Here is a 115,551-nt window from a genome sequence, read left to right on the forward strand (position 1 = left end):
TTCACCTCCTACCAACCTACACCTTTGGTAAGCCCAGTTCTGTAGACCAGTTCTCAGGTTCCCTTGACTTTGGCTATTTGTTACTCCCATGCTATGTTTTTTTATATCCCACATATCAGAGAGATTGTTCTGTATCTGTCTCTTGTCTCTCTCCTTCTGGCTGACTTCACTCACATGCTACCCTCCAGTTCCACCCATGAAGTGGCAAATTAGATGACTTCACTTTTTCTTATAACCAAGTAGTAGTATTCCACAATTGAATCTTCTTGTTGGTACAGAAGGGAACACTGGACCAAAGTATTTCTCAGGGTCATTGTACGGCTTTAAGGATGGAATTTGTTGATTTAAGCTTACAGTGTGATCAAACTCAGGGCCTAGGCATGTATTTTACCATTTGAGCTATCTTCCTGGCCCAGAAACTATCCATTTATAAATGATAAAAATTACACTGTAAGAGGAATCAGAAATCATTTGACTTAATATGACCTATGTAGGTTAAACATATCCACTTCCAAAGAGCTTCGCAATAGTTTCTTAACTTTTCTGATTCTATCAAATCATTAAATTTCCAGCTATGCTTGGAGTCTTTCACTTTATATTGTGGTACCAAAGGCTTACCAGTGTTGCTCATGTTGAGCAGTTAGTGTTGTTTAAAAAGCCATCAGATATAAGAAAAATTCCAAAGGGAACAATGACATAAAATGATGGAAATGCCTAAGATATGAAAAATAAAAGACAATTGTTACAAGACGCGATAGTCCTGAGTATTTGCTTTTATGTGACAGATGTTTTTAACCAAAGCTCAACATTGGCAGTTATAGTACACTTATGATTTTAATTTGTGTTCTGCCCCCTTTTTCATACTGTTGTCTACTTAACAACATCTGTGAAGTCTCTGTAACCTGAATTTGACAGGGAAAAGTGAACAGACGGCTTTTGGAGTATTTCCATTAAGTCCATGTAACAGATTGTTAACAAAAATCTTAAATAGCTATTTTAATCATCAACAGAAATCTTACACAAATTAAATTAGACCTAAAGGGTCTGATTAACTTTAAAATGTCTTACAGTCATGTAACATAAATGTAATGTCCCCCCTCCCTTTGGAATAGAAATAGGATTGTTCAATGTAATCAGATGCACTGTTTAATAAAAAAAATAGTTAGCATGCATGTTAAACTCAGTGACATGGAGACGGTTTTATTTTCTTTCTCAGGAAATGACGGTTACATGCATAGAAATTCAGTTAGGATACAGTCTTTATATGAGAAGTAGATTCATTTAAAGAGCAGGAAATACGGTCACCCCTCTTCCCCCAATAAGCCCTAAAATGTCATATTACTAAAGAAAGGAGGCACATATCAACTAGCATTAATGTTAAAGTGATGCCATCAGCAGAGGTAAATCTGAACTGTAATTTCAATTGTTCAAACTCACTGATGAAGAAAGAGACTGAATTTGTGATTTAAAGTATAATTATATCTGGAGTCAATAAAGACATACTTAAAATCTCTTCCATTCTCTAGCTTAGCCAGATTCCCAGGACAAAGTCAAATGTATTGCTTAAATTTTCACTTATCCCATGTCCCACAGGGCCATCATCTGTAAGTGTCTTATAGTCTCTAATCTGCATACATATTTGATAACTGCTCTTAGACAACTAACTTCCAGCTGCAGAGAAGATGTGATTTTCTGCCTGAATCCATAGCAGTATAGGAGAAACACAGTTCATATTAATTAAAGACTGGAAATTAAATAACCAAAACTACATTTTAAGTGTCTTTTTGAAAAATATATATCTTTCAACTCACAAAATTCTCACAGAAACCCAGACTTGCCTGCTCTCGTGCCTTCAGTGTGAAGTTTTTCATTCAATGGGACATACTCTCCTTCAACTCTCCATTAACAGTCGGAATAGTAATGGAAGTTGTTTTTCACCAGAAAAAAATTCTCATTAGTACCTTATGGAACCAAAAGACTTTCCATAAACCTATCCATCTTTCACAAATCTCACGGTACATTGCCAAAGTTTGAAACTGCCAACAGCAGCCCTTTCCTCACTGAACTAGGTTAAGAGTCACCTCATCTGAGAAAATAGAAAAAGAATTAAAAAGAACATTTGTATTTTAGGCTTCCATGTAAAAAGAAAGCAGAAAACCTCATTTTCAGAGGCGGTCTCACCATGAGGACAAAGAGAAACAGTTTTAGAATGAAAGAAATGCTTACCTGCCTTTGGAATCTGGTTCTTCAGATAGTACTCTTTGTGTGTGTGTGTGTGTGTGTGTGTGTGTGTGTGTGTGTGTGTCTGGTTTTTTTTTTAATTTTTTAATTTCTGTTAGTGAAGCACCAGGAGGTATAGTTGTAGATTTACAAATTTTTGTGCTTGTGTTACTTTTCTTTTTTCTTTTTTTTTAAATTGAATCACAGTGAGACAGACCATCACAAAACTATACATACGATATTTCAGCACCCATTCCTCCACCTGTGTACACTTCCCACCACCAATGTCCCCAGTTTCCCTCCCACCATCCTCTACAACTCCTTCTCTTCCCCATCTGCTTTTGTGCATTATGATTGCAATACAGGTACTAAGAAGTCATTGTGTTTGTTCAGGGCATTCAGTATTTTTAGTGGTAAGGCACAGCTGGAGTAGCTTTTCTTTTTCCAACGGGTGGAACTTTAGGGTATGGATGTTACTGCCGAGACTTCTGAAAGTACAAGAAGGTCGGGGGGAGGTAGCCCATTCCGATCCCTGAGAAATTCTGGAGATTTCAGTCACAAAACTCATACACCCAAATTTTCAGCAAGTTACTATCTTGGTGAGGGCTATCCCAAGATGGTGGAGTCTCGCCGGGGCAATAGCAGCAATTTTGGATTCTGGGACCAAGTATCTACAGGGGCTCTGTTTGGGTGGGCACCAGACTGACCCAACCCCCTCCTATCTACCCTGCTCTGTTCAGCCTTGTGCAAGTCCAAGATTAACTGCAGCTTTTGATTTATTTCGAGATTTATTTAAGGGTCTCTGAAGCAAGGCCAAAAAATGAACTTGTGTGCCTGAGCCAGAGGTTTTTGTGGGTATGGCTCTCACATACCTAACTTTTAATGATTTAATTTCTCGGGAAACTTAGCTCTGATATGTTGGAGTCTTGCCAGAGGCACAATGGTGAATTGAGAGTATCAGGAAGTCTGAAGGCACCATCACGCTGTTGATATACTCTTCTCCCAGGTCCAGGTTGACCTGCTGGCAGTGCTGTGCCCCTTGGGCCCCAGTGGTGGTGGCAGCAATGACCCTGGCAGGGACCAGGAATGGCGCCAGAGCTGCTACCATTTCTGGACTGGGCACTCTGAGCAGGCCTTGGCCACCAGTTCAGCTGAGACAGAGGACATGCACACATCCTGGGTCTCCAGACAGTTGGCACTCAGGGAAGTTTTCCTTCATAATACGCAGTGGGCAGCATAGACTGGTCTGGGGAAGAAATGTCAGTGAGGCTACCATGCTGGTGGTGAATCCCTGGGGCCCCATGAAGGGAGCCTGGGTGCTCTCTCAACTCCCAGACCTGCACTCCACAATCATACGGGGTTGGACCCAAAGAGCCCTATTCAGACACGGTAAAATTCGGCTGCTGCCCTTAGCTCCTACATCTGCAGTAGCTCCATCCACTGCCAGCTAGGCCACTGTCATCCTCATAAGTCCCACACTTGGCTGGTGCTTTATGGTGGGTGACCGGCCGGTTTCATTTAATGGTACGTCCCTAAGACAGAATATCCAGGGGTCACCACATTCACTCACACAGAAATGTTATGACACCATCAGCTGTTCAGAGTGCTGAGAGCTGCTGACCCTCCATCAGCTCTGGCCCTGCCTCTGCACCACCACTGTCTTGACCAGAATGCCCCCACCTTTATTATCTTACTAAAGATAATATGCTGGGAAGGGCTTAGTATCTTCATAAACAAGTCATAACAATTATTAATCATGAATGATTTTCCTTCGTTGTTATGCTACAGCAATTGTTTTATTGTTTACACCTTAAAAGATTTACTTATTGAAACATTAAAAGATTTCACTGAGCACTAGTTAGATGTCAGGTTCTGTAGAATGATAAATAAAACTAGAAGATAGAAAGGTCCTTTCCCTCATTGAACTCATAACATTATGCAAACTTGTAATCACAGGTATGAGCTTTCACTGCTACTGTCATATCTTCTTATGCCCTTCTTATTCTTCACATGTGACTCCTTTTCCTTTAAGTTATTGTTGAAAATATATTCTCTGAGAGTCCTCTCACTATTATTCTGTGGTCAAAGACAGCATCCTGATTTAAGATGTTTATCAAAAAATTATTAATTTTACTTAATTTTAGAATGCTATCATTTGGGACTATTAATCTTGCACAGCAGAGCCTGGAAAGCTACCCATAGCATATTCGATATGCCAAAAACAGTAACAATAATGGGCCTCAGTCCCCTGACCCTGAATGCGACAGGGAGGAATGGAGACATAACTGGCACCTGCTTGAGCAAATCAATGAGCAATGGGATGACAGCGATACAGTGATCATTTGGTGCCAAGGATAGAACATGAATTAAGGGAACTTGGGGCCAAAATGATAGCATAGTGGGTAAGTCTGCTTTGCACACAGCCTACCAGGATTCAATTTATTATTCAAAAATGAATAACTCTATCATTCTAATAAGCCCATTAGCTCCATAAGGAGTTTTCCTACTTTGTTCTAATCTCAGCCCTTAGCACAATGCTTGACTCATTTTCAGAACTGAATTAATATTTGCTGAATTTGTGAAAGTATAGTAAACAAACAAAAAAAATTATGAGGTCTTTAGCTAAGAGAAAAAGGAATTTGGGTAGAAGTGAAAAGACTTTCCTGGCAGAGGGAACAATCTCTTCAGATACTGGATGTAATTCACTGGTGGAAGAGAAGACTCAAGAGATTAGCGTGGTATTGGTGAGCAGCAGCCAATTCATCTTGCCTCTGAATGTCAAATTGAGAACTGACAATTCAATCTGAAAGCTTGTTGGAGCATAGAAGTTTGGTCAGGGAAGTTGCTTGCTCAACTTTTCTTTCTAAAACTACTTGTCCAATAAATATGGTGGGTGTTGGCCCCATGTGGCTACTTATATTTGATTTCAGATTAAACAACTTAAAAATTTTAGTTTCTTACAAAACTGGTTTAAAAACCATAAATTCAGTTTTGAAATAAGAGTTATAGGGCATTCTTTAAATGACAGCACAAACTTCCCAGCACATGGCATTGAGTATAGAACTCACTCATGGTGCTTATGGTTGCCCTCAACTTGATTAAGAGAGGTTAAATTCACATAACAGTCAATAACTAAAATTTGACTTTTATTGATTTATTTTATGATAATTCCTTTTGCCATTCCCTAAGGTTTTTTAGGATAAGATATGAAATAAATTTGTTATATCCTGCCAAAGGGGCAGGCTTGGGGGTGGAATGGACTTTAGTGGAGGAATGGTTATACTGGTGGTAGGTTTGATGTTGGAGCATTGCATGCTTTAAACAACTCTATTATAAACAACTTTGTAAATCACAAAATCAATTTTTTGTAAAAATAAATTTAAAAAAATTGGTTTCTTAATTGTACAATTCACATTTAGGTGCTCAAAAGTCATATGGAACTCTTGACTACCTTAACAGAAAATACAGATACAGAACATTTGCCTCATTTTAGGAAGCTCTGAAGATAGCACCGAAGAAAAGAACTTTTTCCAGTGAATGAATAGTAAATAAGTGTATGAGAGTCCATGACTCTAGTGCAATATAAAACTTGAACTTATCCCATGGCAAATATAAGCATTCTCGCAGTAAATAAAATATTTAAAATTATAAGCTAGTTAAAAGTTAACTTCATGTTTTGAAAGGTCAATTTAAGAGTTCAATAAAGTACCAGTGGTTATATCCTCATAAAATCAAGCTGTCTCATTTTTAAAAACTCTTGAACATTTTGAGATACAGTCCTAAAATTTCAAAACTGGTTTCTGAAAAACAAGTATACAAAGATTATTCTGGAGATAAAACTCTATTAGCAAACTAATTAGGATCATATCTATGGTTCTATGGGAACTTTAAACATTTATTTATTTGATTTAAAATCTTTATAGCTAACTACAATAAATATTGGCTGCCTGTCAGAAAAGATGTGCCCAAATTTCACATGTTTTACATTTCTTAATAGGGACCCAGCCCACACAGTATTTTTATATGATGACAGCTGTCATGAAAGCAGAATATCTTGTATATACATTGGATTTTGATTAATGAGCTAATGGTTGGTCCTTATTTAAAGTCATCAAAGCCAAGGGAGTGTTTAGCCAAAGCATGATCTGAGTTGACAATGATGTTGATTATGTTATCCATGTGTTAAGACTGTAGCCAAAATGATCGCATTACCATACCAATGTTTTTACAATTGCAGTTCACACAACCCATTTCTAGGTTCTGAAATCAGTTTAGTCAATATTTTCAGCACTCAAATAAAGAAAAAAATCCCAAAGACTAGAATTTGAGTACACTGAACATAATACACTTATTAATCAATAAACTTTTGTTCCAATTGTATATATGATATTCATATGATTGCTGGGTTGTAATGTAAAGAGTATTATTTTAAAATGTTATTTTATTTTGTTTTTGGCACCATGATTTCTAATCTGTTAATGATAGGGTTTCATGCATACACATTCCAGCACCACACGCTCTACCAGTATCAACTTCCCTCCACCATTGTCCCACCAGTTCCTGTCCACTTCCGCCCTCACCTCCCTTATTGTGATAAGTTTCCTACTGAAGAGCAGTTCTGAGTTTCTACTGCCTTGGGCATTTGTTATTTCCTTATTATGTTTGTAAAGAGTAATTTTTACTGTTGATCACGGTGAAAAAATTTTGAACAGCACCAGGGCTTTTTTTGGGCCTTTAGTCGCAAGTCTTCTTGGTGGCTCTTTTGCCTTTGGCTGTATATGAAGCAACATCCTTTCCTTATGCATCAGGATCAATTAGCACCTCTTGGTCTGCCCTCCCAGGCAGATTCCATTTCAGTGGAATACAATGTCCTCACTGCTCTAATGCTGTCTCCTCTTCCCTCTTCCCTCTTCACTCCATTAGACCTGCACATCCACAGAGAAAATGGAGAGAGAGAAACAGAGAGACAGAGAGTCTGAGGGTAGGGTACAAGTATAACTCTACTGGGAGATTGTTACTGCTATTTCAAATAATTATTATGTAAAATCATGTCCTTTTATACATTTATAAAAAAATAAACAACCAAAACTCTAGGGACCAGACATATAGTACACAAGTTAAGATGCTTGCCTTGCACATGAAGTTTGATTAGCACTTCATAAAGTTCCCTAAGGAGTGATTCCTGGCTGTGCTTAGGAAACTTTAAAAAGTAAAGTAAGCCCTACATACCCTTGCCAGGTGTGAGCCCAAAACAAAATAAACAAAACAAAACCCAATTATAATTATTTATCAAAAGAGTCATTCTGTTTTACATTTTTTCCTTTTAGGACTCATTCTTCATCTTACTCTACAGGGCATTAGAGCAATAACTTCCACTAACTTCTAATTGAATCCTTTCCAGAGTAGTTTAGCACGTTTGAAAGGAGCCTCTGGTTACAATTTATATATTTAAAAACAGCAAATCTAGGCAAAAGCATCAAAACATTTGTCTGTGCTGAATTTATCTAACATGGAAAATGAATAGTGAAGGAGGTCAGAAAATAAATCATGGGGTCAATTGGTTTACAATACAAAACTTGTGGGGGTGGGGGAATAATAAGATCCACACCACAAGGCCAGTATTACATACTTAACACACTTCATTTACTTCTCACATGAAATTTTCCTACTTTCTAGTAGCTCTAGTGAAATCAACAAAGTCTTTGTATAGTTCTCTGAAAAGGGTATTTTGTTCTTCTCATTCTTATAAGAAACATATAAAGACAGGTTTTCATTCTTAAGAATTTAGAAAATTTTTAAATAAATTTTCTCTGAGAAATAGTAGCATGCTTGAGAAAGAGTACAAGGGTTCAAGGGTAACACTTGTACGTGTCTATTTCCTTCCCTGGCACCACATGATCACCAGGATGGCCCAGGTAACCTCTACACTACAGGGCCAGAGCAACACTCAGGTCCTTGCACCTGCCAGAAAGGCTGAGAATTACTCAGAGAGACCATAGGGTCTCCTGAGAACTGCTGGAGAACCCCACCCCTCCACCAAAGGAAAACGGTAGAGAAGCCACTTTTGAGAAATACGGGTTTGCCCTGGGAATGTCATTTATAATTTGGCACACAGAAAATACATTTCATGTTAGAAATAGCAAAGAGACAAGATTTCAAATTCAGACATCATGTTAATAGCAAAAACAAAACAAAAAAAGCAATGCAATCAAATCTCTCAAAATCACAAAGAAGCTCAAAGATGTAATTTTTTTCTTAATCTGTTATTTAAAAAAATACTTGATTAGAAAATGAAAGAAGTATTATTTTCCCTTTTTTATTCTCAAGTTGATACTACTTGTATATATAGTCTGAGCATTGCAGTAAAAAACTCAAATTAAAGCTCCTTTCTATCTCAGTATTAAATGCAGAGTCAGAAATATTATGCCGTAGCTTGTTCATTGTTTTAACTAATTTTTAAATCTTAAGTGACATTCAAAATCATTGAAAATGTGTATGAACAGTATCCATCTACAAGGAAGATGAGAAAGACTATTTCAATCTAGTTTTGTCACTTTGTAGAAAAGATAATTTAGTCAATTATTTTCCAAACTATAAAAAAAATTGTGGTTATAAGTTTAGGGCTATTTTTTCACATATAAAACCAATAAATCGCTGTTCGTCCCCAATGCCATGGCTGGTTTTCTCCCTCTCCCAGTACAATGGCTACAGCCTAAGACAGAATCAATGAGCTTGAAGATGAGCTGCAGGAAGCCTACAGGCAACAACAAACAATGACAAGAGACCTCAAAATAGCTCTAGGGCAAATCAGAGTCCTAGGAGATGATTTCAAGAGGACCAACATTAGAATTATTGGAGTACCAGAAAGTCAGGGAAGCAATCCCAATAAAGAGTCATAGTTAAAGAAATAATTGCTGAAAAGTTCCCAGGGCTGAGAATGTAGGCATCCATATTCAAGGAGCCTGAAGGGTGCCAGCTAAAAGAGACCCTAACAAAAACACTTCAAGACATATCATTGTTAGAATGATGGATGCTACGGATATAGACACAATTCTGCAAGCAGCAAGGTCAAAGAAGGAAATCACTTACAAAGAAGCACCCCTTAGATTCACAGCAGACTTATCAGAAGAAACCCTCCAAGCCCGAAGGCAATGGTGGGATATAATGAAAAAACTCAATGAAATGAACGCTTCACCAAGAATACTTTATCCAGCTAAACTCTTACTCAAACTCAAAGGAACAGTACACTATTTGGTGGATAAACAACAGCTCAGGAACTTCATAGACTCAAAACCAAACCTAAAAGTAGGGCTAACAGGGCTACTGTAAGACAAGAAAAACCCCTACAAACACAACAAATCCTTACAGAAAGATGACACAAAACCCCATGACAATAATCTCTCTCAATGTCAATGGTCTAAATTCACCAATTAAGAGACACAGAGTGGCAAAATGGATTCAGAGACTGAATCCAACATTCTGCTGCCTACAAGAAACACATCTGAATAGTCAGAACAAACCCAGACTCAAAGTCGAAGAATGGAAAACAATCCTGCAAGCAAACAATCCCCTCAAAAAAACTGGGGTGGGCTTACTAGTATCGGACGACATAGATTTAAGGTTGAAAAAGATTAGAAGGGATAGTGAAAGCCATTTTTTATTAATCAAGAGATATGTATAGCAGGAAGAAATCACACCCCTAAATGTATACACATCCAATGAGGGATCAGCCAAATACATACAACAACTTCTATCAGACCTTAAGAAGGACATTGCAAGCAACACACTAGTAGTTGGAGACTTCAAAACTGCCTTATTACCTATGGATAGATCAAGAAGATTAAAACTCAGCAAGGAAATAATGACTCTGAAGGAAGAAATAGAAGAGAGAGGGCTATAAGATCTAAAACATACTCTTTTAGAGTACACATGGAACATTTTCTAGAATAGACCATGTGCTGGGCCACAAAGCATACCTTAACAGAATCAGAAAGATAGACATTTATCAACTATCTTTTCAGACCACCATGCACTGAAGATAGAAATTAATCATGTACAGATACAGAAAACCAAATCAAAGACCTGGAAATTAAACAACTCAATGTTGAACAATGAGTGGGTCAGGAAAGCAATCCAGAAAAAAATCAAAACATACCTGGAAACAAATGAGAATGAAGACACAAGCTACCAGAACCTGTGGGACACAGCTAAATCTGTGCTAAGGGGAAAATTTATAACTCTGCAAGCATTTCTCAGGAAGAAAGAAAGGGCCACCAAAAACAACTTGACTTCACAGTTCAAGATCTTAGAAAAGGACAAAGAAAAGGAGCCCAAACCAGGCAGAAGGAAAGAGATCATAAAACTTAGAGCAGAGACCAGTGGCATGGAAGCCCAAAAACTGTCCTCCCATTGTTCATCAATTTGCTCGAGCCCAGTAACGTCTCCATTACGAGACTTCTTGTTACTGTGTTTGGCATAGTGAATACTCTAGGTAGCTTGCCAGGCTCTCTGAGAGGGGCAAAGGAATCGAACCAGGCTCGGCTTGGCTGGCTGCGCATAAGGCAAATGCCCTACCACTGCGCTATCACTCCAGCCCAGAAAAACAATCCAAAAGATTAATGAAACCAAGAGCTGGTTCTTTGAGAAAATAAACAAAATTGATAAACCACTAGCAAAACTCACAGAGAAAGAGAGAAAGAGAGAGAACCCTAATAAACCGAATCAGAAATGAAAAGGGGGGCATCACAATGGAAAACAAAGAAATTCAAAAGATCATCAGAGACTACTTTGAAAGCCAGTATGCCATGAAATAGGAGAACCTAGAAGAAATGGATAATTCCCGGATTCCTATAATCTCCCAAAGTTGAACCAAGAAAATCTGAAATACCTGAATATACCTATTAATATCAAGGAAATTGAAACTGTAATCAAAAGTCTTCCCTAAAACAAAAGCCCAGGTCCAGAAGGATTCACTAGTGAATTTTTCCAAAATTTAAAGAGGACCTATTGCCAGTTCTTCTCAAGCTTTTCCAGGAAATTGAAGAAACAGAAACTCTCCCAAACAGTTTCTATGAGGCTCATATCTCCCTAATACCAAAAGGAAACAAAAACACTACAAGAAAACTACAGGCCAGATCCAGCTCCTAGAAAGCCGGTTTTCAAACCCTGATCTGTGCGGGACGGGCACAGAGGCCCAGATCTGGGCAACAAAGCTGAACGGCTCCAATTCGAAACAGGTACAGCCCGCCCCCAAGGGCCTGGGACCCTCTCTGGGCATGCACAGCTAGATCCAGCTCCTAGAAAGCCGTTTTTCTCCCCTGATCTGCGCGGGACGGGCACGGAGGCCCAGCTCTGGGCAACAAAGCTGAACGGCTCCAATTCCAAACAGGAGACGTTCCCAACTCCTCGCCCAGTGCCAGGGACTCTTTCCGGAGCCGCGGCCGCGTTAGCGGGAAAAAATATTTTCCCACTACGTATGCCATAGGAACCATAAGCTACCTTCTTAGATGTAAACTTCTCTAGTTTAGCTCAGCCACTAGAAACACAGTAGCCAATAACTCATAAGCCTATCTTAACTCACACTGCATATCAAGCAGAATAGTAACAGTGAACATGAAGAACGAAACCACACCTATCACAATGGTAAAGCAATGCAAAAGCCCACCAAACTTTCATATTGAAGAGTCTAGCCCAGATGACACCAACAGTACTGTAGTTTTAGACAACCTCTCTGACAAGGAATTCAGAAGGGAGCTACTTAGGATGCTTAGGGAATTAAAAGAAACAATGGAAAGCAATGCCAATAGAAGACAAGAGGATCTGAAGGCAGAAATGAGGAAAATGCAATCAGAAATGTCAGACCTGAAAAATCTCGTAGGCGAATTGAAAAGCTCAGTGGAAGGACTCAGCAGCAGAGTAAGAGCGGCTGAGAACAGAATCAGTGAGCTCGAAGATGAAGTTCAGAGACTCTCCAGAAAAGAGCAGAAAATGGAAAAGAGACTCACAATTCAGGAACAGATGGCAAGAGAAGATCGTGATGAAGCCAAAAGGGGTAACATAAGAATTATTGGAGTCCCAGAGGTACAGGAAGAAAACCTTGATGAAGAAGATACTGTCAAAGACATCATTGCTACAACGTTTCCAGAGCTGAAGAAAACTTGTGACCACATTCAGGAGGCCCGAAGGGTACCAGCTAGAAGAAATACGAATAAAAATACCCCAAGACACATTCTGATCAAAATGACCAAAACCTTAGACAGAGACAAAATTCTGAAAGCAGCAAGATCGAAGAAAGAAATCTCTTACAAAGGAGCATCCTTAAAATTCACAGCTGATTTTTCTGATGAAACCCTCAGGGCCCGAAAACAGTGGTGGGACATAGTGAAAAAACTCAATGAAATAAATGCCTCCCCAAAAATACTTTTCCCAGCAAGACTCTCATTCATAATAGAAGGAACAACACACAGTTTCACAGACAAACAACAGCTCAGGAACTTCATAGACTCAAAACCATGGTTACAAGAACAACTAAATGGGCTACTTTAAGGCAAGAAAGGCCCCTCAAATACACCAAATTTTAACAGAACAATGGGACAAAATCCCATAACAATAATCTCTCTCAATGTCAATGGGCTAAATGCACCAATTAAAAGACACAGAGTGGCAGGATGGATTAGAAAATTGAATCCAACATTCTGCTGCCTGCAAGAAACGCATCTCAATAGTCAAAGCAAACACAGACTCAGAGTCAAAGGCTGGAAAACAATCCTACAGGCAAACAGCTCCCATAAAAAAGCTGGGGTAGCCATCCTTATATCAGACCACATCGATTTCAGAGTGAGGAAGGTCATAAGAGACAGTGAAGGCCATTTCTTATTGATCAAAGGATCTGTACAACAGGAAGAACTTACAATAATAAATGTATATGCACCTAATGAGAGACCAGCAAAGTACTTAAAACAACTACTCATAGATTTGGAAAAAGACATCAATAGCAACACAATACTAGTGGGAGACTTCAACACTGCTTTGTCACCTCTTGATAGATCAACCAGACTCAAGCTTAGCAAGGACATACTTCATGTGAGGGAAACAATGGAAGAAAGGGACTTAGTAGATATATACAGGACACTTCATCCACAAAAAGCTGAATACACATTCTTCTCAAGCGTACATGGAACATTCTCCAAGATAGACCACATGCTGAGCCACAAAACATGCCTCCATAAAATTAAGAAGATAGAGATTGTATCAACAATCTTCTCAGACCATAATGTGCTGAAATTAGAAGTAAATCACACACAAAAACAGAAAACTAAATCAAACACCTGGAAATTAAACAGTGCACTATTGAACAACGAGTGGATTAGACAGGAAATCAAAGAGGAGATCAAAAGATTCCTAGAAACGAATGAAAATGAGAACACGAGTTACCAAAACTTATGGGACACATCAAAGGCTGTGTTAAGAGGAAAGTTTATAGCTCTACAAGCATTCCTCAGGAAGGAGGAGCGAGCACACATAAGTAACCTAACCTCACAGATTAAGAGCTTGGAGAAGGACCAAAAAAAGGAGCACAACCCGAACAGGAGAAAGGAAATAATAAAACTCAGAGCAGAGATTAACGAGATGGAAACCCAAAAAACAATCCGAAAGATCAATGAAACCAAGAGCTGGTTCTTTGAGAAAATTAACAAGATGGATAAGCCTCTAGCAAAACTCACAAAAAAAAGGAGAGAGAAAACCCTAATAAACCGAATCAGAAATGAAAAGGGGGTCATTACAACAGAAACTACAGAAATTCAGAGGATCCTCAGGGAGTACTTTGAGAAGCTTTATGCCACGGAACATCAAAACCTCGAGGAAATGGATAAATTCATAGACTCCTACAGACTCCCAACGCTGAACCAAGAAGACCTGGAATATCTGAACAGACCTATCACCATCAAGGAAATTGAAATGGTAATAAAAAGTCTTCCCAAGCACAAAAGTCCTGGCCCAGATGGATTCACTAGTGAATTCTTCCAAATCTTTAAAGAGGACTTACTTCCAATGCTCTTTAAGCTTTTCCACGAAATTGAAATATCAAAAACACTTCCAAACAGTTTCTACGAAGCAAATATCACACTGATACCAAAAGCAGACAGAGATACCACAAAGAAAGAGAATTACAGACCGATATCCCTGATGAACACAGATGCAAAGATCCTCAACAGACTACTAGCAAATAGAATCCAACTACTCATCAAAAAGATCATACACCATGACCAAGTAGGATTCATCCCAGGGATGCAAGGATGGTTCAACATTCGGAAATCAATCAACATAATCCATCATATCAACAAAAGAAAAGATAAAAAGCATATGATTATATCAATAGATGCAGAGAAAGCATTTGACAAGATCCAGCACCCCTTTATGATGAAAACCCTAGCCAAAATGGGTATAGAGGGGACCTTCCTCAACATAATTAAAGCCATCTACCACAAGCCTACAGCAAGCATCATCCTCAATGGGGAAAAACTGAGAGCCTTCCCTCTAAGATCAGGGACGAGACAGGGATGCCCACTCTCTCCACTGCTGTTCAATATAGTACTGGAAGTACTTGCAATAGCGATTAGGCAAGAAAAAGATATTAAGGGCATTCAGGTAGGAAAGGAAGAAATCAAGCTCTCACGATTCGCAGATGATATGATACTCTACTTAGAGAACCCAATAACCTCCACCAAAAAACTCCTAGAAACAATAGACTCGTATAGTAAAGTTGCAGGTTATAAAATCAATACCCAAAAGTCCATGGCTTTCCTATACGCAAACAGTGAGAGAGAAGAAAGCAACATGAAAAAAACAATCCCATTCACAATTATGCCCCAGAAAATCAAGTACCTAGGAATCAGCTTAACTAAGGAAGTAAAGGACCTGTACAAAGAAAACTACAAAACGCTACTTCAGGAAATAAAAGAGGACATGAGGAAATGGAAAGATATGCCCTGCTCATGGGTCGGGAGACTTAACATTGTCAAAATGGCAATACTACCGAAAGCATTGTATAAATTCAATGCAATCCCTATAAGGATACCCATGACATTCTTCAAAGAAATGGAGCAAACACTCCTGAAATTTATATGGAACAATAAGCCCCCACGAATAGCTAAAGCAATTCTTGGGAAAACGAAAATGGGAGGAATCAACCTCCCTAACTTCAAACTGTACTACAAAGCAGTAATAATTAAAACAGCATGGTACTGGAACAAAGGCAGAACTGCAGACCAATGCAACAGGGTTGAATACACTGACATCTCCCCTCAATCATATGATCATCTAATCTTTGATAAAGGTGCAAGTAATGTGAAGTGGAGTAAGGAAAGCCTCTTTAATAAATTGTGTTGGCATCACTGGACGGCTACATGCAAAAAAATAGGCTCAGAACTCTGCCTAACACCATGTACAAAAGTAAGATCAAAATGGATTAAAGACCTCAACATCAGACCAGAAACCATAAGGTACATTGAAGATAAAGTTGGCAAAACCCTCCATGACATTGAAGCTAATGGTATCTTCAAAGATGCCACGCCACTGGCCGAGCAAGTGAAAACAGAGATAGATAAATGGGACTATCTTAAACTAAGAAGCTTCTGCACCTTCAAAGAAACAGTGACCAAAATACAAAGACAGTCTACAGAATGGGAAAGGATATTCACCGAATACACATCTGACAAGGGGTTGATATCCAGGATATACAAAATACTGGTTAAACTCCACAAGAAGAAAACATCCAACCCCATCCAAAAATGGGGCAATGAAATGAACAGAAACTTTCTCAAAGAAGAAATCCGAATAGCAAAAAAGCACATGAGAAAATGCTCTACATCATTAATCATCAGGGAGATGCAGATCAAAACCACAATGAGATACCATCTCACACCTCAGAGACTGGCCCACATTCAAAAGAACAAAAGCAACTGATGCTGGCGTGGATGTGGCGAGAAAGGGACACTCCTTCACTGTTGGTGGGAATGTCCACTGGTTCAGCCCTTCTGGAAAACAGTATGGACGATTCTCAAAAAATTAGAAATTGAGCTCCCATTTGACCCAGCAATACCACTCCTGGGAATATATCCCAGAGAGGCAAAAATGTATAGTCGAAGTGACATCTGCACTTGTTTGTTCATTGCAGCACTCTTTACAATAGCCAGAAACTGGAAGAAACCTGAATGCCCAAGAACAGATGACTGGTTAAAGAAACTTTGGTACATCTACACAATGGAGTACTATGTAGCTGTTAGAAAAGATGAAGTCATGAAATTTACATACAAGTGGTACAACATGGAAAGTATCATGCTAAGCGAAATGAGTCAGAAAGAGAGGGATAGACATAGAAAGATTGCATTCATCTGGGGGATATAAAGTAACAAAATATGAGATTAATACCCAAGAAGAGCTGAGATCAGCACCAGGAGGATTACTCCATAGCTTAGTGGCCAGCCGGGCATTCTAGAGGAAAGGGCAGCTCAGATAGAGAAGGGAATACCAAATAAAGGGTGTTTGGAGGATCCTCCCAGGAGGGGAGATGCATGTCGAAAGTGGACTATGGACTGAACATGTTTGCCACTCAATGCCTCTTTTGCAGACCACAACACCCAAAAGGAGAGAGAGAGAACACAGGGGATTGCCCTGCCACAGAGGCAGGGGGGGATGGGGGGATGGGGGTGGGGGCATATTATCCATGGTGGTGGAAAATGGGCACTGGTGGATGGATGGGTATCTGATCATTGTATAATAAAACCCAAGCACAAAAAATTGTAAATCTACAACTGTACCTCATGGTGTTTCACTAATAAAAAAAAAATTTAAAAAAAAATGGATAAAAAAAAATAAAAAATAAAATAAAACATGTTCCCCATGGGGCCGGAGTGATAGCACAGTGGGTAGGGCTTTTGCCTTGCATGTGGCTGACCCAGGTTTGATTTCCAGCATTCCATATCGTCCCCTGAGCACTGCCAGGAGTAATTCTTGAGTCCAGAGCCAGGAGTAACCCCTGAGCATTGCTGGGTGTGACCCAAAAAGCAAAAACAAACAAACAAACAAACAAAACATGTTCCCTAGCCCTTGGAGCCATCTCTCCAGCCTGAAACCTATTCTTAAAAAACTGAGAAAAAATTATGACCAGACATTTCTTCAAAGAAGACGAACACCTGAAAAAATGTTCAAGTTTGCTTTTTTACAGGGGAAATGCAAATCGAAACCACAAGGAGATAATACTTCATACTGATGAGATTGGCTTGGGTCACAAAAGATTGAAAAGAACAAATCTTGAGAATGTTGAGAGGCCTTTCCCTCTTTAACGACAAGCCTAGTAGTTTGCTCATGGGAATATAAATTATACAATCTCTATAGAAAATGATATGGAGATTTCCTTAATAAAAAAAAAAAAACCAAACCATCTGGGCCCAGAGAGAGTACAGTACATATTACTCTTGCCTTGTATGTGGCCATCCTGGGTTTCATCTATGGCACCACATCATGGTCCCCAAATCCCACCAAGAGTGATCCCTGAGCAGAGAGTCAGGAGTAAATCCTGACCACCAGTGGGTATGGCCCTCTAAAACAAAAAAAAAACCCTATATGATCCAATAGTATCATGCCTAGGCATTTATCCAAATGATTTGAGGACACTAATTTGAAAGGATATTTGTACCCCTGTGTTTATAGTTGCACTATTTACAGTAGCCAAAACATAGAATCAACCTATGCATTCACTACAAATAAAAAACTGTGCTGTGTTTACGGATGCAACAAAGTTCCATCAAAATTCCAATGTAAGTTTCAAAGACTTAGAACAAATATTTCTGAAATTTGTATAAAACTATAAAAATTCCAGAATAGCCAAAGTTACCCTCAGATTTTTATAAAACCATGTGAAAATGGACTAAGGACAGACTCCGAAACTTAAGGAATTGAATTGAGTGCTCAGAGATAAACCATCAGGTCTTTGGGCAGTTAATTTAAAACAAAAAGACTAAGTGTTTGAAATGAAACAGAAGACATTCTTAGAGAAATAGTGCTACAAAAAACTGAATAGCCACAAGTAAAACAATAAAATTACATACCTATCTCACATGGTAGACAAAAGTTAGTTTAAAATTGACTAAAGGCCTTGATATCAAAACTGTTTACACAAAATACATTCAGGAAAAGGTTCTACAACCTAAGATTTTGACTTCAGAGGAGTCTTTCATGATATGGCCCTATTGGTCAAGAAAACAAAAGCAGATATAAACAAATGAGAGTATGTCAAACAAACAAACAAAAATGCTTCTGCAACATGAAAGAAATGAGGCCTAAAATAAAAAGAGGTCCTACTGATCAAGAAACAACATCCGCACATCAAAGGATTAAAATCAAGGATATTAAAAGCTCAACAAAAAAACAAAACCCATCACAAATAAAATAGGGAGTTATGAACATACAGTTCCTCAAGGCTAACATACAGATGGCCAATAGGCATATGAAAAAATGTTCATCATAACTGATTATACATGACAAATCAAAATATCAATGACATATCACCTCAAACCAACAAAAATGGCCTGTTAAAAAGTCTGGGAACAAAAAGTGCTGGTGGGGAGGTGTAAAAAGAGACTCTTGTGGCTAGAGCAATAGTACAGTGGAGTGGCTGGAACACTTGCCTTACGTGCAGCTCGTCCAGGTTTGAGCCCTGGAACCCCATATGGTCTCAAGCCCGCTAGGAATGACCCCTGAGCACAGAGCTAGGAGTAAGTCTTGAGCACTGCCAAGTGTGGTCCCCAAATAAAAACTACAAAAGATTCATTGATTGATTGTAGGACTGTTGCTTGGTTAACTATCTTTGGAAAATGGTTCAGAGACTTCTTTATAAATTAAGACTAGAGTGCCCATCTGATCCTGTGATTTTATTCCTGTATATCTACATTAATTCAAAAGAACATATGCTCACTGCAGCATTATTCACTATAGCCAAGATCTGGAAACAACCCAATTCTCCAACAACAGAAGAGTGCATAAAGAAATTGTGATATATATACATAGAAGAGTACTACTCAGGTATGAGAAAAGATGAAATTTTGCAATTCACTGCCTTCTGTATGGAATTGGAAGTAGTTAAACTAAGTGAAATTGTCAGAAAGAAAAAGACAAATATCAGATGACCTTGCTGATATGTGAAGTAAAAAAAAAACAAAGCAAGGGATTAGCTAGTTCTCAATGGGAGTAATAAAAGGAGGGAAAATATATAACCAGGGGTACCCCCTGAGTAGTTTTCAGGCAGTGATGGAGGATACTAGAGAAGTGTGAGGAATGAGATGAGTGAAGAGTAGGGACTCTGTCAAGGGTCTGATAAGACTCAGGGCAGTTTCTTCTGGTCAGATATGGAGGAGCTGGGGAGGAGGGAGGCAGTGGGAAGGGGTCAGGGGCAAGTGAGAAGGAATCTGAAGGACTTTATGCCTTAAGCTTACTGCCCTAGACTTCATGCTGAGGACTGCAGAGATAAAAGTCTTTTCTCTCTTTCAAGAAGGTAAACATTTTTTTCAGTAGTAGGATAAAGGAAAACAATTAGAAATATTTGTTGCAGATTATTATTATTATTATTATTATTATTATATTCTTATTGCAGTTAATTTGTCCTTACCTCTAAAGATCAGAGATAACCAAATTCTACTTTCTAGAACATAGTGGCTGCTATCTGCCCTGGCTCCGTTGATTTTTCTTGTCTTCTCATTCTTTATCCGTCCCTTATTCGCCACCATTTTAAAGACATTCATGTTCTATGTGTTCAATACATGACCTTAAATAAACATATCCTTGTAATATGTACATGTTGTATGGTGTGTTTTTAATTCACCTACATGGTATACTGCTATAAATCTCTTCCTGTGTCTTTTCTTACTTGATAAAAAAGCAGCCACTTCGATTAATATGTCTTGCTTCAAGCTGCTACATAGTCCACATACTATGTACATTGTAACATTACTTATAATGATAACCTAAGTATATGAGTGGTTAAGTAGATAATGGTTGAGTATATTACTGGTACTTTAGTGCTAGAAATAAATCTTCATTAACAACTCTATTCTGGATATCATGGGAAACAAGTATGTGATAATGTTAAGGGAGAAAATCAGAGAAAGTTGTCTTTACACTGTAAGAACAGTCACGTAAAAATACATATTCCTGCAGCCAAGGGCTGGAACAGATCAGAGAAAAATGGAAACAGCTTGGTATGTCAGAGCAAGCATACATTTTCCTTGTAGCTCTTAGTATGATTGTGGTATGCCTGGGGATTTGGTCTGAAGACACAGCTTCTCAGAGACTATAATCTCTGTGGAGCAACAGAGCAATGCCAATCTGCTGTCTGCCTCAGCCTCGGGGTGCCCGGCAGGCAGAAAGGCCTCTTTTCCTGCAGGTTTGTCCTGCAGTCAACTTCGGCTGCATTTGATTCTCTCCCATGGGAAGTGGGAGTGAAAGAAATTTTTTATAAGGCTGAGACAGATTGAGTGCGGTTGAATGATCTTCAAGATGAAACAAACAAGAAGGATCCCATCAATTATGCATACTACTCTTCCTATTGTGCAAGACACACACACCACAGAAACTTGTATGTGCTTGGAAAAATTTCGGAATAGCCCCCCCCCCCCAAAAAAAAAACTGAAAAATTCAACCGGTTAATAGTAATTGCGCCTAGAGAGGGAAGTAGAATTCAGGATCAGGGTTAGGAGGAAGAAATGCTTTTTAACATACAAGAACTATTCATTCTTCTTTTTAAAAAACACGGTTCTTTGATAACTTAGCAAATTTAGCCCACGTGACTCTTTTCATAACTCATTAAACTCAATCTGCACAAATGATGGTCCAAATATATATATATATATAGTTTGTTTCGGCCCTAATTTTTTTTAACATTGCTTTGAAGGGATGAGTATTTGATCATTATATAATTGAAACCCAAGCACAAAAAGTTGTAAGTCTACAACTGCACCTCATGGTGTTTCATTAATAAAAATTAATAAAAAAAATAAATTTTCGTAACTTTTATTACCGGGCCTTCCATTTTGTGTCTCCAACTGTGCACCTCTTTTTAGTGACAAAGCCTTAGCCCAAGAAATCACAAAACACGATATTCTTTTCTTCCTCTCCAGTCTCCTTTCCTTTTCTTGAGATCAACGCTAGCTAATCTCCCTCCAGCCCCAGCAGGGAACCCTAGCGGGTCCCCTACTCCATGCAGCTCTTGGGTCGCCTCGGACAATCATTTGAATGCAAAATGCCACCGACGCTCAAGATGCCAGGGTGGCTTGAGAGTGACGGGAAGATGGGGTCAGGAGCCGGTGGAAGGAGACCTTCCCAAGCAGTCTCAGCTCTTGGGGGGCGACTCCTGCACGTCTTGGCGCGCGGCTGGCGTTGCGGGCACCGGTCTGGCCCCGCCCCTCCGTCGTTTTCCCGGGCCCCGGGGCGCGCTCGCAGGTGGCCCCGGCGGGGGGTGGGGCCGCCGCCCCGCGTGCCGCGTCACCAGCACCTACCACTGGCCGTGGCGTGCGGGGGTGGGGGGGCGGTTGGCCGCGACCCTTCCCGCTGCCGGACGACGTGGCGCCACCCGCGGACGGCCCGGGCTTGGCGCTAAATTTAAAACCTCGCCGCCGGGCGAGGTGGGCCGGCTCCGGAAACGAGAGAAAACGAAAGCGCAGCCCCGCGCGCGCGCCCCGGAGTCGACGCTCCTCGCGCCATTTCCGCTGGGCCGCGCGGGGGCCCGCGGCCTGCACGCGGCCGGGCCGGGCGGGGGCATGGAGGGCGGCACGGAGGGTGGCGCGGAACGCGGGGCCGGGGCGAACGCCGGCCAGCGCGTCATCCTGCTTCCAGGTAAGCGCGCTCCGTCCCGGGCCTGCGCGCACCCGCACCCGGGGCCCGCGCTCGGGCTGGACCCGCCCCGCACGCACGCGGAGCGCGCGTATACACGGCTGCGCGGGGCTCCCGGGCTCGGGCTAGACCCGCCCCGCACGCACGCACGCAGACCGCTCTTGTGCACGGCTGCACGGGGCTCTCGGGCTCGGGCTGGAGCCGCCCCGCACGCATGCAGACCGCGCGTGTTCGCGGCTGCCCGGGGCTCCCGGGCTCGGGGTGGACCCGCCCCGCACGCACGCAGACCGCGCGTGTGCACAACTGCACGGGGCTCCCGGACTCGGACTGGATCCGCCCCCGACGCACGCACGCAGACCGCGCGTGTCCGCGGCTGCCCGGGGCTCCCGGGCTCGGACGGGACCTCGCCGCGCGGGGGCGGGGCGGGGCGCGCGGAGCGGGGTGTCACGCACGCCCGTGGGGCAGGTTTCTCCGCGGCCCCGCTTCGGTGTTCCCGTGGATGACCACACCCGAGATGTGGGAGATTCCCCGTGTCACTGGGATGTGGGACGATGGCCCTGCTGGGTGCCCCATGCAGGTGGAGAGGAGTTCGGAAGTTCGGAAGCTGAACCACGCAGTCACTTTCCAGGAAGGAGCGTGTTCTGGCCTGACCGCTGAATGAAAAAGCAAAGAAAAAACCCGCCGCTCGGCTGACCTTGAGAGTTCCCATGAAATGCAGCCTTTCTTGCAGCAGATAATACTGGCAGTTTACTTCGCCAGTAAATTTATTTATTTTAAAAACTGGGTCCACGCCCCTCTTTCTGCCCAGTGTTCTCTGGCCTGTTCGGTGCCCTCGGGCTACCAGCGTTACAGCTGCTGGGGGGGAAGGGGGGGCAAACTGGGTGTCCCCACAGACTCAGCACCTCACTTGTGCTCGGCCTGTGCTCCTCTCTCTTAAACCATCTCTCTGGCCTAATCTAGATTGACGCTTTTTCGTGTTTTGTTGTTACTTTTTGGGTCACATCCTGTGATACTTAGGGCTTACGCCTGGCTTTGTTAAAGGATTTCTCCTGGCGGTGAACTGGTGACCATATGGGGTACCAGATATTGAACCCCGGTGGTCAATGCAAGGCAAGTGCCTTCCCCACTGTACCATCTCTCTGGCTTGTTAGGGTGCATATTGGGCATTATTGCATGAAAGTTTGTCATGAATATTTTATGTTCTGTTTATCACCCCCACTCGCTCTATACAGAGGCATATATGCATTTGAGCATTCAGCTCAGAGAGATTTTCTTGTGTCCACTTCTATAACCATTGCCTAGGTGAGGATGTAGAACTTTTCCAGCAAGGTCCTCATGCTGCTGTTCTGCAGACCCCCTCACCTTTACCCTGACTTTCATCATCAGAGATTCTTTTTGCCTCTTTGGATAAGTGTATGTTCCTTTATTGCTAGCCCCTCCCCCATTTCATTATTAAGTGCCTCTGATTTACAAGTACAGTGTGTTGCAGTGATTCTGTTTCTTGGTTTTTCATTGCTGTGTATATTGTATTGTATGAATGTTCACAATACATATCTCTTCTAATGTACATGGGTATTTAGAGTACCTCTAGTTTGACTATAGTGAATTGTATCTTCAAGAAAATTCTGTAATTTCACTGGAGTGTATACTGAAAAGTGGAATTGCTGACTTCCAGTGCTTTATGGTCAACTCTAATAGAGACAGCTAAACAAGTTTCTGAAGTGGTTGTACCAATTTACACTCCCATCAGTAATGTGTGAGGGCTCCTGTTGCATCGCTCTTTGCTAGAAATGTTGTTTGTTTGTTTGTTTGGGCTACACCTAACTGCTCAGAGGGCTACTGAAAGCCTTTTGGGGTGCGGGAGATTGAACCTGGGTCAGTTGCATTCAAGGCAAGGGCCCTACCCATGGTACTATCTCTCCAGCCCCTGCTAGATATGTTTATATAGTGAAATGGTTAATTCAAGGTTCCTGTAGAATCCAGCAAAGGGTTACCTGTATATATGGTTTCACTGGGGAAAAAAAATCTTTATTTGTCACATTCAGTCAATGAGATTTTTAGGTTAGGAACTCCTGATCATTTTTTCAGAATCAAGTACAGAATTGTTTTTCAGATACACGAAATGGTTGGAGATTGTTGGAATTTTTTATTTTGTTCTGTTTAATCAGCATTGACTTTTGAAGGGTGCTTGTATCCTCGTAGTGCTAAAATGAACACTTTCAACAAACAGAAACCTGAAATAAGAATTGATTGCACAGTTGAAACATGCAGGCCTAAAAGAGGGATTTCATCATCTTAGTTCTTCTTCAAAGCTGAAATGCTCTGTGACCCTTAGTACAGTGGAGGTTGAACAGATGGACAGGGAGAACCACATAGTCAGGAACTGGGAAGTAGACAGTAATCTGGGTGTTATCTGTTCCAGGTTCGATTCCTGGCACCACATTCCCCCTTCTTCCCCCCACCCCCACCTCTACCAGCATCCCCCCAGCATCATCAGGTGCTTCCCTGAAGACCCTTGAGTACTGCTGTGTTACTCTGGAGGTTCCCAGCATATAGGGTCCAAGCTATATCATATCTTCCAGCCTTTGTTCTGAATTGACACTCTAGTCAGTATCATTGCAGTTGGGGTCCCCAGAGAGATGGAAGCCTCCCTCCTCCAAAGAACTATAGTCAGGGACCAGAGAGATAGTACAGAAGATAGAGCTCTTGCCTTGCACACAGCCACCCAAGTTCTATCCCTGGCATCCCATATGATCTCCCCAGCATCACCAAGAATGATTCCCAAGTACAGGGCCTGGAGTAAATCCTAAACATTGCCGGATGTGGCCATCCAAAATGGAAAAGGGGGGGAGGGGGAAAGAAAGGAAGGAAGGACCATAGTTAGGTTGGCTCACTCACCTTGAGCTTCCTACTCTCCCTCTTGCCTGCTTGCCTTTAGTGTCACCTGCAGGTTTGAGGGTCCAAACACTAGTGGACCCTAGTGGAACAATAGGCCACCCAATTTTCAAACCTTATCTGTCACTGTCACTGTCCTCCCGTTCATCGATTTGCGCGAGCAGGCCCAGTAACATCTTCATTGTGACAATTGTTACTGTGTTTGGCATATCAAACACGTCAATGGGTAGCTTGCCAGGCTTTGCTATGCGGGCGAGATCCTCTCGGTAGCTTGCTGGGCTCTCCGAGAGGGGCGGAGGAATCGAACTCGGGTCGGCCAAGTTGGCCACTTGCAAGGCTAACGCCTTACCCACTGTGCTATCGCTCAAGCCCAAACCTTATCTGTATAACTGTTTATCATGTGGTACCTCTTGGAGAATCTATTTAGAATATTATATTAGGTCTCTTGGTCTCATGTTCATTTCTGGGGAAATGTCATGGATAAACACAGACTAGAAGTTGGAAAGGCAGGCTGACCTGGGGCAGGGCATGATTTTCATGATTTTAGAGATAGAGCCGCCTCCCATTTCTGTAGTGGGATGGTTTAAATATATCTGGAATATGGAGTACCATCCCATTTTCAGTTTTAATTATTATAAGACCATCAACATTTCTGCTTCTTAGAATGTGGTAGAAGTTTCCATCTGTCTCTGCTGCCTTAAATGTTAATGTTCAAGATACACACATACACCCACACACAAATTTAGTGCTAACCCTGGCTACGTTCAGGGATAACTCCTGAAGTTGCTTGGGAAAACACATGTAGCGCCAGGGATTTGAACCCGTGTTGGCCGCATGCAAGGCAAGCACCTTATCTCCTGTATTTTATCCTTAGGTTATATTTTAGTTAGGTTATATCCTTAGGTTATATTTTAATTATTTTTCTCTAGCCCATGTTTTGCAGTTTTCAGTTGTACTGAGTTGGAGTAAGTCTTAAACTGATGGGCAGTTGGAAACAAACCCATACATTATAGTGGGGAAGATTTATTGCTTTTGTTGGGTGAGTCCTATTACTTAGATATCTCCAAGGAAATGTTGAAACATTGGGAAACTCTAATGTTGTGTGAGGCAAAACAAAAAAAAAGGAAAGACAGAATTGATCTTAGGATCATTATAAAAATCACTTAGGTCTACTTACACTGCAAACATCCCTCAGTCAGCTCCTGGATTAAAAAACTCTTAGATCAAATTGGACTGCAGTTGGCATCTTCAGTTGTAAACATGTTTTGCAATAGTTATTCTCCTTTATTTCATGAAAGAACATGTTTAAAAGTTTTTCAGAAAAGCTATATTTTAAATTTAATTTTACACTAGTAGCATAATGGATATTAGGGCTGCGAGTAGAGGCAGCATTACTGGTGGTGGTTTAGGAGCCAGGGCCTACCTGCCTATTTCAGACATTCCAGACACAGGAAAGAACTTTTTATGTGACACTCTTTTTATCATAAGAAATAACATCAGGTTTTTCTCTCCAAGTGGGATGCCAAAATAGGTGTGAAAGCAATATATGAATACAATCTTTCAGAATTATATTTTAAAGCAGGTTTCTCATCTGTGGGACTTGGCTTCCTGTTGGACCCCTGGGATCGTCTCAGGGGGCAATAGGCGAAAAGTACTTCAGTGGGGGCTGCAGCAGGAAACTAGGAGGCCAGCCATTGGGACCGGAGGAACTCAGGAAGGAAACAAAGTCAGAAAAAAAAAGGTTGAGAAACAATGTTCTAAAGAATTTAATGCGTGAAACAAATTTGAGGAAAATTTAATTTTGTATTTAGTTATTGAGAAGATTTATAGTATTTTTGATTAGAGTTTTGTAGTGTTTTGTAAGTCCGCAAGAACCATGCCTTCTTGGGATGGGGGTAGGGGGGTGTTAAATTTAAGGTGGCAATGGAAGAATTACTAGAAACCTAAAAAATAACTTTTCTCCCACCCTGAGAAGCAAAACAACAAAGGAAATCAACAACAACAACAATTCTTTTCTTCCTTCTTTTTTATGTGGCATGGCGGGTGCTCATGGTTTATTACTAGTTCCGTGCTCAGGGAGCACTCCTCATGGTGCGCAGGGGACTGTATGTGGTGCTGGGGATGGAACCAGCCTCTGCTATGAACAAGGCAAGTATCGTAACTGCTGCCCTATCTCTTCATCCCACCCTTTCCTTTCTTTACCTAAACGCACATGGTTAAGCACAGAAGGAAGATTTAAGCTGATACTTTGTTCTTTGTCAAAACCATTAGTTTGTATGTATGTTTGTGTTTATAGACACATACACTGTGAACTAAAAACTTCCTTACTTTCGAAGAGATAATTCACGTGGGAGGAACCCGCACTTTACTTGGTCTGGCGAGGAAACCTGGCCAATTCTAGTGCTGATTTTAGACAACTGCTGAATAACTAAGCTGGGCTCCTTGGAAGGTAGGTCAGTTACTGCATCGTCTCCTGCAGGCTGTCAGCCGTGTGGGGAGTCTACGTTTCTGGCATGGAGCTTCTTCAACATTTTCCACGCAGATCTTAGGTCTGGCTTTGTACTTATGAGACGTTTATTGGTAGAAACCAGATCTTTCTCAGATGACCCTGGATCTGCTCGTCTTCCTATTTGAACACTTTCTGAAGTGGATGCACCTAATTGGTTGCCAGCTGGTATGATCAGGCTATTTCCAGACCCTGATCTTGTCCTGCTAGTAATTGTTCCCCAAAACCTGGATGCTTATACAGTGCAACTCATGACTCGCCATATTTATCCTTCAGGGTTAAAAAAAAAAGTATTCATATATATATATATATGTATGTATGTGTGTATATGTATATGTATGTATGTGTATATATACATATATATATATATGTGTGTGTGTTTAAGTAGTAACAGGGACTGCGTGACATTCCTCCCATCTTTGGTATGGTATTTGGTATGGTATTCCTCCCATCTTTAATATGGTATTAAGAAACCAGCAATTGATGAGCATTTTCTGGAGCCTGTCTGTTATCAGACACCTCACATTAGGTTTAAGCTGCTTGTTAGCTATTAGTTCTTAGACAGATAGCTTCCTCTATTTCCTCATCTTTACTGGGGCGGGTGGGGAGAAGGAATAATATTAATCTCCTGGGGTTACTGTCTGATGGTTCATAAGATCTATCTTGCACACTAGGCTCTTAGCCCTGGGCCTGGGACTGAATGGGTATTGAGCAAACTTTTGCTGCAAGAATAAATGTCCTACATTCCACTTCTTCCTGTAGTCTTTGTTTTTGCTTGCACTGCCCTTCCTTCGCTTCCTCTTCTTCTCAAACACTGCTTCTTCAAGGATGCATTCGACTTCCTTTCTATAATGCTAAGCCATTTGTTCCAGTCCAACTTCTCTTTCTCTGAATGTCCATGGTGTTGTGTCAGCCTGAACCCAGGCGCATTTATTTTGTGCCTTGGCAAATGCCTACTTAGCATTTAAACTCTGTCTCAAGTGCCACCTCCTCCAGGAAAGCTTTCCCAGGAGTGAGCAGGTTTTGTCATGCTTATTCAGTTTGCTTTCATTTTTTATAGAAATGCACATTGAGTTTCCATATGCCAAGAATGCAGGTGTCTTCTGAGTAGCTCCTGGTAGTTGGCTGTTCAGACGTGAACACCTTGGCCTTAGGTTCAATGCCAGACGTTGCCCCCAGCCTCTGATTTTTTTTGGCCCTTAATGTTTGTTCTTTACATTTTTTTAGAAGTCACTTTCTTTTCTAGGTCTGAGGGTTTGCTAAAGTGGAATGAGCTGCCGTTACAGGGTCAGACTTGCATGTTTTGCTGTCTGTTTTCCAGACTGGCTGGGGTCTCTAGCCAGAGCATTTGCTGAGGCTCCCAGCGGGGCTCCAAGGCTCTTCTCATCTCAGTTTGGACCTGTTAACAATTCATCTTGGACATTTAATTCTCTCCACCTCTTTCTTCCAGCTTTTAAAAACTAACTTTTCTAGAAGAGTATGCATGCCAATATAGAAATATTAATAATGCAGACAAATATAAAGGAGAAAAGAATTTGTTCATCATCTTGCTTTGCAGAAGAGGCAAATTTTTTTATCTTGTTTGGATCACAAAATGAACTCCAGGGTTCTTAATTTTTTCCTCATTTACCCCCATCCCAGTCCCTCATGTTTCTGCCTGTATTTCAGTATTTACCCTCACTTCATTTTTTTCTTCCTCTGATACTCACTGGGATGCTCAAGGTTATTTGGGTTATATCAGAGTACTCTGTGACTCTACTCGAGTACTTCTATATAGAGTCAGAAGAGAATGACTAGATTGATTTAACGATGAGCAAGGGGCTGTGAATTTTCTCTTAATTCTGCTCTCGAGAGAAATTCACAGGGACACAGAAAAGCTGACAGAGAGAAATTGTAGCTCACGGTATTCCAAATAAGAACTTTTCTTCCAAGGCTAGACAGGACACATCTGGGATGGAGTATTTTTAAGAGTGGACTGAAGCAGAAAATAGAAAGAGATGTAAGAGAAGGGCAGTAAAATCCACGCAACTAGTGAATACAGTTGCAAACTAGGATGTTTTTGAAAACTATTTGACTTCGGATTTTCCTTGTTGTGGTAGTGCTGGGGCTTGCTTCCTTTGTTGCCAGGTGGGGAGGTTACACTTTTGCCACATGGAGAGGTTTCACTTTTGATTTTAGGGATCACTCAGTGTTAAGGGGCTGTGTCTGGGGGAAGAATTCAGGGCCTCTCATACTCAAGGCCTGCTCGGAGCCACAAGCCAGGGCTCCTAACCATGAAGATGACCCTGATCTTTGGCGAATATCCCTTTAAATTGGGCATCATTCTGAATGGACCATGTGTAAAAACGACTGTTCCTTTGACATGGGGTCAGTGCACTCTGTGTTACAGAGCTGTCCGTACACCTTCAGGACTGCCATGTGGTTTTACAGATTCCAAAGTGTTGGCTGTATGATGGTGTGAGGGTGGGGTGCCAGAGAGCATGAGGATCTAGAACTTGGGTGCAGCACCAGGAGGATCAGAAGTTCTTTTTTTTTTTTTAAATTTTTATTAGTGAAACGCCATGAGGTACAGTTGTAGACTTACAAATTTTTGTGCGTGGGTTTCAGTTATACAATGATCAAGTACCCATCCCTCCACCAGTGCCCATTTTCCACCACCACGGGTCCCAGTATCCCTCCCACCCCCATCCCCCCCAATCCCACCCTGCCTCTGTGGCAGGGCATTCCCTTTTGTTCTCTCTCTCCTTTTGGGTGTTGTGGTTTGCAAAAGAGGCATTGATTGGCAATCGTGTTTAATCTATAGTCTACTTTCAGCATGCTTCTCCCATCCTGGGAGAATCCTCCCAACACCCTTTATTTGGTGCACCCTTCTCTATCTGAGCTCCCTTTTCCCCTAGCATGTGTGGCTGGCCTCTAAGCCATGGAGCAAAATTCCTGGTACTAATCTCGGCCATTCTTGGGTGTTAGTCTTCCATTTTGTTACTTTATGTTCCCCAGATGAATGCAGTCTTTCTGTGTCTATCCCTCTCTTTCTGACTCATTTCACTCAACATGATACTTTAGGACCAGAAGTTCTTCTCTGAACATTCACTTCCTCCCCTCACTCCAGTTGCCTTTACCTCATGGGGAAGAGGCTGCCTGTTCTCATCACTGGACTGGTACTGTTTTCAAGAGTGACCATGTGATCCCCTCCTGCAGTGTGCAAGGGTTCCAGGGCGTGGGGTACAAGAGAGGGTAGACACAGCAGAGCCAGAGGGTCACGTGTTGGCACTGCCATTTCTTCCCAGCATGAGGGAGCTCTCGCTGAAGCCTAAGCCATACGTGACGTGGCTTGTGCTGGCATACTGGTGTTTCCGTCCTGATGGCCTCAGACTGGATGGTACCTGGACATGGGGTTTATTTGAATAGTTGCCTTCAGGCTATAGTTTGGACTCTTCTCCATTTGCCTGAGGATTTTGTACTTTTTGTAGGTAGCCAGTCTTCTATATTCTACCAGGTTTTAGCTCCTGGATTTCATCTCCTGGATTTTCTCTTCTAGAGAGTGTAACTTTGCAAGTGCTCTTATATTGACACATGATGTTTATCATCACTATTTTTATGACTCAGAGAAGTCAATCTGTTTAATACTAAATGGAATAAAGTGTCAAAGACTGCAATTTTCCTGAGTCCTCCAGAGCCCGTGCTGTATGTCGAAGAGCTGTAGCATGCTCTCCGTGAGCTGCTGATTGAATGGTTCTGTCTGCCAGTGTGTGTTTGGGGGTGGGGGTGGGATGGAGGCCTGGGAAGAGCTGTGGTTCCCCTGAGTATAGACAATGTGATGACTAGGGACCAGACTCATCTTCTCTTCTGCACTTGAACCACCTGGTTGTTTTTGCGCATCCCAATTAAGCCTCATCTTTCCAGATGTTCCTAGTTTCCTGCTTCTTACATACTTCAAGAACTTTGCTCCATCTCTATTTGTTTCTGGCCTTTGTGGGTCTGAGTTGGGTGCAGATCTGATGTGTTCATCGATGTCTTCTTCAGAAACATGACTGTTGGTGGGGCCAACCATGCCAGAATGGAGATTTTATCCATTTATTTTCTAGTTAGGCCTGTTTTTAATGTTTCTTTAAGGCTTCATGATAGAATGATATTCTTAGAGAAACCCATTACTGGGAAACTGTTTTTCTAATGCAGACCTGCCTAACTTCCTTGGTTAAAACTAACTCCGTAGTGTTTGAGGAAGCTAGGAGTTCACCACCAGGGAAATGGCCCAGGTCTCTTTGATTATAGCACTCACATCTTGGGAAGGGGAGGCAGAGAATTACTGAAGTTAGCATTCCTGGAAGCAGCGAATCACTTGGAAATGATGCGGACTTTCTTGCATTCTCTGTTCTTGTGTCCTAGCAATGTTTCCAAGGAGCTACCTCTGCCTATGATGCAGAAGGCAGCCAGGGACCTCCACATATTTCCAATGGCTGAAGTATAAAGAAAGTGAACCTCTTTGGGTTACAACTTTGCTTGAGCATGAAAGTGCTAATTTCTCCCCTCCAGCCCCACCCCATTGGATATTCAGAAGCCCAGAGAGCCATGCTGTTGTTATCTAAAATGAATGTGGGGGCTGCTTTGATACTTCTTTTCTCCATCTGACACTGTGTATATGTTTCTCAGAGCGTATCTGCTGTGTGCTAAGTCATACCGGGTTGTGAACAGATGACCACTGCTTCCAGTCATGGGAAAACTTGACTGGCAAAGAGCAAAGAACCTGTTCCCTCTCCCTCTCCCTCCCCCTCCTGCTTCCTCTCCCTTCTCCTCCCGCTTTCACCCACCCCCCCCACACTTCTTATATCTTCAAGCTTTAAATGATGCAAAACTTGTCTTAACCAAGACAGGATTAAGAAAAAAAGCTGTCAAGCTTAACAACTGACTAGTAAATAACTTCATATCACCTGTCATACACCCTGACTATAGTTTCAGGTGAAAAATCTTATTCTGCATTGGCTGGTATACTGACTGCTTGATGATGAATTTTGCAAGAGTACAAAGTGGTTAAATCTGTACATTGAGATTTCACTGTGTGCCCAAATTTTTAAGCACTCCAAAGTCAAAGCAACTTGGAGTCTGCTTTGTAGCTTTGTGTAGGTAGGATATTGTCATCTCTACAGAAGATCTGTTTTCTTGCTATCAATCAAACTTGACTTTTACTGTTTTAATCACTGTATGCTTCTTGGATCCCACATTAAATGTCTCTCATTCTTTTATATGTTTCTCGGTCCTGCCCTTTCTCCTTTCCACTTTCCTCTGCTCCTCCTTCCTCTTTACTTGACGTCCTGCCCTGGCAGTGTGGGATGCTGGGTGGATTGCAGTGTGAGCAACTGATAAATAAATGGCTCTTGTATCCTTGAAGCGGAGGGGGAGGGGACAGATGGGTTTGAGACGTTTGCCATACTAAGATAATGATTGTTCTTCAGAGCTGCAGTTATTTTTTTGAGTTAAGAAAGTGGAACTTGAAATTAAGTTCCTCTAATAATGTAACTGTTTAAGATCATTTCCTATGTCTAAATCTTGAATCCACATGTAGTTGAATAACTCTTTGACCTTGGTCAGGTTTCTTTGGGTAAATTTCTCATCTAAAAAAATACTGGAATTAAAATAGAATTAAAACTACCTCAGAGAGATGGTATGAAGATTATACTATGTAACCTTTATAAGGGGCATTTCTAGTATATTGTAAATGTCTGGTAGGTACATTTTAGCTATCACTAAATTTTATTGAACCTAATTTTCTTTTGGTCACTGTATGTTTTCTTTGAAGTTCAAATGTCAGGGATGTACAGTCTGAGTTTTGTTTGTTTTGTAGGGGAGACATTCAGATAAAGATGGTAAACAGATGGAAGATTTGCTGCTAGAGTTAATGTAGACAAGTGGGACAAAGCACTGGATTTTTATAGAGAACACAGAGACCATAAGAAAACTACTTTGAGTTGCTTAGATATAAGAAATTATAGTTGTAGAGCTTGAGATCATTGAGATGCTTTTGATATATTGACTCTAAAATGGCCAGAAAAACTTAGGACTGCTTCTGATTTGTCCAAAGTTTTCCTGTTTTCATAAAAACTGTCTTTTAATGAACATGATTTTTGTTATTTTTTTAAACATAAAAAATGGTTGAAAGGAGAAAAATATAAAAATTCTCTTAAAAGGTTGAATCAAAATCTTGTTTTCAATCATAGTTTTAGAGGGAACTGTTTCATATGACTAGGTTTTCTAGACAAATTGTTTGCTTTACTTTCCATTTCTTATTGAGCTCTTTCTAAATTTGAATAACATTTGTTTAGCTTTTATTGAGTGTATACTATGCTCCAGAAGCTCTGTTGTCTGCTTACTTAAGTATATTTTAACTTCTTAACTTGTACCTTAATTTTTTCACATAAAATGCTTAATGAATTGATTTTCAGAAAAGGATCTATTAACCCTGATTTAATCTCTTGTATAGCTAATTGTTAGGACTGTAGGTAAATCTGTGCTTGGAATATTCGACTTCGTATTTTAATCTTATTATTCCCTTCATATTCTTTGGTCTTCCATATAATTGGAAAGGAAATGTTATTAACTAAGTGTTTATTGCATACATGTTCCAGATATCTTTACATAAATTATATTTTAGCCTAATTAAACCTAATAACATAATAACTAATAAGTCTATTTAAAAACAGTAGCACAGGGAGGTAGAATATCTCTCCCAGGATCACCCCTTTGAGTGAGGGGAGGATTTGGGGTTAGAGTATGGAGTCTGTCTGACTCCTGATCTTTGTGCTTTCTGTATTAGCATTATTAAAAAAATATAAATAAATTTAAAATAGTTAAAAATGGACTCAGAGATAACTTTTACCTATACTTGCATTTTCTTTTTTTTTTTCCGGATACTTATTTATTCTAAAAGCAGGTTTTAAAAAAGAAAACAAAACAACTTCGCTATTTAACTGTACTAAATGTAAGTAAAAGTTAGAAAAATGATGGAGCATCCCAAGCCGGTGGAAACTAGTCCATGGGATGACGCAAAGCATTTCAAATTTACATGAAAACTTGAAACTCTTTAACTTTGATAGAGCTTTTAATTTATAATCACTATTGGTTTTATGGCCCTAAGGCAGGTAAGACTGAGGACTTTATCAGAAGTATTCATAGCAGTGTATTTTTTTCCCCTCTTAGTGTAAACCTTCAAAACCTGATGGTGGTAAATCCACCCCTCCATAAAAGTAGTGAAAACATTGACAGAGATGGCCAAAATCAACTCTTTCAGAGCTCTTGAAGTTGGCCAAAGGCTTCCAACAAGCTAAGGAGTGTTTATCCAGGAAAAACTGCTGAGTCTCATGAAGTGGGTTTGTGGCCTTGGACTTGAACTGCTCCCATCTCCTCCTCCTCAGGTCTGCAGTAACCTTGAAAACCAGCAGCCCCGCAAGTGTGGTACTTGTAAAAGTCAGCCGCTGTGCAACCACCAAATGGGGCAGGCCTTGTTTGGAGCTCCTCAGAGGGCCCCAGAGCATTGTCCCTATGTGACCCCTCTCAGGTCCCTAGAAAAACTCCCTTTCTAGGGCATTATTGTCATTTGATCTGATTTGGCGCTTAGAATTTTTGTGGGAAAAGCCCTTTCCCCAGGGTTGTTCCTCAAAAAGAGTGAGTTGCAATTGTTTAATATTACAGCTGCAGAGGAGGCAATGCCAGTCAGGCAAGTAAGAACCTAGCCAAAATAGGGAAAAGGAGCAGAAGAAATGGCACAGCAGGTTGGGTGAGGTGCTTTGCCTTGCTCACACCTTAACTGTATTTGGCACCTTACCCAGGCTTGATCCCTGGCATCTCATATAGCTTCTAAGTATATATGGTTCTGTAGTACAGAGCCAGGAGTAAACTATGAGCACAGCCAGATGTGGCCCAAAACATCTTACCCCCACCAGGTGTGGCCCAACCCCCCCCCTCACCCCTCACACTCCCACCACCATCAGCGCCAATCACGAATCACGACCATCCTGTTATTCGTCGATTGCCTCGAGCAGGCCCCAGTAACGTCTCCTTTATCCTATCCCTGAGATTTTTAAGAAAGTGCTATATTCAAGGCTCTTTAGGAGAATGAGACCCATCATTGTTACTGGTATTTGGCATATTGGGTACGCCACGGGGAGTTTGCCAGACTCTGCCATGTATCAGCTCCAACAACAAAATAAAGAAGCAGAAAGAAAATGAAAAAGATAAATAAAGATAAGTTGTCCATAGGAGTTTTGAAAAGTTTTGATACATTCCCAGGGAATTAGAAGGTTATGCACCTACTAAGGGCTGAGTGCCTGCTTGGAGAAGAAAGCTTGAGAGGACCCTGGTGGCTCACTAGTGCCCTACTTTATTAATTAATTATTTATTTTTATGAAGGAATACTGCTATTTATTCAGCCACTGATAAGGCTGATTGAATTGGGCATGAACACCTTACTTTTTTTTTTTCATTTTTTATAATTTTATTCATTGAATCACTGAGAGCAGTTACAAAGCTCTTTTGGGTTTAAGTCTCAGTCATACAATGAAACACCCATATCTTCACCAGTGCCTATTCACCGCCAAAAACCCCAGTATACCCCCATCCCACACCCTCCCCCTACCTGTGGGGCAGATGATTTCCACATTACTCTCTCTCTACTTTGATTACATTCAATATTTTGACATCAGACCTACCATTAGTATTTGGGGTTTTACCCCAACACTCAAATCTGCTGAAAAGGCAACCGTAGACAATTTGTTTTCTATTGCTGGTTATGAATAACATATGATGTCATGTGATTGCAGTAGTGGCCATGTGATTTTGAAATTCTGAAATTTTAACAATTAAATCTGGAGGGATTTCTGCCAAAACCTGCTGTGTTCCGAGATTTGTTCCTGAGTCTCTTGGATCATGGCCGTTAAGCAGCTTGAACAGGAGCTAGAGAGGCCATTCGTGGGTTGTGACTTGGGGTCTCATTGGGGTGAGGCCCCTGGTGTCTCATCACTGTGGGCCCAAACCTGACTGTCCAGTGGCCTCTAGAGGATGGTGGCCACCAGGCCGCCAGGGGGAACAGGCCAAGGCACAAAACCTATTCCCACCTGGGGTGGCCCAGCACCAGTAACCTACTGCAGGGACCGGACTCATTTCTGCCAAAAGCTGCTGAGTTCCGAGATTTGTTTCTGAGTCTTTGGGATCATGGCCATTAAGCTGCTTGATCAGGAGCCAGAAAGGCCGTTTGTGGGCGGCGACTCAGGGTCTCGTTGGGACGGGGAAGAAAGTGCCCTACTTTTAGCATACAAGCAAGCAATAAATCAAAACTGAGCCAGACCTTTTAATGGCTGTGTCTAAGCATATCCCAACACAGATACAGAATTACCCAGCTAAGACAGAACTTTTAGTTTGTTTTGGGGGCCATACCCAGCTGTGCTCAGAGTTTACTGCTGGCTGTGTTCAGGGGTCGCTCCTGTGGTGCTGGGGTTGGAACCCCACGTAGACTGCATGTCGGACAGGCGCCATATTCCCTATTTACTAGCTTAAAACATTTTAGGATATCTCAGACTAATTGTTAACTAAACGCTAACAGTCAAGACATCTGTGGTTGCATACTATAGGAATAGACTTTTCACAGTTATCATCTAAATGACATTTAACCAACAGTAACAACTACAAAGACAACAAAAAGTATTAATAACAAACTTGGAGAAACGAGGAAAGGGAGTCTGATTTCCACAATTGCCACATTTGTATTATGCTATATATAATATCCAGGTTATCCTTTCCTGATGTAGTATCCTACACCACAGAGATACTACACCAGGAAAGGCTTTTTCCTTGCATGTAGCCAACATGGTTTGATCCTCTGTGGTTCAGTCTTCAACACCACGTATGGTCCCTTGAACCCTGTTGTGAGTGATCCCAGAGTACAGATACACTGCAAGCCCTGACCTTAGCCATGTGTGGCCCCCAAACAAACAAATTCAAACAAATAAAATATCCCATTTTCAGGGTGAAGCTGTAAGATTTATGAAACAATAGGAAAGTCTGACTCTTAAACACTCAGAGAAAGGCAGCCAATGATGATGGTGCCCAGATGCTGGGACTTATTTTATAATGATTTAATTGGCTATTCTAAATATACTTATTGTACAAGCAAATGAAGTTGAAAGAATTATGGTATCTCAATGAAATCTCAAAATATAGTTAATCAATAAAAGGTAAAGGTAAAGGCCCTCCCATTGATCGTCGATTTGCTCGAGCGGGCCCAGTAATGTCTCCATTGGAGACTTTGTTGTTACTGTGTTTGGCATATCGAATACTCTCGGTAGCTTGCCGGGCTTTCCGAGAGGGGCGGAGGAATTGAACTCGGGTCGGCCATGTTGGCCGCTTGTAAGGCGAACGCCCTACCGCTGTGCTATCGCTCCAGCCCATCAATAAAAAGAAATTATAAAATTTTGAAATTGAAAGTTAAATGAAAATTGAAGTAAAAAATTCACTAGCTGACTCAATAAAGTTGAACTGACAGAGGAATGAAATAGCAAACATGAAGACAGATAATCGGGTTATCCAGCCTGAGGAACTGAAAGAAAAGGAATGAAGAAAACTGCACATACTCTGAGAGACCTATAGGATACCATCAAGTATATCAACATATGTATAAGGGGAGTCCCAGAGAGGAAGAAGACAGAAAAGGGGACAAAACGGATATTTGAAAAATGATTGACTGACTTCTTCTCATCTCTGATGAAAAACATAATCAGAACATTAGAGACTCAGCCAAGACCAAGGAGAATAAAGTAAAAGAATTTCATGACTGTACATATCATGTAGTAAATCTCACAGAAGACATAGAATCTTGAAAAGAGTAAGAGAGAAAAAGACTCCTCAGAAGAGACCTATAAGAAGATTATCAATTGACTCATTAGAAACCAGAGTGCCAGAAGTGGGATATCTTGCAATAAGAACTATGTGTCTGTCAAAGATCTCTCCTTCATAACCAAGGGAGAAGCTAAGACATACCCACATAACAGAAAACTGAAAATTTATTACTGAAAATTTTAAAGTTGGTATTAATCTGAACTATACTATTTTAAGTGAAGATATTAATTGTAACTCCCAGCACAGCCACTAGAAAATAACCTCCTACAAAGTAGAAAAAGAAATATTAAGGGAATTAAAATGGAGAACTAGAAAATGTTTACTCTTTTCTTTTTGAGTGGGGAGAGAGTCACACCTGACGGTACTCAGTTGTTACTTCTGACTCTACTCAAGGATCACTCCTGGAGGAATTTAGTGGGCTGAAGATCGATAACGTGTAAGGCAAGTGCCCTACCTGCTGTGCTATTGCTCTGGCATAAAAATATCTACTCAATACAGAAGAAGGCAGTAATAGGGAAATAGAACTAAAAAATTCTAACATGTAAAAAAAATAGTTAAATGAAAGACATAAATTCTATCTCATCATAACTACATGATATCTAAACACATTAAGTATTTTCATTAATAGGCAGAAACTGAGAGAATGAAGGCAGGAAGGAGAAACTGATCCAACCACATGCGATGTGCAAGATAGACACTTTAAATTCAGAGACATGAAAAGAATCAAAAAGATAGCACACAAAGAGTTACCAAAATGACTGACTGTATGGTCAGATAAAATAAGCTTCAAGGCCAAAAATATTAATAGGCACGCAGAATAATATGTTAACGATAACAGTGTTAGTTATTAGGAAGATATGACAGTGATATGTGCATCTAGTAAGATTCCAAAATACCTGAACCCTAAACTGTCAAACTTGAAGAGAGATTTAGACAACTGAACAGTAATACTAGTGGGAGATTTTAAATAATTACTTTCAATTGTGAGAACAACTAAGAAAATCATTAGGAAACATAACTTGAATAACAAGATAAATCAATTAGACGTAAGTAACAGCTATGGAACATTCCACTCAGCAACAATGCAATACACTTTCTTTTCAAGTTTACATAAAACATTCTCCAGAGCAGACCTGTTCTAGGCTATAAAACAAGCCTCAGTAGATTGGAAAGTAGTAAAAGTAAATAAAATGTGTTCTCCAATAATGAGAAGGCAATAAGAGAAGGATGTGGAAGAACATTGACAACACTCTCCTAAGTAGACAGGGGGTCAAAGAAGAAATTACAAAGGAAACTAGAAAACATTTTGAAATGAATGAAAATGTAAAAAGATATCAAAAACATATGATATAGTGATAGAACAGTATTTATAGTAAACACTGCTGTACATGCCTATTTTTTTTAAAAAGGAGAGAAAGCTCAAATTATAGCCAAGTCTTTCACTTAAGAAACTAGAAAAAGAGGAGCAAACTAAAGCATGTTGAAGGAAAGAAAAAAGAATATAGCATAAATAACAAGAGAATAGAAAATCTATTCTCAAGAGAATAAGCAGTGACACTTAACATGGCCCTTTTGAGAAGATCAACAAATTTGGAAAATCCTTAGCTGGACAGACCAAGAAAGAAAGAGAGAAAACTGAAATTACTAAAATGAAAGATGGCTCATCACTACTGTTCCAACAACAAAATAGATTATACATGAGATGAAATAGATAATTTCCTTGAAAGTCAGTAACTACCAAAGCAGACTCAAGGTAATCTAAATAGAACGATAAGTAAAAATACTAGTTTTGTAAAATGTAAAATAAAAGCCCATACCCATAACACTGGTGGTAGGTGTGGAATTGGGATGCTGTGTGCCTGAAGCTCAGTTATTGGCAGTCTCATAAACCATGGTATTTAGGTAAGAATGTTGGGGTCGGGGGAAACCCTACTCCCAAATAGCTGCATGGGTGAATTATCCATGCATTGAACAAATTAATACCAATCATTTATGTGTTTTCCAAAAAAGAAAAAAAGAATGTTTTCTAGCTTATTCTGAGAAATTGCTAGCATCTTTATACCAAAACTAGAAAAAGACTTCATAAAAAAAAAAACTATAGGCAGATATCCTTATAGATATCTGATTCTTATAGAGTCAGAAATCCACGAAAAGTAGTAAATGAAGCCCAGAAGTATATAAACAGATTAGACACCATGGCCAAATGGGATTTGCCCTAGATATGCAAGGTTCGACATATAACAATTAATGTCATGTGTGTAAATAAAATGAATACCAAGAGTCATATTATTATCTCAATAACCACAGGAAAAACAGAAAGTCAAATATTCTTTCATGATAAAACACATTCAACAAATCAGGAAGAGAACTTTCTCAGTTTATAAAGGGTCACTTTCAAAAACCCATGGCTAACATAATACACATTTCAGATGAAATCCTTTTACATGTTAAAATGGGATATGTATAAATCAAATATATTATTAAAGTGTATTTTATCTCTTTTGATGTGGCCGCTAAATTTTTGAATTACCTATGTGGTTAAAATTTGTATAATGCACTTTATTTCTGTTTGACAGTGTAGTTCTGAAACTAGGGCTCAAAACCCTGACAGATCTATTCCCTGAGCTGCAGGAGCAAGTTGATTGGTTAGGATGGAGCTTAAAAATTGATGGTCTGGGGTCAAGAAGTAGGCATGGCAGATGAAGGGATGTATTGCATATAATCTTTCTGTAGAAGAAGTGGCTTTTTTTTTAATTTACAATTTTCACTGTTGCAGAGCCTAAGAAAGTACTTAAACTGATAGTTGGTATAAAGGAAGGGAAAGGTATAAGAAAGATTGAAGCAGAAGGTGTTTATTACTAAATGCTTATTTATTCCGGCATCTGGTATTTGCTGCATCCTGCTATGAATTCATAGAGTTTAGCAAGTGAAAGACATTTTAATGAGGACAGAATCATCCAACACTAAAACAATTGTGTGAGATGCTCCAGGGGACTTGGGAAGCAGAGTGGAGTCTTGGCAGTGAGTTTTTGGTTGACAGACTTTTCTTTTTTCTTTTTTTTTTTAAGTTATGCAAGGAAAGATTTACATACTTTTTTGTTTTTGTTGTTTAGGGATTATTGATATATTTGAAGTCTGTATGGTATGTAAAATCCCTTAATTTTTAAATATTGGTGCATCACATGAATTTTCAAATGCACATCAAATAAAACCCATCTGTGGTCTAGGTGTGGCCTTGCTGAGGAGCTCAACTACAGATTTAGCTGATGTCACACATTGTCACACACTGCCCTCCCTTTGTTCATTGATTTGCTCGAGTGGGCCCAGTAACGTCTCCATTTTGAGACTTGTTGTTACTGTGTTTGGCATATTAAATACATCACGGGTAGCTTGCCAGGCTCTGCTGTGTGGGCCGGATACTCTTGGTAGCTTGCCGGGCTCTCTGAGAGCAGAGGAGGAATCGAACTCTGCTCGGCAGGGCTGGCTGTGCGCAAGGCAAATGCCCTATCGCTGTGCTATGGTGTGATTTCTTTGACTCTGTGGCTATCAGAGCAGAAACTTAACAACCAGGTTGGGGAGAAATCTCAAAGAGTTGACACTTATGTTTTGCTTGCAGGTTCAATCCCTGTTGAAAAGGAAAAAAAAATCTTACAATGTGTCTATAAGGTTTTAGAGTCCCCATTTTTCATCTAGAAGCTGTTACTATCTACCTGTGTGTTTGAGTTAGTGTCTTTACTGTAACATCCCCAAACTCCATATGGCTAGGGACTGGATGGGCTCATTTTTAATTAAAACTACTAATTGATAAATGAATGAAGAGAGCAGAAAGGTTAGTTTTGACAGGGACGCTATAGTTAATGAGAGGCAAAATAGTGTAAGTAGAGCATCTCATTTAGAATTCTATGTTAGAAGGATTCAGTCAAACGGCAAATTGTTTTGTCTGAATGATGAGAAAAAAGATGACTTTTCTCCTAAATGGGCTTCAGTGTTATCGGGGCTGTGGTGTCTCAGCATATTTTAGAAAACCCTGGCATTTTCAGCAGAATACATTAATGTCAGTATTTGTACTTAGTAATTCCAGTTTTTTTTTCTTTTGACATTTTAGGCTATGCAAATTCTCTGGACTTCCAGCTTTTCTAGGAAAAACAGAAACTCTGCTTTCCTCACAGAATTATTAAAATATATGTTTTTTAGACCTTGGGTCTTTGTTCATTTTAAAAATTTAAATTCTGGGGAAATGTGAAAACTGAAGGAGAACTGGCAAGAAATACTAGAACCAAAGTTTTCTATTGGAACAGAAGGAAACAAACAAACCAAAAAAGAGGTAATCCCTCAGTTTAACTTGAAGGATGTACTGTGGAACTGAAATAATCTAAAGGATCTATAGCTGCCATAGAGAGATTACCTTTTCTACGCCTTGAGACAGTTTTTTTTTTTAATGTGATGCTTGAAAAGTTATAGTCAGCAGGGAGGAAAAGCAGAGAAAACCACAACCTGTTTCAGATATTTTTTTGGGAAAAATTTTGAATAGTACTAAATTTCATTTTCATAAGCAGTATAAAGAAAACATGCTAGAAGATGCTTAAAATTGAGTCTGTGTGGTTCTGTTCTTCTTACGTTCTCAAATGACAAAATGATAGCTATGAAGAGCAAACGGGTGCTGGTAGGTGTTTCAGAATGGGGTAAAGCGTTCCATCAGTGTTCATTCTGCATGGTGAAGCTTTGTCTTGGAGCATAAACATGTAGTATTGTTCATTCCTCTTTCTCCTTCCATCAATATGGTACAAGCGTCTTTAAGCTTGGCAGGATTCTTTGATATTGACAGAACCATTTGTTTTGTTTTGTTTAATTTTTTTAAAAATAGTTTTTATTAAAAGAGATTTCCTTAGAGAAGTGTGAGAGGACATAAAAGGAGAAATACATTTTCAAGAGAGAACATAGGCTTCTCCAGAGAGGATAAAAAGCTTCATTTCACCTTAAAAAATAAACAAACTCGTATTCATGTTGCCAAGCACGATGCTGTCTCCCTTTTACTTTTAATCGACTTGTGTGTTCATGTTTACAGTACGTTCCTCTTCAGCAGTACATAATTTTATCTTGCTATTCTAGCCAGCTGACAATTTCTGCCTTTAATTGGGGCATACAGACCATTTATGTTGAATATGATTTTTGATGTGATTAGGTTGGAGTCTGTCATTTTGCTGTTTGTTTTTTGTTTATCTCTTCTGTTCTTCATACTTCTTTTACTCCCTTGCTGCCTTCTTTTGGATCCAGTGGTTTTTTTTTTATGATTCCATTTCACATCCTTTGTTGTTTTGTTAGTGATGGCATTTTTGTTTTGTTTTGTAAATTAAGTAACTTTCTTTTAACATATTGCATTTTAAAAATACGTGACTTATAATTAAACGGTCACCTCTAACTTCAAATTATAGCAGATAGCATACCATTTTACATCTAGTACTAGGCCACCTTCTCTCCCCTTCCAGGCTTTTGTTTGGAGTTTCATGTGTTTTATTTATACATGTTATAAACCTCAGAGTTATCTTTGCTTAATCAAGAATTTTTAAAGAGATCTGAATTATTATAAAAAGTTTTATTTTAAACCTCAGCAGTCACCATTACCAGTATTCTTCATTCCTTTGTTTAGAATCACATTTTCATCTAGTATCATATTCCTTCTGCAAAAAGGACTTCTTTTAGCATTCCTGGTAGTATGAGTCTGTGGGTGATTATTCCTTTTAGTTCTTGTATGTCTGAAAAACTGTATCGCCTTCATTTTTCAAGCATTTTTTCTCTAGGATCATCATATTGTATTTTAATGCTTTAAAGATGTTTTTCCATTGTCTCTGGGTTTGAGTTTCCAACAAGAAGCTTGTCATTTTAAGCTTCGCTCTCTGTATATGATGTATTCCACCCCCCTCATGTGTCTGCTTTTAAGATTTTTTTATTACTGATTTTGAACTGTTGGTCTTGATATATAGCTTTGTTTTTTATTTATTGTAGTTTTATTTCTGTTTTTGTTCTGAGTTCATTAAACTTTTTTGGATGAATAGATATACAGATTTCATCAAATTTGAAAATATTCAGCAGTGCTTTCTTCAAATATTTTTTCAATTTTCTACCTCATTTTTAGAAATTCCAATTGTGTATATATTAATACTCTTGGAGCTGACACATAGTTCATTAATAATCTAATTTTTAATTCTCTATTTTAAGTTCATTACTATTTTCTACTGCCATCTATCCCATCTGGTGTATTTTTCTTTTCCACTTCAGTCTTTACAAAGAAAATTTTTTCCATGTTTCTGTCTTATTTTACATAAAGAATAGTCTCTAATGTCTTTGTCGGTTCTAATATTTGTGTCTAATATCAGCACTCCTCTTTCAATAATCGGTTTGCTTATTTTTCTCGCCATAAGCTTTTTGAATGCGTCTTTGAATGTTTAGTGATATTTGATTAGATGCCAGATAGTGCAAGGTTTACCTCCCTTTTCCAGGTGATGTAATGCTCTAAGTAATCTGCGTGATGATTTTTATTCTGGGAAATCAACAGTTAAGTTTCTTGAAACCAGTTTGACCCATTTAAAGGATGCTTCTCTTGTTTGTTTGATTTTGCACCTGGTTGAAGTCTATTCCTGGCTCAGTGCTCAGGAGACCACTCAGTGTTGGGAATCAAACCCAGGGCTCCTCACATTGCAAACTGTGTGCACTAGCCCTCTGAGCTACCTACCAGCCCTCAAGTATACTTCTGTAGTTCTCAGAGTTCATGACTGTGGCCCTGGTTGACAGTCAATGCCTGTTGAAGGATGTCACCCTGTGACCTCTGAATTATGAAGTTTCCAGACTCTCTGTTCAGAAGATCTTTTTTCCTGACCCCTAGGTAATTCCTTGACTTGCCTCTACTGGTGCAAGTCAAATGCTCCCACAGTACCTTTGTAAATCTCATGAATTTTCTCTCTTTATAGCTCTCTCCTTCCTTGTCTGTTAACTCTAGCCATGTTGTCTCTAGGGCTCTTTGCTTTTTCTCTTCAGCATAGGGTGCCTGCCTAGCTTCTCTGGCTTCTCCGTTCTGCGGAAAGTCAAAAGGTAGTAAAATGAGGCAATCAGAGGGCTCACCTCCCCTGTTTCCCATTTTTGTTTACCCTGTCTTCTATGGGTCATGTGAAAAGTAATCTTTTTATTTATTTATTTATTTATTTATTTATTTATTTATTTTTCTGGTTGTATCAGGTGGGAGGATAAATTGGATTCCTGGACACCATTTGGTTACAAGTAGAAATCTCAAAATTCGGGGCTGGAGCGATGATAGTACAGTGGGTTAAAATTTGGTAATACTGTGAGTCAAAATTTTTTCTTCATATCTTTTCTTCATATTTTAAATATCACTTATTTTTAAAATGATGGTAATCAGGGCCAGAGCGATAGCACAGCGGGTAGGGAATTTGCCTTGCATGCGGCTAACCCGTGTTCGATCCCCGGCATCCCATATGGTCCTTCAAGCACCGCCAGGAGTAATTCCTGAGTGCAAAACCAGGAGTAACCCCTGAGCATTGCTGGGTGTGACCCCAAAAGCAAATAAAATAAAATAAAATAAGATAAGATGATGGTAATCATTGGCAAGAAAGCTACTTTCAAAACATGCTTTCTGTATTCAAGTTTATGAGAATATGAAGTGGTCTAAAGGGAATGGAGGCCTTAGAAAAGAGAAGGGAGTAGAGTCCCTTTCCTGTCTTTGAGGGTCTCTGGTTGCTCTGCTTCATGTGAGGCTGATTTTGTTCCTTGGGGAAAGCTTACCTTTAAAGTAGCGCTTCTCAGCAGGTATTATGTGCCCATCCCCCTCCCCACAGGGCCCCAGAATATTTCAAGGGAGCCACAGTAAAAATTGTGACAACTGAGTAACATGACCAAGAGAAAAAAAATGAGTAAAAGTTTGAGTCAAGGCTTTACCCAGGACAGTAGACTATTAGTCTTGCTCCTAACTTCTCCAAGAAAGAAAATCTGCTTAAAATTCTACTGCAGTTTATATGGAAATTAGCCATTTGCTGATCACACAGCCTGTCACCAATAAAATTTTGCTTAAAATTTTCAGAGTGAAAATTCATATAGAAAGTAGACAATAAAATAGGCCAAAGAAAGTTAGTAGGGGTATAGTTGGATGCCTGGTGTGTGGCTGACCCCAGTCTGATCCTGACAGAGGCCTGAGCAGCACCTCAACCTTGAACTCTTTGTCAACCACTGGTTTGATTGGTGGGTCACTAAGAGGAACCCGTTGAAGACCCTGGTCCTCAAGGTCTCCAGAGCACCACTTGGAACCCTCCACTGCCCCCCAAAAATAAACAAAATAAGGGTGAAGTACATAAAACGCTAAAGCAGATGTTTTGTAATTTTATAAACTCACCATTTTCTTTCAGAATATCTGAAAAATACTTCCAAAAAGATGAAGAATGGGCTTATGTTTGTAAAATTAGTTCACCCATGTTCAGGTAAGTTCTCACCCCACTCCCTTTTTTATCCAGTAATAATAACTTGAAATTGTTTTTTTTTTCAAACACTGACTTAAAGGGAAATTTACTTATTTGACTTTGTATGTTTTTTTCCTTCCTGAATGCCATTTAAAGGTAAGTCAGCATTGCAGGACGACAAAGGCAAATGTATGACATTCCTAGGCTTCTCAGATAATTCATTCACTGTAAATATTTGTATTTCTTCTTAGAATTTTAATCCATAGAACTGTTCATTCATCAGAAATGTTGGCAAAACAAAAATGTAGCATGTTTGATTTCTCTTAGAAAACATTAATTTTCTTTGACTTTCACAAGCCAACTTTTCTTATATTCACTTTATGTTATGAAGTAAAATAAGCAGCCATGGGTTTTTTTTTTTTAAGGAGGTTTTTACTCGACAAGTCAAGATTTTGAGTAGTTTCATTTTTAACTGTACTTTCCTTCTTGTGACCAAAAGTAGTCTGTAAATTTTCTCTGTCAAGGGGCGATTGTCTTTTTTATTTTAAAAACTTTGTGTATTGAAAAGGCATGTATTTTGCTGGAAATGATTTTACTTAAATTTTATTTTTGGTGATTTTTCTGTACTTTTAATCTTTAGATAAAAAAATTAAAAGAACTATAGATACTAATGCTGATGATACTGTTTTATCTCTGTGTAGCTGTTATTACATTACTTCATTTTATAAGTTTTATCTTATCGGGTTATTGCTAGCTTTATAAAGATTTGCCTGGATACAAAATAATTAGCAAGTTAGAGCTGTCTCTCAGTGACTATAATAATAGTGAAGTAAGGGAAAGCCAACGTATCTACCTTGATGTTTGATTTGTTTGAAAGATATATTAATAAAAACAGCAGAAAAGAATTTTTGACTTCCTTATTTTGCTCATCATGAACTTAATTACAATTTAGCACCTGTAACCATTTGGAACTCTTAGCTAGGACTGAGTTGAGGCAATTTTTTTTTCCCAAGAGAAGTTTTAGAAGCAGTAAAGAATCAAAAAGTATTTAGTTAAAAGGATGGAAAAAAGTAACAAAGTCAGTCTACTGGTAAAACTTACATTTTATCAGAATGTTTAGACAGCAGAACAAATGGGGTTTTTTTTGTTTTGTTGGCTGTGGTAAAACACATGCTTACAGTTTCTGTGTCCTGACTAGGCACCAAGTCTGCCTTTCAGACCTTGGTGTGTATTTTTTTTTTAATACAAGCAGATACTCGTGAGGTGAATTCAGTATTGCTCCTATAATGCAGATTGGGAAACTGAGGCACAGAGAAGCTCCTTAAGAGCACACGTGTGGTGGAGATGGGGTCAGACTCAAGGTCCTTAGTTGCCCTATATTTAGAAAAATATTCCTTGCTTTGAGGTAATAAAACCTACAACACGTCTTCGCCCACTTCCAGCTTTTATTTATTTCAGAGAAAGCATAAAACTCATCCTCATGGATTGGAGCTGGACTCCTTGCAGCCTGAGGCCTGTAACTGCTGTGGGACCCCGGCCTTCCTTATGGAAAGCTGCCTTCGCTTTGTACTCAGGCTGAGGGTCTAGGTTGGACTGAGGGCACCTGAACCACAAGAATCCACTGGCCTACTCAGTTTATTTGACTGAATCTTTGGGTTTGGGAGGTTTTTGGTCAGAATGGCTTTTTCTTCCTGATCTGATGATTTGATTTGAAAGGCTTTGCAGCATTTAAGATAAATGACTTGCAATTTTTAATTTATTGGTTTAATTTCAGTGAGGATTATGAAGCTAGAAAACAAGCATCTGCATATAATAGCTATAAGCTTTCTTGGGAGTTGCTTTGTATAGAATATATCTATGTATGTTATGTTCATATTAAGAACATTCCTTAGAACTATTGGATAGTCTTGAGTGTGTGTGTGTGTGTGTGTGTGTGTGTGTGTGTGTGTGTGTGTGTGAGAATTCACAAATAAACAAATAAAAAATAGATTTTTTTTTTAACAGGGGAAGGAGCCATTTACTTGTTTAATATGTGTCTGCAGCAGCTTTTTGAAATAAAGGTTTTTAAGGAAAAACACCATTCTTGGTTTATAAATCAGTCAGTTCAATCAGGTGAGTGATATATATATATATATATATAATGGAAGTATACATATATATATTTCCATTAACTAAACACATACTTTTCTGTCCTTTACATGTGGATCTATCTGGTTTGGAGTCTGTCGTGGTTTAGCCTTCCTTGTCATGAGAGCAGGTTTTCATGAAGGAGAAAGGAAAGCTTTGCTCAACTTTTGAGCAATGCCTCTCTGTGTTTCGGATGATGAGATTTAAACTAGCAACTCTGAAACACTAGCACAGTCAGCTATTTAATTGCCTTTGTGCACGCTGAACTGAATGGAAACTCTTCACTCTGCTGTTAAACCCGGTTGGAGGCACTCAGGTTTATTTTACACCTTTCTCCTTGAATGTGTAATGCAGCGGTAGCTTCTAAAGTAACTGGCAACATGCTGAAAGTAGACTATAGACCAAACATGATTGTCACCCATTGCCTCTCTTGCAAACCACAACACCCAATAAGAGAGAGAGAACAAAAGGGAATGCCCTGCCACAGAGGCAGGGTGGGATGGGGGAATGGGGGGTGGGAGGGATACTGGGATCCATGGTGGTGAGAAATGGGCACTGGTGGAGGGATGGGTATTTGATCATTGTATAATTGAAACCCAAGCACAAAAATTTGTAAGTCTACAACTGTACCTCATGGTGTTTCACTAATAAAAATTTTTTTAAAAAAAGATAAGGGATGTGAAGAACTTGAAGTAAATGAGAGAAAATCCTGCAAAAAATAAATAAATAAATAAAGTAGATGACAACAGATTTTTTTCATGCTTTATCATATAAATTACTATAGCCATCTTCCTTCCTTTAACATATATAACCATCCAGCAACACTGAATGTTTTTAAAACATACCTTTAATCTCAAAGTAATATTCACTCAGAAGAAAACAGAATTTCAGGTGCTTTTATGACCTGATTTCTGCAAGGGGGAGAGTCTTCAGGGAGCATTAGGTTCACAGTAATGCTGCCTGCTTTTTCGTCATTGAAACTTAATTTGAAACAGCTACTTTTAAGAATAACCATCAGGATATTACTTGTATACCAAGAAACTTATTCCTAATTTCTGAATATAATGGTTACCTCATAGACATTTGACCCCCAGTTACCACATAGACCCTGAGCATTGCCAGGAGTAACACCTGAGCAGAGAACTAAGAGTTGCCCCTAAGCAATGCACGTGTCCACCTCCCTGCAAATCAGTCAATGTCATATTACTTCCTTAATTTGTATTTATTTACTGTGAAATGGATTCATATATATATATAAAATTTAAAATTTAAATTTCTTGTCAGTATATTTGTTTTTTCTATTAAAGAACTAAGGTAGAGAACTATGTTTCCTGAAGCCAAAATGATTAAATATAATTATAATATATAGCACAGCGGTAGGGCATTTGTCTTGCATGCGGCCGGCCCGGCCGAGCCGGGTTCAATTCCTCTGCCTCTCTCGGAGAGCCCAGTGAGCTACCGAGAGTATTTTGCCCACACGGCAAATTCTGGCAAGCTCCCCGTGATGTATTTGATATGCCAAACACAGTAACAACAAGTCTCACGATGGAGACGTTACTGGGCCCGCTCGAGCAAATCTTTGACCAACAGGAGGACAGTGCTACAGTATAATTAAAGTAACCAGAACCTATGGTATATTTATATTAAAGTGTTTCTTGTTCCATTTGATTAAAACAAAAACAAAACAGGTTCACTTACACGGAAGAAGGGGCTTAGGATTCTTGAGGGGACTACAAAGAAGCGGGCTGGCTAATTTCCCTTATTTGCCCTTTATCTTTTTTAAAAAAAAATTATTGTTTTATTGAATTACCGTGAGATAGTTATAAGCTTTCATGTTTGAGGTATAATCATACAATGTTCAAACACCCATCCCTCCACCAGTGCACATTCCCCACCACCAATCTCCCCAAATCTCCCCAATATACCCCCCTTTTCCCCGTTTTCTCTCTCTCTCTCTCTCTCTCTCTCTCTCTTCTTTTGCCCTTTATCTTTGTGCCAGCACACCACCCAGCATCTTACCACAAAGCTTCTAGTTTGCTTATGCTCTGTCTTGACAGGGACTTTTCCTACCCTCTTGCCCTTTTCTTCAGGCCATGGAGTAATGGGGCTAAGCTTTGTGGTGGATAACAGCCTTTTAAATTCTGAAGCAATGACAGTCCAGAGTTGTGAGTTTACAAATCATAGAAGGGACCATGTCCAGAGTGGGTAATGCATTCAATACTTCAATCCCAGCAACACTGAAAATAACGTTTTACAATAGGTTATATTTTATTTACACAACTTTTCTAATTTTTGCCTGGTTTGTCTCTCTTTCCCTTAACCCGCACTTGGTTTTGGAGGGAAGAACTCTGTTAAAGATAATTTTTACCAAAGAAATAGAAACTTTGAAAAATCATGTCTGCTGTCTTGATTCACCTCTCCATACAGAAATTTGCAACTCTCTTTTATTAATGGCCATTCCCAGGTATTAACCATTTATGGAAAACACCATTCTATAGCTGATTCCCATGGCAACATGTGGCTATAAAATATCCCCCCCCCCAAGGAAAAAAAAAAGAAATTTGCAACTCTTTGAAGTAAAATCTCATAGATCAAATTCTGTCTTTTGAGAGAACCATATTCACTCTTAGGCCTTTATAAGCTTCTGAATTTGATATTCCACATATATTTTTCTTCAAGTGATTTTCACACTGGAATTGAAATGAAACAAGTAAATTATTCTTCCAAGACATCTAATTCCCTTTGTTTCTTTTTCTGTAGGTGGTCTTCTCCACTTTGCAACACCCATGGACCCTCTATTTCTTCTTCTCTACTATCTTATAAAGGCTGATAAAGTGGTGAGTTTCCAGTTTGGAATATTGACAGTGAGGAAACAAAATAGGTCGTTTTTTGCTTGACATCCTTCCTCTTTCTATGATCCAAATGTTGATTTCCTACTCCGATTTGACTTGGTTGGTGTAGAACACATGTTGAGCTGGAGCAATAGCACAGCTGATAGTATATTTGCCATACACACCGCCAACCCAGGTTCAATTCCTCTATCCCTCTTGGAGAGCCCAACAAGCTACCGAGAGTACCCCACCCACACAGTAGAACTTGTCAAGTTACCCGTGGCGTATTCAATATGCAAAAAAACAGTAACAACAAGTCTCATAATGGAGATGTTCCTGGTGCCCGCTTAAGCAAATTGATGAACAACGGGAGGACAGTGCTACAGTGCTACAGAACACTTGTGCCTCATGTTCTGGTATAGATCAAAGCCCTGACATGTAGACCTGAGAACCAGTACCTTAATCTTAGTCTTAAACTAGCTTAACCTTGACCTCTCATCAGCTAACCCTTCATACTATGTGCCTTATTTGTTTGAGATTTGATCAGTAAGTACTACTCAGTTTTGAAATATGAGACAAGTGTTAAGAAAGTTACCACCAACTTTAGAAGATATGTCTTTTGTTTTGTTTTGTTTTTTTTGGATCACACCTGGCAATGCACAGGAGTTACTCTTAGCTCTTCAGTCAGGAATTACTCCTGGTGGTGCTCAGGGGACCATATGGGATGTGGGGAATCAAACCCAGGTCAGCCATGTGCAAGGCAAACGTCCTACCCACTGTGCTATCGCTCCAGCCCCCAGATATGTCATCTTGCGCTTAAGAAATTGTAGATAATTAGGACACCTACCTTGCACGTGGCCAACCTCAGGGATAACCTCTGGGACCTTCTAGGAATAGAGCTGGAACCCCCTCAACACCACTGGGTGTGGCCCCAAACCCACACATCTGCAAAAGAGAGACAGAGACAGTGACAGAGAATGGAGACAAACTGGAAACTCATTTACTTTTTTGTGTGGGAGACTGAAATAACTTAACTAGTATGTGCCTAATAAGCGACTATTAATTGGGGGGGGGGGGGGAGCCCTCTCGTGGAGATAAAATACATCTTTTGTAATATAATTTGCTCGAGCGGGCCCAGTAATGTCTCCATTGGAGACTCTGTTGTTACTGTGTCTGGCATATCGAATACATCACGGGGAGCTTGCCAGGCTCTGCCGTGCGGGCGAGATACTCTCGGTAGCTTGCCGGGCTCTCCGAGAGGGGCGGAGGAATCGAACTCGGGTCGGCCATGTTGGCTGCGTGCAAGGCAGACGCCCTACCGCTGTGCTAATTGATTTTGATATTACTATCATTTGATCTTAGGGTATCTTTATACACTTAAAAATTATTAAGCATACCAAAGAACTTGTATAGATTTCTCTCGGTATACACTGTATTAAAATAGAAACTGAGAAGTTTTCAAATATCTTAAATTAATAATTCCATTACATGTTATTATAAATAGAATTTTTTTTATGCCACAATAAAATTCAGTATTTCACATTTCTTCAAAATGTTTGAGGTCTGATTTAATAGAAGACAGTAGAATCTCCCATCTCATTCTGAGGGAATAACCTAGGAGTATTCAAGGAGGAAACTGATTCTTATTTATGATATTTTCTTTTCTTTTTTTTTTTACTGAATCACCATGAGATATAGTTTCAAAGCTTTCATATTTGAGTTTCAGTCATACAATGATCAAACACCCATTCCTCCACCCTCACATTTTCCACCACCAATGTCCCCACTACCTCCCCCCACTATCCAACCCCTCCCCCTGCCTCAGTGGCAGACAGTTTCCCCCATACTCTTGCTCTACTTTCTCTACTTTTAGGCATTATGGTTTGCAATACAGATACTGAGACGTTTGGTCCTTTATCTACTTTCAGCACACATCTTCTATACCGAACAATCCCTCTAACCATCTTTGACTTAATGATCACTTCTATATTCCAGCTGCCTTCTCCTCCAACTCATGAGTCAAGCTGCCAACCATGGAGCAATATTTCTGGCCCTTTCTCTACTATCCTTATGTGTCAGTCTCATGTTATTTTTATATTATGATATTTTCTAGTCACATGTAATAAATACGTCTCACTCTTTTTCTTAATGTGAGTTTTGGATTTCTTTTTCTTTTTGGGGTCACATCTGGTGATTCTCAGGGGTTATTCCTTGCTCTTCATTCTGGAATCACTCCCAGTAGTGCTCAGCGTACCTTATGAGATGCGGGGAATTGAATCGGGGTCAGCTGCATGCAAGGCAAGGGCCCTGCCTGCAAAATTATGACTCTAGCCCCAAATGTGTGAATGTCTTGATTGGAATACCTGCATTCTGGTTAAATAATGTATACCTTCACCCTAATTTCAGGGAAAATTTCAGCCCTTAGATCAAGTTGTGATGGATGACATGTTTCCGAATTGTATCTTGTTGCTGAAACTTCCTGAACTTGAGAAATTACTTCAACATGTGACACAGGAGAAAGGTAGTGTGATCTTTGAAACCAGACTTAAGGCTATCAGGAAGACTGGGCATTTGTATGAGAAGTGGTTTTAAAGACCCACTTAGTATAATGCTGATTCTATGTCAGACATGGGGGAAGTTGACTTATAGATTTGCCTTTCTTTATCAATGCTATTCTGCTTACTCCACTTATTACGACTGAATTGTTCTGTTGTTGAAATCCCAACTAGTGGAAATATGGTGGTCTGTCTCTACAGGACCAGGAATCATGAAATTTGGGCTTTAGTCTTAGTTCTTTTTTAAACTTATCTTTGATTTAATTAACTCATTTAATGAATTTCTGCCTTGGATTTATAATTTTTTTCATTTCTGAGTCATGCTCTATAAAAATTACTAGTAAAATTACAAAATTTCATGAAACCTCTTCCTTTATTGATCCAAAAAGCATTTGTTGAACACTTGCTAAGAAAAATAAGTACAGGTGCTGGACTCTGAGGATACTTATAAATAAGACTTTACCCTTTCATTCACTTTGCTTCAAATCTAGTGGGTTAAATGACAAGGAGGCCAATAACAACAGAAAGTAATGGATGTGAATTCTGGGTTTTCTAAGGACACACAGGACAGGCTTATGGCTTGGAAGGATGGGTAGGAGAGTTTTCCTGGATGTAATGACATCTAAGGGAGTCCTGAAAAGTAAGTCGGCATATCAAAGGCATGGATGTAGAGAAAAGTTTGTCATGTTTAGGAAATTTCAGGAGTTCGCTATCGCCAGATAGAGGAATGGTGAGCAGGGTTCATATGGTGAGGGACCTTATGTGTGTTTGAATTTAACCTAATGGTAGTGTCAGTGAAATTAGAAGCAGGGAAGTGGGAGAATGTGGAGAATATAATAACCCAAGTCCAGGGAAGCTGCTGTAGTGGTCTAGATGAGAGATGATGAGTGAGCTTAAAAGATGAAACTAGAAGGAAGAAGATTTTTAGAGGTAATTGAATTGTAGTCAAAGAAAAGGAGAATTCTGGGATGACTTGGCTTTGTATCTTGACCAACAAAAGGCAAGCCTCCAGATGACAGGGATAGGTAAGAGGAATAGACTAGAGGCAGTGCAGACATGAGTTTTAGATCATTCTTTGAATTTTGAGAGGAGGATGTGAGAGAATGCTTGTGTTTTGACAAGTTAGTAGCACTATATAAACTTAGCATCACTGTTTCCAAAAATCATCCCAGTAGTTTTGGGGTTAATATAAAAACACTGTGAAAAACCAGAACAACAGCTGATATGTTGTGGTTGTCCAGAGTCATAGTTTGGCCAACTGACAGTTCCTTTGGGACCAAGAAAGTGTGATTCCAAGAAGTGTAAGTTTACAGTGGAAAGGGGAAGAACCTCACTGATTGCATTTTACATCTGAGGGGCCTACCAAATTCATACTTGGCCAGACTTCCTGCTCTATTTTGAATCTAAGGGAAATGTGGTGCCAGGGTTTTATCAAAGCAGTCACATTAAAGATATTCCCTGATGATGAGCTTGGCAGGGGACAGCAGTCTCTTTTGTTGGTGACAAATGAAGTAGCTCATAGCTATTTCTGAAAGCTAAAATGATGAGGCATAATCAAAAATCATTTTGATTTTGCCAAGTAAGTGCAAGTCGAAAATGCAATTAAGTCATCGTCCAAAAATCTTATGTTAGCTGTATAAACACTTAAATGAAAACCTAGATACACGGAAGTGAGAATATTAGTCCATTGGTATTTGTTAGCTTACAGTCAAACTTTCGAAGCAAGAGCTTCCCTGTCTTTCTCATTCCTTCTTTCATTCCAAACACTGACTATTCAATCATTAGTTGAACTCTTGTTCTAATCTTTCACCTTCCAACTTTTCCTAACTCTAAAAGTACTGCTATATTGGAGGTGTGCTTACAAATATACCTTATTTGGCCATGACTGATTATTTAGTAATCATTCTAGCCCAGTGGTAGGGCGTTTGCCTTGCGTGCAGCCGGCCCAGCTGAGAAAGGTTTGATTCTTCCTCCCCCTCAGAGAGCCCTGCAAGCTACCGAGAGTATCTCGCTCACACAGCAAAGCCTGGCAAGCTACCTGTGACATATTTAGTATGCCAAACACAGTAACAACAAGTCTCACAATGGAGACTTAACTGGGCCTCAAGCAAATCGATGAACAACGGGAGGACAGTGCTACAGAAAGGATTTATAATGTAATTTATAATGTAAGCAATTTTTGTAATGGATGTGCTTACACACACACACACATATATATATATATATATATATATACACCTTATTTGACTCTAAGTAATTGTTCTTGTGCATGTCTTTTGGATTTTCATGGGGAAAGACATTTATCTCAGTGTGCTAGTATCACATATATAGAAAACATATTTAATATATTTGTATTGTGTGTCCAGGAGAAAAGCAAGGCATACGGAATTGATTGTGTGTCTTTTGTAAGGAGGTCTTTTTGAAGATGAGACATGAGAGATTTTATTTCTTTGGTTTGGGCTTGTTTTGGGTTTTAAATCTTCCATTATTTTAAGAATTACAAATTGAAGTTCATTAGGGAATAAATTTGTTTATGAAGAAATGACCCAAACTTCTGGAGAATTGGGTACATCTTTTACCCTATAAAATTTAATCTGAATTTCTTTGTGTTCTGCCTTACTACATTAAAAAGTAAAGAAACATTTAAGACCTAGACATTTTAGAGAACTCTCAATATGTACATGTTGATGTGTACATGTTGATTATATAGTTATTTGCAAAATAAAACTACATGGGCAGGTGAAGCAATGATTCTAAGTGAATATTTTGTCTAAGTGAATATAACAAATAATACCTTGTTATTTCCCTTTTAAATATCAATATATTTATTCTAGGAGAGATGAATTGGTAATACATTGTAATTTGATTTATATTCCCCTGATGACTAACCATGTTAAAAATATTTTCATATTCTTATTAGTTACTTGAATATCTTGTCAAAATGCCTATTTGGCCATTTTTTAAAATGGAGATATTATTGACGTAAAACATATTAGTTTTAGGTGTACAACATAAGATTCAACATATATAATAAGATTCAATATATGATTATTAAATAAGTATCACAATAAATCTAGATACTACCTATCTCTACACATAGAATTTTTTTCTCGATTTTATTGACTAATATTCCTGATTTACAGTACTATTTATCTTCTAATTATGGTTTCCAATAATAATTCCAACACCTTCCTAGCATATCCACCTCTCTCACCCAAGGACTTCAACTTTCCTCTTTTCAAAACCCCTCCCTCCAGACTCAGTTGTGGGGACCAGTTCTCCCATTAGAAGTTTGTTTCTTATGATGATTCCTTTAGAGATCTAGTCTCTTGAACAACTTTAAAATATGTAATTTTAACTATAGCTATCAGTCATACTGCATGATACGTTTGTATACATAGCCTATCTCCAGAATTTAGCCATGACTTAATCTAATCGATCTGCTTGTTTTTGTGATGTGAGTGACCATTGGACCTCATACATGCAAAACACTCACCAAATAGTTTCCTTTCCCCTACCTTCTTTTTCATGGCTAAATCTTGCTTTTTTGGCTTGTTATCAAAAAGTTTCTTTTTCACTCAAAAATTTAAAGGTACAGACAAATGTAGGGGGAGATTGCAAATAATAACTTTAGGATCTGATTGGTCAAACAGGAAAATTCAAAATGCATTTTCTGTATAATTTTAAACAAATCATTCAAGCTTTTCTGTATACTTGATCTGAAAGATCAAGGCTTGCTTTGCCGTATGTTGTAATTAGTAGTTGGCAAAATTGTTCTAAATTGTGAAGCTTTTGTCCTCTTAGATTTTCACTGGTGAGACTCTATTTTTAAAATGTTCCCCTTCTCTTCCCTTTTTGTGATAATGGGGGAGTTGCATATTCTGATTAAAGGGCTTACCAGGGGTTGGTGCTCCTAGTTATCCAATTTGATCAAATGATATGAGAAATACTTTTGGCCCAAAATATACATTTCATGTAAATTACAAAATCACATTTTGGATACTGCTGCTTATTCAAATTTGGAATATTGTCCACTTGTAAATTAACATTTGGCTCCATTCTGTGTATTTTACTGTTAGGATTTTAAATAAGAAGACTGCTAGAAACTAGTCAGTAGTATTCATAACATAGAACAAAGGAAAAGTAGAAAGTTGATGTTTTTGAATTTCCATCCCTTACAGGTACTGTGTAGAGAGACTGAAACCTGAAATACTCAAATTCCCCAACTAGTTTTTTTGATTTTAGACTACAGATGCTGTCTTGAGAAGTTTGTGGCATTAAAGATCTAGTTAAGCAAAGTTTCTGAGAATCTTCCCTTTCGCCTTCTCTCTGCCAAGTAAACCCTGCCACAGTTGTTTGGGTCCTGAATGATGATTGGTGGTGACTTGAGTTAGCACTACCTGCTTTCTTAGGGAAGGAAATGACGTGTCTCTGTTTGCTATCTCTGGGGCTCAGCATGTTTCTGGCCAAAGACGCTCACATTCAGTGGAGAAATGATAGGGGAAAGAACTAATAAAGGGTTATGAACTACATCTTGAGTGTAACACTCTGTTTCATATTGCAAGCAAAAGCTATACTGCACTGCCTGATGTGATTAACAGGAATAGCCAGGAAAACTTACCTGATTAAAATACCCCATGTACAGTTGCCAATTTTCTATCCCCAGGAGGCAGGGAAAAAAAAGACCATATGAGTTTCTCAGTTATGGAAAACATTGAGAAAATAGATGTGAAAATGTGCTCTAGGCAGTTTTTGTACAACAATACATCAGGGAAATTCAAGTTTGTGAACTGGTTACCCAATTGCTGAACATACTGTTTAATTGTGGACTCACTTTTATTCCATCTTTATTTTGTAAACCCAGTCTTTCCAGATGTTGAGACCAGTTTTATAGGCACCAGACATTGGGAAAGAAAACTTTGCAGCCTATGCATATATTATTTAACTCACTAACTCTCACAAATATTAAATTTATGCCACAGAAGAGCTTAGTTAGGGTATTTTGCATAATTGTGGGTAATCTGTGGCCTTTGTGAGCAATTTAAATGTGATTGCTTATCAAAACTAAGTTTCAAATTAAGCAGTAGTTTCTTCACTGATCCCTGTGTTACATTCTGGGATAATCAAGCTGAATATTTCTTAGTGATCATCTTTTCCATGGAATATTTAATTAGAAATAAATGTGTAATTATAAAACTTACTAGAAATAAAAACAGAGGCCCTGCTGGCCTTGATAATAGATTCTACCATAATTAAGGAAGGAATAGTACCCAACAAAATAATGGCCTTTACTCAAAACTTTTTCAGAGATCGAATGAAGATTATTTCCCAGCCAATTTTATGAAGCTAGCTCAAGTACCAAACTCCAAATTATAGCATAAAAGAAAAACTAGGTCAATATCTCTTATGTGCATTGAACTGAAAATCCCCTAGCTGAATTAGTAAATCAAATATATAAAAAGGATCACAATCAAGAAGAGTTTATTTCAGTAATACAAAGTTGACTGAACATTAGAAAATAAATTGGCATAATTCATTGTATTAACATATTATAAAAGAAACTGCATCATTGTCTAAATAGATGCAGAGAAAGCATTTAACAAAAATTTAATCATAAAATGATTTGATTTGTGATTTGTGATTGATCATAAAGTAAATTCTCAGCAAATAAGAGACTAAAGAGAACTTTATCAATCTGATACAGTTTCCCCCTCCTTATTCAAAAGGACCCATAGACCGTGCTTGCAATAAAGGATAACATCAAACACTGCTATAATGTACACCTGTAATAAAATTCTATTTTATAAATTTATTATGGTGAGAGATGGCAATGATAATCGTATAATGGAAATTATAACAATATGCTACAATAAAATTTATTTAAATATGATCTCAAAATATCTACATGTTAGTTTGATGATTTAGTTAACCATGGATCTGAAACCACAGGAAGTGAAACTATTATATCCTAAGACCTTGTTTATTAGTTTGTGACATTTTAAAAACAGAGGGAACTATTGCAACGAGAATCTCTAACAAACCTAAGCTAACATTATACATCACTGAAAGAGACTGAAAACATTCTCCTAAGTCTGGGTGCAAGATAAAGATGGCTCACAACTTCTATTCACAATTGGAAGTCCTAGCCACTTCCAAGAGATAAAAAAAAAGCAAACTATATACACACACAGAGATAGAAATGTGAAAAGATCAAAGTGTCCATTCAGGACCAGGAAGTACATCTGTTAGGACTAACCATGGTAAGCATGGTGCCCAGACTCAATTGCCACTATTGTCCCCTGAGCTTCACAGGGTACAGTTCTAGAAACCCCTGAGCACCAGTGGGATAACCCGGTAATCCCCTGCACCACAAGGCTAGAGCAGCACAACATCCTCAGGCCCTTCATTGAACCACTGTCCCAGCTACCAGCTACCTGAGGATCATTGGTGGGGGCCTTGGCGCAATGCTTGAGAACCCCTTACCAAAAGAAAGTGTCCTTATTCATAAACAATACAGTTTTAAGTCTAAAAATCTCAAAGAAATCTGTTTTTAAAATGTCACAAACTAATAAACAAAGTCTTAGGATACAAAATCAATATGCCAGTCAGTGGCATTTTATGTACTAGCAGCAAACAGATGATGGAACATACCATTTATAATATCAATAAACTACTTTAGTGACAAATATGAGATAATACAGGCCAATACACTGAACACTGCAAAATTTTGCTGAGGGAAATTAAAGGACAAATAATTACCATTGAGATATATCATGTTCATGAATTACAAGAGCCTGAGTCTTGTAATATTATACCCTTTGCTTCCAAATTGATATCAATTTAATGAAATGCCCATAATAGAAATTATGTGGCATAAAACATAAGGATAAATAGTAAACAGAGTAAAGGAAAGCAAGTGGTCTTTAGTCCTTTCACTCCTGTACACTTAGGTTCAGTTTGCAACCACCAGACCCTGATATCACCACAGTCATACAGAAAAAAACTTAAAATGAATCATGACATGAATGCAAAAATCAGAATTACTGAACTCAAAATGAAAACTGGGAAACATTCTGTGGCCTTGAGACTAGGCAAAGACATCCTGTAATCCGAAAAGTACAATCCATAAAAATATATTTTGTTAAAATTATTTTCTCCTGTCTGAAGGACACCATTAAGAGAAAAAAGGAAATAAGTCACAAATAAAAGAGAAGGCTTGCCTATTATTTATATGATAAAATATGTGTATTCTAAGTATCTGAGTTAGCAAAAGATTGAAATGACACTTCCCAAAAGAAGACACTTAGGCTAATGAAAAATGTTAAATATTATTCTATGGGAAAATTTTTATTAAAATTCCAAGAACATATCATTAATATCTACCAAAGTGGCTAAATGGGAAATTAGAACTCACTTACATGACTAACAGAAGCATAAGATGGTATTTCATCACAATTATTTCTGTCTCAGTAATTCTATTTCTCAATATTTACTCAGGACTAATGTATATTCCTGCAGAGACTTGAAGAATGTTCAGAGCACCTTTTGTTTTCATAGCAGTCTTTTCAAAATAGTTAAAAAACTGAAAATAGGGCTGGAGTGATAGCACAGCGGGTAGGGCATTTGCCTTGCACGTGGCCCGACCCGGGTTCAATTCCCAGCATCCCATATGGTCTCCTGAGCACAGCCAGGAGTGGTTCCTGAGTGCATGAACCAGGAGTAACCCCTGAGCATTGCGGGGTTTGACCCAAAAAGCAAAAAAAAAAAAAAAAAAGAAACCAAAAATAACTTAAATGTCCTTAAGTAGGTACGTCCTTCAGTAGGTGAGTGAGTGGTAAATAAAATGTGGTATGGCCACACACATAATACTACTCTGTATATAAAGAAAAAACTTTTACCAGTGACAACAAAATGAGTGAATCTTAGGGAACGTATTTTGAGCAAAAGAAATTGGTCACACACACACAGATTTACTGTGAGATTCCATTTCTCTAAAGTTTTTTATAGTTTTTTTTACACCTCTATAGTGAGAAAAAACAGTAATTATCAAAAGTCTTGACTGGAGAAAGACTCAATGTAACTATTTGGGATGTTACAAGTACATTTGTACAAAATCTTCAAATTGTACACTTAAAATCATTTCACTAATCATATGTAAATTATTCCTAAGAATTACCAAAGTACGGAATTGATTCCAATCTAGCACAGGAAACTCTATCTCCTGGTTATGTCGTAGTGTTTGTTGGGGTTTTGTTTGTTTCTTGTTTTCAAAAATTGTTTTTGTTTTTGGTATTTTCTCTCCCTATCATCCACACAGTATCATGGAATGTAGGAGAAGGCAAAAGTGAGTATTGCCTTGAGATTGGAGTCTGGGTGACAAAGAGGCTGATTTTCAGAGAAAGAAAGACAGTTTGGCTTTCGACACATAGAGCCTCAACTTGGGACATAGGGATTTCCCAGGAAGGGTTGTTGAGTCTTGTTGAGATAGGATGAAGTCAGCCCAGGGGAAGTAGCAACAGAAAAACCAGAGGAAATGCTATCAGAGTCAGAGAAAGCAGCAAGAGGTCTTATAGAACCACAGAGTTGAGTGTCTCACACAGAGAGCAGAATCAGAAATGGGTAGAGGAGGATGGAGTATTGGTACAGCGGGTAGGACTCTTGCCTGGCACGTATCCGGCCTGGATTCAGATCTTGGTGTTCCATGTGGTCCCCGAGCACCACCAGGAATAATTCCTGAGCACAGAGTCAGGAGTGACTCCTGAGCATGGCCAGGTGTGGCCCCCATATACAAAGCAAAACAAACAGGAAATGCTGAGGAGGGTGAGACACTGAGTTTTTTTTTCCTGAGCTGCTCACTAGACCAGTGACTCCAGGCAGATTATTTTAATTTCACTCAAACCCTGTCCTTTGAAGAAAGGAACCAAAAATTAGTTTTCATCTTCTGATGTATTCTGAGCATTAAATGAGAAAAAAATGCCTATTCAGAACTTAGTCCAGTTCTGTTGTTTCATTAGCAGGTTTTCAATTTGTAATGTTTTCTTAATGCAGTAATTACAGTAATTGCAGTAATCAAGTGATCGAGTGATCTTAATGCAGTATTTTGTGTGTGTCCACAGTATTGCTTTTAACACTATGTGGCTTGGCTCCCTAGTAGGTGCCAGTGGTCATTGAGCATGCAGGCATGCAGCAGTGCAGTGGACAAGCCTGCTTCTCTGCTTTGTCTAGGGAGCACTTATAAGAGGGCGAGGAGTTTTTTTTTATAGTTTTCTGCATCCACCCAGGGAGTGGGGAAGCGGCGGGAGAAGCATGAAGAGACAGTAGAAAACGCTTCCAGGAAATTTGGAGCTTGAGGCAAGGGTGAAGTGACCCACAGAGCCCAGTAAGGTTTCCTGGGAGAACCCCAAGCACTGAGCATCTTGCGTTTCCGTAGGCTGCTGCCCAGGCAACCCTGGCCCCAGGAACCTGGCATTGCCCTGGAATTCTCAGACTCCTGACGGTGCAGTTTACAGCAGTTCCCTCTTTGCTTCTGCTGAGGTCACTGCAGAGTTCCAGTCCCGTGCCACCCGCCCTATCCCCTGCCTTATCTTGCCTTATCTTGCCCACAGTACTGACCACCACAGACTGAAGGAGTAAATGTCCAGGAACAAAGACCACCTCTTCATCCATACAAATCATTTCGTGTAATTCAGCCAGTTCAAGCAGACAGCAGAAAATGGCCCTGAATAAGCAGCTTCCCTCTTCCTCTGCCATAACAGAGCATATAGGAAGTGTCAGTCTATAACTTCAGGATGGTTCCCAGAGAACCCAGTGCTTCTGCCCTCACAGAGACAGCTCCTGCATGGGGACAGCAGACTGGGGGTGGACATGCTACCTCTGCTGATGTTTCAGGAACCAGGAACCTCCTTAGATGAACTGGCACCAGGGAAGTAATGCATTCGGGACATCATATAGAAAGCTAGTTGGATTGTGAGGAAAGGGAGTACAGTTGATGATAAATAAAACTTTTATCCTTGAAAGGGTTGAGTTGAGCCCAACATAAATATAAATTGCCTTGAAATCACTATTGATCTTATCAGTGATGCATTAAGACATTGATTTCTTTTATACTCCACTAATCCCAATAGCACAGGATTGAGTAAACAATAATTATTTTCCCCTATTATGTACAATGAACTTACAAGGCAGTTAGTTTCACCTGCATTTAATTTCAACTTTTTTCCTTGGGATTTTCATTTTTATTTCGAAAATATGTTCTCATTGAAAAAAACAGTGAAATAAGTTGAAAATTGTTCAGAGAAATTAAGGTTGCTTGAGGCTCATTTGCTGAGATTTTAAGTTCCCTTTACTACAGACTTGTCTGTGTAATTTGATTATTTTCTTAAGTTCGCACTCATTCAATGATTGAATAAAGCTTGATGTACCAGGATTCTCTTTGGGATTTTCTTAATGCATCAAGGATGCCTTCAAGGTTTCTAAATTGAGCTCTTAAGATTACAAGCTGTTGTGAAATATTTTTTGCTTTTAATTTTTATTAACTCGCCATGAATTATGAAGTTACAAAGTAACTCAGGATTGAGTTTGCAGCATACAATGTTCTAAAACCAATTCCTGCCCCAGTGCCCGCTTTCTTCCACCAGTATCCCCAATTCCCCCCACCTCCTATGAAATATTTTTTAAACTGTTAACCTGTATATGACATGGCTTTTGTTTAATTTACTCTGCTGACTTTTTTCTTTTTTATTCCAGAAATAAACAGCAAAAAATATTATAAGTACAGCAAAGAGAAGACCTTGAAGTGGCTGGAAAAAAAGGTATGGTACCTCTCTGGTGCCTTATGAAAAAAAAATAGTCTCCTTTTTCCATAATCTTTAGAGAAGAGAGTAAATCTGAACCCACATTCTCTCTTGTATGTCATAGAACAAGAGGAAACCTGCTTAAGGTTACCCAAACATGAGAAGCAATCTTCTGTTCTCTCCTCCATGCATCTCTGGAGGAAGCTTGATCTTTGCTGTTGACCTAATTCCTCATTTTTTTTTTGTGATTCTTGCTTCTGAGGCTGTGGTTCTTGCTTCTTGGGCTGGAGCGATAGCACAGCGGTAGGGCGTTTGCCTTGCACGCAGCCAACATGGCCGACCCGAGTTCGATTCCTCCGCCCCTCTCGGAGAGCCCGTCAAGCTACCGAGAGTATCTCGCCCACACGGCAGAGCCCGGCAAGCTCCCCATGACGTATTCAATATGCCAAACACAGTAACAACAAAGTCTCCAATGGAGACGTTACTGGGCCTGCTCGAGCAAATCGACGATCAACGGGAGGGCCTTTGCTTCTGAGGATGAGAGATCCTGAAGAGGACAGTGAAGCAGGAGCAGTTCTTTCCATTTGTTCACGGAGATTTGAGTCTTCCATGTCAGACCATTTTGCGTATACTTGCTGATATAGATCTTACAGGTGCTCGAGGCTGGTGTTGCTCATACACAGAGGCATAGCCTTAATGATGTCAGGCAGTGCTTTCCAAAGCCATTTCCTAGATTTACAACTAGCATTTCTCTTGGAGTAGAATAGGGCAAGTTAGGAGGAGAGGATGGAGATGTATTAAAATTTGAGTGTTCCCCTCCTTCACTGTTGGTGGGAATGTCCACTGGTTCAGCCCTTCTGGAAAACAGTATGGACGATTCTCAAAAAATTAGAAATTGAGCTCCCGTTTGACCCAGCAATACCACTCCTGGGAATATATCCCAGACAGGCAAAAATGTATAGTCGAAGTGACATCTGCACTTGTTTGTTCATTGCAGCACTCTTTACAATAGCCAGAAACTGGAAGAAACCTGAATGCCCAAGAACAGATGACTGGTTAAAGAAACTTTGGTACATCTACACAATGGAGTACTATGTAGCTGTTAGAAAAGATGAAGTCATGAAATTTACATACAAGTGGTACAATATGGAAAGTATCATGCTAAGCGAAATGAGTCAGAAAGAGAGGGATAGACATAGAAAGATTGCATTCATCTGGGGGATATAAAGTAACAAAGTATGAGATTAATACCCAAGAATAGCTGAGATCAGCACCAGGAGGATTACTCCATAACTTAGAGGCCAGCCTGGCATTCTAGGGGAAAAGGCAGCTCAGATAGAGAAGGGAGCACCAAATAAAGGATGTTTGGAAGATCCTCCCAGGAGGGGAGATGCATGTCGAAAGTAGACTATGGACTGAACATGTTTGCCACTCAGTGCCTCTTTTGCAGACCACAACACCCAAAAGGAGAGAGAGAACACAGGGGATTGCCCTGCCACAGAGGCAGGGGGGGATGGGGGGATGGGGGTGGGGGGATATTATCCATGGTGGTGGAAAATGGGCACTGGTGGAGGGATGGGTATCTGATCATTGTATAATCGAAACCCAAGCACAAAAAATTGTAAATCTACAACTGTAAAAAAAAAAAAGAAAAGAAAAGAAACAAAAAAAAATTTTTAAAAAATAAATAAAAAAATTTGAGTGTTCCGGCCCGTCCTTCACGCCCGACCGAGGTCACCAGCTGTCCCCCACAAGCGGCTCTCCGGCATGGCCACGGCCCCGGAAGCACAAGGACTTAGTACAGAAAACCACCCGCTTGGAGCAGAAAAGCAAATGGACTATGTGTTAAATCGCGCCAGCATGCCTGCCCGGAGGGGAAAGGGTGTTGACCCACTCACCCGCTCCTCTCTGGAAAGAAAGATGGCGGCCGCACCGGAGCCTTGTGGACAGCAGGTTTGAGCTGCGGGTGGGGGCGGCGGGGACCTCATGGGACAGGGGGGGCGTTCTGGCCCGTCCTTCACGCCCGACCGAGGTCGCCAGCTGCCCCCCACGAGCGGCTCTCCGGCACGGCCACGACTCCAGAGCACAGAAACCAATCTCTTAACTATCTAACTTTTAATAGAAATTCTTCCAGGGTTAATAAGTAAAATAGCAGAAATCCAGAACCAGAAATCCAGACATCATTTTATTCTTAAACCCAGCTGTAGAAAGCAAATCATTTCACAGCTCCGTTTCAGCATGTCTGATGGGGGGGGGGGGGGGTCGTAAACTCTAAACAATAATGGTGCATCTTCTATCGAAACAATGTATCCAGTCAAAGTAGATAGAGTATTAACTAGAACTCATCTGCGTCACAGGAATTGGGAGGGGTGGGAGGTGGGGTTCTAATGGGGTTCCCGGTTAAAAATAAGTATTGGTATTTGATATTTACATGTTTGGTGTTTGATATTTACATGACTGAGACCTAAACCCGAAAGCTCTGTAACTTTTCCCACAATGATTCAATAAAGAAATAAATTATAAAAAAAATAAATAAATAAAATAAAATAAAATTTGAGTGTTACTGCTGGTGGCAATATTGTGTGGTTCAACCCCTGTGGAAAACTCTCCCGTATGGAGAGTTCACAGTACACTTAGAACTGAGTTGCCGTATCACCCAGCAGTTCCACTTTTGGGCATTGACTCCCAGGACAAAAAACATTCATTCAAAAGGAGATATGAACAACATTATTCATTATGGCACTTATAGCTAAGATAGGGAATCAACCTAGGTGTCAAATGACAGATGAATAGTTTATGAAGTGCGGCACATATACACACAGTGGAATACTACGCAGTTTCAAGGAATGTTGAAATCATGCAATTTGCTGCAACCTGGTTGGAAATGAAAGGAAACATAGGATGATCTCACTTATCTGTGGTACATAGAATAACTGGACAAGGAAATGTAATGTTGTAAAGGGAGGATGCCTAGATCAGCCTTGACCCCAGAGTATAGGGAGGACAGAGAAGAAAAGAAATCAAGGAAGAAAGAAAGAAGGGAAAGGGAAATCATAGGGGGCCAGCGGCCTCAATTATACCAAATGTGTATAGATGTGTATAGATGTGTGTGCCTGAGCAAATCTATGTACTGCAATAATCCGCAAATGTGGTTGCTGCCATTCAACGTTCCTCCAAATATGTAGCCATCTCTCTTCTATGATAGATGGTGAAACTATTTCTAAGTCCTCAGATAGTTTCATCCTGGATTATATATGAACCATGTGCCATTAGAAAGTTGTATATTTTAAAGTTAGTTGAAAATGCCCTCCCCTTTGTCCTTTGTTTTATTCATAGGTTCATCAGACTGTGGCAGCTTTAAAAACCAATAATGTAAATGTGAGTGCCCGAGTACAGGCAACAACTGCATTTTTCTCTGGTGATCAAGCATCTAGTGAAAAGGAAGGTAAATAAATCATTTCATCAGCAATGATTTTTGTCTAGAGTAAGTTGTTGTGTATCAATGTCTGTCTTTTGGTTTTAAAACCCTAAATTCTCAGAGGCTTTGTATTTCTGCCAGTGCTTTTACAGATTTTGTGTCAGGTATGCATTTTATTTTAGAAATAAATAATATTTCATCCATAGATGGACTGGACTGATAGCACAGCAGGTGGAGCGTTTGCCTTGCACGTAGCCGACCTGACTGACCTGAGTTCCATTCCTCCGCCCCTCTTGGATAGCTCGGCAAGCTACCGAAAGTATCTCACCCACACAGCAAAGCCTGGCAAGCTCCCTGTGACATATTCGATATGCCAAACACAGTAACAACAGCAAGTCTCAAAATGGAGATGTTACTGGGCCCACTCAAGCAAATTGATGAACACTGGGAGGACAGTGCTACAGTGCTACCATAGATCACTTCTGTTACTGATTGAGTTGTAAATTATTCATTCAACAAATATTTGTCACTAATAGTAATAGCAATCCTAATAAACCAGACTATCATTTATTGGGAATGATTTATGTGCCAAGCCTTTTACTAAGTTGGCATAGATCTATGTGTATTGAGATCTCATCTTCCCCCTCCGTGTCTCATCTTACAATGAGCATCTGGAGACTATCCAAAGTCATACTGCTAGTAAATGGGAGAACTGAACTACTGATGGAGCTTGGCTGGATGCTAGCTGAGTCCATGCTCTTAAGCGTTTGGCAGTTCTCTTCTTGCAGCCCAGTGATTCCAATGAGCTGCATATATTTCCATCTTACTGTCAAGAAGCAGGGAGAGAGAGAGAGAGAGGCACCTGCCATAAAGGCAGGCAGGGAGTGGAGTAGGGGGTGATAGGAGGAAACCTGGGGACACTGGTATTGGGAGATGTACACTGGTGGAGTATGTATGTTTGTATGTATGTATTGGAGTACTGTATGATTGAAATCTAATCATGAACAACTTTGTAAGGGTCTATCTCACAGTGATTCAATAAAAAAGTAAAAAAAATAAGCACATAGCCTGCTTAGAGGTATCAGTTTTTTGGTTTTAAGTGAAAATTGATTCCCTTGGCTTTTTTTTTCTTTTAGGTTTATTAAAATACATCCTTTGACTTTTTCCATTGTAGCGTCCTCTTTTTTTTTATATATGTATGGTTGAATAAAAATTGCAACATAATACAGTTAACTTCTTCAAATACTAGGACAAAAATGAAATTCAGTGTTCTCTGTTTTGGATATGTAACACTGAAGCATCTAGCTTAGTCGTTAAAAGAAAATAAAACTGGGAGGGGCTGAAGTGATAGCACAGCGGGTAGGGCATTTGCCTTGCACGAGGCTGAGCCGGGTTCGAATCCCAACATTCCATATGGTCCCCTGAGCACTGCCAGGAGTAATTCCTGAGTGCAGAGCCAGGAGTAACCCCTGAGCATCACTGGGAGTGACCCAAAAACAAAAAGAAAACAAAGAACTGGGAGCAGTGACCTCTGTGTTCTTGGCTCACTCTTTTCTTTGCAGAAGTATAGGAGGCTTTTGCTAGGCGAGGAGAAAACAAGCTATACTATTTTAGCAGTTGTCAATATCTTTCAGGGACTTTTACCAGAAGCAGAAAAGAGATGGATGGATGGATGGATGGATGGATGGATGGATGGATGGATGGATGGGTGGGTGGATGGGTGGATGGGTGGATGAATGATGAGTAGATAGAAAACTTTTTGTGTTTATAGAGATTTTTTAAGGTCTCTTCATTTTAACAATGATAAGAACTGGGAGATAATATAGCAGTTAGTGTGCGTGACGTGTGTCTAACCAATTAGATTCCTGGCACCATGTGATCCTCCAGCCTGGCTGGGTGCGGTGCTGGAGACCTCCAAGCACTGTCAGGGCTGTGCTCTGGGTAATCTTTGGCACTGTAGAACTGAGCAGCTGTGCACGCCTGGGCTCTTGCCTTGATCTGCAGGCCCAGTTGGTCAAGAATTGCCAGTGGGGTCCCTGGGCAACTCCTGAAAACCCAGACAAAAAGGAGGATGGGATGAAAGAAGGGAAGGAGAGAGGGAATGAAGGAGGCACTCAGAAAGGTAGATGATTGATCCAGGATAGCCTCTTCTCTTAAGCAGTCCAGGCTTCTGCTCTGAGTTCGTGCGTTTACCAATCTCTAAATATAAGGACGTGGTTTCAGCCCTACTGCTATTAATGTCCCAATCATCAAACAGGCAGTATACTCTTTATCTTATTTCCTTTTATTCAGTTCTTTAGCTTGTTATATTACCAGAAAAGCAAATGACTTTCTTAAAATAGATTTTTTTTTTTGGTCTGTTCATGACTCACTGGATAATTACTAACCTAAAATCACGAGCACATTTTCAGAAGGGTACAAAAGTGATAACTCTCCCTTCATTGGCCAAGAGAATCTCCTATGAAATCGTTCAGATTGGGCTGCAGCACTCACTCATTCAGAAGCACATTGTTCCAGCTGAGGGCAGGAAAGAAAGGACAAAAAAAAACCCATATAGATGCCCCGGCAACTGGACTATTTTTTTCTGTAGTTTGTATCCTTGCATGATTACCCCAGATTATGGTCTTAAATTTACTTAGCCTTAGTATTTTATGTAAAATACTGAATTAAGAAATAGGGCTTATGAAATTTTATTGTCTTGTAAACATATACTTAATTGGTATCAGATCATCATTTTAACGCTAGATATCCAGATGCTTTTGAATTAACAATTATTCTGCTGAGTTTTCTTTTTGAAAATTTTCAGGCAACGTATTAATTTGGGAGTATATAAATAAATTATGCAAGTCAAGAAAGCTTGATAAATAAATTATATGAATAAAGAAACTTGATTGGGAAATATCTTTCTTAAATAAGAATATTTGTTATTAATAATTGGATATATTCTATTTTGTAACTGGTATAGAAAAGATTTGCCGGACATGAGTATTTTTATTGTTAAAGCTGATTTCTAAACTTTTTGTGTGCTTAAAGGCCTCAAATGAGAAAACAACTCTTTCGTTGTTTTAACTGTTTGAGTATTCCCTTTGACTATTGTTTACTAGCTATTTACTATTTAATTATTGTCTTTAATATCATCACATATATCTTATACTTCATATCACCCAATTATAGGGACAGATAAACATTAGTACCCCCATTTCACAAATAAAAGAAGCTTAGAACATGAACTTAAGTGAGTCTCTAAAGCCAGATGAAATCAGAAGTGAACTCTTAGTAGTCAATGTAACTAATCAATCACTGTAATTATTACTTAATTATTTTTCATTCTCCATCCTATTTCTTTCAGAGGATTATATTCGCTATGCCTATGGCCTAATATCTGATTACATCCCTCAAGAATTAAGTGATGACTTATCTAAGTATTTAAAGTAAGTACTGTTCATACAGTCCCTTTGTGCTGCTTTATGTCCCCAGTGATACTGTTTCTTTATGACTTATCACAGTTGTTTTTCATAAGAGATTATGAGTTATGTATAGTCTGTGGTTTGGAGATGATTTTTAAAAGACATGAACTAACTGGAACAAATTGTTTTAGTAGATACTGATTATGGGAACTTTGTGAGTGCTAAGGTTGAATTTATGGGTTGGAGCCTGACTTTATTTTTTTGCTTTTGGGGTCACACCCGGTGATGCACAGGTGTTACTCCTGGCTCTGCACTCAGGAATTACTCCTGCCGGTGCTCAGGGGACCATATGGGATGCTGGGAATCGAACCCGGGTCAGCTGCGTGCAAGGCAAACGCCCTACACGCTGTGCTGTCACTCCAGCCCTGGAGCCTGACTTTAAATGTAAACTTAAAATTTTATTCATGCACTTAACTAATTTGGGTTTGTCATCAGCTTAGGAGAAATAAAGGTAGTAAGGAAAGAGTAAATAGCATTTAGAATATTTTTGAAGATTGGAATAAAAGACTAAGTTCGATTCCTCCGCCCCTCTCGGAAAGTTCGGCAAGCTACCAAGAGTATCTTGCCTGCACAGCAAAGCCTGGCAAGCTACCTGTGACGTATTCGATATGCCAAACACAGTAATAAGTCTCACAGTGGAGATGTTACTGGGCCCGCTTGAGTAAATCGATGAACAATGGGAGGACAGTGACAGTGACAGCAATAAAAGGATTGGCCCATTTTTACACTCCTTAGTTGTCCACTGACTACCTTTATTATGCCCAGTATTTGGAAATAAGAAAGCCTAGAAGCATTATCTGTCTCTGAGGACAGGAGAAGAGTTAATTTGTGTTCCTTCATAAAGATCTTTATTATAATATAAAGATTTCCTTGGGCTGGAGAAACGTTTATTTTCTGTGTTGCTTTTCTTAACAACTGTTAAGACTTTCTGCATGTGATGAATTAGTAGTTTTTCTCTAAAATTACACTTGGGAGGTAGGGCTGAGGGAGCCATCAAACCCAAGGTCTCATGTATCTAAGGCAAGCACTTTGCCATTGAACTACATCCTGGACCGAACGACTTTTTAATACACACAGTTGCTGTTTTTAGCAAATGGCCTCACTCCTGCTTTAGAAACCAGTGGAGTCTGGTTTCTATGGCCATAAAAGCTGGCTTCTGTGGAATATTTCCCTAGAGTTCCTAGTCGCTGCTTGACTTCTTAGAGACTATATGTCTCTGCACTTTAAAATCTATTTTCTAGATATTTTTCTTTCACTGAAAATCTGGGTGGTCACTGTTGCGCCACCATATGTTGTATGTGTCCTGGTGCCAGGGTTCACGGTCTGGGGCTTCGATCAGGGTCTCCTGTTGTGTGGTGGGCACAGCACTACCAATCCAAATCCCTGCACCTAAGTTTTTTTTTAAATTAATGAGGTTATTTATTTTTGGTTATCAGGAGTCTGGGAGGGAGGTGTTTTTGTTTACTTGTTTGTGGCATGGTACAGCTTTTGAACTGCAAAGATATATCCCCGGACCCTTTCCCCAGGCATTTTTTTTCCTTTTTATTTAATAGTCCTTTGTTTCATTTAACAGTCTCCTTTCAAATTAACATAAAGGAGAAACCAATCAGTACCCTCAACATTATTTTTTCAGAAGCTATTTTAGCAAGATCATCCAGTTCTTAGGCTTCAGTTTCTATTTTACAAATATTTCCAGGTGACAGTGTTGCTAAGCTTTCCACAGACTTTTTAAAAGACTTCTTTCAAGATTTGGGGAGAAGGAGATTTCAATTAAATTTTTCCCCAAAGGAAGAAAATGGCTCTTTGAAAATATTCCTGGTGGGGGCTGGAGCGATAGCACAGAGGGTAGGGCATTTGCCTTGCACGCGACCGACCTGGGTTCGATTCCCAGCATCCCATATGGTCCCCTGAGCACTACCAGGAGTAATTCCTGAGTTCAGAGCCAGGAGTAACCCCTGTGCATTGGCAGGTGTGACCCATAAAGCAAAAAAAAAAAAAAAAAAAAAAAGAAAGAAAATACTCCTTGGTATTTTCACTTTTAAGTATATACTAGATTCATCATTTATGAGGAAAAATGTGTCAGTCAAAAATGAAAATGTATGAAGGCTAAAGAAAAGCAGTTCTATTCCAACCCAATGGGTTCCCGTTTTATTTTTCAGTTCCGCTCATTCCAAATCAAGGTATTAGGTAGTGAGATGAGATGTTTCCATTAGAGAAATGTCTCTCTCTCCCCTGAGACACGGTAGAGGTGGAACTGTCAGGAGAAAGTAGGATTCACAAGTCTTCAGTTGACTTGGCCTTTGTCTTTGCTTGTCTATGAAAAACCATGATGACAATGCTTATTTATTGCTCCCTTAGGCTCCCAGAACCTTCAGCTCCATTGCCAAATCCTCCATCCAAGGTAAGAAGCTGTAACTGAGATTATCTTTAGAGAACATGGGAGAAAATTGCACTTTTACTGCCATATATTAGTTTATTCTAGTTTATTTTAAAATGCAGTTCATCCACCTTGCATGGAGTCATGTTGTGTGAGATACAGATTGTAGCAGGTTCTCCACCAATGTTATTAATTTTTGTAATTTTACCTAATAAATTGCTATGAGAACCAAGGAAGACTCGGTTTTAACTTAATAGCTATCTAAAAATTCTTCATATATACATGTATACATACATATGTTCATAATTTTTATTTTGAGAAGGTCTGAAAATTTAAAGCATATGTGCATGGCTGTTTTCAACAAGTCATCAAAGGAAGTTTACCTTTTTCTCTCCGAAGGAACAGTAGTGATACAGTTGATTGCTGTAAATGCCAAGAAGGTTCATTCTAGGTTTGACCCATGCGGCTTCTAGTCCCGAAATGAATCTCCAGCAGTAGCACAAGGAGACATAGAAACACTTATATTCCTATAAAGAGAAAAGAGACATATTTGGTTTTCTTATTTCCTTCCCCAAACTTAGGGCATTTTCTTCTCCCAAATATTTCTTAGTTATTTAGAAGATGTTCACGAACTGATCTAAACCTATTGAAAGTTCTATAGCCTTTCCTGCTTTCTGGGGTAAGGTGTTTGCTAAGTTGATTCTTTTTTTGACCCAGTTTTCTTATTCTGATTTCCATATTTAAGTCATTCGCAATTTCATCATCTGTGATGATTTAGATGAGGGGTCAGGAAACTTCTTCTGAAAGGCCAGAGAGTAAATATTTTAAGCCCCGTGAAGCAGATGGCCTCTGTCACAGCTGCTGGGCGCTGCTGTGATAGTGCAGAGGGAGCCTCGGGTATTCCTGAACCAATCTGCACGGTTCTGTGCCAGTAACACTTCATTTACAAAAACAGGCGGCCAGCTGTGTTTGGCCTGTGGGCCCTAGTTTGCCAGGCCCTGATTTAGGTCTCGGCATCTTGTGTTTCCTGAACCTCAGTCTTGTCTGCTCTGCTGGGTTATTTTAGCTGCTTTTCTAAGGTCTACTCTGTTATACTTTCCTGGGATTTCAGTATCCACGTTGAAATCTCTACTGGATGAGGCACCATAGTTTAAATAAACACAGAATTATGTTGTCTCTGGTTTCTCCTGTTTGTCCAGGATCTGATTGATTTCTGTATTAATAAGGTTGATTGGTTTTCAGGAAATAGGTTCCAGTAGCTATTAAGCATCTTGGTATCCATGTGGTACAGGATAACTTTTTGCTGTCACCCTTAATACATTTTGCATGATTGCCTTTTTTTTTTTGTACTATCATGTTTATCTATTTGAAGCTCAGCTTCAAGTTTCACCCTGTTGATCTTTTTAATTTATCGTCATCCGCCAGCAAAGTTGAGTGCAGTCCGTGGAGCTGGAGACATTCCCGTGATCCTTCTTGGAGAGTGCTCACGGTGCTGGCCATTCGTTCATTCCTGTGGTCCCCTCCATGTCTTTCCAGGGCTTTGCCTTCATAATCATTTCTGAGACACTTCTCTGTTTCTTCTGCACTGGTCCTACTGTGTAGAACTACTGTGTAGAACTTGGTCTCCTTATAAGGATGTTGTCCTCTAACATGTTCAGTGGTTTCCTGGGATAAACATAAACATAAAAGCAAGTTAGGGGCAAATCATCATCATAATCGTTTCGTTTTTCTTGTACAACCAGTATTTTGTTTAAGAATGAGCTCCTGAACAGATCAGGTTTCTTTGTTTCCAAGCAATGCTCTGGGGACCCTGAGGACCCCTCCTGGCAATTCTCAATCTGCCAAACCAGGCTGGTGCTTCAATGTCTAAGCCTGAGGATGCAGTAGAGGGCCTCTGCAATGTCAGGGATACCAAGGCCACTCCATTGTTGCCCAAGGGTTGCATCCTGCAATGCAACCATATGGTGCCAGGGATGAAACTGGGTCAGCTGCTTGGATGGCATGAGTCTTAAACCCTGTACCCTGTACTATCTCTCTGGTTCCCTAGTCTAACATTTATTTAACTTTTTATACTTATGAGAAAGCTCCTTTTGCAATAGGCTCTCACCAGGAGCATTTTTTTCCCCGACTTACCAGACTGAAGAGTGAGCATGTCAACTGTTTATAGTAGCATTGACACAGGAACATTTTGCCAGAGAAGGAAAGTGAACATAATGAAAAGTTATATATGTAAAATATATAAATGTAAAAGTGCAAACTGAAACTATTATCGCCTTCATCCTTATTACTTATGAGTAATATCATTCTAGTTAAAGATACTTTTCTAGCAAAAATATAAAATGCTGTGCATAAAATCCCTTTACTAATGGTACTGTAAACCAAAGGCAAAAAGTTATTAAAAAAAAAAAAGCATCTCTCCCAGAGACAGACGTGTTGGGTGGGAGGAGATGGCAGTGGCAGAGCTGGGAGGGAGGCAGGGAAGCATTGGTAGAGGGAGGTGGACGCTGGTGGAGATTGGTGAAGGGATAGATGTTGAAACATCGTGTGTCTGAAACGAAATGATGAATAACTTTGTGGGGGGGGGTATGCGCACAGACACACATGACTTGATGCCTTTAAGACTTAATTTAATTCACTAATAAAAATTTTTTTAAAAAAAGACTTAATTTAAGTAGAATCCTTTTTTTTCCCCATTTGGACTGTGTACTTGGGACTAAATACAGAGCCTCACAGATGTCAGCATTTGCTCTCCAAGTCACATTCCTGGTCCAGAAACATGTTTATTTTTATTGAGGTAACATGTATTACAATAGTATTAACACTTATGCTTAGTGTTACACAATATAACAGCACTGCACCCACCACTGAGGTTTCACTATCCCTCCACTGCTGCCCCTTGCTGAAACCGCTTGTTTAGGAAGTTGCATGGGGATCTACTCTGCCTTTGTGCTGGAGATAATTCATTCATGATAAACTGCTTTTGCTTTTCTGAAGATATATTTATCAAAGTTGCTGTGGTAGAAAGATTTTCCCACATGTGATCCATTCCAGAATGCCCATCTGTTCTGTCCGGTGAAGATTTCAAAACACCACGACACCTTTAGCACAAGCTATAACTGTTCTTGGTTTAGCAAATGCTGCGTTGTGAAGAGTGAAGCACTTCAGATACGTTTTTCTTAGGGTTAATACATATCAGAGTTTGTCAAATTAGTTGAAGAGCTATAAAAATCGTCGTTGTGACTGACAGACAGCCAGTCCCCCAGATTAAGCTTCATGTCCATGCTTCTCTGTGCCTTTGCGTGATAGTGTATCATGGTTCCTTTGGTGCTGTGCACGTTCAGGAGCTCACCTAGCTCTCAAAATGATTCGCCTATCCATTGGTTCAAAGTGTGATTGTGTGAAGGTGAAAACATGTGATTGATAATAAAGGTTGACTTCGGTGGATTTGGCCTAATGGAAAGAGTCCTTGTACAAAAATTGAGATTTCTCAGCCCAGTTCCTCTGCTAGATGGTGTGCTAGGTATTATTCCCTCGGTCCCTGTACTTCCCCCTGCTGGCAGCCTGCTTTGCCAGGTTGTTCTAATTTAAAAAATAATAATAATAAATAAAAGTTACAGTATGAAAATTCTTTACAAAAAAAAAAAAGAGAAACCTGAATTGAAACAAGTGAGAACATGAAGTTATGAAGATGGTAATGAGAGGATAGTGCTCCCCTGTTCTCCTAAGTGGACATTAAACCAACCTAGGAGGTGAAGGAAGTGAGGCTACGGGCTGGCTCCCTGGCCCCCATGGAAGAAATTTATGTCTTTTCTGTGTTCATGTACATTCACCCTTGAGATTGTCTTTGAAGTCGGTGCTCAGTAAATGGCCACCGTCTGGGGTGTGTATGAAACATGTGGTGGGTATTGCCCACTGCCAAAAGGGACGACTTAGCTAATCATATCTCCATCCCCCATCACCAAGGCTGCGGCTTTGAAGGGAGGTGGCTTTGTTTTGTATGTAACTGGCAAATGTGGACAAGCTTCTGAAAAAAGAATGCCCCCTTCACGCCCTACCGAGGTCACGAGTTGCCCCCCACAAGCGGCTCTCTGGCATGGCCATGGCTTCAGAGGCAAAAGGACTTAGTCCAGAGTCCGGCAGCTTGCAGCAGAAAAGTGAATGAACCATTCGTTAAACTACAGTGCCAATCCTCCCTGGGAGGGAAAGGGTGTTGCTCCCTTCCGCCTTTTTCCCCCCTGGTAGCAAGGTGGCCACCGCCTCAGAGCTTATTGGAAAGCTAGGTATGAGCCGGCAGTGATGAGGCAACTGCAGTCTCATGGGAAGAGGGGGAGGTACTGGCTCGTCCTTCATGCCCAACCGAGGTCATGAGTTGCCCCCCACGAGCAAGTCTCCAGCACGGTCATGGCTCCAGAGGCAAAAGGACTTAATCCAGAGCCCAGCAGCTTGCGGCAGAAAAGTGAATGGACCATGTGTTAAACTACGGTGGCGCCATGCCTCCCCGGGAGGGAAAGGGTGTTGCTCCCTTCCGCTTCCCCCCACCCCCACCCCAGCAGCAAGGTGGCCGCCACCTCAGAGCTTATAAGAAAGCCAGGTATGAGCCGGCGTTGATGGGGCAACTGCAGTCTCATGGGAAGGGGGGCGGTACCGGCTCATCCTTCATGCCCTACCGAGGTCACAAGTTGCCCCCCACCCCCACGGTGACTCTCTGGCAGCGCCATAACACCAGACACACAGAAACCAATCTCGGAATTATCTGGCTCTTTGCAGAAATCCAAAATCGCGAGGCTGATATTGCAACCACACGAGATTATATGATTCTCATAACCAGCTATAGAAAACGATGCCTTTTCAGCAATTCTGATTGTTGGGGGGAAATTCTAAACAATAATGGTGCATCTTTTGTCAAAATAATGAATGTAATCAATGTAGAAAATAGTTAAGTGGAAGTCATCTGCCTCACAGGCATTGGGAGTGGTGGGAGGTATTGGGGTTCTAGGTGGGGAAAAATGGGTACTGGTGAAGGGAGAGGTATTTGATCATTGTGTGACCAAGACTTAAACCTGAAAGCTTAGTAACTTTTCCCACAGTGATTCAATAAATAAATATAAGAAAAAAATAAATAAATAAAATTATAAAAAAAAGTAAGATGGAGTTAATGCCCAATTCAATCAGCTAATCAGTGGCTGAATAAATAGCAGTACTCCTACATATAAAAAAATAATTAAAAAAAGAATGCCCTTTGTCAATCCTTCTGTTTCTTTTTGACCTCAAAATACATTCAAGTGGCATGTTGTTGTCCTTTTTCCCAATGAGTTTATGTGACTGTCCCAGTGATGTTTGATCCCACTTCACTGCTCTAACGTTGCAGAAAGTAAAGCTATCCGATGAGCCCATCGAAGCCAAAGAAGATTATACTAAGTTTAACTCTAAAGATCTGAAGACTGAGAAGGTACGTGTGTGCAGGGGGAATGGCATGAGCTGTGCAGGTGGATGTGTACAGCTGTGCATGTGTGTGCAGGTGCATGCCATGGTGATGCTGCTGTGGGAGCTCGTCAGCACCGATGCGCTTCACTGGGATTGTCACCTCCCCTGGCCTTAAGAATCGATTCAGAAAGGTGTCCCCAGCAATGAAAATGGCCATGAAGGCAGACTTTTACAAACGCCAGAAAGCTGTGAAATTAACGAATGTAACTGGCCTAGGCTGTGAATTGAATGATAACAGTGGAATTGAAGAAGAGAACAGACACAGGTTTTTTTTTATTGGAAATTATGCTGGTGGTTGAATTATTCGTTCGCTCCACCATTCAGCAATCACCCCAGCAAATATTTTGACAACTTTTCTTACTAAGCTTTATTTCATACATACATTATATGTCGCTTTAAAAATTGGCAGTTGGGACCAGAGAGTTCAAGCAGGGTGACACACTATTTGCTTGCATGTGGTTGGCCCAGTTTGATCCCTGGTACCACATAGCGTCACTTGAGTACAGCCAGGCATGAACTCTGAGTGTAGAGTTAGGGGTAAGCCCTGAGCAGCACCAGCGGTGGCCCCCGATCAAAATGATTAAGAATGTTTTTCAATAAATTAAAATTGGCAGTTAAGATTTATGTATATCAATTTGGATCCTGCCCTTTTACTGTGAAAATGCTCACACCACAAAACATTCTTTGAAAAATCATTAGTAGGTTTCATTAAAGGCAATCATTTGTGCTAGTTTATATAATTGTGTGGGTCATGTTTTATTTCATCCTTCCCCTCTTTGGCTGCACATAATCTTTTTGCTTTTTAAATGTTTTGATCTAGTGAAATGATAAACACTTTTCTATAGTTTGCACTTCTAATGATTACATTAGATATAATTTTCAGAACTAAGAGTAAAAGTTAAGAAAATATGAGTTCTTTCATGATTATTATATGCATGTGGTTCGTATTGCTAGCTGTCAAAGGGGATAGGGCATGGATTTATGTAATATGTATATTTTTAGGTAATAGGAAAGTCCTTATATATGCTATATATACACATATAATGCTTTCCAGAAATGCAGTAAAAATGTGCATTACTGACAAAAGTTCCAGTGAATACTTACCTCACATTCTTCACAATTTGAGTATTTTTACTCTCCAAAATGTTTGCCTCTCAGGGTTACCTTTCTTTAACTAAAAATATTAGTTGCTTTACCACATCTTTATTACCGTTCAGGTTTTTTAGGTTGTGAAATCATTGCCCCTGCTCTTTTTATATTTAGCTATGTTTTCTTGATCATTTGTAAGAACTCATTCTAAATTTGTGGCATTTAAATTAGGATACAAATTAGAATACAAAATATTAGGATACAAATAATTTTCCTGTTTCTGCCTAGTCTTTTTGTTTGATTTGTTAACAGTTTTTTTCTCTGGATCTGTAAAGAAGTTGTTCTTTACGATTTTCTTCTTGTTTTTGTGTTTAGACTTCACCCATCCACTTGGGTTATATTTAGTCCACTAAGAAAATTTAATAACAGAAAATTTGTTGTGATTTTCTCATTTTTCATGCTGAGGCCTTGCTGTTCTAAGTTAACTTCCATTTATGTCAACAGTATTCATTAACACATGTACAAGAATGCCTCTTAGAATTTTTGTTTTTTCTTGAATGTATTTGTAATCTATCTGGTCATGTCATGTCAGAGGATAATCAGCTTGAGGCTTGGCTAAGTAGCTGGTTCTCTCAGTGCTTCATCCAAACAGGGACATTTTTGAGTTTCTCTGTGAAAATCGTTTCTGCTCCACCCTTCTAACCTGGGTCCAACCCCAGGGAGATAAAGGGCTGGTTCAGAATGTCCGTTAAGTTCAGGGGATAACTTAATTAAAAGTGACAGAAGCAAGATTTGGGGACCACGTATTATTCCCTTAAAAAATACATTGGCAAAGATATTTGGAATCAGTTTTCTTGGAAAGCATTTCTGTGTTGGAGGAAAAATGGAGCCGCTTATTCGGGCCTGGTGCTTTGTAGCACAGGTTAGTTTTTTTAATTTAAGAATATTATCCTTGGGGGCACTGAAGCAATAGCACAGCGGGTAGGGCATTTGCCTTGCACGCGGCCGACCCGGGTTCGATTCCCAGCATCCCAGATGGTCCCCCGAGCACCGCCAGGAGTGATTCCTGAGTGCAAAGCCAGGAGTAACCCCTGAGCATCGCTGGGTGTAACCCAAAAGCAAACAAACAAACAAACAAACAAAAAGAATAAATCCTTGGTTTCCCATAGAGCTTATGGAGGGGAAAAATCAGATGGTAAATCGGTGTGAATTATTCATCGGAGGGTTATACAGGCTGTAATTCCTCCCTCTGACAATTGCTGCCTGTGTCATTTCCATTGTTCTTGCTCTTAATGCACCCTCCAGAATTATCCTCCAGAAAGTAAACCATTGGTTGTAACGCTCCACTTTGTAGAAGGCCGCAATTTTGCCTCCTGCCCCTTTTGACATTTTTGTCTCTTAGACCTGCATTCTGAATAGCAATCAAAACTTTTGAAAGCAGTCAGCCCCTTGTGAAGCACGTTAGCAGTGACTGCTTCTTGAACATAAGGACGGGCAGCTCACGGTCTCTGGATTTTCTTGTATGCCTTATAAAAGTTACCTTTGTAACAAGTTTTCTCTTATTTTCATTAACAGAAAAATAGCAAAATGACCGCAGCTCAGAAGGCTTTGGCAAAAGTTGACAAGAGTGGAATGAAAAGTATCGATTCCTTTTTTGGTGCAAAAACTAAAAAAAAATGTTGAACAGATCTGAAAATTTGAAAAAGAAATCTAGCTCATTACATGTATAATTTCTACCCCTTCCTCCAATGCCACTGTACTTACCCTTAATTACCACCTGATGGGTGAAAGGGCAGGCATTTTTTTTTAACATTTCTTTGTATTTGATTTTTATGTTCCTGAACAGAGTATGGGAAAGTAATCAAGTAACTTCATGGCGTATGACCTTTGGAGTTTCTTTTCACATAGTGAAAAGTAATCAAGTGAATAGAATTAACATATAATGTCACAGTTTCCTCAATAAACTGACATGTGATCATATTTAAATGTGTGTCTGTTCTTTTACACAACTTTACCACATGGTAGTCATAGCACCATGACTTTCAATAAACTGAGGCCAATCAGAAATAATACTATGGATGAAATACAACTATTTTAAATCCTTTTTCAAATAAATCTTCATATTTTTATATTAATGCATGTTCTTTGTGGGAAATTATAAATCAGAAATGGAAATTCTCTAACTTTTTATTATCCAGAGATAATATGATGATTTTTTTTTATAAAAAAATAGTTTTGAAGGAATCACAGTAATTTTTTGTTTGTTTGGTTTGGTTTGGTTTTTGTTTGGGGGCCAAACTCTGCAGTGCTCAGGGCTAACTTTTTGCTCTGTGCTCAGGGATCAGTTCTGCTGGTGCTCAGGGGACCATGTGTGATGCTGGAATTGAACCAGGTCAACTGAGTGCAAATAAAGCACCTTAATCCCTGAACTGACTCTCAAGCCCAAATCATAGTAGTTTTATAATTTTTTCTCCTTTTTACAGTAATTTTTAAACAACTCCCTCTCCCCATCCTATCATTGTTGTTATCGGTGTTACTGCCATTGCCATGGATCACACAGATCCTCGGCTGTAGTGCTCACAGGAGTTGCAGGCCTCCGTACTCCTACCCTTGACCTTGCTGAAGGCTCATACCCTTGACCTTGCTAGAGGTGTGTGCTCCTGTAGCGGTGCTTGCACACATGCTTGCAGCAGAGTGCTCTTTCACAGAGGTCTGGGAGTTACTGTGGCATCCCTCACTGGAGCGGGGAGGGTGCTGCTCACGAAGCATCACTTCCTGCTTACCATGGTGCTCAGCTTGTCTCTGAAGGTGTATGTAGCCAGGTGTGGCGCCCTGGTGGTATTTACACACACCTGACTGAGGCACACCAGGAGTGTGCTACGCACAAAGGGTGACAACCAGGTGTTTGAACTCCTGACCATAATATATGTGAGGGTATGCATTATAAGCCACAAGTGTCTTCCACTGGGCCCCAAACATTCTGATTTTTCTGACAGTAATGCTTGGTAAGCATTTTCCAGTCTGCTAAATTTGTTAATGCTTTTTAAAGACAGTAGTGTTTTCAGTTATTTGGATATTTGATTATTTAATATCCATGACCGTATTTTTAAATTTTAATTAATTAATTTATTTTTATTGAATCACTTCGAGATGCACAGTTACACAGCTGTTCATAATTGGGTTTCAGTCATACAATGTTCCAACACCCATCCCTCCACCAGTATACATTTCCCACCAGAAATGTCCCCAGTATCCCTCCCACTCCCCCATCCCCGCCTGCCTCTGAGGCAGGCACTTTTCTTCTTTTTTCCTCTCCCTCTATCTACTTTTTTATGACCCTATTTTAAATATTTAATTTATTTCCAAGGGCTGGAGCGATAGCACAGTGGGTAAGGCATTTGCCTTGCACGGAGCCAACATGGCCAACCCGAGTTCGATTCCTCCGCCCCTCTCAGAGAGCCCCGCAAGCTACCAAGAGTATCTTGCCCACACGGCAAAGCCTGGCAAGCTACCCGTGACGTATTCGATATGCCAAACACAGTAACAACAAGTCTCACGATGGAGATGTTACTGGGCCCGCTCGAGCAAATCGATGAATAACGGGAGGACCATGACCATGACAACTAGTTAGATATAGGAGAGGCTACAGAGCCTCTGAGTCTATCAATTAGACTTCAGCTTACAATTCATAGTACAAGTACAGGTTCAAAACTCAAGAGTGACACAGACATGAAAAAATTTCCAAACATTCAATCAGACTATATGTAAATTTTTATGTACTTTTTTAGTGTTTCCTTAGATCCAACTTTTAGATGTAATTTTATTGGTTCATATCTAAGTTTTCTAATTTATGAAATTATATCTCACAGAAAGGTTATAGGATGCCTTACTCTTGCATATAGGGATAGGAGCTCTTATCTTAATCAGGTTCACCTTGTTTGAGATGTCATTACTACAAGTAAGTGGGGTAATGGCATTTTGTTGTGGTTTAAGTTTACTCCTTAACGATAGGGTGCTTTTTTTTTTTTTATCACATTTAGTTTTCTTTGTCATTTTGTAGAGAATTGTCTACTTCTGTCTTCTGTTAAATTATTAGTGTTTATTTTTATGTTAATGACTCTAAAAGTATTCTTTCAGAGATTTTGGCATTCGATGAAATGTATAATGTGCCTTCATTTTGTTTCTGATTTTTCTCATGCAGATGTTTTGGTATGCATGACCTCTTTACATAGATATTCTACTAAGGAAAGTGTTCCCTTTGCAAGAAAGTTAATCACTTCCTTTCTTCTAAATTTTAATAGTTAATTTTTTGTTTTATATTTAATTATTTTAAGGTTCTAATCATACTTTTACTAGCACTTGTTTTATTATCTTTTAAATACTTTCTTTTTTAGAAGTGCCTCTAGGGATTTCAGTTGCTATTAATGATATCTTTTTCTGTTAAATCTTCTAACTGGCTGGTTTGTGGTAAATTTTTTAATTTTGTAATTTAATTTTTAATTTTTATAAATTTTTATAAATCTCTTTGGGCCAGAGTGATAACATAGCGGGTAGGGCGTTTGCCTTGCACGCGGTTGACCTGGGTTCAATTCCTCCGCCCTTCTCAAAGAGCCTGGCAAGCTACCGAGAGTATTCCGCCCACACAGCAAGGCCTGGCAAGCTACCCGTGACATATTTGATATGCCAAAAACAGTACAAATCTCACAATGGAGACATTACTGGTGCTCGCTCGAGCAAATCGATGAACAACGGGAGGACAGTGCTACAGTGATTATAAATCTCTTTAAGCAATCAATATTATAAGCTATTAATCTAAAACTGTTTAATTTTTTCATATTGAATTTTCAATGAATAGATATCATTCTTACTTTGAAAAATTATATGCTAGTTAAAAATTATATACTAGTTATACTTCTTTTTTATTTGTTTTGTTTGGGGCCACATCCAGCTGTACTCAGGCTTACTCCTGACTCTGTATTCAGGGATCACTGCTGGTGAGCCAGGGATTAAACCAGGGTCAGCTGTGTGCAAGGCAAAAGCCCTACCCTCTACACTGTCGCACTGGCCCATAGTTATTTTTTTAATTTATTTTTAATTTTTTTAATTTTTTAATGAATCAACATGATGCGGTTACAGACTCACAAACTTTTGTGATTATGTTTCAGTCATAAAATAATTGAATACCCATCCTTCCACCAGTGCTTATTTTCTACCACCAGTGTTCCCAGTATCCCTCCTGCCACCCCCACTCCATTCCCCCACCTGCCTCTGTGGCAGACATATTCCCTTTTACTCTCTCTCTCTCTCTCTTCTTTTAGTTCAGCCTTTTTGGAAAACAATACGGTTGTTTCTCAAAAAACTAGAAATTGAGCTCCCATTTGACCCAGCAATACCATTTCTGGGAATATATCCTGGAGATGCAAAAAAAGTATAGTAGAAATGACATCTGCACTTGTATGTTTATTGCAGCACTATTTACAATAGCCAGAATCTGGGAAAAAAAAACGAGTACCTGAGAACAGATGACTGGTTAAAGAAACTTTGGTTCTTTTTTTTTTTTAAATCCTTTTTTATAACATGGTATATGGGTGAGAATATCCAGAACTGTGTTGAAGAGTAATAATAGTATCCTTTTAGAATTTGTGATGTAATGATGTGCTTTACCATTAATTCTAGCACTAATTGTCACTATGATAGAGAGCGTCATCTTTGCTGTGTACTTAATTTCTTTTGATATTATTAATACATTACATCTTTTTAAAAATTTATTTAATTCGCTGTGAGGTACAGTAACAAAACTTTCATATTTGAGCTTCAATCATACGGTCATCAAACACCCATCTCTTCACCAGTGCACATTTTCCACCACCAAAATCCCCAGTATCCCCTCCGCCATTCCGTACCTCCCCCTGCCCATATGGCAGACACTTTGCAAAATACTCTTTCTCTACTTTAGTTACCTTCGATATTTTGAAACCAGTCCTACCACCTCTCATACCTGCCAAAAATGCAATGCTAGACAGTGTGTTTTGTACTGCTTGCTATGGATATTATATAATGTCATGTAGGAATTCTAAGATTTTAATATTAGGGTATGAAGAAATCCCTGCAGCAAGTTGCTCGGGTCCGAGATTCATTTGTGTGTCTCTGGATCATGGTCGTGTGGGAGCTTAAGTAGACAGTGGGCAGATGTGGCATCATCTCGGAGTCCCATCGGGGAGTGGGGAAGGAGAAGGACCCACTCCTCCCCTATCCCGTGAGACTTGGGATTTGCCGTCACCATCACTTGTACCTGGAGTGTCTTGCTGACTTCTAGAAAATGGCGACCACTGGAGCTCCTAGAAGGCAGGCGGAGGGACAATACCTGCCCCCGTCTGGAACAGCAGCAGAAAATACCTATTGCAAAGTCCCAGGCCATCTCTGCAGCAAGTTGCTCGTGTCCGAGATTCATTTGTGTGTCTCAATACATTAGATCTTTGAAAGATATGTGATCAAACATCATTTTGGTGCCTATGGAGGTGACTATGTAATTTTTCCCACTATTAAACTATAATTGAGTTCCTAAAATAAATCCTACCTTGCATTAAAGAAAGGATTCTGTCTTGAGTGTTCTTTGGCTTAGCCACTGTCAAATCTTTTTAAGGCATTTATTTAGCAGCTTTACAATGGTATTAAAATATTTTGTTATTTTACATTGTTATTTAATATTGATGTTAGATTTTAGCATTGGGTTTGCAGTAACTTTCCATGTCTAACATTCTAGAGGGAATAATTGTGCATGGGAATATTGAACTTCTGGGAAAGTTTAAGGACTCTCAGAGCTTACATGTGAACCAAGGAGTGATTCCAGTTCTTGGCATCTACCCCAAGAGCACAAAAACAGTAATCAGAAAAGGTATTTGCACTTTGAACTTTATAGAAGTTCTGCTGTTTACAATAGCCAAGATCTGGAAACAACTCAAGTGCCCAGAACAGATGAGCATATGAAAGAGCAGTGTTAGATACACACCATGGAATACTTCCAAGCTCTAAGGAAAGATGAAGTCCTGCAGTGCACTGCAACTTGGTTAGATTGGACGAGGCTCTTAGGCTGAGCCAAGAGAGAAGGACAAATACCAAATAGTGTCCTTCCTATGTGAAGTACAAAGAAACACAATAAGGAGATAAGAAACGGCCAATGAACCATCCTCAGGGCCTGCCTATAAAACTAATTTGAAGGGTGGATGATAGAGAGAAGGGACCAAGAGACAATAGTGGAGGGATATATGCTGCAGTGGTATGGCCTAACAACCATGATTTTTTTTTTTTTTGCTTGTTATTTTATATTTGGGCCACACCAAGAATCTAGGAATTACTTAGAAATTGGGAATTTGGAAAACAACAACGAAAATTCTGTAGTAAACTACCTAACACTAATCTTTACTTTTGATTTTCTTATAGTCTGCTTTAACCTAAATAATCTCTCATTTGTTCTTTGTCTTCTTACTTGACCTTGATATTTTTGAAGTACAGAAGCAATAATTATCCAGTAGTGTATTCCTCACTTTGGGTCAGCATCATATTTCTTGATGAGATCCAACTGAAGACTTTTGAGCACCCTCAGGGCTTAATGTTGTATTTCTCCGTGTCCCATCAAAGAAGTCACCTGGTGTTGGATGACCTAACGTCAGCAGTGGTGATTTGATTAAGGTGTGTAGGGTTGTTTTTAAAATTGCTAAGTAATTTGTAAATAAATGCTCTGGAACATGGAAGAATCCTATTGCTCATCACTCACATATAAATTTTATAATCTGAGGGTTTTTCTAATACTATCATTTCCTATATTTACATCTTTTCTTCTGACATTTTAATTTATTTGTGTGTGTATGCTTTCTGAATCGTGCTTTATTGGTCATGTCAAGTTATAAAAGTTTATTTCACTGTATCACTGTCATCCTGTTGTTCGTCGAATTACTTGAGCAGGCACCAGTAATGTCTCTTTTGACAGCCTCTTCTTACTCTCTTTTCCCAACAATTGGATGCTCTTTCAGGGTCGGGAGAATGAGACCTGTTGTCATTACTGGTTTTGGCATATCAAATATGCCACAGGGAGCTTTCCAGTCTCTGCCCGAGCGGGCGGGAGACTCTCGGTAGCTTGCCAGGTTCTCTGAGGGGCATCTACTTCTCTCTGATTTGCTCCCTACTGTCTGAACCCGAACAAATATGGTGTGGTATTATGGAAAATGGGTAGGAAGTGCCTTATGATGTGTCGGAAAGCAGCCTGGAGCATGGTGGCGGTTGGGTAGTAGAGGTCGGCTGCCAGGGCTGGGTTCCTTGGGGTGGGGAGGGCTCTCACCCGCCCCACTCTAGGGTGCCCCGAGTGAAAACAGCCTGGCGCAGAGTTTATTTATTGTAAGTAATTATCTTTTTTTTTTTTCCATAATTCCTGTATCAGGTCACACGGTCACGGTCACGATCCTCCCATTGTTCATCGATTTGCTCAAGCGGGCCCAGTCACAAACATTTAGAATTTCCTGAGTGCTTATACCAATGGAAGCACCTTTTATAACAATATTTGGTCTCTTGCCTCAGTGTGAGAGACAGCCTCAGAGCCATAATAATTTAAGTGCATGTCTAGTTATTAATGAACGCTTGTGAGTTACAGCACTACCAAGCCAAAATGAGAAAGGAGAAGATTAAAAGACTGACTTTCTGGCAGGAGACAGGGGATCAAATCAGGGTCCACTGTATGCAGGCAAGGGCCCCACTCACTCTATTGCCTCTTAGGCCCAAAACCCAGGACCTTGTGCTTGCAAAACATATTACCCTGGTAGACTTTTTAAATGTTGTGTTTCATCCGGGTTGTTAAAATTATTGGCATAAACTGCTCCTTATATTTGTATTATCCTTTTAATATTTGATTCTGTAGTGACATTCTCTTTTTCATACTTGATATTGGTCATTTGTGTCTGCGCTTTTGTTTTTGTGATGAAAGATTCAGTTAAAGTTTTAACTTCTTGGGTTCTTGAAAAACTCATTGCCTTCTGCCTTGTCTGAATTCTGATGAGATAGTTATGCTAATTTTTATATCCCGTCTATGTTATAGCTTCCTTTTTCTCTCTGGCTTTTTAAAAAAATTTTATCTTTTTCTTGGCGGCAGGGGAGGGACATGTCTAGTGATGCTTAGGGGTTACTCTGTGCGCTTCACTTAGGGTCACTTCTGGTGGTGCTTGGGGAAAACTTTTGGGGTGCCAGATTCAAACCTGGGTTGGCAAGCACCCTATCCACTGTATTATTGTTCCAACCCCATCTTGTATTATTAGTTTTAAACAAATTCATTATAGTACATTGATATGGTTTTGTGTTTATCTATTTTGTGAGTTTATTATGCTTACTGGATTTTTTTTCAATAACTTTTGTGGAATTTGGAAATTTCTGGCCATTATTTCTTCAAAATAATTTTATTCTTTCATCTCCTTCTTGTTTCATCTCTCCCATACCCAGTTTCTAGGACCCCAACTACCACTGAAAGTGACCCCTGGCACAATTTGGGAGCAGCCCCCAAATTCTCCACTTGGTTTTTATAAATAGTTTTAATGGAATTACCTGGAATAACCATTAGTTTTTATGAATGCATAGATTTTAGGTGTGGAGCGTTTCAGGTCAATCCTAAATTATGTTCAGCACTTAATCTAGTTTCCGTCCTTCACAACTGACCCCTTTACCCGATTTACTCACCCCACATAACCTTCCCTTCTGATATTGAGTTTTGTTCCTTTAGTATAAGATTTTTTGTTTTAGGGGCTGGAGCAATAGCACAGCGGATAGGGCGTTTGCCTTGCACGTGGCCAATCTGGGTTCGATTCCCAGCATCCCATATGGTCCCCTGAGCACCGCCACGAGTAATTCCTGAGTGCAGAGCCAGGAGTAACCCCTGAGCATCGCTTGGTGTGACCCAAAACGAAAAAAAAAAGATTTTTGTTTTATTTATTTTCTAGTTTTGTGCCTTAATTATTGTCCATAAGAGTGAAATTATACAGTGTTTCTTTCTCCATCTGGCTTCATTTAATACTCTACAGGTTCATCCATGTTGTTGTAAATGGGTGCTACACCTGGCATTGCTCAGTATCTGTTCCTGGCTTTCTGTTTGATCACCATTACCACTGTTTTTCATGGAACCGAGCTCAGCCCATTGAGCTCTCTCTCTACCTTAGGTTTTTTGTTTTGTTTTGTATAGAGATGAGTTATATTCACTGTGGATTTATACATACTTTCTTGTTTTTGTTTTAGTCCTCAGGGGTATAGCTCTGTGCTTAAGGATCACTTCTGGTAGTGCTTGTGGGATCATATGTGGTGCTGGGGATCAAGCACCACATACAAGGAGTTGGCCACTTACAAGGCACATGCCTTAACCCCTATACCATATCTTTATCTAATCATCTGTGAATGATTAGATTGGTTAGAAATCACTTATGTGCCCATTCACAGATAATAAGCTAATAGGCACTTGGGTTATTTCTTTTAATTTATTTTTACTTTTATACAGTAGTTCACAATATTTCATTACATTTAATATTCAGACACCAGTCCCACCACCATTACACCTTCCCACTACCATATTTTGGATGTTTCCATCACAAATCCTAATCCCTGTCCCACAACAAACCAAAATAATATATATTTTATATTGTTTATTATGAAAAACCACTGAAAGTACACAAAAAAGTATCCTTAGAGGAAAGAGTGCGAAGAATATAGTATTTCACCCAGGGACCATTAAGCCCTTTTTTTTAAAATAAAAGATCATTAACATGTTGTTAAAGTTTGAGCCTTGTGTGCTTATATACGCACACAAGGCTCAAACTTTATATATCTGGAGGCATCATTATGGTGAGCATCATGTTAGCTCCCTTCCGGGAGAGGGAGTGACTGCTCTGGGTTCAACAGAACCAAGAACGGAGATCCTCTGCCCATATCCCCTACCTCTCCACCCCCCACCCCCCACAAGCCACCTCTGGCTGGTGCCAGATAATCTCATCATTGGCCACCATGCAGATTGCATGTCCTCTCCCAGAATGGAGCATAACATGATGCGTACCATAATCATGCCGCTGGACCCTACACCAGGCTGTTTCACTCAGGGTGCCCCAGAGGAGGGGCAGGTGAAAGGCCTCCCTGCCCCAAGGGACCCAACCCCAGCAGCTGAATACCTCCAGATCTCAACTGCCACCATGCTCATGGCTGCTCTCCACACAACTTGGGCTGAGCCTCACCCACCAGTGAATCCCAAAAAAACCCACCCACGTATGTGGGACTTTGTGATTGAGAAGTCTGGGTTAAATAAGACCAGGAACAGAGATCTACTGCCTGCATCCTTCCCCCCCCCCCCCAACCCTCCAGTCTCTGGCAACATGGGTTATTTCTAACTCTTGATTTCTCTAAGTAGTGCACCAGTGAACATGGCTGAACTTTAAGATTAAAAATTCATTCTAGAGATGCATTTTCTCTGATAGTCTATAGATGCTTATGTGTCTTAGTTAAAGATAAAATGGGAATTTGGGAAACTTCAGTTTAAATGGTAGTTTGGGAAACCAGCCTGTGTAATATACACACATACACAGATATATCCTGTTGTTTCAACTACTGAAGGAACTTACAACTATAGCCTTTTTAAATATGCCAAACTTAGGCAACTTGCCTTATTTGAATCCTTTGGCCCTTTGTTCTCTTCCTTACATCATTTTTCTTTTTGATTAATGTGCTGAGTTTGGGAAAAGCCTCAAAAAAAATTCTGCAAACTATAAAACCACTTGTGTACACAGACAAGAGCCTCCATCATTTTCATCAAACCATACATATTTTTGAAGCTGATCTCAGATTACCGTTATTCTTTCCCTTTTTATGTCTGGTTAATCTTCGTTTAAATTCCCCTACTACACTGGCTCTCAGGCAATTTCATCTTTCAAGGTTTGTGTCTTTCTGGTGCTGCACTCCCAAGGAGACTCCTCCATCAGAGCTGATGTGGACAGCAATTGTATTTGTGTTTTGTTGGTCCCAGTCTGTTTGTAGTGTGCAACAGTCCATTCCCAGGATCATATTTCTCTTCTTTGGGGTCTAGGCAAGGCTCAAAGACTATTCGGAAGTGCTAAATGAAAACATCCTTACTAAATGTTCACTCTATATTGGATGCAAACATATTGATAACAGTAAACAGGTATCTTCATCTTTTAATGTAAATTAAAAAAAGGAAAAATGATTAGCCATTTTAAAGCTACACTAAAAAATTTACTCTAAAACATGAAAGTAAAAGTAATTTACCTAAAAAGAGTCTCCAATGAACTTAGTAGTGACTTATCTCTTATTGGAGTCCCAGTCACACCTTGTTTCTGTGACCTATGGACAAATCACTAGCACTGACAGCCCACAATCATGTCTTCCTGGGGAGATGAGCCTAGTTGGTTCTATGCTGCCCTGACCCCCCGCCTTGCTGCTTCTCTTCCCCTGTGAGGCAGTGTGTGATTTCAGCACCTTTTCAGTGCTCACTACCTATCAGACTCAAGATGCATTGGCACAACTATGCTTTGACATAAAGTCTGGAAAGAAATGTAGCGGTGTGATTATTCTGGCCATGGTGGAATTTATGACATATATTTTAATTTTCTTCCCCGTGGATTATATTACTTCACAATGGAAAGAAATGCAAAGGGGATAATTATTGGGAAGTAATAGCAAGGACTGATAACAGTACTTTGTAATTTCTAAAGGCTTTTTCCATTAATTTCTGTATTGAATCCTGTCAGAAGCCTTATGATACAACTGATAATACTATGTCCATTTACAATGAAAAAAAAAATAGGGCCAACCTAAGATTGCACCGGTTGATAAAATAACTGAACCAAAACTTAAGCCCAGGACCTTTGACTCACAGGCACACCAAATTCCCTTCTGGGCTCTGATTTTGGCCTATTGCATCCTAGGATGTCATCTCTTTCCCATATTAGAAAGACAGCCTGGTCTTAAGGTGAGAGTTGACTTTCTCTAATCTTAAAGTTGATCTGTCCTGACTAGCTACCTTGGATCGTACTTCTGCTTCCTCACAGATACCCCTTTATCTAGGACTAATCGCAAATTTGGACATCTCCACTGTTAGATACATCATACAGTTCAACCTCTTTCTGGAAGACAGAGTTCCTGGTCTAGAAGGGCATGTGTAAGGGCATTTTTAGTATCCATGGCTAATGTTCCAGGTTTTGAGCTCGTCTGAAAAATCACAAATTCCATTTTGGGCCTTGGTGATAGTAGGATATTTTCCCCCTCACATGGCCGATTCAGTTTGGTCTACAACACTCCACATGGCCCCATGAGTCTGCCAGAAATGATCCATGAATAAAGAGTTAAGGGTAAGCTCTGAACACTGCAGGTTTGGCCCAAAAACAAACAAACAAAAAAATTTGTTTTATTCACTTTTTAAATTGAATGAACTGGCACTTGAGTTGCACAGGAGGAAGAGAGCGGCTTGGAATGCCTTCAGGAGCGTCAAAGAAATAGCTAAGAGGACGAAAAACCTCTGGCTCTGGGCACATCTCTTCAATTTCACTGTTTTTCCTGCATTGACATATGCCTCAGAGACCTGGGCACTACACGGGTCTCTTAAAGAGGAATTGAAAGAGCTATGCTTGGAGTATCATGTTTCACTCAAATGAGAGAAAGAATCTGGAGTTCCGACCTCCGTTGAGGATCAAGAATCAGGGATGCTGTCTCGTTTGCCAAGGCATCAAAAATCAGATGGGCTGGACATGTAATGAGATTTGGAGATGACCGCTGGACTAGAGCCGTTAGCTACTGGATTCCATGGGACATCAAAAGACCGCGTGGCTGTCCACCTACCAGATGGTCAGACTTCTTCATCAAGATCCTGAATGATCGTTTTGAGGCTCTTCGTGTTCCTAGAATGAACAGACACCATTAGGCTACACTAGCATGCAACAGGAACAAATGGAGACGTTACTGGCGCCCACTCGAGCAAATCAATGATTAATGGGAAGTCAAGTGATCAAGTGATCACTTTTTAAATAAACTCCTCAGGTTATGATATTATACTGATGAAAAGATTTCTTACCTAATGTTGCAGTACTTAACAATGTCCACAGAACCATATATATAGATAGATATTTATATATAATTATATTATGTCCTATTTAATTTTTAGAACACCCTCTAAACCTGTTCTGTAGATGATTAGAGTGAAAAAAACAGGTGGTGGGCCTCAGAGCTGCCCTTCAACATCAAGTGCAGTCTCCTCCTCTTTGCCCACCCTGGGTTCCTAATGGTGCCACTGTTGGTGTTCCTTAGCATGATGAACTGCAGGTCAACAGTGTGACTCAGATTTCAGAAAAGCTTTTCCTTGATGGGTGCATTTGCATGTCAGATCTTCCAGCTGTCAAAAAAAGCCGATGTAAACTTGGGCATATTAACCATACTTCCATTGAGGTTACTTGGGTGGGCTCATAGAATGCACCAAGTGAGATTTACAGAGGAGTCAGAACTTTTCACAAACTCTCATATAACTGTTACATTGCACCTGTGTTTTAATCAGAGTAGGTGAAATTTTTAAGTTAGTTATGTTAGGGATTTTGTTGCTTTTTTGTTGGTGGTGGTGGGGGCCACATCCTGTGATATTCAGAGGCTACTCCCAAGTTGGCACTCTGAACCATCGGGCATAAAAACTGGGTCTCCTGAAGGCAAAGCCTGTATCCAGTCTATTGAATTATCTCCCCAGCCCTATTATGAGCCCTTTTAGAAGAAAAAGAAGCCGAAGAATAAGCTGGATTTCATTTATTCCTTTAACAACACACATGAGCACCCTACCTGCCAAATGTAGTGGTGGCAGCGGGATGCAGCAGGAAGCCTGGGGAACCAGCATCCCTGTTGGAGAGATGCTTCTGGGTAGGCAGCAGAGACAGGCCTGCAGAGAGCATTCAAGCTGGGGAAGAAGCTGGGCCTGGGGGTATGCCCTCACTGAGGGGAGAAGGGCCTGCTTGGCATGTCTCATCCACGTGGTGGCAGAGAAATCTGATTTTTTTTTTATCAACGTCTTCTCTTTTTTGTAACTGATAGCTCCCTCAAAAATTATGTTTAACTTTGCACTCAGTTGCAAGCAGTTTATATTAAGTAGAACTTTTTGAATGGCATATTTGGGATTACCCCCACCAGTAAATCTGTATTTTACACACGGGGGTATATATAAGATATCCTACTTTTATAAAAATAATAATAACAATAATAATAATAATAAAAATGAGGTGTCCCTGAAGGAGAATGACCCTTTATCTTTAAAACATATGAAAAAAGAATTCTTGCCTTGCACTGTACGGTCTCCTGGTCTGCTGAGCACCACTGGGACTGACTCTAGAACTCAGGGCAGGGCGAAGGGAGGGGTAGTCAGGAAAGCTCTTGAGTGCTGCAGGTGTCGCCCAAGCCCCCATTCTCCAAAAAATTGAAACAATAAAAAAGACTTAAGAGTAATTCTTCCTAACACCCAAGAATAGCCGCGATAAGTACCAGAAGGTTCACTCCATGGCTTGGAGGCCAGCCGCACATGCTAGGGGAAAAGGTAGCTCAGAGAGAGAAGGGAGCACCAAGTAAATGGGTGTTGGGAAGATCCTCCCAGGATGGGAGATGCATGCTGAAAGTAGACTATAGACAGAACTTGACTGCCACTCAGTGCCTCTTTTGCAAACCCCAGCACCCAAAAGGAGGGAGAACAAACAGGAATGCCCTGCCAGAGAGGTGAAGTGGGTTGGGGGGGAAGTGGGGGTGGGAGGAATACTGGGATCAGTGGTGGTGGAGTATGGGCACTGGTGGAGGGATGGGTACTCATTGTATAACTGAAACCCAAGCACAAACACTTATAAGTCTACAACTGTACTTCATGGTGTTTCACTAATAAAAATAAAAAAGAAAAGAGTAATTCACCCTAGAACCTTATTTGTAATGTGTTTCTTGTATTTTTTTTTTAAGTGGTGGCATTCACTTGGGCAGCCTTAATGTTTTTCTGAATCTTGCTGCCTTTAAGCACTGACAGGAAAATTTACTTTTACTCACACTCCAGGGACCTAATTCTAACCAAGTTTAGCTTAAGGTCTTCAAGGCTCCCACTAACTTCACCTGAGACCTCTAAGAAGCCACCACACCCAGATGCCGACTGAGGACCAAAGCAGCCAGCTTGACTTTTCTCTTCTAGAAGCCATGAACAGTGGTTGAGGTTGCAGGTGACTCTCCTCAGCAGGATACAAAATATATTTTTCTTTTCTCTCTAGGTGGCAGCACAAAGACGAAAAAGAGACAAGTGACAGCAGTTATGTGCAAGGCTTAGCTGCATCTTCACATTCCCAAAGGGTTGTGACATCTTCTGCACCTGCCAGAGATATCAGCGAATGCCAAAAGGTGTATATTTGAGCATAAATGCGTGCTCCGTTGCTCTGATGAATCCCACCAGCTCAGCAGCTGTGCTTCTCCTTGGAGGGAATTCTGTCACAGAACTTGACAGCAACCCCCCAAGTGTGAACCTGCCCTTTGTGTTCTCCTGCCCCCTCAGCTCATCCCTTTCTACAGGTGTCATGTCTAGGATCAGGGGTTCCCATTTCAAAACAGAGGCGAAGGCATATGGGCCACTTGGGTCTTTGATCAATTATGTCTGGCCATGCTGACCTCTGCTTTCCCGACAGACTCTGTTTTTATTATCTATGCAGAGACTAAGGATTTGATTCCTTTAACAAACAACTTTTTGCCTCACTTTAAAGAAAAAATACTTACCTGACCTTTCTTTAACAATTTTGGCAGCTTTTAATTTATAATACCTGATATATTTTTATGATCTCTCACATATTAAAATTGGTTTATTTTTAAGAATATAAAGAATTTTGGAGTTCAAAGTATAAGGCATTAAGGACCACTGTAGCACTGTCCTCCCGTTGTTCATCGATTTGCTTGAGCAGGCCCAGTAACATTTCCGTTGTGAGACTTGTTACTGTGTTTGGCATATCGAATACATCACGGGTAGCTTGCCAGGCTTTGCCATGTGGGTGAGGTACTCTCGGTAGCTTGCCGGCTCTCCAAGAGGGGCAGAGGAATCGAACTCAGGTCGGCCAAGTTGGCCACGTGCAAGGCAAATGTCCTACCGCTGTGCTATCGCTCCAGCCCAAGGCATGAGAGAGAGTTGGAAGTATATGCAATTTAGTGGATAATTGCAAGGCATAGGTAATATATGTTGGGGCAGGGGGCAGCATGCAGCATGCAAAAATATTTGGAGCTTTGAGCGCTTTCATGCTTTTGTCATGCCAGCTCACGGCTCACCTGGCTGTTCCTTCTTCAGACAGGATCCCAAAACTCTTCTTCAGGAGATAATTTAGTTCCTAACCCTCTTAAACTCCACCAGGGAAATAGGACCTGATTCAGGAAAATCTACAACCCCCTTTCCACAGGTAGACATTTTCATTGTCCTTGGTGAAGACCTCATTTCTTATGCTTCTGTAGTTGACCCAGAGGTCAGGTGTGGAACTCAGGTATGTGGCCTAGGCTTTCAAAGAGAGCAGCTCACAGAAATGACCTGTTTGAAATCCAGGCTGTTGGGATGCGAATCAAAAGCATGGGACATACAGTTGTGGGATTAAAATCAGACACTCCTCTCCTCAGATCACCCCCTGCACTGCCCTCAGAGGTCAGTGTGGACTTTAGTCCCATCAGTTGCCAACACAAGAGTTCTACTGAGTGAAGTATTGTGTGGCCTTGAGCAAATTGGTTAGTATCTCAGCACCCCATCCTGGGACAGAACTGGCTGGTGAGCCCCTAAGTCTCACTTCTTCAGAAGACTGACCTCTGGGAGACCTTTGGGTGAGCATCCTTCTGCCAGAGGCTCCCCTCTCTCAGAAAGACTTCTCAGAATATTTGTTTTAACCCTTACTAGCCATGTCCTTAGCTCTCTTCTCTTCTTCCCCTACACACACACACACACACACACACACACACACACACACACACACACACACACACATTGCTATAAAGCCACTAAATCCTGATCTTGACTCAGAGGTTATTAGATGCCTCTATTTTCTTATCTGGGTCCCAAACTCCCAGTTCACTGGCCTCTCAACTTCGAGGAATTACTAATACCTTCAATGCAAACTGAAAAAAATTTATGAGTTATTTTCTCTTTACACAAATGATTCATTTTACGTCCTTCAAAACGTTAGAAAGAGATGGGACTAGAGAGATAGCACAGCAGGTGGGGACTTGCCTTACACACAGCCAGCTGGGGTTCCATCCCCAGTGCCCCATATGATCCACTGAGCCTGCCAGGAGTGATCCCTGGCACAGCCAGGTGTGGCCCCAAAGCAAAAGCAAGCAAAAATAAAGTTAATAATAGAGAAACGAAAAACAATTCCCAATGCTACCCTTCTTGTGCGCCTCAAGTTACATGAGGTCTTTTTCTTTAGTTATCCAATTCCCAGTGTTCAGTTTCTGCTGTTTTTCTAGCCAACGTTTCTGTAGTCACTTTTTATGAAATCTACTTCGTGTGGTTATCAAAGAATCAAATACTAAAATTTAGAAATTCTCCATAGGAAAACTAAAATTAAGTAAGGTGGGTAAATTGGGAAAGAGGTTAAATGCATAGCATCTGTTTTTTTTTATTTTTTTTGCTTTTTGGGTCACACCTAGCAATGCACAGGGGTTACTCCTGGCTCATGCACTCAGGAATTACTCCTGGTGGTGCTCAGGGGACCATATGGGATGCTGGGAATCGAACCCTGGTCGGCCACATGCAACGCAAACGCCCTACCCACTGTACTATCACTCCAGCCCCCGCATCTCTTTATTTTTATTTTCTTTCTTGTGTAGAGTTTTATCATAAAAATGTTGTATTACTAGTATGTTAATACAAAAATTCAATATACACTGTTAATTTATACCACTGGTTCCTTAAAATATGTTTTTCAAGATTGTAATCTTGAAAAATTGTGAGTCTCCTAAAGTAAGTTCCTTGGAAGAAGAATGTGTTTTTCACAGTATTCAAGTAGAGCTTAGCCTAGCAAATACTGTAAGTAAGCAACACTATGAGTGATCAGATAATTACTCTTCTGCCTCAAACTTTCAACAGTTGCTTATGTTATCTACTGAGACTTTGACACTTCTTATCTAGTCAAAGATATATGTTTTGTTTTGATCTTTCTCTGTCTGACAAGAATAAGGATGGTGAAATTAGTTTTGAACTTTTAAACTAAAAATCATTGCAGATACTCTGGAGCATTTCACAATCAGAACTGAGAATTTCTGTATCCAAAACTGAAGTGAGGGGTGGGGGTGGGGAGAAGTGACTGACCCAAAAGGAGCACAGAAGCAAAGTGCCTGCCATAGAGGCAGGCTGCCGGTGAGGGGGTTAGGGGGTGTTGGGAGGGATATGCGGGATATTAAAAGGTAAAGGCCCTCCCGTTGATCGTCGATTTGCTGGAGCGGGCCCAATAACGTCTCCATTGGAGACTTTGTTGTTACTGTGTCTGGCATATCGAATACTCTCGGTAGCTTGCCGGGCTCTCCGAGAGGGGTGGAGGAATCGAACTCGGGTCGGCCATGTTGGCTGCTTGTAAGGCGAACGCCCTACCCGCTGTGCTATCACTCCACACTAGTAGAGGGATGGGTGTTGGAACATTATATGCCTGAAACTCAATCATAAAAACTTTGTAACTGGATCTCATGGTGATTCAATAAAATAAATAAAATAAATAAGCCATGGGAAATTAAATAAATAAATAAATAAAAGGAACACAGAAAAATGAAGTTTCACGTTTGTTGGTATTTCTCCTTTGCTCAGCGTTATGGCAGGATTTGTAGTTTTCCAATTTCCTACATCAGCTTCACTTAAAATCTTCCTGAAATTTCTAATTGCTCTTAAGATGAAATCTCTAATCCTCCCATGATCTGAAAGACTATGCTATTGCTTCAACACATCCATCCTTGTGACAATTACATTCGCTTTCCAAATCTTTAATTCTGATGCTGAGGAGGTGCTCAAAGTGTCAGACACGCACAGAGCCTGGCCACGCACGGACTCAGATTCCATCCCTACAACACAGGGCTTCCCTAGCACCACCAACTATAGCGCAGGTGTCCCCTACCAACGAAGGAAGTCTCCACTCCCACCCCTCCTGCCACTACCCCCTTACAAACAAACAAACAAAAATAACAGCAACAAAAAATATCCTCACTCCTCCCATTCTTACCCTGGCTATTACCTGCATTGTTTTCTCATGTGGAATGTTTTGCAAGCTCTGCTCTAGGAAAGCCCTGATCTACCATTCTACTTCTCCCTCATTTACCTGGTGAAGAGTGGGGGTGGTTACGAATGCCCGCCTGAAATCCGAGTCTATCTAGTCTTCCTTTAATAGCTTTCATGGTTCCCGATGCCATGCCTTCCTAGATCTATCAGAAGCATGTTTAAATTTGTAGATATAACTACATTTTTAGCTCCCTAATAACCCAAAGATAACTTCAAGAAGGTAGACACTCTTAGTTTACCATTTGAATAAAAACACAAAGAGTTTGTATATCAGGACCAAGATTACTTAGAAAGGCCTTCTTTAAGGTTGGCTTTGATTGATGGGGATCTAACAGACAAATAGTTACTTAAATTGATAGGATCTGAGAATGCTATGTACTAGATTCTTTGTACAATATGATTTATGCTGAGGAATGTGATTGCAATATGCAGTGTAATCTATACCTTCTCTTCTGGGGATCTGGAATTTTGGAACATGCTAGTCAGAAGGTTCCCAGTTATAACCTTGACCATGACCAGTTCCCACTTATTACCTCGGAGCAGTTGTCTCTGCTGGCTTCCCGGGCATTGCATGCATGTTGCTGCATTTGCTGCTGTGTACACTCTAGGCTCCCCCTTCACCAGAGGGAAAGGAACCATAAGAGAACTTATACATGATTTCTCCAGATGTACCTTTTGTCCCGTACTCTATCTTTGCAATAAATATAGCTCTGAATACAACTCCTTTGAGTTCTTACAGCAAATACGCAAACATGGTCTTGAGATGCCCTAACAGGCTCTCTTCATAACTTTACAAAGTATTTGCTATTTAGTAAGTAGGGGAGGCTAGGGGTAATCTACCCTGAGAAAATTCTGAAGAGAACTGAAAGATATATCTATAACTCACTGAGCCAAATAAAGAATATATCACCTCCACCCCCACCCCACCACCCTGATCAGAATTAAAAAATGATTTAGTTACTTTAGCTTGGTCAAAAACCATCCTAATTTTTTTCTTACTAAGATGAATTTAAATTTTTTTTTTACTAAAATGAATTTTCTTATGCAAGTAAGGCTGGGTGGGGTCTGGGGAAGGGAACCGAGCAATAGACTAGAACCTTTCACCAGCTTTCATACCTCCTGTCTTCTCCGCTATGTGTTTACATTGGCCCATCTGATCCTACAAAGTTGTAGGAAAAGCCTGATCAAAGTTTTAAAAGCCCTTAGTGCTGCTCCAAAAACCTAAGGCTCTTAACTTCGCCACAGGAAGAGTTCAAGAGCAAGTCAGAAATGTAGCACTAAAGCAAAGTGTACACTCAAGAATCAAAGTGTAAGTGTGACCTGAAGAGAGTAGCTTTGCTTGTTGGATCAACAGGCTGTTTGTGAGAAATGAAAGTACACACTCAAGAGTCCAAGTGCTCAAAAGAGCACACACTTCTAGGCCCCAGAGGTATAGAAATGGGGTCAATTAACAAAGTGCAGAGCATGCATGGAATTTTAGAGAAGAGGCAGGGCTTTCGGGTGGTGATTTCTCAGAAATAAAACACACCCAGATTCTAGACATATTTGGTCACTTCCTGGTTGCCATGGCAATTGTAAATGGCCATGGTGTGATTTATATAAAGTAAATGTTTCCACCTTTTGGTACCCAGCATTTGTAACTTATTAACACTGTTGGCAGAGACATGCCAGCCTTTTAGGTTGTGTGCCAGTTTATTAAAAAAAAAAAAGGCGAAAAACTAACCTGATCAAAGAATTGCTCAAAGATGGAAAGGGTAGGTGGTGTTGACGTGTTAAAAGACATGTCAACATGACGGGGTACAACAGTGACTGGGTTTTGTATAAGCACATAGATGTTTGCTTAAGAGAATAACAGAAGGTTGTAGTTGCTAAGCTTTGTAGTGTCTGCACAAGGGAATATTTTTCCACAAGAGGCCAAGTTTTCTGATTTCTTCCCCATGTAGGAAGCTGTAAACCACATTTACACTAGCTTTTCTCTCACCTAGAGGCATGCGAGTTTCTGGACACAGTGTGCTTCTTAACTTTGACTGCACACTGGGAATTATCAGGAAGCTTTAAGAAACATGGATACTGGACCCAGTCTCTAGGGAGGCTTATATAATTGGTCTAAAGTCTGATCTAGGCATTAGGATTTGAAGGTGAAGCCCTTTCTCAGACCCCCATTTTTCCTCTTTTCTCTCACCCCTAATTCCCTGCCTTTGATAATCATACTTCCTAAACTCGGGCCCATTCCTGAGGGAAGCTCAAACCTGAAGCCCATTTATTCTTAGTTTTTGAAGACATTTTTTTCCAAATTTTATTTTATTAAAGTTCTGTGAGTTTCAAAGTTATTCATAGTAGGATTTTTTACACCACTCCATCACTGTTCCTGCTAACTAGTGTCAGTTTCCCTCCCAGCCTCCCTCTCTTACCCCAGCTCCAGACCCAGCCCTGACTGCCCTCTTGACAGGCACCTTTCTAAATTCAACTGTTAAAGTTTGGGTCTGAGATTTCACCCCTTGTGTAGGCAGGGCCAGCGCCCCATTGTCAGCATGAAGCAGCTCCAGAAGATGGACCTTCTGCCATTCTCCCTTAAAGATTCAAGGTGGTGGAATCTCTAGGGCGGGCAATAGGATGTAGGCAGGTAGACAGGGAAGGCCCCCTCCCAAGGCAATGAAGAATGGGGATTTATGTGTGGTGTTGGGAGAAAAATGCTGCTTCTCTATACTGATTACACAGGGGTGGTCTGAGACTCCACGGCCAAGCTCGGGGAGGGCCTTGAGCAGCGCCGAAGAGAAAGGGAGGCCCAGGAAAGCCGGCACAAGTCCTGGTTTAACCAGTCTCCTTGGCTAGCTACCCTCCTGTCAGTGTCAACGTCCACCTTGGAGAAGATGACCATCAGCTCCCGCTGCTCCAGCATGGCTCAGTGTCCCCCTCAAATCCTTCCATGTCCATCCCCAGGAACACCTCCTGATGGAAGTCCTGGTTGAAGTGCCCGTCCAGCTTGAGCTTCACCCCGGACAGGTGGTTGGGGGGCAGGGTCTCGTGCTCATCTCTGCTGGCTCGGTCCTGAGCAGAAGAGTGGTTGGCAGGCTGTGCAAAGGTGCGCATCAACAGCCTGAGCTCCAGGAGCCAGAGGCAGCAAGCAAGCGGGCTGCCGAATGGGGCCAGTCTGCAGGCCATGATCGGCTGGGCCCGGCAGGAGCTGTGCACCCGCAGTCCCCCAGCAGACGGTGAGTGGCCCAAAGCTGTTGTCTGACAACACCGCCGACACTTCCGAAAAGATGGCTTTGCGGTGACCCAGACGCCCAGCCGGCCCACTCAGGCCGCCGCCATCCTGCTTCCAGGCAGACTGGTTGTCATCCCCTTGCTCTTGGTGACTGTTGGTCCCTGGGTCCTCAATCGCTTTGTGAACTTTGTTAGGCACCAAAATAACACTGTCCAGCTACTGGTACTAAAACAACAGTATCAGATTTTACAGCCTGCTGAGGAAGATTCCTCAGTATGAAGTGGAGAAAAGGAGGAATGTGAGGGACAGACCCAAAATGGACTACCACCAGAATTAACTTAGCTTAGCTTAATAGGAACCTGCATTGCAAAATAACTTGTTTTTCAAGGAACAGGTCTAGATAAGCTTTTTCAGATCCACTTTATAGGAGCCTGCACTGCAAAATAGCTGGTTTTTCTGCCCCTGAGCAAGGAATTCAGATATAGGTACTCGAAGGGTGGGGGTCAGACCAGATAACCGGATGTCTCTCACATGTTGCAAGACCCAGGACTGCCTTAAAAACCTGTCAGTTCCTAAGCATTGACGCAAAATGCTGATCTTTAAACTATAGGCTAAGAAGTGATGTACCCTTAATTGGATTGGTTAAGAAAGCATATGTTGTTACAAATCTATTGGCTATGAAATGCGCGGGCTTTGCTGTAATGGCCAGGGAAGGCCTATATAAGATCCCCTTTGAAGAAGTTCTGGGTCTTGCCTCACCTAACTGACCTGCGTGTCTGTGTAGGCGGCTTGACCCTGGCTAGCCAGTCTTACAATAAACCTTGCTTGCTGTTTGCAGTCTCTGGAGTCTCTGTCGTTAAAGGGAGATCACGATCCGCGCCCTAACAGTCTCGTGATTTTATTTTATTATTTTTTTATGATTACCAATTTTCCTCGTTTTTTAAAAATTTTTATTAGTGAAACACCATGAGGTACAGTTGTAGACTTACAAGTTGTTGTGCTTGGGTTTCAGTTATACAATGATCTAGTACCCATCCCTCCACCAGTGTCCATTTTCCACCACCACAGGTCCCAGTATCCCTCCACCCCCCCCCAACTTCCCCATTCCACCCTGCCTCTGTGGCAGGCCATTCCCTTTTGTTCTCTCTCTCTTATTGGGTGTTGTGGTTTGCAAAAGAGGCAGTGGGTGACAATCATGTTTGGTCTATAGTCTACTATCAGCATGCTTCTCCCATCCTGGGAGGATCCTCCCAACACCTTTATTTGGTGTTCCCTTCTCTATCTGAGCTCCCTTTTGCCCTAGCATGTGTGGCTGGCCTCCAAGCCATGGAGCAAACCTCCTGGTACAAATCTCGTGATTTTAGTGTTAACTCTGTGGTTTGGCTATTTCACTCTATCACTCCTTAACACCACCGATGTACCTAACTCTCCTGACTCCTGCCCCCATTGCTTCCCATCTAGCTCTTCTCCCCTTCCCCTTCACTCTCTGTCCTTCTCCTCCCTATGCTCTGGGTCTTCTTCTTTTTTTTGCTTTTTGGGTCACACCCGGCGATGCTCAGGGGTTACTCCTGGCTCATGCACTCAGGAATTGCTCCTGGCGGTGCTCAGGGGACCATATGGGGTGCTGGGAATCAAACCTGTGTCGGTCATGTTGGCTGCGTGCAAGGCAAATGCCCTACCCGCTGTGCTATCGCTCCAGCCCCTCTGGGTCTTATTAAAAGTTCCTTGTCCTGGTGCCAGAGAAATAACTACAGTGGGTACTGTGCTTGCCTTTCACACAACTAACCTGAGTTTGATCCCTCCACCCCTATAAAGTCCTCCGACCAAGCCTGCCAGGAGTGATCCCTGAGCACAGCGCAGTGTAGCGCAGAAACAACAAATGAAAAAAAAAAGTTCCACGTTCTGGTTTCCCAACTCACAAGCCAGTACTCAGGTACATTGACAAAAGGAAGAAATTACACCTTTTGGCTGGGACTGTATCTCAGTGGTAGTATATATGATTCACATGTATACAACCCTGGTTTCAGTCCATACTTTCAAAAAAGAAAAGACAAAGGAAAGAAAAGAAATAACATCTTTTATTTCAAGCATATGAAAGAGAAGAGCTGTTAGGACAAGTTCTTAAAAAGAATTCAGAACTGAAAATCAGGGAAATTTTAGCATGAGTTATGACTAAAATATACTTATAGTGTAAAACAACGTCAGCCATGAGAATGTTGCTTTAATAATGGCCAACAGTCTACACAGATACACGCCCATATATATTTCACTTTACATATGTTAAAACTAGTTTTAAATATTTGGTGAGCACCCCCTTATCAGGGAAAAAGATAGCTCTGTTTCTTTCTTGGAGAAGTGCTCTCCTCCAGGAAATTCTAACCCATCTAGTAGTCATTTTTAATTCTTTGCTAGTGAAGAGAATCTACTCTGAGTTGCATAGTTGCATTAGCTGTTAACAAAACTGTGGTCATTTACTTTGGTAGAACCCACCATGACTACTCAGGGACTCGGATGGCTACTCAGGGACTCGGAGCAATGGATAAGAAATTGGGTGAGGTAAGGTTGTTCATGAGATTAGCTTTGAGTGGATGGAACAATAAAACCATTCAAAAGAAAAAAACATTCAAAAGAAAGACAAGCATTGCAGGTTATAGGCTAGGGTTCTATGCAAAAGATAAACTAGAGCTGGAAGGAATTCAGGCAGGGATGATCCAAGCAAGGCCTAAGATGACCTGTGAATCAAGAGCAAATATTTTTGCTGTGTTTTCTCACAATAGAACTGTAGCACTGTACTTCCGTTGTTCACTGATTTGCTCGAACAGGCACCAGTAACGTCTCACAACAAATTGTCAGACCTGTTGTTACTGTTTTTGGCATACAAATATGTCATGGGTAGCTTGCCAGGCTTTGCCGTGAGGGCAAGATACTCAGTAGCTTGCCGGGCTCCCCAAGAGGGGTGGCGGAATCGAACCCAGGTCAACCACGTGCAAGGCAAACGCCCGACCCACTGTGCTATACCCAGTTTTTCTGGTTTGGGGAATCTCTTAGTTAAATAATTTACTTTTTCTCTGTGACTTAGAGGTGGCAGTGAAAATTCCCAGGTAGGTTCTGATTGGAACCTGTGCTCCAAGGAGACTCGAGTGCACCCATGAGCCTGTCTAGGTGCTGTAGGGTGGGGCAGGCCCAGGCAAGCCTGAGCTGAGGCTGGAGACCTCCTTCACCCAGGTGTGAAGAAAGGTGGCAAAGCCAATCAAGTCAAGCTTTCCATTGTTAACAAACCTACACAAGGTAGCTAATTGCTGAGTACTTAGGCTCCTCTGCTTTTTCACCTTTCCAACACAAGCATTTACATTTCCACGCAGAAAGACTTGTAAAAAGAGTGGTGGGCTTAATAGCTTCAGGAAACTGGCTCCCAGTTGCTCTGCCCATGGGTTTGTTTATAAGGAAGGCCAAAGAACTTTATAAAGCAAAAGTTGTAAGCAAATACATTTTTATAAAATGAATTTTTGACTTTAAAAAAAATTTAGCCCTAATCTGCAGGTACAGCCTCATTTTCACAATATTCTGTGGGTCAGACAAGTAGTTATGGTAACCTGTATGTCATATGCTCTGCCAACTAGCTTATAAGACCAAGGAACTTCATAAAGTAAGTATATTAGCTAGAACATAGAAGGTCAGGCTGTACCTAATGCAGCTGTTATTGGTGAAAGCACGGTTCTATTCTGGAGTAGGAATCAAAGACTGAGAGAACCAAAAGAAACTTTGAAGAGTTTATTAGCCAGTGACTGCATGTGGTCCCAGACCCAAATCATGCCCCTCTGATCAGTTTTTCCCAGACTTTTAAAGGGTTTAGCACATTTTTCTATCAGGAAGTCAGATAACTGGATAGCAGATGTACAGAAGCAGACAAGCAATTGGGTCAGTGTTAACAATTTGCTCATAATTGTTCACAATTGAGGTGTGGATATTCTCACTGAAGTCAGCAATTTGGATATTCCTGTCTTGGGTCTTAATCAATAAGTGATATTTCTGCAATCTATTGTTTCAGGAAGTTCCCTGACACTAGACTGAAAGATTATTTAAATGTTATAGTTTAAGTTACAGTATTCGTGAAGTGTCAGTCACTGGTCACAATCATAAGACTGTGTGTCTGTAAGCGGCTATTTCTGGAGTCTGCTCTAAAGCAAAAATTGAAAAGGTAACATGATGGTCTGAGGACAAGATGGCCGTCCTGATGCTAAGCTATTACAGTTTGATCTGAGTCCTCCTTATCTCCTGAGAGAGAATTCAGTCAGGAGAATCAAAACTGGAAAGAGTGATAGAGAAAGAGTACTCTCTAGAAATGTTTTATGCAAACTACCTCCAGAGTGGGTCACTGCACTGAATCTGGTTAGGTGGGTTTATTTGATCATCCTTTATTTGCTTCCTGATTTGATTTTTTTTGGGGGGGGGCAGGGGAAGTTGGGGTGGGGGCATCCCTCATAGTTTTCCTACTGCTGAATTGCTTCTCTGATGGGAACGTCTTGGGTAGTCTTACTAACTCAGGACAAACCAAACCACAGGAACCCTGAGTTTGGGCATTCTTAAACTTTGAGATCCCACACCCCAGGAAGTTGTTTGCCAATGTATTTTTGAAAAGTGAATTTTTGACTTAAAATACAGCTTCCTGAACATAGGTGCAGCCCTGTTAGCACTGGAGTCTGTGAGTCAGACAAGTGTCTACTCAGGGATAGGAAATAGAAGCCTCTCAGTGCAAAAGAGAACAAAGAATTTGGGGTCATCTTTGATCACTTGATCACTTGACATCCTGTTACTCATCGATTTGTTCAAGCGGGTGCCAGTAACATCTCCATCTCCATTCATACCCGTTGCATGCTAGTGTAGTCCAATGGTGTCTGCTCGCTCCAGAAACACGAAGAGCCTCAAACCAATTGTTCAGGGTTTTGACGAAGAAGTCTGACCATCTCGTAGGTGGGCGGCCACGCACTCTTTTGACATCCAGTGGAAGCCAGTTGATAATGGCTCTAGTCCAGCAGTCGTCTCCAAATCGTATTCTGTGTCCAGCCCATCTGATTTTCAACACCTTGGCAAACAAGGCAGTGTCACTGATCCTCAATCAACAATGGAGGTCAGAACTCCAGATTCTTTCTCTCGCTTGAGTGAAGCGTGATACTCCAAGCATAATTCTTTCGATTCCTCTTTGGGAGACCCAAATAGCATTCTCATCCTCTTTTTGTAGGGCCCAGGTCTCTGAGGCATATGTTAATGCAGGAAGAACAGTGGAATTGAAGAGATGTGCCCAGAGCTGGAGGTTCTTTGTCCTCTTAGTTATTTCTTTGACGCTCTTGAAGGCGTTCCAAGCTGCTCTCTTCTTCCTGCACAACTCAGGTGCCAGGTCATTCATCATGTTGACTTCTCGACCTAGGTACACATAACTGTTGCATTTGGAGATGTTCGTTCCATTGAGAGTGAATGGAACGTCAGGAATGAGACTGTTTCTCATAAACATTGTCTTTGTGAGATTCACAAAGACAATGTGCCAGCATATGTGCCGCTTGGCTAATGTTTGGTGTTATTTGATATGCTACATTAAAAAAATACACATTTGAAAAATGAATGAAGAGGTTCTCTATACACTGACACAAAAAAGTAACAGGTTTCATTGTGGAGAAAAAAGAAGTGGTGGGGGGAGGAGAATGCAGAACAATACACTACTGTCTTTTGTGGAAGACCAGGAGGACTGGGGAATAGAAACACCTTCAGTTCTCATAAAGAAAATATAAGCAAGAAGCCAATTGAAAATGATTGCCATGACAGCAAGGTAGCTGCCACCTCAGAGCTTATTGGAAAGCCAGGTATGAACTGGCAGTGAAGGGGCAACTGTGTCTCATGGGAAGGGGGACGGTACCGGCTCGTCCTTCACGCCCTACTGAGGTCATGAGTTGCCCCCCACAAGCGGCTCTCTGGCATGGCCATGGCTCCAGAGGCAAAAGAACTTAGTCCAGAGCCCAGCAGCTTGCAGAAGAAAAGTGAATGGACCATGCGTTAAACTATGGTGCCATGCCTCCCCAGGAGGGAAAGGGTTTTGCTCCCTTCCGCCTTTATCCCCCCTGGCAGCAAGGTGGTCGCCGCCTCAGAGCTTATAGGAAAGCCAAGTATGAGCTGGAGGTGAAAGAGCAACTGCAGTCTCATGAGAAGGGGGGTGGTACCGGCATGTCCTTCACACCCTACCGGGGTCATGAGTTACCCCCTACGAGCGGCTCTCCGTCACGGCCATAACACCAGACACACAGAAACCAATCTCGTAATTATCTGGCTCTTTGCAGAAATCCAAAATCATGGCACGTGACATTATATGATTCTCATAACCAGCTATAGAAAACAAAATATTTCACAATGCCTTTTCAGCAATTCTGATTGTTTGGGGGGAAATTCTAAACAATAATGGTGCATCTTTTGTCGAAATAATGAATATAATCAATATAGAGAAGAGTTAAGTAGAAATCATCTGCCGCACAGGCATTTGGAGGGGTGGGAGGAGGGTATACTGGGGTTCTTGGTGGTGAAAAATGAGTACTGGTGAAGGGAAAGGTGTTTGATCATTGTATGACTGAGACTTAAACCTGAAAGCTTAGTAACTTTTCCCACAGTGATTCAATAAATAAATATAAAAAATAAAAATAAATAAATAAATAAAAATTAAGGTGGAATTCATGCCCAATTCAATCAGCTAATCAGTGGCTGAATAAATAGCAGTACTCCTACAAAAAAAATGATTGCCATGAGTGAGAGCAACAGGTGAGAAAGGGAAGCAATGAAGGACAGACTTAGTCATATACGCCTTTTATATCATTTTGATTTTGGAAATTAAAAAGAAAATATTCTTGTCTCAAAGAAATCCAAAGATGCTCAGTTGCTTCTTTCTCAAACTAATGGAGCTATTCAGGGAAATAATAATGGGTACTATTTTTATAATTCTATCGGTTTCCAAGGAATCTTGCATTTTACCGACACAACACTAAAAACCAGTCCAGAACTTAGTTGTATGTCTAGTTATAGCAAATGACTTTCTATGTCTGCTGTCCTAGACCCACTTCCAACAGCAGTATGCCCCTCCCCCCCCATACGAAGAAGAAATTTTCAACAGGATCTCTGAGAATTTAACTCAGTTCTGACACTCTGCCTGGAGAGTAGCACCAGGTTCCTCAAGATGAGGGCTCACTGAGCCTACTTCAGTCACACGCCCCAGGTAAGCCCATGCGCTGGACCAACCTGCTATACAAGAGGCTCTCTTGATCACTTTCTCAGACATCAGATACCCTTAAGAGGCCCAGAGAGTAATCTGAGATTTTGGTAAACTGTCTATGTATCAGGGTTCCCAGGACGCCCACTTGATGTACAATTAATTTACTAGAATGGATGTTCATAGAACTCAAGAAACCTGTTTTACTACATTGATTCATTATAAAGTCTTCTAAAGGATACAAACCAGCAGCCTTAGAGAAAGGAAGCAGAGGGTAAGGAGTAGCGAAAGGTGAAGAGTCTGTGTATTTTTCAGGGGTACCATTGACCCCAAATCTGCACATGTTCATTAACAGAGAAGTTCTCCAGAGGGCACCCCACACACATACCTTTTGAGGGACTTTCACAGTAGTTCTTTCCATAGGCATGGCTGCTGGACTCACTGACAAGTAAACTCAATGTTCAGGCCCTTTCCCCTGCCCGTGTGATTGGGATGGATGTGCCACCTTCAAATTTTTTGATTTATTCATTTATGAATCAACCCCCATCCTCAGGTGAGTTCCACGGGTGTTGTGAATGAAAAATATAGGAACCAGGGTACAGAAAGAACAGTAAGCAATATTCACTCAAATTGGGAGGTCAGGCAATGCAGTATATGAACATTATATCAGCTCACGAATGAAACTTAGTAGTTTCATTTTTCTGTTTCTGTATAAAAACATACAGATGTGAACTGTATATATGTGCATTCATATATATGTGCACACACACAGATATGTGTATATGTACATACTCATTTATATATGTATTTCTGCATACTCTTGTATATAAATAATATGTAAATGTATGTAATTATGTGCATGTACAGAATTTTTCTAAACTAATTAATATATTTGCTCGAGCAGGCCCAGTATCGTCTCCATTTTGAGACTTCTTGTTACTGTGTTTGGCATATTGAATATGACACAAGTAGCTTGCCAGGCTTTGCCGTGCAGGCGAGATACTCTCAGTAGCTTGCCAGGCTCTCCAAGAGGGGCTAAGGAATCGAACCTGGCTCAGCCGGGCTGGCTGTGCACAAGGCAAACGCCCTACCGCTGTGCTATCGCTCCATGAGTGCATTCTCAAGGCAATATGTGCTTTGCAAATATCTCACTAATCATCACAAAAAAAAGTTTTGAAGTAGGCACTATAATATTTCACATTTTACTAAGATTAAAAAAATAAGAGTTCAATGGTGGAACAAGATGAGCACAAGCCATCAAGCCGCACTGCCAGATTACAAATCTAGTGGCTTAGTTCCAGTGCCCTGACATTCAAGCATTATGCTAAAATTCCATTGTGCTATTATTTGGAAAAGTCAGAAAAACATTAAGGAGGAAAAGAAAGCAAACCGTAATTCTAGCTCCTAAAGATGACCACTATTAACATTTTTTTTTTATCTAAACCAGTGGCTTTCAACCATTTCTCCACCCCAGTGCATCTGGGGACTGTGACTCACTTCCATGTGGCTCAGTCTGAAAAAAATTTCTCAAGGGCAGGAAGAGTGTAATCTGAAAAATCTCACATGTGTTTTTTATACATTCTGCCCACTGTGTTATTTTATTTCTTCTTCTTCTAATAAATGACATGAATTTTCCAGGTTCACATTGTCCATGATCAGGTATAAAGATGTTTATGCTTTTATTAGATGACGAATGGAAAACTTTTCTGCAAAGCTGCATCCCTATGGATTTATCTGTACCTTTGTTGGCCATCTATTTATTTTCCTTATTTTGGAAGAGCTGGATTAAAATCAATTCCGATATTTTTCAATTATCGGACAATTATTGTGATTGTAAATTCTTAAAGTTTACAATCAGAAGATCATCATAAATCTTTAAATAAATGTGTTAATAATAATTTAAAAAAGGAAAATTAATTCCACTTTAATCAGTTTTTTAAAATTTTCTGACAGGGGAGTTGGAGCAATGAAACAGTTAGCAGTTCACTTTCTTTGCATGCAGCCAACCTGTGTTCAATATCTAGCACTGTGTATAGTCTCCCAAGCATTGCCAGGAGTAAACCCTGAGCACCTCAGGTGTGGACAATGTGATATATATATATATATATACACACACACACATATATATACACATATATACATATATGTACTTATATATGTCATAATTTGATTCTAATTTTTTGGGGGGATCACACCCGGCGATGCACAGGGGTTATTCCTGGCTCTTCACTCAGGAATTACTCTTGGCAGTGCTTGGGAGACCATATGGGATGCTGAGAATCAAACCCGGGTTGGCCGTGTGCAAAGCAAATGTCCTACCTGCTGTGCTATCACTCCAGCCCCCGATCAGAATTTTTGAATGGTTTTCCAAAAGCTTTTATATACATGAGGAATTAACATAACTTATGAGTGTTTCTGATGTTTATTAATCATAAACAAAATAGTAGACATTTTAGGTTTGCTTTATAAATTATCTCTGCAACTTGGATATCTTGAAATTTCAAAATGGTACTTGTTGAATCTGGGAACGTGAGAGATTTGTCTTTAAACTGCATTTTTAGGGGGTTCAAATAATTTAAAATACTTTTTGATGCGTTAAACATTTATAATAAAATAAATTTCCTCGGGGAAATTATCTTATGGTAATACCTGATGATGGGTATTATCCAGAAATCACAGGGACTGCTGTATATAAAAGAGGACTTTGTTGACAAATAAATAGCACAAGAAAAAGACAAATTTGCAGGTTGGGGAGTGATTCTGACCATCGATCTTGGACTATAGAGGAAACTGCAAAGGAGTAAGAGGAGTCTGGCTTTAGGCCAAGGAAGGTTAGAATGAGGTGAAAGTCTGCATACTGAGTCATCTCCTGGAGGAAAGTATCAATATTGTGAGGGGGGACAGCACACAATGACATAATTATGCATAATTATGCCATATATACAGAAAACAGTGGAGAAATACCACCGGGCTGTTTAGTTTGATGCTAAGGAACCACAGGACCATATGCTGAGATTCTTGGTGACTTTAGTGATCTTTAGTCTCTGCTGACTTGTTCTGTTTACCCAGGACTGGGATTCTTCTCTCTACACAGGTCATTCAGAGCTCTGTCGCCCCAATTAGAGTTGAAGGAATGTTTAGTTATTCTCGAACAGAGGGTTTTCATATAATCCAAACAGTAAGATAATTGATTATCTTGGATAATTCTCTCCACTTTTCCCCACCGTTTTGGAGGCATTGCTATAGTGGTAGTTTATTTGGCCTGGCTGACTCTATGGTCTCACATAACCTGGCCCAGGAGATGAGGCTGTTGTGTTTTGTTTTCTTTTGTTTTGTTTGAGCAAGCCATTCTGCACAGATTTGGAACATCGTCCTCTTTTTGTGCCTATCACTATTGTTTTCAATCTTTTAAAGTTAAGATCTCCAGGAATGAAGAGACAATACTTTTCTTGCACCAGCTGACCTGGATTTGCTCCCCAACATCCCGATGGTCCCCAAGCAGTGCCAAGAGAAATTCCTGAGTGCAGAGCCCGGAGAAACTCTTGAGTTTTACTGTGTGTGGCCAGGTTGAGTCTGATCCCAAGTACCCCATCCAAACAGAGCCCCAGCAGCTGAAAAACTTTATAAACCCAGTTGCCACCATGCTCACAGCCAGACTCCACAGACTCAGGATGAGCCTCATCCAGGAATGAATCTGTTGAAAAACTCAGGCATCTGGGTTTTGTGACCAAAATCTCCAGGTTTGTACTGAGTCAGGGATGGGAGTCGGGGATGGGAGTTGGGGATGGGCGACCTCCCCT

General features: G+C 40.3%; 1 protein-coding gene across 2 annotated transcripts; it reads left to right on the forward strand.

The window, feature by feature from the left end:
• Window positions 1-22,007: 22,007 nt before the first annotated feature.
• On the forward strand, window positions 22,008-97,393 carry RNASEH2B (ribonuclease H2 subunit B). 2 transcript variants are annotated; one of them, XM_056132909.1, is made up of 11 exons: window positions 22,008-22,107; window positions 46,798-46,869; window positions 48,853-48,960; window positions 51,736-51,812; window positions 54,213-54,327; window positions 65,108-65,172; window positions 68,491-68,599; window positions 71,922-72,003; window positions 74,398-74,440; window positions 79,785-79,865; window positions 82,565-82,969. In XM_056132909.1, the coding sequence occupies exons 1-11, from the start codon at window positions 22,032-22,034 to the stop codon at window positions 82,670-82,672; spliced, it is 936 nt and encodes a 311-aa protein (XP_055988884.1). In that variant the 5' UTR covers window positions 22,008-22,031; the 3' UTR covers window positions 82,673-82,969. The 2 variants fall into 2 exon arrangements, with proteins under 2 accessions (XP_055988884.1, XP_055988885.1); XM_056132910.1 differs by lacking the exons at window positions 79,785-79,865; window positions 82,565-82,969 and adding an exon at window positions 97,288-97,393.
• The last annotated feature ends 18,158 nt before the right edge of the window (window positions 97,394-115,551 follow it).

The sequence above is a fragment of the Sorex fumeus genome, unplaced genomic scaffold (genome assembly GCF_029834395.1).
Source record: "Sorex fumeus unplaced genomic scaffold, SorFum_2.1 ptg000095l, whole genome shotgun sequence".
Taxonomy (NCBI): Eukaryota; Metazoa; Chordata; class Mammalia; order Eulipotyphla; family Soricidae; genus Sorex; species Sorex fumeus.

What these genes read in the sequence shown, in the direction of transcription:
- RNASEH2B (XM_056132909.1), top strand. Translation starts at nt 22,032, where the DNA reads ATGGAGGGCGGCACGGAGGGTGGCGCGGAACGCGGGGCCGGGGCGAAC. An exon ending in GACTTATCTAAGTATTTAAA is followed by an intron (nt 72,004 to 74,397) that starts GTAAGTACTGTT and finishes TTGCTCCCTTAG; the next exon opens with GCTCCCAGAACCTTCAGCTC. An exon ending in TGCCAAATCCTCCATCCAAG is followed by an intron (nt 74,441 to 79,784) that starts GTAAGAAGCTGT and finishes CTAACGTTGCAG; the next exon opens with AAAGTAAAGCTATCCGATGA.